The sequence below is a fragment of the Euprymna scolopes genome, chromosome 2 (genome assembly GCF_053919585.1).
Source record: "Euprymna scolopes isolate OS-2025 chromosome 2, ASM5391958v1, whole genome shotgun sequence".
Taxonomy (NCBI): Eukaryota; Metazoa; Mollusca; class Cephalopoda; order Sepiida; family Sepiolidae; genus Euprymna; species Euprymna scolopes.
The window spans coordinates 80,110,498-80,233,812 of NC_136483.1; the positions used below are offsets into that span (position 1 = coordinate 80,110,498).

The 123,315-nt window shown below is 33.7% G+C and overlaps 2 protein-coding genes across 3 annotated transcripts; both read right to left on the reverse strand.

Moving 5' to 3' along the window:
• Window positions 1-35,883: 35,883 nt before the first annotated feature.
• Window positions 35,884-110,530, reverse strand: LOC145293034 (solute carrier organic anion transporter family member 4A1-like). 2 transcript variants are annotated; one of them, XM_080139336.1, is made up of 12 exons: window positions 110,176-110,530; window positions 71,934-72,152; window positions 68,773-69,048; window positions 63,301-63,471; window positions 60,866-60,968; window positions 56,990-57,096; window positions 53,334-53,594; window positions 49,177-49,372; window positions 41,614-41,794; window positions 40,978-41,153; window positions 38,365-38,429; window positions 35,884-36,611 (listed from the first exon to the last, which is right to left on the reverse strand). In XM_080139336.1, the coding sequence occupies exons 2-12, from the start codon at window positions 72,136-72,138 to the stop codon at window positions 36,340-36,342; spliced, it is 2,013 nt and encodes a 670-aa protein (XP_079995462.1). In that variant the 5' UTR covers window positions 72,139-72,152; window positions 110,176-110,530; the 3' UTR covers window positions 35,884-36,339. The 2 variants fall into 2 exon arrangements, with proteins under 2 accessions (XP_079995462.1, XP_079995471.1); XM_080139345.1 differs by lacking the exon at window positions 110,176-110,530 and adding an exon at window positions 109,310-109,602.
• Window positions 78,968-87,909, reverse strand: LOC145239900 (uncharacterized). The gene is made up of 2 exons (XM_080103526.1): window positions 86,850-87,909; window positions 78,968-78,984 (listed from the first exon to the last, which is right to left on the reverse strand). Exons 1-2 carry the CDS (start codon window positions 87,907-87,909, stop codon window positions 78,968-78,970), a joined length of 1,077 nt encoding a protein of 358 aa, XP_079959652.1.
• Window positions 110,531-123,315: the final 12,785 nt, after the last annotated feature.

A 123,315-nucleotide genomic window follows, 5' to 3' on the forward strand; every position in this document is an offset into this window, starting at 1 on the left:
CCAATGATAAGTGTGAGATGGATAGATTTCAACCCAGAAAATAGCAATTTTTCCCACTTTTTCAGAAACATCACTCGTGGCATGTGAGAACTAAAGGATAAAAGATAAGTTTTTACTTAGTTTTCACCTTAATATTTTCATTCAAAATGACGACTTTTAACAGTTTGCGCGTATGCTGCAAACGAATATCGCATTAAAATTTTCCACAAATAAGTAATTTTTCCGGATATTAAGCAATTCTTTATATTATATATTGTAATCATTGTTGTTTTTGGCGCGTGCGTGCGCACCAAAATTAAGCGCGCGCTTGCATGTACAATTATGGCCACCACTTATAACTTAAACAATTACATTGCTTAATATTCGGAAACTACTTATTTGCGGAAATTTAAATGCGATATTCATTTTCAGCATACTCTAAAACGATTACAAGTCATCATTTAAAAAAAAAAATGTTAAGGTGGAAACCAAGTAAAAATTTACCGGATAAAAATATAAGAAGCGATAATTACGTGGCTGCCAGAAAATAAACCCAGTGTTCACTATCTACTCTCCTTAAACAAAACAAAACAAAAAGTGAAATTAAATTAAAAGCTTTTTTTCTTTTTTTATTTGTTTTTTTGTTTTTTGTTTTTTTACTAAAATAAAATTTTTCTATCATTGTAGTGGTAATCATGTGGATATATTCAGTTGCTAGAAGCAGCTTATCCTGCCTTGACAGAGTTCAAAATAGACTTAATCGCTTAGTGGTGGATGCTTCTTTCTCTTCCCTGCAACCTCTTTCCGAAAGAAGAGACCTTGCGAGCCTGTCTCTACTTTATCGTTATTTCCATGGCAAATGCTAGTCTGAGCTTCAATCTATGCCCCCCCGTCAAACTTTCACGAAAAACACTCGTCTAACCAAAACCACTATCTTTATTTGTGCCTAAACCTAAATGTAGATTCCATGAACAAACCTTCTTTCTTAAAACTGCACTTTTATGAAACTCTCTTCCGACTGCCTGTTTCCCGCTGACTAATAAATAAATAAATTGAATAAACAGACTTTTCTTTGTTTATTTTCCTAATATTACGTTGTGATTTGGCTTTCAAGCGCACTTGATGCGTATTTTATTTTATTCAAATTAAAACAACGTTTCTATATAAACTCACACCCTTGACGTTATTCTCGCGTTGCCTATGCACAGTTCAAACATTTCAAAATACAACCGCTGAGATACAACGTGCGGCTCTTTACAAACAGACTTTTCTTTCGCCAACTTTACAACATGGCAAGGAAGAAGAAAAGAAGAAGAAAAAAAAGAAACAAAACAACACACTGAAGATGGAGTATATCTATAACACGATCAACCAACCGGTCACATGTTATACTAAATGTCTTAGAGTGGTCTCATGAAGATATGAAGATAGGCCAGTCATTAGGTTCTGCGTATCAAGAAGAAAATCAAACCTGAGATGTTGGATCTGGGTGTGGCTCCTTTCTTTCTCAAGATGACCTCTTCACCCTGGTGGCATTCTGGTGGGAATCTTCATTTCTTTGTCTTCAGGGCCGCCTTTCGACTTAAGACATTTATGGAGACATTTATGGCAACACAAGAAAAACGACACGCGACACAATTGTAATATATATGAGAAATCTTTATTTTACAAAATATATATTACAATACATATTACAAAAACTTTTACAATTTACAAAACTAAACTAACTAGCGTAACTAGTTTTGAGGAAGGGGTGTTCCCCCCCCTCGTTTACAGAGAGATAGAGTTATGCGTCCTCAACTCATGATGGTCCGTGCAGAAAGAGAATTATGGGAAGGCATTTCTTTGCATCTCTACGCTCATGGCCAAATCACTACTCGGCCATGCTGTAGAGTGTGTTAGAAACAGTGGCACTAAGAAATAGTGCCACATATCTCTGAAATATTTTTGTTATAAATTTCAAACAAGTAAAATATTTGCTTATTTTTCTAATATTACGTTGTGATTTGGCTTTCAAGCGCACTTAATGCGTATTTTATTTTATTCAAATTAAATCAGCATTTCTATATAAAACTCACACCCTTCACACACACACACACACACACACACACACACACACACACACACACACACACACACACACACACACACACACACACACACATATATATTACTGTATTATAATTGTGTATCAAAACAGCGAATTGATGAAGACCACTAGATCAACGAGTAAATCGAGCTGGCACAAAGAAAGCAAGGAATAAATGAAATAATTCTGATTATCATCAGCATTTCAATTGATTTGACTTAAAATTGACTTCTCTTGCTTCAAGTTCTTCTGAACGATTTTGTTTGTTCTGTTTAGGTTTGACAAGATTAGAGTTTTGAAATATGTATCGGATGTTGGTATTTTTTTAAAGTAAAAATAAACATCAATCTAAATACTAAAATTTTTTAAATTCTGTATTAACAAAATATTTAATTATGTGTCTTCTGATGACAAATAAAACACATAACTCGATAAATGCTGGGGCTGACATATGGAGGGTTCCACTTATAAAGTACTGTTACGATGTTAGTCGGGATAAACTTATGTCAAGCGAAATTCCTTGTGCAGAATCTATGACTCTACGAAATGTCAGTATCTCCCTACATTCTCGCAATATACTACTACTACTACTACTACTACTACTACTACTACTACTACTACTACTACTACTACTACTACTACTACTAATAATAATAATAATAATAATAATAATAAAACATAGTGAGTGTCGACTGTAACGGTTACGGCCCTCCATGACACGTTGTCTGGTTCAGAAGTGACGTTGTGATACTGTCGCTGCTTTATCGTTATTGTCATGGTAAGTGCTCATCCAAACTCCAATCTATGGTCCATCCTTGTCAAACATTTGCGTGAAAGACTCGTCTATCTGAAACCACTATCAATAATTTCCCCACTCTTTATATGTGCCTAAACCCAAATGTAGATTCCATGAACAAAGCTTCTTTCTTAGAACTGCAAGCCTGTGGAATTCTCTTCCGTTTGCCTGCTTTCCAGCTGACTACAATATGGTTGTCTTCAAGGTCAACATAAACAAGTTCTTGATGAACCGTCCCCTTAAGTAATTCAATTTACCAAATTTCCGCTACTAATGATTACTACGCTAATTTCCTATTGACTTCTGTATATTCATTAACTCTTATCCTTGAGTGGCCTTCGGGCCTTCATAAGTGGTGACTCCTTCGTAAAAAAAGATCAGTGGTCCTCATAAAATAATCAAGTGAAGCACAGGATGGCAAAAATAATAGATCACGCTAACAGCCAAGGTATATATACACCGGATAAATCGCTTTTTTGCAGGTACAAAACTTCTTAAACTTGAAAATGAATATAAACCTTAAAGAAGTGAAAATTTGTACACTTGACAAGCATAACAAAGTACGTTATTTCCATAATTTTTGTGGAATTTCCAAATATATATTTTAAAGTTATGGTCACTTTTCTTCTTTTTATGTAATTTACACTGTCCATCACTTTATTGCAAATATCTGGAAATAATAATTGAATAATTACGAGGAGAGTGAAAGACGAAAATAATGAGTAAGTATCCTGCCACCATTTGTAAATATGACTTCTTTGGGAAAGTGATTCTCTTCGGAACTATTATGGAAATTTATGAAAATGAATAAAATCGACAGATAATATCCGTAAAACCTACATCAAGTATTGGCAAGTAGCGTGGCCACATTGAATCCATATATGACGCCTATACTTGTATTGCTATATTCTTTCATTCTAGACGGGAAAACTTGTCTCTATTTTATTAATTACTAGCAAAGATACCCGTGCTTCGCACGGAGCTTTGTTGCGCACTCGGGTACCAAAATCTGTGGGCACCTTTCCAGTAAGTTGATGTTGTAAGAGCAACGATTGCATAAGGTGATTAACATTTTAACTACCTCTTGTAGTGACTGAAATTCAATCAGGAACTTCACAAAACATTTTCATCAAAAAGGAAGGTTACTTGATGTTACATAGTAAATTTTTCATTGAAGTAATTTTCAACTCTTGCTTAAATTTTATCTTGCACATTCAATACTAAAAACTTACCACAATCAGATCATGTCAGTTTTTCCTCATATCCATTTCTCGAACTTTTCACTGAAGAGCCTCAGGGTAAACTACATTTCTGCTGCTTTGATTTGGAGCCAGAATGTAGAGTTTTTCTGAACTTCCTGTCCGGCTGATGGAGACGTAGAACATACCGTGACTGAAGCAGTCTGATGTCAAGTCTACGCCAATGGTGTTAAATGTCTGACCTTGACTTTTGTTTATGCTCATTGCAAAACACACCTTCACAGGAAATTGGAGTCTCCGGAATTTAAATGGAAGTTCTGAGTCCGATGGAACTAAGGGGATCCTTGGCAGTAGAACGGTTTCGCCTTTGTAGGGACCACAGGAAATGGTGGCCTCAAGTACATTGGTGTGCAATCTGGTGATAACACATCTGGTTCCGTTTGTTGTTTTTGGCGGTTCCAAGGATCGAAGAATCATGATTGGCGATCCAATTTTGAGATTTAAAATGTGTGGAGGCATTCCAGATATCTCCAAAGAGTTTAAAAACTCCACAGGGTAGTGAACAGCTTCATATTCATTAGTAGCCGAATCAACTGACTTGTATTGCTTTGTGTCTCCTGGAAATTCATTCATTATTGAATTGTTCAAATGATTCACATTGCTGTTTAATGGCGAAATAATAGCCCTCTCAGCAAGCCAATCCGGTGATTTTCCATTGTTTTGCAGGTCTGGGTACACTTTGTCTTTCAGTTGCTTCTGATTACCGACACATTTACCAAGCGCAGTTGGAATCTTAATTGTGTCAGGTGAAGAAGTGATAGGAAACTGACCATTACCGATTTGGAGAAGCAATTTTGAGAAGTCTGCTGTAGCTGTGTTATCAGAGATATAGGCTCTCATATTAGTAGTCAGTCTCTTCACTATAACGTGCCTCCAGAGATAGGGTTGTTTCAAACTTACATTGACAATGTTAGCCCTTGTGCGATTTTTAACCACTGGGAGGATTTGACGGAAATCACCGCAAAATAAGGTTGGAATGCCACCCATGGGATTCTTGTTTCCTGTGATGTCTTGCAGTGTTCGGTCAATTGCTTCATAAGCACTCTTGTGCGTCATTGGAGCTTCGTCTACAATGATTGCAGAGGTGTCTCTAATTACATTTGCCAAGGCTGAGTTACCAGTAATTTTGCAAACTGGCTGATCCATTCGATGAGTATCCAAGGGTACTTTAAAAGTGCTGTGAAGAGTGCGGCCACCTTGTAGTAGAGTAGCAGCAATGCCACTGGATGCTGTTGCAAGCACAATCTTTCTCATGGATCTAATCTTTGCAAGGATCAAATTGATTACAAAAGTCTTGCCCGTACCACCTGGAGCATCAAGAAACATCATGTTTTTGTTCATTTCACCTTGTGCTTCCAACATTGCCATGAATGAATTGTAAACTTCTTTTTGAGAATCGGTCAGTTTTTCTTGCATATTTTCTGCTTGTAGGGAAAGTTCTTCAAGATTATAAGTAACTTCACGTTGATACTCTCTCGCGAGTCTTTCATCTCTCCCTTGCGTTGGTGCAGGTAATCCATAGCTTGCCAATGGTTGACCGCACATAAGGAGAACTTTTTCTTCAATTAGACAAAGAGTTTTATTGTAGATGTCCTCATTAAAATCTGCTTCTGGATTGTTAACTTCTTGCCTGTATCTGTGAAGAATGTCTTCAGATATTACATCACGAAAAGCCATCCAGATCTCAAGAGGATTTCTTGGCTCACAGGCTGTTAAAATTATCACAAATAGGCTTCGCAAATTTGAAGGTGATTGAGTGGCACTTGCCTCTCCTACTGCTTGATGCAATTGATGGTCATTTTCTAGAAGGCCTCGAGCAAGGCACGCTGCTCTGTATGTTTCAAACACCTGACCATTGTATGCTCGCAAATTTTGAAATGAAGTTGGACCAGCAACCTCATTGAGCAACAGGCGTAAGAAATAACACTCCCCTGCTTTTGGACTAATCGTGTAGATTCTCCCAATGCATAGTGCCTTCCATACATCATCATTTTCAGCACCTTCAACTTGTACCCCACGCATTCTTCTCATCCATTTCTTTGTCGATTTGTTCCAAGTGTAAAACTCAGGGACTTCTACGTATTTGAAACCCCTTGCAAAGTCATCCTCATGGCAGAGTTGAAAAAATGGTGTCAAAGTTGTGGCAGGCGGTGGACCTTGGGCTCGTTCCAGAGCAGTATCAGCTGAGAACATGACATTCTGCCCATTTTCAAGATGAACAGAAAGTTGTACAATTGGGGGGAAATGTTCATGGATGGGATGTTCCAATATCCTCCAGGCCGCCTCTGAACTGCCGACATACCTTGCATTCTGGAACTGCTGGATCTCATCCACAATGTGACTTTGTACTTGGCCTTGTTGGTTAGCTGCTCCATCAGTTCTTTGTAGTTCAAACACTGCTTGATCACATCCTTTATTCACGTATTTGAGGACATATTTGATGCTTTGGATCGAGCTGCAAATTTCTACGTTAATGTGAGCGTTGAACTGCTGAAGGAGGACCTTGTTGTACGGAACAATCCACTGGTTTGTTATTTCTTGATTAACATACCGACCATTTCTCTTCATCCTTATTGTACCAGTCTGGCTTCCATCTTCTGGTTTTCTTCGCCTGTACTTGGGGTAAGAGTCTTGGCCTTGCTTGGTACACTGAAGAAATTCTTTTGGGTATTTTTTGGAACATTTGTTGTCAATCGTACATGGACAATTTGGATTAAATGGTCCACAAGGTCCATGCACCATATGTGCCATCACTTTAGCATGAAGATCAGGATCTTCCTCTTTGTCAGGGATCTCTGCAGATATGCAGAGATCCATTTTTTCTGGTAGAAGTTTGTCCTCTGGGGCCTGCCAGGTGAGGATGTGTGCATGCGGCAGTCCTCTTTTTTGATATTCAATACTGTACAGGAAAGCCCTCAACCTGCCAAATCCTCCCTTTTTAATAAATTCAAGTAACTTTTTTAGCTTCTGCCTGAAAACCCTGGCAACAATATCTGGACGATCCTGAGGGTCTTGCCCTTGAAGACAATTTTCTGTAATTTCTGTCCACTTTGGATTTGTTGTGAACGTGATGAAGAGGTCGGCTCGGCCCATTCGCCGAACATATGCCATGGCATCACTTTGACGCTCAAACATGTATCGAGGGCCTCCTGTATAAGTTGCCGGAAGAACAACTCGTTGACCAAACTGTTCTGGATTCCCATCCTCCCTAAGAATTGAATCTCTCAAGTTGCTATAATTGTCAGCTCTCAGGGTCTGTTGCTCACGCCTCAGGAACTGTAAACGTTCTGTTTCAATCTTGCAGTACACATCCACCAGCCATTGTTGAAATAGCCTTCGGTACCAGAGAAAATAGTTTCCAGGCCGAGTCATTAAATGGTACGAATAAAATTGCTGTTGGGTAACTTTTCGCCCATTGGATGCCTTCATGTAGATGTTGTAAGATGGAGAACCATAGGGGTACATTAACGGGTACATTAAAGTATCGTAGAGGGGATGTAGTTCGGAGATCCATTTTAATGTATCATTTCTAAAACGCAAGACAATATCCCGGTTAGCTGTTGGTTCATTCTCCATTAATATTCCAATCTCATACGTTGTTGTTGGAGCATTGAATCGCCGTGGATGCTCTTCTTGCGGCCTTCGGTCTTCCCTTATGACAACTTTATGTTCTACCAAGTGTTCTTCTTCAATCCTCTCCTTTGTTGTTTTCAGCTGACAAATGAAGCTGTTGTTCTCATGTAAAAATTCAGTCAGACTTTGGAGAATGTCTCTATTGAGTCTACTGTCACGTCCCCGATTATGTAGTTCCTCTTCCAGACTATCCAAGAAGTAGACTTGAATAAACTTTGCTGTTTCATCTTCAGGTGGTAAAAGACTCCCAATCTGGTGGCAAACCTGGCCTCGAATTCTAAAAGAAGGATTCCACCCATGTACTGCCACAATTTTGTGACCAAATGATGTCATTGCAAAACAATTGTTATAACTGCGTAGATTTTGCAGAAAATCTTTAGAGATGGGACCATTGCCGGAGAGCAAATCTTGAAGCAACTGAGGCAGTGGTGGAAAGCTATCAAGCACAACAGAAGAACAACAACAACCAGGGGTTTCTCCTTTAAATTTTACAGCTGAGCAATGTTGACATACTTTGTCCATTTTTCCTATATCAGCTGTAGTGAGAGAGTCATTTTTGTTGTAGAGCAATCCTTTTCTATTGCAGTGTTCTATTTCATGGTGTCTCAAAGCAGTCATTCGTTGTCTAGCTGCCTCGTTTTCTGTCAATTGCTGGGGCAAAGTCATACTCTCTCTCCATGCAGCCTCTCGTTGTTGCCCTTGGTATAGGCGAAAGCTTCGTTGGGTTTCCGATTCATTCTGATGTCGTTGAGCCACTCTCAACTGACCTTGTGTACGTCTACTTACCTCATATAATTCATTCGATCGTAATATTGCTTCTCTTTCCAGTGCATATCTTTGCCTTTCTTGAATTTCATCTTGTGATGAATTTAACCGCCTTACAGCATGTCTAGTTCTGTCAGCTTCACGTTGGGTTTCTCTTTCCAAATCTGACAGTCTTGCTCTCCTTTCTCTTTGACGTATCCTGTTAAGTTCTAGACGTCTTTCTCTATCTGAATTGTTTTCATTGGAGCGAACTGCAGCAACTCTTAGTCTATTAGCTTCCAATCTTTCCATTCTTTCTTCCTCACTTTCGTTTCTACTTCGTTTGGGTGGCATAATTTCGGTTTTAAACGGAATTGTTTAACGATATTAATGATTGTAAATTAATTAAGCGTAAAGGAAATGTATACTAACTGAAATGGACGAACTATAAATAATATTTCTGAATAGTACAATTATAAACAATTATATTGTACCTATTTACTATGCCTCCCCACGGGACAGAGTTAGACACCAGGGTCGTTTTTTAACGTGGAGAAAAGGTACAAAAATAAAAATTGTCTCAGTCGTGAAGGATTTCTCCTCCACCGAAAGAGAACAAGAAAATGAAGTGCAGCATCTGAAGAACAGATGGTATTTATTTGCTCCCCCACCGAGCAAATTAGGCACAAGGCCAATTTTTAATGTGGGGAGTGAAGGGAGGGGGAAGGGAAAAAGGGGACCAGCTCCCGAGAGGTGGGAAATGGGAGCTGGTTAAAGGTCAGGCATGTGGGGTTGCCCCCACATCTGGTCTTTGCTAGTCATAGCTAGTCATAGCCTGCAGTATCTGCCGGAACAGATACTACACTTTGATCTTGACCAAAAGGAATGAATAAAAGCGACCTACGTGTGACTCATTACTTCCGGGTGTAAACGTCACAGTCTAAAAGTAATAATTAAAAAAAAAAAGTAAATGTAAAATAAATGTAATACCAACTTAGGTTAACTAAGTAAACAGTACAATTAAAACAGTTCTATTAAAACAAATAATTACTAAGATCTAGGTAATTGTTAGTCTCATTGTTATGGTTTTAAAGAAAAAAATGTGTAAAAAAAGTTCTGCTTTTGTGAGTACGTGTATTTCTTTTAAATTACATAACCTTTTTATTTTATTATTTATATCTCTTTTAAATTTATATATTTTGTTAGTAAACTGGAAGAAATTCAGTTGAATAAAACCTTGTTCGTGTTCTTTACGTTAAACTCATATTTTTATAAAAGGTTCATCCGGTTTAAAGAAAGCACTAAGTTTAAATAAGACTGGAAATAACTAATTCAATATATAAATAGAAAAATGAAATAAATATAAGCTTTAAGTCTTAAGATAGTAATAATCAAAATGTAATAAATTATTTGTAGTTCAAATCTATGATAAGACAGGCTTTCGAAATAGGCTCGATCAGAAAGATTAAATTGGAACGAAATTATAATCTCCGTGCCATTTTCAAAACAACCCCACAAAAGTAACGGTATCCTGCAGTTGGTTAAAATGACAACGTTGGTTGTAAGAAAAATGTAAAAGAAAATGCGCTTATCTGTTTATTTTGACCTGTTTTATTTAATTAAAAAAAAAATGGCTATAACTGGAAGAGAGCGTTATGTTTTGGGGGTTGTTTAAAAAATAGAATGGAAATAAAGTTAGTTCCGTTTTAATTGTCTTTAATTGCGGCAAGCGCTAACAAAATCGAAAAATCACTGTTTACATTCGAAATGTTAACTTTTATAGGTTTACAGGTTTGCTGACAAGGCTGGGGGTGTTTAATACAATTATTTTACTAAATTGATTTTTTTCATTTAAAAATAAAATTATTTCTTTTTTAATAAAGTTTTATTTTAAAATATTTGTTTTTGTTTATTTATATAAAATTACGATAGTTGAATTGTATTCTTTCAATAATATTGGCAAGTAAAATATAAAAGATTAAAACGGAACGAAATTGAAATTTCCATTACATTTTCAATACAATTCCAAAACATAAAGCTTTGCTCGCCAATGAATTGTTTTGATAATATACGTAAAGTGAAATAAATCGAATATAAAATTAAATGAAAATATATTAAATAATTAAATGTTAAATAGATTTTGTAAATAGTACAGTTGAAATGATTAGAATATTTCCAATATGTAATAAGGTCGAGGTAATTAGTTAAAGAGATTTAATATAATGTGATATGCAAATGAGCATAAGTCATTCGATATGGAGGTGGTTTGTAGACTAGTATATAAAGAAATTAGGCATAGATTCTTATGTCTCCTATAACAGAAACATCCTAAAATGGGTTCTAATGTTTCTCTACCAGGAGAGATCTACCCTCTTACCTCCTTTATATTTCGTTGATGATGGAGAGCTGTACACACAGACAGAAACACACGAACCCTATTACTTTATAAAAATATAGATATAGAGATAAATATGTTTTTGGCTGGAAATAAAAGCTGAATATTTTAATTAAACGTACTTTTAAATAATAATGAAATTAGATAAAGGTATGTTTCCATATGAAATAGTAAATATATTGTGAATAATAACTGATTAAATAATAGATATAATAACCAATGATAATAATTGTAATCAAATACAATATATGTAGAAAATATATAACTAATACTCATAATAGCTCAGATTTTAATTGAAGAATAAAAATGTTAATTGGAATAAAAGTACTACTAATAATTCACATTAAAGAAAATAATAATTATTAAAATAAATAAGACGTTTATATCAATAGATGAGATTGTGACTATAAAGATAACAATATTAAAAAAATAATAACTTTACAAACGTAGATTCCATGAACAAAGCTTTTTTATTAGAACTGCACGCCTGTGGAATTGTCTTCCGTTTTCCTGCTTTCCGGCTGACTACAATATGGTTGTCTTCAAGTCTAATGTAAATAAGTTCTTGATGAGCCGTTCCATATAAGTTATCAAAGTTAACAAATTTTCATTACTAATGATTATTATATTGTCCAATTTCTACTGTACACTCTTTAACCCTTATCCTTGAGTGGCCTCTTGGCCTTGATAATGAGTTGATACCTATGAATAAAAAAAAAGAAAAAGTCCAATGTGAACAAGTTCTAATTGAATCGTCCCCCTAAGTAATCCAAGTTTCAAAATTCCCACTGTTTACTATGCTAAAATCACAATAACTAATGTATACCTATTAACCCTTATCCTCGAGTGGCCTCTGGGCCTTGATAAGTGGTGACACCCTTGTAAAAAAAAAAAGTTATATAAATATGAGTAGAAAGCATTAAAGTAATATAGCAAGGAATTGTATTAACCTCGGATGGAAGAAAGATATTGTAAATAACGGGGATAAATAAAAATGAATTATAACAACAAACTTTTAGTACTACTAATAATTGTAAAACATCAATAATAGCGATAATGTTAATGCTTTAATTGCAAAAAATGTCATTAATTAAAATTAAACTAAAATATGAACAAATAACAAATATGAGATCAGTAGAACACAGGATCTAAACAAAACTTTCTTATCTATAATACAAAATGACTTTAATAATCATTAAGAGATTAACATATAATTCGAGAATCATAAGTTTAAAAATAGGGAGATCATATGACTGGAAGTAATGGTTGAAAAACATTAAATTATGTAGTTTTTACATACTACTTATTATTTTAGGAGATAATAAGTTAGAATAGCAGTTAAATAATAATTAGTAAAAACATACAAAATAAGAATGATAATAATTAAAATTAATTGATAATTTAAATATGACAGTAAGTATATTGATATAAAGATGAATCTATTGCATTTTTAAAGTAACCAAATGTTCAATAAATAACAGGATCGATATAAATATTCTTAACTGTATTGGAAATTAGCATAAATATAAATCGAGAAACATAAATGAAAAATAAGGAAATCCAATTATAATCGAACGAAGCTATTGAATAAATATTAAATCGCGTTTTTTTTGTTACATAATAATAATTATGTAATGACGTTACAAGATTGATTGAAAGTTAGAATAAAAAATTAGATAATAGTAATTGATTTAAAATCCAATAAAGATGCGAATAATAATTTGGATTATGATTAGATGACTAAAATGATATAAGAATGAATTAATAACATCTTATGAGAAATCGATGCAGATGTTTTAATAAATCAAAGAATCTATATTTTAGTCTCTCTATTTGTCTGCCTGTCCGTTCCACTTTTTTCGGAAACTACTAGTCCAATCTAACTGAAATGTTGTATGAGCCTTTGTTATGATAAGGTACAGAGAACAATTATCATTCGATGTAGAGTTAGAAATTATTAAGGATTAGTATTTAAGTTCCACTTTATCTGTGCAGCACACTAAATATTATGATGTGCAGTTAGGGATTAAAAGGATTACTGTTTAGTGCAAAAAATGAGCACAAATCTAAACAGATAAATTTAGCATAAAGTATTCAAGTCAATCTATTTTGCATTTTTTGAACGGGGTAGAAAGTCCAGTTAATGCAATATTTTCTTAACTGTATTAGAAATTAATAGAATTATATTAAGAATAATTATTAAGCGATTAAAATATAAATCAGGACTCATACATACAAAATAGTTCGATCAAATTATGTGGTAATTAAACAAGAATACGTAGTTTATTTATGTTTTTAAATAATAATAATGATAATAATAATAATAAAAATAATAATTATTTTGTAAAAATATAATTATCATTTGATGACGTAATAGGATAGATGATAGTTAAAATTAAATACTACAAGAGATATGTATGATTGCAACAGTACTTATATATATATATATATATATATATATATATATATATATATATATATATATATATATATATAAATTGATAAAGATGAAGATAAAAATATAATCTTTATGCAATAACTTATCGAGATACAAAAAGCTATATACGGATGATTGGAACAAACAATATAAGCAATAAAATATATAAAATTATTAAATCATTAAATTAATAAAGGAAAAATTTCTTCATGTCATGGCATTTCGAAGCCTAATGCTTCTCACCAAGCGAAGAGAAAAAAAAGCCAGATTATTGTTGTGGCCCTACAAAAGGGTCATAAATAAAGACGGGAACAACATATTCAGGTAGAAAGAATATACTATATGTAAAAGGAATAGAAAATAAAGACTGTCGGTATTTACCAACTTTTGATTCAGACAATCTATAGTCCCGCATTAGGTCGCAATATTTATCCACGAGATTATAAACTCTCGGCGATTTTATAATGGTTGGAAGAGTCCATTATGAGTTAATGGGTAAGTCCCCATAACACCCTCTTCCCAAAGCTTTACTTCACAAGGAGTACTAGTATTTTTTTTTTCCTTTTGGGATCGATAATTAAAGGATCCATGAACGTCCTTTTCTTTCTCGATCTGCGGTGCTGCTTGGAATGGTTCGATGTCGAAATATAGTCTGAATGACTTCCTTTTCTTGGTGTATAGTTTAGATCATCCAAAGGTGCTTTCCTATTTGGCGAAGGTGTATTTTATGCGTGAATTTAGAACATTGAATGATGTACACCATATATTTTTATTCTTTTGTCTATTATGCTCACTTCTTAGAAATACGTGTTGTTTTGCAAGTTTTGTAGAAAACTTTTCCCCCACCGTCATAGTGTTTCTTAAGCACAATAGAGGTCCTTTTCATTTTTGTTTGCTTTGGCAATAGTTTTTCAAATATGGGCCTTATTTTTCGCTGGAGTCTCCATCGAAGATACTGCTGATAGTATATTAGGATTAGGTGTGATCCTATAAACCAGTAGAAACAATCGCAGTGCTCTTTCTGTTGTGTACTTTTTTGAGTGCTCATTTCAAAGTGTCAACAATTGAGGGCGCCTTTGCCGTCAAAGAACAACCCTTGCATGAGTCTACCATGTTTTTGATCTTTATCCACCATGGGACAGTATACGTAATTACGCATGAGGCTCTTTAATCTGTTTATTCTAGGGTGATCTGGATGAAAATCTTACACTATCCTTTTTTGTAATGCTGTTGGATGACGACCCTCTCGCTGCATAGTAGAGCGTTATCAAACATAGGAAAATTGTCCTGCATTTGCTGGTCTTCATTTGTGATTTTCTGTTTTGTAGCACTAATAAATTCTTTTTTTCGTTTTGTGCTTCGCATTTAATTTCATGCACTGTGACCGAAAGGCTTCTGATAGTATTTGCACATCATGGTTAAAATTTCACTATCGGTACATAAGGAAACAATTATCGAGTTCCCAAGAGGTTCACTTTGTTCCGGGACCAACCTGGAAAGTCCGTCCGCATATCCGATCTTCTTGGAGGAGAGGTATTCTAACTTAGAATTGTAATTCAGTAGAATAGAGCCCTACCTCAGCAGCCTGTTTGCTGGGAAGACGGGTATCCCTTTTTTCGTCCCAAAGATGGTCAATAGAGATTTATGGTCGGTCTGCAGTATAAAGAATAGTCCGTGCAAATATCGGTGGAATTTGTAACTGCAAGATAATAGCAAGCGCTTCGTTTTCAATCTGTGAATAGTGTTTTTTTTTTTCGTCAGAAACAAGACATTTTCACGCATATGCAATAGTTTTGTTTCTTATTTCTTTTTTTTTTCTTTTTCTTTTTTTTTTTTTTTGACTTCCATCCGGTATTTTATCTAAGATACAGGCTCCTATTATTATTATTATATCTAGTTTTTGTTCATAATGCGTGAAGAATAGATCTGTCAAAAGGGTTTTTTAAAAATTTTTATCGAATGCCGCCTGGCAGTCAGGTATTTATTTCCACACATTGTCCTTTTTTAGTAGTTCGTTCAATGGGACCCAGGAGTCATATTCGAAATGAATGCCAGGTAACCCCAAAAAACTTTGAAATTCTGTAATATTTTTGGAGTCGGCATATCCTTTATAGCTGTGTCTTCTACCGTTTTTTTCCTATGATGTGCCCCAATATTTTATTTCTACCAGAAAGAAATGGCATTTTTCTTCTTTAATTTTAAATCTAAAATCTTGTATTCGAGAGAATACCTTGTGGACATGTGTTCAATGTTGTCTTCTGGTCTCACCTATTATGATAAGGTCATCCAGGTATTCTATCACGAAATCAAGGCTGCCCAACATAGTATCCATAATTTCTTAAATACTGGTTGCATATTATCTTTGAGTTCGAATTTGGCTGACATTTTTATGTATTTTCCCAGACCGGATGAAAAAACTTCAGGGAAACTTTCTTTCAATTCTGACTTGAGATTTTCCTTCTCTGTCGTTGGCGTTTCAACTTTTTGACAAAACGTATTTATAAGCAAATCCCACAAATTGAATTGTTCCATCCATCCATTCCGAAAAAGATTTCCTGTGTATTTTTATCACGAACACTTTTAATTTTTTGTTGAACCGCTAAATGTACCATTTAGTGATTAATTCAGCTTAAAATTTATTTTCGACCCAATCACCGTTCTGTCTGTTTTGCACGACTTCAGCATGTATGCAAATTTATGATCCATAAGTCTGATCCCGAATCTAACTATAACTTCACGTTTTTATTTTAAGCTTGCACCTGCACATATATTGTTATTGTCTTTTTTTGTTTGTTCTAGTGTGTCGTACTGTACATTTAATTTTGTTCTTTGCTATATAAAAAAAAAGAAGATTTTATGTCCAATTCTGTCACAATTTCATGTGGTATGAGCAGTCTTTAACCCAATGCAGTCTCCGCACCGATAACATAGATTTTGTGGTCGGTAATTTTGATTTTCATTGAATTGTTTTTTTTCTGTGTGCAGAGGGAATGGTGATCTTTCTTTTTTATTTGCTCTGAAAAATAGGTTTGGACTTTTTATGTATCTTTCTTGTGTACACGACGCCAGATTCTTCAATACCCTTTGAATTCTTTTAAACGCTAATCACTCGTTGGTAGTCTTTCGCCAACTTATTTTTACAAAGGAAGCCAAGGCCCGAAGACTACTAGAGGATAATGGTTAATAAATGTAAAGTAGTAGTGTAGTAATCGTAAGTGGTGTAGATTGGGTAGAATTTGGATTGTTTAAGAGGACTGCTCAACACGAATTTTTTTTACATTGAACTTGAATTTTACCATATTGTAATTGGCCAGGAAGCAGTGTTCCACAGGCAGACAGTTCTAGGAAAAAATCTTTATCCATGGATTCTACGTTTAGATCTCAGCACATATAGATAGAGGGGGAAATTGTTGATAGTGGTTGTAGCAAGTCGAATGTTTTTTGTGAAAGTTTGGCAAGGGAGACCATAAATTAGAGCTCGGATGAGCACTTACCATGAAAATAACGATAAAGCAGAGATAAGCTCGTCATATCTCTTCTGTGAGAAAGAGACGGCCGGGAATGGAAAAGGTCATCACCTACTAGGCTTATAAGCTGGTTTGGAACTCTATCAAGACAAAATAGGGAGTGCCGAGCAACTCCTGGCCAAATGTGAAAACAGTACTCCATTATATGACGTACTTTTTATGACATATATATGACGTACTATTTCATAACATACATATATATATATATATATATATATATATGTGTGTGTGTGTGTGTGTGTGTGTGCGGGTATGCGTGCGTTTATTGCAACCTCAAGTGTATTAACTTTATTAATAAAAAGCATATTTGGCTCTACTAAGGTGTTGAGCAGTTTTTATCCTTGCCTTTTACCACATATACTCCTCTCTCTCTCTCTCTCTATATATATATATATATATATATATATTCGTATTCCTGTCTGTTTGTTCGTTTGTTCACAATTTGATTAATATATACAAAAGGCCCATTACTTCATCATTCTATTTATTTCTCTTTATATAGTATTGTTCTTTCAAACTATACGATTAAGCGATCACGACATTTGCATATTATATTAAGGAAAATTGATTTTATTAAATAGCTGTATGTTAGTTGAAGTTTCAAACAAGAGAATTGTTTTAAGTATTCTATTTAAGATTGTTATTTCATCAACTTTAAATAACAATTAAATTGATAATATATTTAACTTATTTAATATTATTATTTCTGACATCGTTTTTTTAGAAACGGATAGAGTTATTTCCCCTGATGAGTTTTTTTTACCGACTTTCAATTACCAACGATTACTATATTGTCCAAAGTTCGAAAGATAAAAAGAAACTTGTCCCCACATAAAATAATTTGGTAATCGACAAAAGTTTCTAGCGTGAAAAAATAATTTCGTGTAGACAGAAAGATGTTTTGCTTTATTTTTAAATATTAAAAAATAAATAAATAACACACTTACGAATAAACGAAAAGATCTTATTTGTTTGCTTTCATTATTCTTGAAACGACTATACAGAATATTTCAGCGTTCCGGGAATCGACCCTTCCCACCCCCCCACAAAAAGAAAGAAGTCGAAAATTTCTTTTATTTACGAAAAAAAAAAAAGCCAGTGAAAAAACACCCCCCCCCCAAATAAAACAAGCCAATAAAAGGAATTCCATTTTGTTCTTAAAATTTTCAAACGTTTTAATGTTTATTAGGTACCTCAACAAGCTCCACTGTTTTAACCCCCTCCTGTGTGTAACACGATGTAACTGTAATTTAATTTTATAATATCACCATAACTTTTTTACCATTTAAAAGAAGAAGCTTCAAATAAACTGGTAATATTTAAAAAAAAATTTTTTTACATATTTTCCTGAAATTTTTTATATTTATTCATTAATAAATAAACTTACATAATAAAAGTAGGTTTTGTTAAATATATTAGCGGAAATATATTTTTAGGTGTTCTACCACCCCTATATTTTATGTTACGAAAACTATAAGAAATAAATGTAGGTAGATAAAAACTGCAAAATCTTTTAACGCTGAAAAGATCAAATAATTAAAAATTAGTTATTTTTATATATATACATTTATAAAATCCTGTTATTTCTTTTCACTTACCTTAAAGTTGTAAATAAAATTGGACATAAAATCAATATTATTCTGATAAAAAAATAAAATATACAATTTTGTTTGATTTTTTTTCTCGGTAATATAATTATTTAAATTACACCAAAAAATCAGAATTCTAGAAATAATTATTTTAGGAAGCTTTAAATAATACTGAATTCAAATATTATGAAGTTTAAACAGATTTTTTTTATAACAGGTTTCCAATAATAATAAAAAAATATTCATATAATAGAATATATGACTCTTGAGATAATAAAAATTACAAAAGCAAAATCGACTAAAAAAATTTATTTAAAATGACAGAGGTGACAATCAAAATTTGCGCTGTTTTTTTTTTTTTTTTTTTCAAAAAGGCACGGAGATCTGTAGCGACATCATTTCGTGCGTTTACTATAAATTTGGTCAATTTTTATGGAAGATCATTCATACAGAAATTTATGAATAAATAAAACGTACAATAAAAAATGGATATAAAACAATATAAGATTTACCTTTTATAAAAGAAATAGATTTTTAATAACGAACTACACAGACGATAAAATTAATTTAAACCTTAAATGTTTCCATATATAACTTTTTGAAATCTATTTTGTCTTATTACCGCTAACATGTTTGTATTGCAAATATTTTTTTCTTTTCTTATTGCAGCTTTGACTTAAAACTCGGAACTTAACTTTACTTATCTTGTCTTGCTTTTTCTTTTTTTTTGTTCTGAAATCGTTTTTTATCAAATATGCTATTCCAGAGGTTGAAACCCAATACTGTTTTATTACATCTAAAACGAAAAGAAAAAAAAATCACCCATGAAAACAAGAACCTTCCAAATTTAAACCTTGAACTATTATCTAAACTCAAAAAAATATAAATTAATACAAAATAACCCGACTTCACAAACTGATAAAAGTGCATTACTGGATTTTAATTATAAGGTGAAGCTCGAAGATTCAAACTCGAGATAGATAACGCCCAAAACATCCCCACATTAATATGGGAGGGGAGACTATCTTCAAACAGCGTTCTAAATTAGTAATTGAGCACCGGACTTATACTAAGTAGATATTAATAGGTCCCTCGTACCCATTTTTTCCCCATTTTTTTTTTAATGGAGAATACGAGGGGCGTGCAATAAGTAATGCCCCTGACCCACTTCCATTTGTCTGATCTAGCGGAAATTTTGCATGTGCAATGATTTATATCTCTACAGGTTATGTGGCAAATTACAGCTCTGAACTAATTGTGTTTTCTGTTTTACAAGTGTTTGAACTGAGTCAGGTGTGAAATGGAGCATGTTGAATGTCGAGCAGTGATCCGGTTTTTGTATTTAAAAGGACGCACATCACAGGAGACTTTTGATGAAATGAAAACTTATGGTGATAATGCCCCATCATATGATCTTGTAAAACGCTGGCATCGTGAATTCAAACATGGCCGGAAATCTATGGAAACAGCTCCCAGACCTGGTCTCCCCCCCCCTTCTGCTATTGATGAGGCATCTGTCCGTCAAGTTGAGGCTGCCATTTTGGAAGATTGGCGCATTACTATTCGCCAAATAGCCCAAGATGTCCAGATTAGTACAGAGTCTGTGGAAACAATAATTTATGACCATTTGCATATGCATAATGTGTCTGCCACATGGATTCTCAGATTGCTCATACCATTCCAGAAGCGAGAACACGTCGAGTGCTCGAGGATGAATTTGGAGATGTGCGAAGAAGATGAATCAAAGTTTTTCAAAAGACTGATTAAACAAGATGAAACCTGGGCCCATCACTATGATTTAGAGACCAAAGCCCAGTCAATGCAGTGGAAGTACTTGGACTCACCACCTCCAAAGAAGGCAAAGGTGCAGCCCTCCACTGGCAAGGTCATGCTCACAGTCTTCTGGGACCAGGACGGAGTAGTGATGACAGATTTCCTAGCAAAGGGTACCACGATTACATGAACCTATTATGCTTCACTTTTGAGGAAATTAATGGAAGCTATCAAAATCAAGAGGCGGGGCCAGATCAGCAAAGGTACCCTCCTCCTGCAGGACAACGCTCCGGTCTACAACTTGCATATCGCCAGATCAGAAGGACAGGTGTGTGGTTAGGAAATCCTCCCCCATCCTCCCTACTCTCCTGACCTTGCACCCTCTGACTTTCACCTCTTCCCAGACATAAAGCTGTTTTTGAAAGGAAAGCGTTTCCCAGATGATGCAGCCTTGATTTCTGAAGTCATGGCATGGTTGGAGGACCAACCTGGGGTGTTTTACAAAAACGGTCTCCAGAGCTGCATCAAAGAATTGGAGAAATGCATAACTCTGGGTGGTTCCTATGTAGAGAAAGACTAATAACTGTGCCAAGTTTCGTTGCTCTACTGCTATGGGAAGTGGGCCAGGGGCATTACTTATTGCACGCCCCTCGTAGATAATACAGTGGATGTGTTATTGGCAGCTCCAGTAACTCTCGCTTCTCCTTTTTTGTCCCTCAGTCCTCATGCAAATGAGTGATTTTTCTGACAAAGGGTGAAGAAAAAGCTGCTTTCCAGATCGGTAGTACTTCGTGAACAGTAGTCTGATGTTGTCGGAAATTTTTCTGTTTCTATGTCTATCCTTGTGGGCATGTCACTAGTAAGGGTGCTGGAGGTAAACGTTTCATCTGGGCTGACGTTATCCGCCTGATAGTCAGGGACCCGAACCTTGGATTAACCACTAAGGAGGCTGTCCTATCAGCAGGTGCAAAGTACTGGGGCTGCTATATTGCCATTTGGTGAATAGATTCTGGACCATGCAGTAATCTCTGGTGGGGCCTCTCGATGCCATGCTAGTGGGTAATTGTTATGGCTTTACCTTATCATGTGCTACAAAAAAAATTTTTTTTTCTGTCCTTTTCTCTCTTACTTTCCCTCTCTATCCTGCTCTAACCAAGTATGCCGACCTGTTCCACAAATCCCAAAACCTCAACATGAAATATCTCCAGAAAAAAAAAACACGAATATACCTAGAACCCCAACCTCCATGTCTCCTTCTCCAACATCAGGGATCCACATTCCAACCTTCCAGAGGTTGAAACCCAATTACAGGAGACGAAACCGCACATATTCTTTCTAAGCGAAACTGGAATAGGGTCGACCACTTTTCTAGAAGGAAAATGTGCCTACATTAAAGATGACTTCCCGTGTGGCAGGGATATCTCCAGAAAAGATCCTAATTTACCTTATATGTGCTTCCGGGTTGCACTTGCTTACACCAATGCATTTATATTTGCCTTCTATCGCCCCCACAACAGCAGAGTTACTATCTTTAAGAATATATCTGAGAAAATAGACTACATCCTGTCTGCACATCCCTCGGCTAACATTCACATTTGTGGTGATTTCAATGTCCATAATGTGGAATGGCTGACCCACTCAAATAAGACAGATGATGAGGGGAGGTTCTGTTATGATTTTGCCCTTGTCTATGACCTCACTCAGATTGTTCGCGAGCCCACCCGTGTGCCCGATACTACCGGTCAGTATGCAAGCCTTTTAGACCTTTTTCTTTCAACTTGCCCGGAGCTATGTTCATGTTCTGTTCTATCTCCTCTAGGATCCTCCGACCACTCCGTTGTATCAGTTAAGATAAAAATCAAATGTAATGTCCCCAGACGTACCTCTCCACCGTACTGTATATCGATACTCTATGGCTGACTGGGATATCTTCCATACATTTATATCTGATCTACCTCTGCATTCCATGTTTAAAAATGATGTGTCCTCTATTGTATCAGACCTGACCGAATGGTTAATTGTAGGCATAGACCGATTCATACCATCCAAATAATTCCAACAAAAACCTAACAGCCAGCCATGGTTCTCCCCAGAATGTACTGCTGCCATTGCGCAGAAATCACTTTTTCCATAGCTACCAACGTAATAGATGTACTGAGACTAAAGCTGCTTTCAGGAACACCAGCAACTACTGTAAAAAAGTAATAAAAATGCAAGAGAGCTATATGCCCAGTCTGTTAAATCCAAAGTAGCTGATCAGCGGCTTGGTTCCCACCAGTTTTGGCAAATAACAAATAGAATCCTGAACAGAAGCGTGCGTTCTATCCCGACCATTATCAATTGACCAGAGGTCATCTCATCAGCATCAGACAAGGCCAAACTATTTGCAAAGAACTTTGCAGCTAATTCTACCCTATGCGACGAAGGCCATCAACTCCACATATTTCCTCCTATAAAACACAAAACACTATGTAACATACAAATATCTGTGCGTGAGGTCGCTCAGCTAATCAAAAACCTTGATTTCAGTAAAGCAACTGGCCCTGACGGCATCCCAAATATAGTGTTAAAAAAGCTACAGCTAGAACTTGCTCCCATACTTAGGAAACTGTTTAAGCGTTGCCTTAAGGAGAAGTGCTTTCCAACACCCTGGAAAACCTCATCAGTATGCCCTGTATTTAAGAATTCAGTTGATTAGTCATCTCCATCTCAGTACAGACCAATAAGTCTCCTGTGTGTCATGAGTAAGTTGCTGGAATCCATATTAAATAGAGAAGTAGTCAACCACCTTAGCAGAAATAACTTTCTTAGTGACATGCAATATGGTTTCCGTTCTGCAATATCTACAGCAGATGCGCTAACAGTTTTCTCTCATAGGATTAGCGAATCTCTCGACAAAGGCTTCCTTTCTAGGGCAATTGCTCTTGACATATCAGAGACCTTCGATAAGGTATGGCATAAAGGCCTACTTCACAAGATTTCCAGCTACAGTATGACTGGAAATTTTTTCTCAATCATTAAATCATTTCTCTCTGATAGGCTCATAAGAGTAGTGGTTGATGGACAAAAATCAGAAGCCCGCAGTATTAATGCTGGAGTCCCTCAGGGGTCCATCATGGGCCCAGCTCTCTTCCTGATCTACATCAATGATCTCCCAAAACACATACTTATATTATTCGTTGACATCTATGCTGATGACACGACCATCTATGGCAACACATCAAAGGCTGTAAATGACAAAGTTCTCTCTGATTCTCTCTCCTCTGATCTCGAGCGCGTGGTACAGTGGGAGAAGAGGTGGTTGGTTACCTTTAATGCATCTAAAACCAAGCTCCTATCTTTATATCATCAACGCTCTGATCCCCATTTGGCATCAATTGAAATGGATGGCTCTCGTCTAGGGGAGGCCCCATGTTTTGACCAGCTTCTGGGCTTGTACATCAAGTCTGTTGCCAAGGTCGCTGGAAAAATGATGGGATCCTTCTACCGCTCCAGAAGATATCTCACTACTGATGCAATTCTCTATCTATATAAAAGCCAAGTACGTCCAAGGATGGAGTACTGCTGCCACATCTGGGCAGGAGCTGCTAAAAACAGCCTATCCTGCCTTGACAGAGTACAAAATAGACTTCATGGTTTTGTGGGGGATGCCCTTTTCTCTTCCCTGCAACCTCTCTCTCACAGAAGTGACGTTACAAGCCTATCCTTGTTTTATCATTATTTCCATGGCAGGTGCTCGTCTGAGCTCAAATCTCTGGTCCCCCCTCGCCAATCTTTCATGAAAAACATCCGTCTAGCTGAAACCACTGTCAATAATTTTCCCCACTCTATATCTGTGCCTAAATCAAAACATAGATTCCATGAACAAAGCTTCTTTTTTAGAACTGCACGCCTGTGGAACTCTTTACCGCCTGCCTGTTTCCCTCCTAACTTCAACATGGATATCTTCAAGTCCAACATAAACAAATTCCTGATGAACCGCCCCCCCCCAAGTAATGACACTGTATCAAATATCCAATACTAATGAATACTGCAACACTATCCCATTGATTACTGTACACAAAATAACCCTTATCCCCGAGTGGCTTCCGGGCCTTGATAAGTGGTGACCTTCTCGTAAAAAAAAAACTGTTCTGTTGGTAAATGTATCTAAAGATGATGTCACTACAGACCTCCGTACTTCATAATGATTGTGAATATACTCACCATAATCATCGTAAATATACCTATAATAATCATTGTAATCATACTTTTTTTCTTTCTTTGAAGATTGTAATGCTGGGTATGTAGCAGCCAAACCAACTGCCAACATTGCCTTCCTTTTTATTGAAACCAACCGAGAGCTCTTTTTAGTATCCTCGCTGTTCCCTTAAGTGCAATTGTCTGGATCTCTTTTGCACTTGGTTCGCCAGGAATATTAGTTAGGTAGGACTTCAGATTCTTCTTCATAAGCCCTGTAGCACCTATAATAACTTTTTTTAATGATTGATATCTCTCTAAGATTCCAGTTTATTTTCATATTATACACGAGACCTTAATATTTGGCCTGTTTCTCTCTTTCATCTCTGTTCAGACCTCCATCATTGAAATGTATTAATGAAATTCAGAATGTTCATATTTACAGCTTTTTAGAAAGGGGTACAGTAGATTGGGGCAAAAATAAAAAATTGCCTCAGTTTAGAAGGATTTCTCACATATATATATATTTAACTTTCTTATTTTGTTCTAACTAGGGATGAGGTATCCAACTGGATGCCAGACATTCACATGCTATCTCATCCATTCCATCCAAGAGATTTTTTAAAGATTCTAACCGTCCAGTTAAGTACAATTGTTTGTATCTCTTTTGCACTTGATTCACCGGATATATTTGCCAAATAGCTTTTGAAATTCTTTTTCATTTTTTTTTTTTTTAGTATTCTTCCTTTGAAGATTGTAATATAAGGTATGGGGTAGCCAAACCAGCTACCAACATTACCCTGCTTTTTATTGAAACCAGCCAAGAGCTCTTTTTAGTATCCTCATTGTTCTTCATAAGCCCTGTGGCAACTATAAAAACTGGTAGGATTGATATCTTCCTAAGATTTCAGTTTCTTTTCATATCATACATGAGACTTAGATATTTGGTCTGTTTCTCTCTTTCAGTTCTGTTTAGACCTCCATCATTAAGGACACTCACTTCAACCAAGGTTGCCACTGTTTCTGACATTCCATATAACTCTGTCAGGTTTGACAGCAGCATCTTCAAGGTAAGTGGCTATAGGGATTACATTGCCGTAATGTATGGTATATAAGACATTTTCAACTGTTCTTTCAGGTTGATGTTCCCAGGACTTGCTGCTACATTGGATGTTTAATTTTTTACAGATGGTCCAGTGGAGGTACTTACATACTCCATCATGTCTCGCTTTACAGTAGCCATCCCCCAAAAGAACCTTGCAACTTGATATCAGATGACTCACACTTTCCAATTCTTTATGGCAGAATCTGCATTTGTTGTCATTACTGATACCTTGAATGCATTAATCATCAATCCCAAGTCTTGAGCAGCCATTACAATCCTTTCCTCATCGTGGTGGAGGGCTCTCCTCTTGAGCCAGTCCAAGGAACCTTCTTTGTCCATGTATTTCTGGGAGAGTTCCCCAAAAAGTACTTTGCATGCTGATGTTGGTCCCATTCTTTAAAGTTCATCTTATGGAAGGTCTCGGTATGTTTCTGCCGGCTCTTTCTTGCTATTTCTGTAGCAGGCTTGTTTGGTGTCTAAGACTAATCTGTTAGACAGCTTTAACCAAAATGGGTGACTGATGTTTTTCTGCTGGCTCTTGTCTCCTGATGTCCGTATACTATTGAGAGGGTGTGGTTCTGGGAGCTTCTCAGATACTTGCCTATGCTCACAACAGTTTCCCTATGTTGATGATTGATCTCTGAGAGCCCCAATCCCCCTTCTCCCCTAGGCAAATACAATCTTGGTAGACACTGATTTCTATATATTACTTTATGAAGCGTTAGTAGCTTCCATGTCTTTACATCTGATTGATGTATTTTTGTAGTCAGTCAATGATTCCAAAGCTGTATGTTGTTACTGGCATGGCAAGCTGGTTGATGGCAGTTATTTTATTTTTATTTGTAAGTTGTGTTTTGCAGATCTTCCTCACACTTTAATAATCTTCTCCCTCATCTTGGCATGCTGTATGTTCTCGTTTTCATCAATGCTAAGGTAATTATAAGGTTCGTGCTATTCTAAATCCCTGATGTCAATGTCTTCTTTTAATTGCATATTTTCTGTGTGGGTCTTCTTCCCAGCTCTGAGTGTACACTTGACACATTTATCCAAGCCAAACTTCATTCTGATGTCATTGAAGAAGGTGTGTACTATCTGCAGAAGCTAGTGCAGATCGGAGTCAGAGCTAGCATACAGCTTCAGATCATCCACTCTGTTGCTTGGATCTCAATGGCGTCCCTGACTCAAATTGTAGGCACTCGGATTTTTATTCAGGAGCTTGCTGAATGGGTCTATTGCCGTACAGGAGAGTAAGGAAGATAAGCTGTCACCATGGAATATTCCCCTCTTGATTTTTACTTATGGTCTTTTCTCCATTGTAACTTAATGATATTGTGGTTTTCCACATCTGAAGGTGAGCCGCCAGTGTTTGTCTAATTACCGGGTGGATCTTGTATAACTCAAGGCACCGAAGTAACCATGAGTGTGGCACACTGTCAAATGCCTTCTGGTAATCGATCCATGTCATACTCAGGTTTGCCTCTTCCTACATTCTTCTAAGATGGTTTTGTTGATCAATAGCTGATCTTTGGTACTGAGGCATTTTCTTCTGCACCTTGTCTGCTCTTTTTCAAGATAGGTCCCAGAAGATAGGTGGTCATAGATATCGTCGGCTACCAGACCAGTGAAAAGCTTGTAGGTGGTTGTTAGACAGCATATTGGCCTGTATTTATTTGGGCGTCGTGTCTCCTTGGTCTTAGGTATGAGGATGGTGTCCCCTCTGTCAGCAAGGGTGTTGCTTCTTCACCTCTTAGCATTCTACTGAAGCAATCAGTGTAGTGATGATGAAGTGCAGTCAAGTGTATGAGCCAAAAGTTTTGGACATTGTCGATGCCAGGTGCTTGGTGGTTGGAGAATTGTGCCAGTTTTCTTGTTACCATACAAGGAGTTATGACTGATTCTGGCATCTGAGGCTTAGCCTTGTTGAGTCTAATATCTTCAATCCACAAGGCTTCTTGATTATATTTGCATTTTGTTTCAAATAGAACCTCCAGTAGTTTTCCAGGTCTTCCTCGGCAGGTGGACTCATCATAATCATTGTCAATATACTCATTATAATCATCGTAAATATACTCACGATGATATCTGTACATATACTCATCATAATCATTGTCTGTATACTCATCATAATCATCGTAAATACCCTAACAATAATCATTGTAAGAAAACTCATCATAATCATCCTAAATATACTCATCATAATAATTGTAAAAATACTCACAATAATCATTGTAAAATACTTATCACAATCATCGTAAATATATTCATCATAATAATCGTAAATATACTCATCGCTATGGTTTAAAATACACTCATCACAATCATTGTAAATATACTCATCATAATCATTGTAAATATACTCATCATAATCATCGTAAATATACTCATCATAATTATTATAAATATACTCATCATAATTACCGTCGAAATACTCATCATAATCATCATTAATATACTCATCATATTTGTAAATATACTCAAAATAATGATCATAAATATACACATCATAGTCACTGTAAAAATACTCATCATAATCTTCGTAAAAATACTCATCATAATCATCGTAAATATACTCATCATAATAATCGTAAATATACTTATTTTATGCATCGTAAATATACTCATCATAATATCTGTACATATTCTCATTTTAATCATTGTCCCTATACTCATTATAATCATCGTAAATACCCTAATCACAATCATTGTACATATACTCATAATAATCACCGTAAATATACTCATAATAATCATCGTAAATACCCTAATCACAATCATTGTACATATACTCATAATAATCACTGTAAATATACTCATAATAATCACCGTAAATATACTCATAATAATCATTGTAAATATACTCATCATAATCATATATAACCAAATAGTTTTTCTCTTCCTACTGAATAGTGCGTAAATGAGACCGCTGAATGGTTTAAAACAGCAATTGAAGCACATGTTCCCATGCGGAAATTTTATAGTAAGCCCCACTCTCCCCAATGGTTTACTTCTACTTGTGCAACTGCCATTGTTCAAAGGCAGCATGCATACCACAGATTTAACTGACATAAGTCCAGTTCAAAAAGACATAAGTATATATAAGCTAGAAGTAACGTTAAGAAAGAAATAGCGACAGCTAAGAGAGAATTTATGGAAACCACTAAAAAACGCATCGAAGCACAAAAACTAGGAACTCGTGATTTCTGGAAAATCTACAACAGTGTAGTAAATAATGGGCAATCAACAATTCCTCCACTAACCAACAATCACGAGGTTGTTTGCTCAGCAACCGACAAGGCTAATATGCTTGCCAGCCGGTTTGCCTCAAACTCCACACTGGACCCTTCCAACCACCCCCTGCCTGACTTTCCTTTGCGGACAGACACCACGCTAGACTATCTAAAAATCACCTTTGCTCAGGTACATGCTATCATAAGAAACCTTGACACTTCAAAAGCATGTGGACCTGATTTCATCCCAGCTGTGCTATTAAAAAAGTGCTCAGCCGAAGTAGCTCCAGTTCTCTCCAAACTCTACAACAAATACATTAATGAATCATGCTTTCCGGGCTGTTGGAAAACTGCTTCTGTGGTACCAGTATTCAAAAATTCTGGCGAAAGAACTGACCCATCAAATTATCGCCCCAATAGCCTCCTCCTACTGATCGCCAAAATATTTGAGACTATAATTAACCATGCTCTAGTCCGGCACCTTACAGATGCTAAACTTCTGACTGACAAACAATATGGATTTAGACAAGCAGACATCCTAACTGTAATCTCTGAACGTATATACCATTCACTGGACAAAGCGGGGGAGGGCAGAGCGGTAGCTCTAGATATACCTAAGGCCTTTGACAAGGTATGGCATGAGGAAAATTAAATCATACGGTATCACTAGTAGAATACTTAACATAATTAAATCCTTCTTAGATAAGAGAAAAATCCAGGTTGTCCTCGACGGTCATACATCTAAACAGTGTGATATAAATGCGGGAGTGCCTCAGGGGTCTATCCTTGGACCTCTATTGTTCCTAATATTTATTAATGACCTCCCCGACAAAACTGCCTCTGAGATGGGTATATATGCTGATGACACTACACTCTATAACAGGCATGACAGGAAAACAAATGAACACATAACTAAAGAAATGGCAAAAACACCAGAGGATGACCTCCAATTTGTAGTGGAATGGGACAAAAATGGATGGTCACATTCAATGCTGCCAAGACTAAACTGATTTCCTTAAATAATTATAAGAAACCTACTCTGCCACCAATAGCAATGGCCAGTGACTCCCTGTCTGATAGTACATCTTTCAAACTGCTTGGCCTAACGTTCACTAGAAACATGAATTGGAACAATTATATTGAAAACATTGCCAGGGCCGCTGCAAAGAAGGTAGGCTCTCTCTACCGTGCTAGAAAACTACTGACACCTGAAAGTATCCTGTACCTCTATAAGGCCACCATTCGCTCATGTATGGAGTATTGCTGTCACATTTGGGCTGGTGCATCTGCTGCTAGTCTCTCGCTCCTAGAAAAGGTTCAAAAGAGAGTCGTCAATCTGTTAGGCCCTTAACTGGCATCTAAGCTTCAGCCTCTGTCCCATAGACAAAACGTTGCATCCCTCTGCCTGTTCTACAAGTATTTTAATGGTGAATGCTCTGACGAACTGCAGACACTTGTACCCCCATGACGTAGACACCCTCGACAAACCCGACAGGCAGATAAATCCCACCCTCACACAGTAGAGACCCTTAGATGTAAAAGATCTTTCTACTCCAGTAGTTTCTTCCCCAGAACATATAGACTCTGGAATTCCATTCCAGGTCCCTGCTCCCCCAACTGTACTGACATGCAAGTTCAAGTGTAACGTGAACCGATATCTTGCTGCCCAAATCCCAACATAGTGCCCCAGTAGTTGCTGCCCCTGATAGTAGTCCCCTACACCAAAGTGGCAATGTACCTTGTTTGGGGTGAAAATATAATTTTAAAAAAAGGCAGAAGATCAAGTGCAATGTGAACCGACATCTTGCTGCCCAAATGCTAACATAGTGCCCCAGTATTTGCTGCCCCTTATAGTAGCCACCTACACCACATTAGCAATGTGCCTTGTTTGGGGTGAAAATGACACACATACATTATATATATATATATATATATATATATATATATATATATATATATAAGCGTTAGCATTTATTTACCTCCCACAAGGACAATCTAAGAAGTTTTACACTTTGAACAAAGTTTTTTAAATTAAAATGTGCAATAACAAAACGAGTATGTAAAGCCGTTTTTATAATAAGACCAGTAACTAGCAAAGTTTGTTTCTATTTTTATATAAAAAGTTGTAAAAAGATTTGTAAATAAAATTATGTCTTTAAATTTTTTTTGTTTGCTCATAGTACAAACATGTAAACTTTTTTATACTATATTTTATTTACAAAGTTTTATTATAAACACACATTTTAAAATTTTAATTAAAACTTATCTAATAAAATCATTTTTAAATGGTAAACTCCTAACTTTACCATCGTTTGCAGGCAAGTAAATTTCAAAGATTTTGTTTTTATGAAAAAATAAATTATTAAAAAATTGTAAATAAATGTATTTAAAAATGTTTTTCGTTTGTTTGCCTGCGGAAAAAGCCCGTAAAATTTTATTTAATCTGTAAAATTTAAAAGAAATATATTTGTAAATTTTTTTTATTACTCTGTAAAGTGTAAACAATTTAAAATAGTGTTTTTTTAATTAAAATGTTTTTGTGTATTACCCATTTTTCGACGGCTTATAATGGCAAAGTTAATAATATTTGTATTAAAAAAAGCAATTTTCATGACAAGCTTATTTTGTTATATGCCTATTTTTAATTAACAACAAGTTTTTATAAATAAAACCGTTTTTAAATAGTAAAACTTTTTTCGTTAATAGAAATCTGTGACCTAAAAGTTATAAAAGTATGATTCAACTCAGTTAGAACTTCCGGTTCAGTTGAATCGCAAAAGCAGGATCACGTAAACATTGTATTCCTTCTACACTAATTGATATTCTACTAATAGACAACCTAGTACTTACCTTTCCCAACACAATTGATATAAAAAGAATTTAACCATGGCCTCCTTGCATCCCCAAGAAATAACTTCTGCGACGGTAAATGAATTTCAACAGATTGAGTTTTCACAGCTGTCTCTCCATGATAAAGTTGAAATTAAGAACAGAAGCCATTCAACGCCTGATATTCAAATATCTCAGCCAGGCATTATAAACAACAAAGTGTATATTCGTAGCTTTAATGGTACCAACGGAAAAGTTGGCTTTGCGGCTGTGAACTAAAAAAGGCATTGTTCTGCTTTCCTTGCTTGTTGTTAGGGGGTGATGTAACGTGGACAAAAGATAGTTTCAGAACTATTAGCAAAATGAAAGATAGAACTGAAAAGCATGAGAAGCACGTTGACAATGTAGTTTCCCTATCAATTTGTGGGACCATAAATATTAAAGAAAAACAGTGAGGCTTACAGACTTTCAATCAATCATCATAACACGAATGTTAAGAAGAACCGTGAAATTTTATCTAAAATAATAGATTGTATTTTCTTTTGCGGGAACTTTGAAACTCCCTTACGAGGACATAATGAAAAAGATGATTCAGTAAATCCAAGTGTATTTAGAGGGTTTTTAAATTTTGCATCTTAATTAGATCCAGATTTAAAGAATCACTTAGAAACCAGTAATGTCTTCAAAGGTGTTTCCAATACCATTCAGAATGACATACTTGACTGTCTTTTACAAATATACCGTGATGAAATAAGGGCAGAAATTACCAAAGCTTCCTTTCTAGCTGTCATGGATGTGTCTGAACATACACAAATGATCATTGTTTTACGGTACGTCTTGGATGAAAAAATATTTGAACGCTTTTGGGGATTCTTTATTCTAGAAAACCAAACCGCTGATGGAATATCAAAATGTATTCTACATAGATATAATCCTTCAAGGGAATCGTCAAAAACTGATAGCTCAGACATTTGATGATGCAAATGTCATAAAAGGCAAAAAAGCTGGTGCTCAGGCGAAAATAAAAGCAGTTTATAGTAATGCACATTTCACTCCTTGTTATGCGCATCAACTTAATTTAATAATGAGGAATGCAGCAAGCATTACACGAAATGCTAGAATATTTATCTCTATATAAATAAAATGAACTCATTTTTCACGTCTGATTTTGACATTAATAGGATTAAAAATCAAGATATTTCATGCAAATATAATATGCACAAACGGCAGAACAATATCTGAGGTGTGTTATAGGCTTATTATTTCTCAAATTCCTCGATAATCTTAGATTTCTATACTTTTTCTGCTGAGAAGTCACGGCCAAAATCGGTTAAGATCAATGGAAGTGGTAAAATATTTTCTCTCTAATAAATTCCTCCTCCCCCTGCCACCACTTAACACCGTTTGGGGATCGTTCACAAGGAATAGTAGTTGAGAAGAGAACACCGGTTTGGCTTCGTAGTTCTTTCATGTGAAGTTATTTAAAATCACTAAACTAAGCTATAGTGCTCTGTGGCGTAGTGGTTAGCGTGCTGGACAATTCACATTATATTTTCACGTTCGCGCCGACCTACCGTAGTCGTTTTTTTTTTTTTTTTTTTTTTTCTAAACAACTGGAATGGACTTTTCTTGGTGGCCGAACTGTTAACGTTGCAGATGTTTTTTTTTTTTTTTCACACTTTATTTTCCTACTTTTACTCATGACTCCGGGTTTGATCCTTCCTACTTACCCACCATAACATTTTTTAAAACTCCCCTCCCGTCCCGGAAACAAACACTCGGGCAACGCCGGGTACCCCAACTAGTCTCTAATATTTTGGCTATTCCGACTTTCGTTTCTAGATCACCACAGTGTCTGTCAATTTTTCAAGAAGCATCTGGATGTAAGCATTCTACGTGTATCCGCCACAAGGTGGAACATACATAAACAGAGTTCATGAAAATGTTCAAGCATTAAAAAACTGTCACTGAAATTCAGTGAACATCATATGTAGATGAGACCGTTGCAGAAGCGACAGGAATTCTGAAATATTTGAACGATAAAAATTTCATATTTTGATTTGAGCTATTTCATAAAATTATGTCTCATGTTGAAATTATTTCTCGGGAAATTAGCATATATAAAGTCAATGAATACATAACGAATTTCAAAACTGCTATTTTAGAGATAAGAAACACCAAATACTGTGAAAATCCTTCAGAAACACTCAAGGGTGAAGCTACATAATTGTTTCTTGGCCTTCGGGCCAGGATCAAAGTGTAGTATCTGTTCCGGCAGATACTGCACTTAAGATAATTTGTACCAGTCAATGGAGGGGAAACCCTCTATACTGGGACAATTATTATTTTTGGTAACCAGAGTGACCCCTTTTAGGGGAGCTGGTTTTTACCTCACATTAAAAACGGCCTTGTGCCTAATTTGCTCAGTGGGGGAGCAAATAAATACCATCTGTTCCGGCAGATGTTGCACTTAAGATAATTTGTACCAGTCAATGGAGGGGAAACCCTCTATACTGGGACAATTATTATTTTTGGTAACCAGAGTGCCCCCTTTTTGCCTACTTTTAGGGGAGCTGGTTTTTACCTCACATTAAAAACGGCCTTGTGCCTAATTTGCTCAGTGGGGGAGCAAATAAATACCATCTGTTCCGGCAGATGTTGCACTTAAGATAATTTGTACCAGTCAATGGAGGGGAAACCCTCTATACTGGGACAATTATTATTTTTGGTAACCAGAGTGCCTCCTTTTTGCCTACTTTTAGGGGAGCTGGTTTTTACCTCACATTAAAAACGGCCTTGTGCCTAATTTGCTCAGTGGGGGAGCAAATAAATACCATCTGTTCCGGCAGATGTTGCACTTAAGATAATTTGTACCAGTCAATGGAGGGGAAACCCTCTATACTGGGACAATTATTATTTTTGGTAACCAGAGTGCCCCCTTTTTGCCTACTTTTAGGGGAGCTGGTTTTTACCTCACATTAAAAACGGCCTTGTGCCTAATTTGCTCAGTGGGGGAGCAAATAAACACCATCTGTTCCGACAGATACTGCACTTAAGATGATTTGTAACAGTCAATGGAGGGGAAACCCTCTATACTGGGACAATTATTATTTTTGGTAACCAGAGTGCCCCCTTTTTGCCTATTTTTAGGGGAGCTGGTTTTTACCTCACATTAAAAACGGCCTTGTGCCTAATTTGCTCAGTGGGGGAGCAAATAAATACCATCTGTTCCGGCAGATACTGCAAGCAAAGACCATATGTGTGGGCAACCGCACATATAAGACCTTGGTCAATGTAGGGGCAACCCTTCATACCAATTGTCACTATCCAACTCCCCTACTCCCCGGAGAGTTGGTCCCCATTTCCCCTTCACTCCTCACATTAAAAATCGGCCTTGTGCCTAATTTGCTCGGTGGGGGAGCAAATAAATACCATCTGTTCTGGCAGATACTGCAAGCTATGACTAGCTATGACTAGCTATGACTAGCAAAGACCAGATGTGGGGCAACCCCACATGCCTGACCTTTAACCAGCTCCCATTTCCCACCTCTCGGGAGCTGGTCCCCTTTTCCCTTCCCCCTCCCTTCACTCCTCACATTAAAAATCGGCCTTGTGCCTAATTTGCTCGGTGGGGGAGCAAATAAATACCATCTGTTCTTCAGATGCTGCGCTTTTATTTCTTGTTCTCTTTCGGTGGAGGAGAAATCCTTCACGACTGAGACAATTTTTATTTTTGTACCTTTTCTCCACATTAAAAAACGACCCTGGTGTCTAACTCTGTCCCGTGGGGAGGCATAGTAAATAGGTACATAATTGTGTGACTATATATATGTTGATATAACGGACATATATTCTTCAACTAAACATTTAATACTTGCTAAATTGTTTTACAAGATAAGTTTTGCTCGTTTTAAGAAAAAACTGCCTACAGAAGAGATATCCTTGACAACTGAAGCATATCCCATGATTGACAAAGTAAAGTTTGAAACTGAGCAAGAAATATTTTATAGTAGGTCAGATATCCATGAATATTGCAAAGTAATTGATGATGAAATTTATTTTGGAAAACAATTTAAACTATGTTCTTAGTGAAATCACAAAACTCATAAAATTATCTTGACAATAAACATGACTACATCAGAGGCAGAACGTTGTTTTTCAACTCTGAAAAGAATAAAAACTTTTCTAAGGAACACCATGAGTTGCGAAAGACTAAATGAACTTGCAGTGCTTTCAATTGATAAAAAGTTCTTCAGCAGTCATTCAGAAGTTAAGGAGAAATTATCAATCTTTTCTCACAAATTAAAACAAGAAGAATGAAGTTTACTTTCAAATGAATGTAATAAGTAAAACATTTAAAATATTTACATCTATTTAGGATTTCTTTAAGTTATTGTATTTTTATACGTGTGCATACGTATAAATTATGTATATTTTTTATGTTTGTTTTATTTTTGCACAATATTAAAACAATAGGTATTTTTTAAACAGCACCCCCACTAATCTTAGGCACGAGCCGCCACTGGAGACTAGCATCATCACGTGTGTGTGTGTGTGTGTGTGTGTGTGTGTGTGTGTGTGAGAGAGAGAGAGAGAGAGGTTGCCGTGAAAAAAAAGAAAGGGTGGGGGTGGGGGGCTAATCAAATTACAGATACTTATGTTCAGAAAAAGTTTAAAAAAATGTATATATTAAGTTAGTTTGAGTTCGTATGCTACACTAAACTATTTTGATTTTATTTTATTATTATTTATGTATTTTGTTAAAAGATGGGGAAGAGTTAGTCATTTACATAAGCCAGATTATCCTGTGTAACTATGGGCACAGGGACATTGTTTTGTGCCTTGCTCGGCGGTTTGTACAAGTAATTTGCCAAGACCATGAGGATGAGCGCATATACTCGAACGACCACAAAAAGGATAAAGAAATTTCTTGATAAAATTCGGTCTTTGTAAATCCAACAGGAAAGATCCTCGGCACAAGAGTTTCGTTTCCATAATATGCACGCCTTGTCGATTGCAAATCCAAACAGTAATGGACCCGGAAATGTTCCTAAAGATTTATATAAAAAAATGTACATATTAAGTTTATATATTGACTATCTGAAGGTCATTAAATAAAAACAAACAAAAAACAATAGAATACTCTCTTTGAAAATCTTCATCACATGATTGAGAACAAAACTTCTATCAAGAAGGCAGTTTTTTAGTGTGTAAACACATATATGGATCAGCAGGTTATATTAAATACTTGCCTAAGGTTTATTCAAAGTTGTAATTTTTATAGTCGAGGAGATTTCGCCATTCAAAGAGCCACAGTCTGGTACTGCCCAGGCTCAACGGTGCCTCACTACAGAGATCTAATGTGAACTAGTGTGTTACCACCATTATGTTTCAGAAAAACAATACCTATTGTCAGCGATTCGTTGTATACTATTAATTGAACTCAAATTACTGTCTTATCCATAACTAGGGAAATTAAAGGTTTATGTCCTTCTCAACAGTATTAGTGCGTAATTGAATACAATAGATCCAATATTATTTGATTTTGCCATAGCTGATTCCATAGTTTATCGATTAGATATATCATAGATTTAACATAAATATTTTATTGTTTTAAATACCTACCCCAATTCGATTACATTATTTCTGTTATTCAATTATTCCTTTTTGTTATCGAAATCTTTCTACTAACTAAACACTGACAATCGCCCACGATCAGGTTATCCAGCATTTCCCGGGAAGCAACAGTATAATAATAGGATACTCTCTTCGAAAATTTTCATCACATGATTGAGAACAAAGCTTCTGCCAAGGGAACAAAGGTTTATTAAAGTCTGTAATTTTTTATGGTCGAGAAGATTTCGCCACACATCTGGCACTTTGAACTACAATTCTTATTTTGTTATTTTCTAAATATTTCAACTGATAAATTGACTGATACATTGTGAAACTAACAACCAAGAGGAGAATAGTAGTCCGAATAATCCAAACAATGCAAATAATTAATCCTCATCTAAAAAAATCCTAAACATAATATCAACTTTATTAATCGAAATAAAAACCATTAAATTAAACACATTCTTGCCACACAGAAAAAAAAAAAAATATGTATAAAACCTAAAATGAAATAAAGTCCTGACTTCCGGAACTCAACAAACCTTCAAAAAGTATCTTTGGCCAGTTTTATGATGACTTTCTCTCAAAGAAAGTGATAGAGATGCTAGAAGAATAGGTAGTTGGTAGGTAAGAGTTTCATTGAATACGGTGGGTGATACAGAATTGCATAGACAAATGTCTTAAGCGTCTGCAAAGTAATGTAAAAGATGTGTGCCGGGTTTTTTCATTTGCCTTTTTTCTGTTGAACAATGACGAACATGTTGCTTTCACTTAATTTGATAACAGTATCTCTGTAATCACCATTTCCCCTAGGATTCAGGAAGATATAGCATATTAATTACTGCCTCTCCATCATTTATTAATGCTTATTAGGCTTGGAGAAATGTTTTGGTGTCGTAACAGAGGCGGGAAAATAGATCTACCAAGTATCAGTCATCTATAACAATCAAAAGTGTGTGTGTATGTGTGTGTGTGTATTTGTGGGGGTGGGGTCAGATGGATAGATAGAACTGTCCAAGGGGTGGCAGTCACAAAGTGCTGCCAGAGGAGAGGTGGCCTGATACAACTTATAAGGATGACAGCTACGAAAGGACGATGAGTAGGAGATCACGATTAAACATTTTTCTTACCAATTATTCATACAAAAGGGCGAAGTGTATGAGATTGATATAAGATATTTTTCTTACCAATGATGCGTCCAATAAAGCTGGAGAATCCAACTCCAATCGTCCGCTGATCGTCTGGTACGCACCTATGTATACATAAAGACATTAATGAGATCGTCTGTTGGATGATGAACAATACGATGAGAGGATTGGAAGCAAAAAGTGGAATGGCAAGATTATTATTTAAGAGAGCGGCTCAAATAGTGTTTGTTTACATTGAAGTTGAAAACAATCATGTTATAGACAGCTTGTAAGCAGTACTGCAGTCTGTGTTCCACAGATGGGAAGTTCTTAGAAAGAAACTCTGTTATTGATAGTTTCGCTTGGTACACAAAGAAAGAAAGAAAGAAAGAAAGGAAAGCTGTTGATTATATTAAAAAAAGACGGCTCGACAAGTATTTATCAACTTTAGACTTGAAAACGGCCATTTTGTAGTCAGCTGAAGAGAAATGTGGAATAGGAAGGTTGACTCAAATTAAATGTCAATGAAACCGTTTATAGAGTTCACAATTGTTTATGCAATCCAACCGAATTTAGTAGAAATAAACGTTAGTCTATGTTTGACTTGTCCACCAAATTCCTACCATAAAGTTCAACAGTCTTTGCTTTATCGTCATTTAATAATATGCCTCAAATATGAATCTATGCTTTGCATAATCACATTAGCACAGGATTCTTGTTAGATAACCAGTCAAGCAACATTAAGCCGGGTCAGTACAAGATGGGTGACCATTTGGGAATACCACGCGCTGTATTTAGGAGAACTTCGACAACTTCTTGCATGAATTGCAAAAACCTACCGTCGTAATCTCCTCTAATCGGGATATACATGCGACTGGGGATTACTTGTGAATTTGATATTCCTATGAAACTTCCTTCTTCAGTGAAAGCCAGCTTTAGGTTCAGTGTGTGTGAGGCCCATTCTTAATGACATCTACTGATGAGATGAACACCAGTGTCCCACATATTATCAAACTGCAATAAAACAAATACTATTGGATATTTATAACTGAAATTCGGCGGAAAAAGACATACGTAGACGTTTATTTGCATCAAATACGGTTGGACTATAGAAAAGCTTATGAATTTTATTAAAGATTCCATGGATGATATTTTTGACGTCACCCTATATTAAAAGAAAAGATTACATTAACAGTTTGAGTTTGAAGCCTTTTAAAATTATATACAAATAAAACAGAAATGATGTATATCTGAATAAGAAATTATGATGTTTGCGTATTATTTGTTATATATTTATATATCTGTCAAATTAACTTGAACTTGTGCTGTAATTTATTTCTAACTAGCCTGGATGCTCGGCGTTGCTCGGGTGGTTGGAGGTGTGTGTTGAGCAAAAAATAAAAAAATGTGGTAGTAGGCAGGAAGGCTCGAACCCCTACCGCGAAGAAGGAAAAGAACGTGAAAAAAAACGTGACTTTATTGCCGTTGCGTCCATCGAAAAACAGGAAGTATCGAAGGCTTAAATTAAGGCTAGTCAATCGAAAAGAGGGGGTTACTTTCGAAAATATCGGCGAAAAAAGCGATCTCTCCTTGTAGAAAAGTGCCAGTTGAAGGTGAAGAAATTAATATTTTGGGCTAATTTTTTGATACTTGTGGCCCGAAGTTTCGAGCTCTAAAACGATACTGATCTCGTGAAAATCTGTCACGTCTGTCGAAAGTTTTAGGCAGATATACATACATACATACATACATTTAAACTGACGGTGAGATTTATATTATATAGATTGTTACGTTACCAGAAATGCTGGAAAGATGAAGTTATATGCTACGTGCAATGCTGAAAGTAATAGAAGGATAACGGTGTGTGTGTGTGTGTGTGTGTGTGTGTGTGTGTGTGTGTGTGTGTGTGTGTGTGTGTGTGTGTGCATTTATCGACTATCAAAACATAACATTTAAGAAGGGTTAAAATTATAAAACTTTGGGAAATAAAAGAATTTTGAAAAATAATAAGGTCGGTGCAAATGTTTTTGCCGATTCAAAAATTTCATCTTGAACATAAAATAACTTTTCTGTCCATAAATTGATTCCATCTGTCAACAAGCTTATAAATATCTCGCTTCTAAGATTCTTTAAGTTTTGAGATGAAATACGAATCTTCAATCCCCTTTCATAATGTTAACCTAAAGCTATGTAAATGTTGTAATACTCTTCGAAATAAATGTTGATATAAGGGAGCTAGATCAGAAGAATATACTGGATGGGGCAAGTTTTTTTTTTTTTTTTAAATCTGAAAGAAAAGCTATTAAAGGGCTATGACATCAGAATATTCTCATTGTTTTGACTCTCGAGTATATATCCGACAGAGTTAGACACAATTAATCAACCGAGAATCACATCACTCTATATAAAAGCATATAAGATATAAATGGATACGCACTCAAGAGTCAAAACAATGAAAAGAATATGCTGTTGTCCTAGCCCTAGTTATAAATTAATCATGATGCTATGTTTAAGTAATAACAATGCGCATGAAATTACAATGTTTTAAAAAAGCCTCTTACAGACAGGCAAAAACTTATATTAATACTACCAATCATTTATTTATCTTAATATTTAAGCTTACCCTCTCTTATAATAGATCATCCCGCATATTTCCTGTGTGATTCTACTTACCGTAAAATGATGGCAATTATTGGAGTCAACGCAAGAAATTTTGTGAAGATGAGAAGAAACAAGACAACAAGGGCAATGGGAAGATATCCGCAAGTCTCGATCGGACATCGGCCTTCCGTTGCATGATTGTCATCAGTTTGGTTCATGGGATAAATGCAGGCACAATTGTTGTAGATCTAGAAAAGAAATATGTGCACAATGAATACATTTTCCACTACATAATAAAGAGTGGGTAAAAGGGCTACTAAATTTAAAAGATGGCGAGTGAGTGATACTCTGGACGTCCTCCTCCCCAGTGCCAGGGCCTCGGGGAGTTTTAGGAAGTGATACATAAAAAAGGAAAAAGCTGCTGGAAATAAGAAAACACTCTGGCAATGGTTATAAACGGATTTACCAATGCGCACAAAGATATAAGATAAATATCGGAATTAGGATAAGTAGTCAGCTGGGAGTGGCTGAGTAATACAAAAGATAAAACGCATAGAATTTTCGACCCTGGAATCAAATATTTACAAGATTTGAGTTAGTTTACGACAGTTTGCAGTTTGTCACAATTCACAAATACTGTGTATTTTTTACAGTATTTTTTGTAAAGTATTTAACGATGAATGAAAACTGTATTACTCTGTCGCTTACTTTTTCAGTTTTGTTGTACGTCGTGCAGCCAGCATGGCAAGAAGAGAAATATTGTATACCATTGGATCCGCAAACTGGGTTGTAATATTCTTCGCTGCAGTGACAATTTCGATTGCAATCAGCAATCACTAGGTTTGTTTCTTGGTGAGGATCATTCGCAGGTGTCGTTGCAGGCAATGTACTATAAAAGAACAAGGAATTAATTTACGTGTCAATTAAGTGTTCCGCGTTATGTGTCTGCATGTGTTTTTGGCTAAAATTCCAATTTTCACACATACACACACACACACACACACACACACACACACACGCGCACGCACGCACGCACGCGCGCGCGCGCACAGACACACACACACACATAATTATTTACTAGAGTTTCATCCTTTCCGGAATCATCAGTGCAGAGTGCCACGATTACTGTTGGTTGGGAGATTCGAATCTAGTAACGAAGCCATCTCTGACTCCATTTGCAAAGACCAAATTCAACCGCGAGAAATATCGTTGAAATTTAAACATTTATTTTTAAATGTTTTAACGTCTGTCAGAGTGATCTAACGAATATAATATCATGATCTGCGCATGCGAGCTAAAGTGACCAACTTTATTTCAACTGTAAAGTGTTCAATATATATATATATATATAAAATGTATAAAATGTGAAATCTTTTTATTATTTTTCTTTTGCCTCCTATTCCCCTTACCTCACCCTTTTTTTAACCAAGTAAGATCTTTGACTTACTTGTAGTTTCATTAAATACTTTTATATGCAAAATCCGATCCTGCATTTTGCTAATTCCTGCCCTCTGATGAGAAGGAGAGTATTTCTTCGAAACTCCGCGGATTAAGGACTATCCACTTATCTTGTGCTTCCTTTTTTAAAATTAAATATGTTTTTAACTCTTTTTCAAGATGTCTTTTAACATATTTTATTAATCATTTGTTCATATATATATATATATATATATATATATATATATATATATATATATATATATATATACGTTTCATTTCTAAGATTTTGGTGAGATGTCAGGGCTCATGTTTCACTACCTTTGATCATCGCAGGTAGTATATATTCATTGAAGATGTTCATTTTGATTGGCATATATGCTTTTCGGTTTCTCATACAATATCCACTGTCCTAAAAGCTTCCTGACCCATTGCTATCCTTCTCTATATCTCAGAGATAAGATCTGCATCTTTCGTAATTTTCTTTCCTAAGTAGATGTAGCTTTGATGTAGTGATGTTAGGCATCAATCTACAAGACAAACATTTGAATCTAACAACAAACTAGAGTTATTGACATCGGTACTGCCACAAAGACATCCTAAAACAGATGGGCAGAGCACGTAGCCAGACAACATGACAACAGATGGTCCGTCAGGGCAACGGAATGGACACCACGTAAACATAAGGGGCCAAAGATAAGACCAAGAATGGGGTTGAGGGGCGACCTAATACACATGGGTCCCATATAGCAGCGGAAAGCTTGGGACAGAGATAGATGGTTAAAGTCCAGCGAGGGGTTCCTCATTGAGTGATAAAACTCTTATTAATTGATTGGTTGATTGATATATATGCGTGTTTCGTTGAACATCAATGATAATTTCTGTTTGTTTCTCCTGCGATCCGTCATTTCCATTTGGTGGAACGTTCTGTCCGAGTGTAAAAAGAAATTCGCTATAGTTGCGAGCGGTTTTAACTCTTGTGATTCATTTTCAGGGACGTGATTAATTAAAAAATTGCGTTTAGAGAATTTATTGAAAAAGTCGATTAAAATCGCTTAAATGCACTTAAGCGTACTCTCTGCTCCTTCATATCGAGCCTGATTGATGGTCGTATGTGTTTATGTGAATGTGTAGGGCTTCTATGATGGAAAGACGCAGGTTACAATATGACTGCTAAAATGGTGGCATTTTTCATTAACATATTTCTTAATTTATTTTGAGGCTGTCGTGTGCTACTAAATGTTGGTAGATGGACTTTTAGAGTAAGTCATTCTTTTACACTCAAACAGAACAGAACGGACATTGGTCCGTCAAATGGTAAAGAAGGATCGCTAGAGAAACAAAAAGGAATTATCACTGCTATCAAATGAAACGTGCACAAGGATAAAGCGATGAGTTCGATAAGAGTTATTTTTGCTGTTTTTAAAAAGATTTTATTTATACTACATCGCTATAAATTTTCTCTTAGAGAACTTTGTTTTGTTTTTTTTGTTTTGTTTTTTTTCTAATAAGTCCACAGAACCGATATCCAGTATTGACATACAAATATCGATTAGTAAAATAAATAATATCTCGGATTTTATATTCTAGAAAAATTCTTATTTATTTACACACGTACATATATATATATATATATATATATATATATATATATATATATATATATATATATATATATACTAGCAAAAGTACCCGTCGTTGACTGGGTTCAAAAACAGCCTACAGAAAATGGACTCTGATTTATGAAAGTATGATTGGTTAAGGAAGGGTTGTAATGAGATAGCTTCGAATTTGGGGGCATCAAAATAAAAGCAAAATATGATGAAAGTAAAAATAAAAATTTATTATACCATACCTGTTGACACTGAAACACTTATCACAATATTCTGTGGATCTATATTAAAAAACCTTGTTAAACTTTGTGACATATTTCCATTCTATGGAGGTCAGGTGCGAACGAACACCCCATAATTTTATTATACTATATTTGTTCAAACTGAAATATAATTATCAAAGTATACTTACGCAGATAGATATGAAAAGGCTTTATTAAAGTTTGTGCCTATTTCCATTCTATGGAGCCCAGGCGCGAACGCAAGCCCCATAATTTTATTATACCATCCTTATTTAAGTTAAAACATACTTATCAAAGTATTATTATGAACATCTATATCAAAAACACTTGTAAACGTTTTTTTCAATTTTTCAATTTTTTATTTCCATACTTTGTGGACCAGGCGCGAACGCGGACCCCACAATTTTAATGAACCACTGCCAGATCAAACATACCCATTCCTGTGTCTCGATACATCTATCATTATATGTAATCAGTTTTTTAAAATAGTCAACCATATAGGAGCCTCTTCGTGACCACACACACACACACACACACACACACACACACACACACACACACACACACACACACACACACACACACACGCATAGACATTCAGCTTTATATTAGAGATATCTGTATATATATATAAATATATATTCCTTAAATGTATGCATATAAGTATATATTTATACATTATAATTTTGCACAAGTTAGCAAGGTCATCAGCGCATAGAAAATTCAATTTTCTAAAGTTTTCATATCTTATAAACTGAGCTCTCTTATTAATGTAGTAATGTATTAATTTTTTTATGCGCAAACAATTTTGGCCCAAAACAATTGTACGCAAGTTTTTACCAATAAAAGCCTAGCATTTTGAAACCGAGCAACAAAATCGGTGTAAAGTGGTAATTTAACTAAGTAATTGCACCATTGAGATATCTTAATGAGAACTTTTAAATATTTATTCATGTGTAATTACTATTTCAAGTAAAACTACTCCTTTTGAACACACACACACATATATATATAATTATATATTATAATAATTAGTAATAATTATTAAATACCTACAGCGTTTCATCCTTTCGGAAATCTTCAGTGCAGGGTGTCACGATTAACACCCGTCGATAAATTCGAACCCGGCGACAGAAGCAATCTCTAGCTTCATTAGCAAGGACCATATCCATTCGGCTATCGTATAACCGCGAGAAATGTTGTTGAATTTTAAACATTTATTTCATTAAATGTTTTTAACGTCAGTCAGAGTGATCTAATCATTGTATGACGATCTGCGCGTAATAGTTAAATTGACCGACATTTTAATTCAACTGAAAGTGCTCAACGATAGGAAACGAGTTTCTTAAAGGGGCTGACATACTTATTTACTATAATCATCTACCTTCATAATATCCCTGCAACTTATGTCCCCGATAGTAGCCTATTACTTCAAAGTGGCTCTGTGCCTTGTTTGGGGCGAAAATTAAATAATAATAAAAAAATAATTATTTTAAATATGTACTCTCCCCCCCCCCCTCTCTCTCTCTCTCTCTCTCTATATATATATATATATATATATATATATATACATATATATATATATATATATATATACATATATATATATATATATATATATATATAAATATAAAGAGAGAGAGAGACCATATATATGTATATATATGCACATATATATATATATAAAGGAGCAAATAGTTAATAAAACATGTTAAAAACACTTTGAAAAAGAGTTAAAAAACATATTTAATCTGAAAAGGAAACACTTAATAAGTGGATAGTCCTTAATCCGCAGAGTTTCGAAGAAATACTTTCCTTCTCACCAGAGGGCAGGAATTAGCAAAATGCGGGATCGGATTTTGCATACAAAAGTATTTGATGAAACTGTAAGTAAGTCAAAGATCTTACTTGATAACAAAACGTGAAGCAGAGGGAATATGGTGAAGAAAAAGGTGATTTCACGTGAATGGATCGACTAATGAAAGGTAAAGTATCCAATGACGGTTTTTTAACATGTTTTATTAACTATTTGCTCTTATTATAAGCTCTATCTCCTATTTTGTTTTATCGAGCTCTTACATCTGGTTGAGATTACTTTATAAATATTAATTCTTTAATATTTATAATATACTTTAGTTTTACCATCTTTGATCATTTTGGTAAATTTAATTGTAATTTTTATTTTATATATATATATATATATATATATATATATATATATATATATATATATATAAAGAGAAAGAAAATTAAAACTGTAAGTTGAATTTTACAATCTTAAAAAATTATAATCATCACTCCTACACAATTTTAAAAAATAATAACATCGAATTTCTTTACAGAAAGATCTGTTTCATTCTGTCTAGACAATTTCCGGTCACAGTAATACGAGCTTTCACGTTTTTTTTCCCGCTGCTTGAAATCACTTTTTCTTTTTAAGCCGATGATGAAGATTCTTATTTTGGATTTCTCTCTTCTTACTATTAGGTCCCATTTGACTAGAGACAGACTTCTCTTTGGACTAGTGCACTGCCCGGAAAAACACAATTTTCATTATTTCAGCTGTTTTGAAAACTTTACAATCGGATTATATGCATCGTCACGCTGGACTTATTTTGGAATACATTCTATCTAAAGAACTATTTTGCATTTTGGATCAACTCGAGAGGAGTTTTAGTCAAGCTGAAATATTATGCTTGTTTGTTTTTATATTAGTTTTTTACATATCCAATAATTTTTCAATTTTTTATTTTGCAATTTATAACTACAATAAATTGCGGTTTCACTTAATACCTTGACTAGCAAATTCTAGCATTACTACAAACATAATTTGTTGATTTCTTTATGTCCTCTGATGAGAATAATAATATATTGAAACTCCGCGGAATAAGGACGTTGTAAATTGTTTTTTGGGAGTATTCAGTCGAACAATAAATTTTGATTGTAAAGTTCAACTTACAGTTTTAATTTTTTTCTCTTATAGTAGCCTCTACTCTCAATTGCGTATTGAGCTTTTTTAATTCGGTTGGGATTACATTTTCTATATATAAATACTTATATATTATTTATATTAGTTTGAAGTTTATCATTGCGTACGAGGGGCGTGCAATAAGTAATGCCCCTGCCTCATTTCCACTTGTCTGATCTAGCTGAAATTTTGCACGTGTAATGATTTATATCTCTACGGGTTATGTGGCGAATTACAGCACTGAACTAATTGTGGTTTCTGTTTTACAGGTGTTTGAACTGAGTCAGGTGTGAAATGGAGCCTGTTGAATGTCTAGCAGTGATCCGGTTTTTGTATTTGAAAGGACGCACACCACAGGAGACTTTTGATGAAATGAAAGAAACTTATGGTGATAATGCCCCATGATATGACCTTGTAAAACGCTGGCATCGTGAATTGAAACATGACCGGAAGTCTGTGGAAACACCTCCCAGACCTGGTCGCCCCCCTTCTGCTATTGATGAGGCATCTGTCCGTCAAGTTGACGCTGCCATTTTGGAAGATCGGCACATTACTATTTACCAAATAGCCCAAGATGTCAAGATTAGTACAGGGTCTGTGGAAACAATCATTTATGACCATTTGCATATGCATAAGGTGTCTACCAGATAGATTCTCAGGTTGCTAACACCGTTCCAGAAGCGAGAACGCGTCGAGTGCTCGAGGATGAATTTGGAGATGTGGAAAGAAGATGAGTCAAAGTTTTTCAAAAGACTGCTTACATAGGATGAAACCTGGGTCCATCACTATGACCCAGAGATCAAAGCCAAGTCAATGCAGTGGAAGCACTTGGACTCACCACCTCCAAAGAAGGCAAGGGTGTAGCCCTCCGCTGGCAAGGTCATGCTCACAGTCTTCTGGGACCAGGAAGGAGTAGTGATGACAGATTTCCTGGCAAAGGGTACCACAATTACAAGAGCCTATTATGCTTCACTTTTGAGGAAATTAACAGAAGCTATCAAAATCAAGAGACGGGACAAGATCAGCAAAGGTACTCTCCTCCTGCAGGACAACGCTCTGGTCCACAACTCGCATGTGGCCAGATCAGAAGCACGGGCGTGTGGTTATGAAATCCTTCCCCATCCTTCCTACTCTCCTGACCTTGCACCCTCTGACTTTCACCTCTTCCCAGCCATGAAGTTGGTTTTGAAAGGAAAGCGTTTCCCAGATGATGCAGCATTGATTTCTGAAGTCACGTCGTGGTTGGAGGACCAACCTGGGGTGTTCTACAAAAACGGTCTCCAGAACTGCATCAAAGGATAGGAGAAATGCATAACTCTGGGTGGTTCCTATGTAAAGAAAGACTAATAACTGTGCCAAGTTTCGTTGCTCTACTGCTATGGGAAGTGGGTCAGAGGCATTACTTATTGCACGCCCCTCGTATATTAGGTAAACACTATATCACTTTGTTTTCATTAATATATATATATATATATATATATATATATATATATATATATATATATATATATATATATAACAATGCTTACAACTTCATGGTCTCTCTTTAACACCACCTACCAAGTTATCTCTTTTAGAACAAGTCTGATAAATTATCCCTCTGTCTAAAAACTATTTCTACTAAAATATGTTTGATTTCTTCAACTGGACTATATGTTATTGTTTGATTTAAATTTACATATTAAGAACGATTACAAGATAATTAAAATCTAATCATGATATCCAATGTTGCCTTGCCATCGATAAAAAAACAGAAGAGTTGAAACTTCTCTCTATCTCTCCCTGTCTCTCTTACCGAAGCCTTTTATTTACTTCTTTAATTTCCCTTCTCTCTTTCTATATCTCTCTCGAATATCTCCCCCGGGTTGATCTTTATCTATTTCTGATAATTGGTTAAATATAAGCAAAAAGAAAAAAAAAATAGAGAAAACTGACTGAATACTTGACCTAGTTTTAGTGCTGGTTTTGAAACAGTTATCAAGAAGAACTAAAAATGTAATACTGAAGCTACCTTTCTGAATAAGGTACAGTAATGCCAGCAAATTGTACTTTGTCACATGTGATCCAAAAAATGGCAGCCATCAAAAGTCCAATCGTCAAAGTAGAAATAGACATTCGACATTTTCCGATGATATCGAGGTTTAGTCTCTTGCAAATGTATCCACCCAAGAAGTAACCACCGGCAGCGGAAGGAATTCCAATGAAACCTACAAAAATAAGCATTATCTATATATTAATACGATAGCGTGTGTGTTCTTTTGCGTGTCACGCTTACATCTTTCTCCTTCTGAGTGATTGTCGTTTCATTGTTATGACCTTCAATTTCTTGTAATAAATACTTTTACCAAGAACTCTTTATAAGTTTTGGTTTTGGTTTCAATTATAGTTGATGGCACTCAAGTCATCTATTTTTTTTATAAATAATTTTACTAAGAATTTTTCATAAGTTTTGTGTTTCGGTTTCGATTATAGCTGAAGGAAATCAATATATATATATATATATATATATATATATATATATATATATATATATATATATATATATATATATATATAAATTCAAGCTGATGCACCCAAGTTATATAGATATATTGTTTTTATTTTTGAAATCACAACTTTATAAGAATCAAATTGACTCTATAATAATATATACAAGCATATTGGAGCGTATTTTATGACAGGGCGTCCCTGCTACCTCAGATAAATACCTTGGAAGTTTTAACAAAAAAGCTATAATAATACCAGGGCGTCTCCATTTAAGCTGAACATCCAAAGAATGCCAACATCAACATCTGAAAGAGTCCTCTGTGTAATTTCCACAGATCCCGCTAGTTAAAACTATTATCTTTTTTTTTCTACTTGAAAAAACGTAGAAATATAGAAAAGGCACTTCTCCTCTCTTTCTCTCTTTCATTTTCAGATGAGACTAATTACTCAATATATTGAATTTTTGGTGCTTGTCTATAATTGCATGAAGATGTCATATTCCCCAAATCACGTAAATCGATCAAGTATTTTTTTATTTAAAAAAATCAAATATTATTACACATTTTAGCGAAGAATTGCTTCACGCCATCTTGTTTTAGACTGATACGCTACTAACGACACCTGTCGGAAATATAGGATCAACAAGGGCAGACAAGCGACTTGGAAACAATGGCAAAATCCTTTATTTTTTTTCTTAAGTGCCGAAAACACTTTTTTTTATTATACAAATACAAAATAATAAGTTAACATAACGAATTCTTTTCCTTTTGTTTTGCCATTTTTGTTTCACAGTCGATTGTTGATCCTATATTTCCGACAAGTATACGGTTAAAAAATACTTTTCTTGCATAAAACAAACTAACAATAAAAAAAAATTATGAATAAAATCTATTAAACATTTATTCGTTATACACGGTCAGTTTTCTGGTTTTATTTATTTCTTTTTTCCCATTTGTACTTTTTTCCACTTCGTTTTGTTTGTTTGTTTGTTTCATTGTTTGTTTGTTTCTTTGTTTGTTTCTTCGTTTAGTTTTTTCCTGTACTCTGCGGCTGACGCTGATGACTGCCGGTCTCGCCCGATCAATGCTTGACGGGAATTCACGATAATTGGTGTCAAATTAAGCAGAAGTACCTTCATTTTCCCTACTTTTTTTCACTTTTTCTTGGGCCCTAAACACTTACAAATGATTTCTTAACACCCTTTCTTACATTTTCCCCCAGTTTTTGCCATTAATTCTTTCAATTTTACGCGCATAAAACACATAAAAATAAAAGTATACATATTTGGGTCCTTTTGTTTACCAGGGATACTCCCGTCATATATTAACTAAACCGGGGGGGGGGCATCTATAAATATAAAAGCGAAACTGTGTGTGTGTTTCGCTTCTTCTTGTGTATGTCCGCGAATGCTTTGGCTTGCACGTCAGACGTCCTCGCACCTGTTTATTGCGATTCATAAACCTTCATATAACGCCCTATCAGTTCCTCTCCATCGTGGCATAGATGGTTAGGTGATTGGCTTTTTCCCCCTTTCGTTTCCACTTTTGCGTCAAGGCTTTGGGGTTCAATCCGACCTTCCGACCAAAACTTTTTTTTTCTTTTACACCTCTTTTAATATACACACCTCCAAACACCAAAATTTGATTACAAAGAACTATATATATATATATGGCCTAACGGTTAACGCACCGGACTGTGGTAAACATGGTCTGAGGTTCGATCCCTAGAACCAGTTGAACTACGCTGACGAGAGGTAATGACCTTGAAACACGCGTGTACGTAGATTACTGTTTTAAATATATATATATATATATAATTGATTGTAGATTACTGTTTTAAATATATATATATATAATTGGATTACTTTATATATATATATATATATATATATATATATATATATATATATATAAAGTAATCCAATTTTTTTATATATAAACAAGCAGGGGGGGGGGGCTTTCCCGGGCGTAAAATGCGGTTAAATATGATATTTTTATTCGTCCAGATTTCATATATATCATTATTAGGACAACAGCATATATATATATATATATATATATATATATATATATATATATATATATATATATATAATCCACATACAGTACTGCTTCGCCGTTTCACAGCTCATCAGTGCGGCTAGACAGGCAACTACCTCAAGCCAGGATTGAAACCCGACCGTTTGTACGACAGTCAAGGCTCCTAACCACTACGCTATCGGCGGCTGCTGAGTCGTGAGTTTAACGATGTTTTGACATGGTCCGAAATACCTAAACTCGATTTGTTTACACAGAGCATCGCTTATACGCTTATGGTAATTCGTGTATCACTTCATAATATGCTCAAATCAAGATAATGAAATCAAAAAGATGTAGTGTTTACCTGATATACACAATGGTAAACTATAATCTAATATAAATACCAGTATTCCTGTATAGATAATTTAAATCTTAGTACTATATATATATATATATATATATATATATATATATATATATATATATATATATATATATATATATAACTACTTCATTTATTCACATAAATTTAATATACGAAAGTATAGATTTATGCGTAAACTTTAAGTATTTACTTCAAAAGTGCTCAATACGTAGGTAGAGCTAGTTAGTAATTTATAAAATATATATGGCGATTAAGCTACATTGAACGTCAGGCTTATGCGCGAATTCTGTGGTTGCTTCTTGTTTTTATATATGTTGAGGATTTCTAGTTGGCCAATCAGCTTTCTAGTATCCACCGCGCCCCTTCCTATCAGCCAATGGACATGCATTTTATCAAACAAAGGATCTGTTTTAGAACTAGGTTAGTGGTTTTAGGTAGACGTTCTCCTTTTTTTTTTCCTATAGTTGGATGAAACGCAGAATATTCAGTGTAGCTTAATCGCCATATATATTTTATAAATTACTATATATATATATATATATATATATATATATATATATATATATATATATATATATATAATACTAGCTGGACGTCCGACTGTCATTTCAACGGGAGAGTTTCGATCCTGGCTTGAGGTAGTTGCTTGTTTAGTTAGCCGCACTGATGAGCTGTGGTACAGCGAAACAGGACTGTATGAGGATCACTATATATATATATATATATATATATATATATATATATATATATATATATATATATATATATATAATGTTGGGAAGATTACTCGGAAAATTCGGGAAACAATTATTTTAACTATTTTTTGTTTGTTTTTGTTCAAGACTAATTTTTCCATTGCTGATACTATTGAAAAGAAAATGCATTGATTTTAAACTATCAGAAAAACTAAAACCTACAGAATACCGTACAAGTGTATATATCCACATATGGACTTTTACGGTAATCTGAAAAATTAAAAATAAAAATAAAAATAAAAATCAACTCTAAAGCTATATTTATAGAGATAGAAAAAAAATTGAATCTGCAATTGTATCCGAATCGGGAAAATATTAGAATCGTCCCATCATATATATCGTATATTCATAAAGGTTGGCGTCTTGTGACGATTGCAGATTAACCAATGCCTGCGATATTAGCCTAGGACATGAGAGAATGTGTATGAGCTGAAGATGAGATTATTTGGTTACTACGAGGATGGACAAGATCACACTTGACAAAAGACAGAGATGAAAAATATGAATGAACAAGTAATCTTACCAGCTATCATCGAAGACCAAGAAGCTGTGAGGTTGAACTGATTCTCGAGAAATTTTGGAAGAAAAGTTGATATTCCAGAAAGCAAAATCCCTTCACCCGCTGAGGCCAGAGAAATCAATATGAAGCATGGATTGCAAATAAGACTGCATATCATCGTCGGCAATTCTTTCAGAGAAATTCCTTTGTTAGGATGCTCCAATTCGACGACCTTGTGGCCTTGGTGAGCCTCGTTTTCACGAGATTCTCGAATTTTTTGTGCAACTAAAAATAAAAATACATAAAAGCATAGATAAAAGCATTCTCTAACTCTATCTGCCTGTCTGTCTGTCTATCGTTATCTCTGTGTCTCCGTCTCCCTCTCTCTCCTTCTCTCCTTCTCTCTCTCTCTCACTCACCCCCCCTCTCTCTCTCTCTCTCTCTATATATATATATATATATATATATATATATATATATATATTGAGAGATTGTTCGATGTTCTTCACAGATCATTTTCACGGAGAGCCATCAAGATCTGAAGTCAAGCATCTCATCTTAACTTACCAATCATGCAGCGCATATTAAGTGGCTTAATCCTGCTATTCTTTATTATACAAACATTGTTGGTTACATATGTGCATACATGTTTTAGTGGCATATCAATTCAAAGATGCCACTTCACCAGACCTCCTAAAAAAGGAGCGATATTAAAACGAGAGTCAAAATGACATTTTATATAAAATTTTATATAAAATATTCTGGTGTTGTTTACGCTCTAGAAGAAAGTAGGATGTATACTTTGTGAATATGAGCAGTAAGGATTTTGGAGAGAGGTGTGGCGAAGGAATGGAGTAGCGATGGGGGTGAAGGATGAGAGGAGAGTACAATCCCGTGTCACAGCGGAGAGATGTTAGTATACTTTAACTTGGCTTTTGTTTATTGGCCCACGTTTTCGCTTTGATCTAAAGTAATGTTATACTTTATCGCCGCTACTTCCCTACCTTAGGTTTTTATGATTGTTTTTTTTTCTTTTCTGGTAGCGACTTCATTTTCTGTCTATTTTATTAACACGTTCTATTTATTTATTTGTTTATTATTTTTCGCTTTTCTATCCGTTCCTTTGTCTTCAAATTATTTATATATGTGTTTATTTCTAAGATATATGTCCATATGGTCAAATTAACAGTCAGTTGAGTAGATTTATAGGCTTACTTATATGATTTAAATGAAGGTGGTACACTGGGCGTTATATTTTTCCCTATACCGCGGTGTCTGAAGTAATTACCGTGGCCAAGGTTTCATATCTATATATAAACTTAATTTCGATAGTTGTCATTCTTTCATTTGGGTTGTTTATCCCTTACTCAATACTATATATATATATATATATATATATATATATATATATATATATATATATATGTGTGTGTGTGTGTGTGTGTGTGTGTGTGTGTGTGTGTGTGTGTGTTTATGCTTTGTTATAGGGATAGGTTCTTCAGACCATATACATGCAAACAGGTACATAATAGCATGTATTTTGTATATATATAAAAATATGTGCGGAAATTCTAAAATAGCCAATATTTTTATGGAGCAATTTCGGTTTTTGATTGGTCACTAGCAGCACGTAGCTCCATTTGATTGGTCAATTCCTATCGCCAATGTCTGTAAGTATAACCTTCCAATTTTCTTTAATCATATTCTCATATTATATAAAAATATTGCAACACTAATTAATGTTAATAACTGTGAAATAACATAATTGAAAAATAAAGAATTTTCAAGTTGAAAACTAGATTTTATTTATGAGAAATTTAAAAGGTTAAAAATTAAGATAATAAAATTTAAAATATTCATGAATAAGAAATTAAAGATTAAAAATGAAGGTGAAAAGTTATATAATAAACCATTAAAAATTAAAGATATTCAATATAATGTATTAAGGAAAGACTACAAGTTTTAGCATGTAAGCAAATAGAATAACCAGTGCGTCTATTTTTGTACATATTTGATAATAATAATAATAATAATAATAATAATAATAATAATAATAATAATAATAGGGGTTACATAACATATACTCGCATACAGCAATGTATATATAGCGATATCAGATGTTGAAATATTTAAGTAAACCATATTTTAGCATAAAACTGTTTTGCTTATAATCCATTAGAATCTCATTTCTATGATTTAATAAATTTCCCTGTCATCAAATCTAATCTCTAGATTTTCATTTCAGCATAAATAGATGAAATATTTCACAAACTTTGCCCCTTTTTAAGATTCTCTACTGTATCGTCGTTGTTATCACATTATTAATACATATATCGAATTGAAGATGTACCTACAGATAAGTAATATCTTTATATATTTGATTATAAAAGGAGAGTCTATGATTATATAATCTGCGTTAAACGAATTTACAGTACTGATATGTAGACTTTTTTTAGCATCAGGTTTTCTTTATTACATATTTTTCCGAATTATACTATTTAGTTAAAAAGACATTTATTCTGTAGAAAATATTCGTGTTTTTTTTGTTTGTTTTTTTACAATTTTCTTCATTTTTTTTCAGTTTTAGCTAAATAATCATCTATATATAAATAATACGTTTGGTCATTTCGACCGTTATCATGGTTTCCCTAATATGAAAATGGAATATTCCAAATGCCTAATAAACAATTGTTTAAAATCAACAGTAAAGATTTGGTGTTAAAAATGATAGCCACATTCTGATTGGATAAGAAAAATGGTAGCCACATTCTAATTGGATAAAAGAAATCTCATGGCGGTTTTAACTTTCAGTTCAACTGATTCACGCCTAAACTAATTAACCGATCATTATGGATTTTATGTATATGTATATGTTTATATTTGTATGGGCACGATCTACACCTAAACTAATTAACCGATGATTACGAATTTTATATATGTGTATATGATTATATATGCACATACATAATATTCATGATGATTGGTTCATTAATTTAGGCGTGAATAATTGTATAAACATATACACATATTGTCGATTAAATATTTCTATCATTGCGTGGAATTTCCACCGGTCCTACAAGTTTATATTATTATTAATCAAGTTATTTAATTTATTTTATATGTTTTTGATTTTATTTTTCAAATTGTCAGCCCATCTACTACTGATGGGTAGTTTGGCAGACAACGTACGTTTACGAGAATAAGGAATTTTTGTCCTGTTTATTATGTTTTACTATTTATTTATTTATTTTTTTACTAAGAGGGATCAGGATTAATGAGTGTCAGGTAGCCAGTAAGACAGCTTCGTGATGATAGGTAATGGTGGATCTTGGGTAGTGTTTTAATAAGAGAGCGGCTCAACAAGAATTTGTTTACATTAGACTTGAAAATAGTCATGTTATAGTCAGCTGGGAAGCATCCACGCGTTCCACAGATGGATAGTTCTAGAAAAAAAAACTTTGCTAATGGAAATTTTGTTTAGTTTGAGGCACATACTGAGAATAAAGGTCACAGTTGTTGTATCTAGGCGTGTATCTGTTACGAATGTTCTACAGGGAGAAGCCATAGATAGAAGCTCAGTCGAGCCATGAAAATAACAATGCAACAGGGATTAAATTCTTAATTATATGCATCACACAAAATAAACACGCATATGTATGTATGTGAATGTTTATACTCACTCGGTAGTTCTTTTGCATAGCCTAAGAGAATAGGCCCAATCAGTATAGACAATGTTCCTGATATAAGAAAAGAGATCCACCAAGCTCCGACCCATTGAGTACTCGTACTGTTTAGGGAACATTTAAAAAATGTTTAAATCTTTGTGAATAAATAAGCTCAAAATTCAATATTAAAAATAGTCTTTAGAAATTTACATTTTTTAAAATAAAAATTCCAAAATTAATAGTAAAAAATAAATCAAATATATTTCGAAAATTCAAATAAGTTTGTTTTAAATGAATTAAATTAAAGCACGCGTCAGCCATTGTTAACAAGTGTTAGTAAAGTTCAAAATGATTGACATTGTTCATGAAACTTTGTGATGAATTTTTCTCCATGGAAAAAGGATAAAATAATCATTGAAAGATAAATACGAGAAATTAGTATTTATATTTATTATATTATATTTATGTTTATATATTTATATTTATAATATATCAGTGACATATGTGCACATATGTTTCAGTGAAGTCTCAATTCAAGGAAAACACTTCATCAGAAACTGGGTCGCAGAGCAGTGTTCTAGCATGATAATGACCCAAAACACACATCCAAGACAACCACTGCTTTTCTGAAGAGACTGAGGGTGATGAACTTGCTAAACCTGTCTCCAGACTTGGACCCAAAAGAACATCTTTGGGGCATCCTCAAGCAGAAGGTGGGGGTGCACAAAGTCTCAAATATCTGTCCGCTCTACGATGTCGTAATTGAAGAGTGGAAGATCATTCCAGTGGCTCATGTGAAGACAGAAGAGTAAAGGCAGTTTTGGATAATGATGGTGGCCACAAAAATATTGGGAGTTGACATGTTGTATGTAATTATTGACAATTTTTCGTAAGGGGTGTACTCACTTTTGTTGCCAGGGATTTAGCTTTTAATGGCTATATTTTGTGTTATTTTGAGGGGAAAATAAATTAACTCTGTTATATATTCTGCAAACATAGTACTTTTCAGTGTGTCAAAAAATCATTTTTTCAGTGTTGTCCCATGAAGAGATATACTTTAATATTTGAAGAAATGTGAGGGGTATACTCACTTTTGTGATACACTATATATATATATATATATATATATATATATATATATATATATATATATATATATATATATATGAAATCTTTAAAAAAAACTTTTGAAGGATGAATATAAAAGGTAAAATATTTTCCTATGTTTTTCTACATAAGGAAAATCGACTCCATACTGTTCACTGTTAAAGTGTTTTTTATTCAATAAGTCTGACGAAAGGCTATTCTTGTGAAAATTTTCAAACGACATAATGTTTGAATTTGTCCGAATAGTTTTGAAACAATTGTAACTAACGATGAAATACACTATTTGTTGCTATCATTCTATTCCTTGATGTTTTTTGTTAAAACAATATATGAACGCTCAATTATGAAATATGATAATTTTGTAGCTTACAGTTAAAGTCATCTCAGTTTGACTTAAAACTTATTGGTAGATGAACGTTTACCGAATTTTCAACTATATAAACCCTGTTAAATTCGGAATACTATAAATAAGATTATATATATATATATATATATATATATATATATATATATATATATATATATATATATATATATATATATATACACATATATATCTGTGGAAGTGTATTTTATTTCCTTATAATATATACCAATCCTTATTTAAGAAGCTCAGTGTAATTACAGAGCAATAAGAATACGCATGCGTGACGTAATAGCTATTGTTCGTGTTTTAATTTTTAGCCCTGCAGCAAACATTTCTTCATAGGTCAAGACTTAAGGTCAACTGAAAAAGTAAATCGTAAGCTAGTTTTAGTTTCGATTCCCGGTAGAGGTGCACGAGTCATTTTTTTTTTTAATCATTACTATGTATTGGGTCCAATATAATATATTAATACTAAATAGGAAATCTGTATTAATCAGAACATCATTTTTAAGAGAATTTTATTACCGGGCAATGTCGGGCGGCCTGCTAGTATATATTAGTGACCTGGAACAGCCACAGCGGAGACAACAGAAGCAGTAAAACTTAAGCTGGCTGCTAGGACACTATATATACAAATGTGACATTTGCCCTTAAGGTCACACATTATCGTTTAAACAAGTGGGGGTTCACTTTTCTAGATTAATTTAACGTAAAATGAGCACCCACTTTATGACCAAATAGGCTATAAAGTAGGTGTTTATCTTATGTTAAATTAATATAAAAAATGATTCCTCACTTTTCAAAACTATACTTTATTCAAATCATTGAAATTACTAATTTCCCGGGATTTCAACTGTTGTTTTCGTTTCCAGCACCCTCGAAAACCTATCATAGGGGTAACTTTAAAGGATCTTTTGTGGCTGCATCTTTCCAATATTTCAATCATAGTCATTTGTTTTCCTAGTTTTGCATATGAATTACAAAATATCTTATATTTCCCTCTAACCTCTGGACTTGATGGAGGGGAGACTAAAACTTGCTGCTATGGTTTCAAATGATTTGAAATAACAGTAAGACGAAACTTGATTTCAAATATTTCTCATATGTTATATCTCTCCTCTTTGGTATTCATACGTAAAGCAAATTATTTGATACTGAAGATATTCACAATCGTACCCTATTTCCAAAAGAGGGGAAATATAACATACAAGAAATATTTAGAATCAAGTCTCCCCTTGCTGTTATTTCAGATTATTTTAAACCATAGCAGGAAGTTTTAGTCTTCCGTACATCAAGTCCAGAGGTTTTGGGGGATATATATATATATATATATATATATATATATATATATATATATATATATATATATATATATAGTGGTATAGTGGGTATTCTACTAGTATATATATATACTATAATTATTAAAGTAAATATATATATATATATTATATGTAGTGGTATAGTGGGTATTCTACAAGAGTATATATATATATATATTATGTAGTTGTATAGTGGGTATTCTGCTAGTATATATATACATACATACATACACACATATATATATATATATATATATATATATATATATATATATATATATATATTAGTAGGTATATTTGGTAAAAAAAACGGGGGGGGGGAATACTCAATACTTAAGTAGAGCTAAATATATTTTTATTATTTTAACCTCGTTTTTTTTTCTTAAATCATTACAAATTGTTTCAGTCAACAGGACAATATTATCCTGCCAATCTCTTCAGATAATTCAAGTTAAAGGAAACAATTTGTAATGATTAAAGCAACAAAAAATAACGATGTTGAAATAATAAAAACACACATACACACATATACACACACACACTCTCTCTCTCTCTCACACACACACACACACACACACATATATATATATATAGATATAGATATATATATATGAAGAGTTCGCATGCAAAACGCAATAAATGCCCTTTTAAAAATTACGACAAGTGTAGCATTTAAATATTCGATCACATCCCAATATGTTTTACATCATATGATGCAGGTATTATTTAATTTTCTTTCAATTAAAATAAGTTTTAGTCAGGGTCAAGGTTTAATATTTTTGTTATTTAATTTCCAATTAAAACACATAGGATTTATCGCGTTTTGTATTCAAACTCTTCACATAATTTTAGTCAGGTAAAATTATAACGATGTTTATATTTGAGGACTACAAGATTTCATGGTTGGGAACTAATACTGAATTGGAACAATGTTTCTTTGAAAAATAAATGAATCTGATGGGTTGTAAAAATAAATGAATCAATTCAAATACTTTATTAGAACGTATTTGAATTGATTCATTTATTTTTACAACCCATCAGATTCATTTATTTTTCAAATTTTTTATTTTGCAGCCAATTTTGTAATCGAATACTTACGGAGACAAGGTTACTGCTTTTAGATCTACATACATACGAAGGAACTGGCCGCCCAAAATATAACCTAGCGCCGGTCCAAGCGTGGCAAAGAACATCATAATACCTGAAATTGAAAATAAAAATAGTTAGTCTGGCACGAGGTGAGAGCGTTATAATGTTGCGAACGAAATTGATATTTATTATTATTTGGATTTTTCGGATCATTTTATTTTCAACATGTTTCCGCCTTTTTAAGGTCCACATGAACCCTTGGCAAAACAGATAAAGGTGTTGACTAACAATCAGTTCTAAGAGACAATCAATTGGAGGTTGAAGCTTCAATCCTTACTACAGGTGATAATAAATAATAGTAATCTTATATTTAACACGTTTACCAGGTTATGACTGATGGAACGAGAACAATATACTTTCGTGTATTATTTTAAATTTTATATAGATTACTTGGTCAGATATAAAGATTCTTATGTTCAGAGTGCACATGAAGACGAGCTGAGGTTATCTTATCCGAAACTTTATGGAAATAACAATCCATCGTAGCTCGAATCATGTAAATAATTTATGGTTTATTTTTGCTATTCAAAACTTGTTTGATATTTGAATTATTCAGACTAGCGGGACATGTGGAAATTCCACGGCGGACACTTTCATATGTAATATATTGATGTTGGCATTCTGTGGGTGTTCAACGTAAATGGAGACGCCCTGATATTATTGTAGTTCTTTTGTTAAAACTGCAAAAGCATTTATCTAGGGTAGCAAGGACGCCCGACGTAGCCCGATCATAAAATGCGCTAAGTATGATATTTTAGTTAATACAGATTTCGTATATATAATTATAGAGTCAATTTTCTATCAATTCTTATATATTATAAAGTTGTGTTTTCAAAAATAAAAATATATCCATATGACTTGGGTGCATCAGCTTCAATCGAAAACCAAAACTTATGAAGGAAAAAATATTTGCATATATATTACTTGCGTTCCTTCAGCTGTAATCGAAACCGAAACCAAAACTTATGAAGAGTTCTTGGTAAAATTATTTATTATGAGAAATGGAAGGTCATAAAAATTAAACGGCACTCACCCGAAAAAAAAATGTAAGCGTAACACACAAAATAACACACACACTATCGTATTAATATACAGATAAATATTTTCACCTTTCTTTTTTTCACAACGTTCGATCGATGTAACCTCCGACTTTCTTTAGGTCCACATCGACCATATCACACCAGATAAAGGCGTTGACTAACTATCAGTTCTAACTATCAGTTCTAACTGACAGTCTTATGAAGGTTGAAGATCCAGTACTACTACAGGCGATAATAACCGAGAATAACAGAATACGTTATGAACACTTAACATGGCTGCCAGAAAGCGAAGAACCTATTCTCGTAGAAACAATAAAAGGTTTAGTTTGACATTTCATAAATTTTGCTGAGTTCAACATAAAGATTTTCAAGTTTGCAAAGATTCAGCTGAGAATAGTAGACCGAAAAATTCAAATAATGCAAATGATTAATCCTCATCTAAAAAAAAAAATCTTATGGAAGTTTATTTGGCTTCTTTGGATCATTCGGCCTACTGTTCTCATTTTCAAAATTATTTTCACAACGTTTCTGTCTGTGTAACCTTTGATCTTTCTCATGTGTATCTTGTTGCACTCGGGGATTTTGAACGGAACCCGAGAGTAGCATGCTATCGTTCCGTAATCCAGTCCTAAGTAATTCGTAATTTTATTCTTTGTATCGTCCCCCCCCCCATTTCACCGAGTATTAAACCGTCAATCCCCAGTGGGTCGATACAACTAAATTTTACCTAATACTTTATTCATTATCATGTAGATAATTCTCGTATGAATTTTGAGAGCCTTAAACTTATTCATGTTTTTAGATGTATTATTACTATAGATAAATACTTATTACTATATATATATATATATATATATATATATATATATATATATATATATATATATATATATATATATATATATTCAAACACATCTGATTGAACACGATAGAGTTATTCTTTTATTCCAATCTTTATAGATAAATTTTCAATTTGGCGAGCGGTCTTTTTAATTTCAGTAGGCAAGTTATAAAGAATGGCGCCCAAAATGTGTGGTTCGGTCATATTCTTCTCAAGCGCTTTCTATCGGTGCATCTGATTATCATCAGGATCGATTATTGTTGTTTTCGTTTTCTCTGTCGTGTTCAATCAGATGTGTTTGAATAATGACTTGCTGCCAAAATATACAACTATGTACTTTATTTGTTGATTTTCATTTTACATGTTGTATGCACATCTTGTGTTTTTATTTTCGTTGACTATGTGCGCTTTAAATAAATATTCTTCGTCAGTCCAAACTCGTATCTCTTAGATTTAGGGCACAAGTGCTACCATTATCTTTAATGAACGGTAAGGACACTTACCTATGTACAGTGGGGTTGTTCGTGGTTTGACAATGTCGTCGAGGAATGTGACCCCCAAAGTATACAAGATGCTGCCACCGATGGAGTGTAAGAACTGTCCCAATAGAAACACGTACAAATAGCGTTTTAAGGTGATTCCTTCAGTGTCAGCGGTGCAACTATCGCTACTGTCTGTAAAAAGGAAAAGAAGAGAGGAAAAAAGGGAAATCAAATTAGGATTGTGATGGAAGTAAAATACTGGAGTTGATTGAATTGGGCAAACGTTAACTGCTTCTTTAGTATTATTAAACTGAACTAGTATCGAGGAAAGATAGAGAAAATGCGCTGTTTATTTGGGGTATTCGTAAATGTTAGTGATTACATGGCGTACCTTTTGTTTAACTGTTCAAAAATCAAACTGCAAATCATTTTTAATCACTTTCATCATATTACACCTTTAGTAGACATCATCATCATCATCATCATCATCATCATCATCATCATCATCATCATCGCCTCCGTTCAGTCTCAAAAGATAATGGATACCTTGTGTAAGGGTAGCTGCGTATGTAATTATGAGGCAAAGGCTGCCCAATCTTAACCATACCTCTCCTGAATCGACATGGCTTGAGACCAGTGGCAAGGAGAAGTCTAGGACGACTGGAAACAATCATAAACGGAGAGCATATACAGCACCTGAAATTCCAAATGATCACCCATTATAGTACTGACCAGGTTCATCGTTACTTAATTCGGTGATCTAACGAGAACCGGTTTATCAACGTGATTATGTCGTACACAGTGGAAAAACAGTTGGAAATGACTTATATACCATACATTACGACCATGTAATCCCTACAGCTACCTACCTTGAAAATGCTGCTGTTAAACCTGACATAGTTATATGGAATAAGTCAGAGAGAGTTACAACCTTGATTGAAGTGAGTGTTCCTAATGATGGCGGTCTGAACAGAGCTGAAAGAGAGAAACAGACCAAATACCAAGGTCTCATGTATGATATGAAAAGAAACTGGAATCTTAAGGAGATATCAATCCTACCAGTTATCATAGGTGCAACAGGACTTATGAAGAAGAACCTGAAGTCCTACCTAACTAATATTCCTGGTGAACCAAGTGCAAAAAAGATCCAGACAATTGCACTTAAAGGAACAGCGAGGATACTAAAAAGAGTTCTCGGTTGGTTTAAATGAAAAGCGGGGCAATGTTGGCAGCTGGTTTGGCTGCCCCATACACAGCATTACAATCTTCAAAGGAAGAAAAAAAAAATTAGAATAATGATCCATACAATAAAAATGAACGAATAGGACAGGTAGGAGGAAAAGGAATAAGAAGATAGGAGGAGCAAAGTGCAAAGTAGAAGGAAATGTGTAGGCAAACGAGAAAGAAGGAAACACAGTAAAACGTGAACTCAAATGTCAATATGCAATAATCACATATGCAAATTTAATTTTAATTAGCACTGAAAAAGAAGGTGATACTTATGCATTTACCGACCAGCGATTTCCACGAATTTACTCGGGTTTGCCCGACAGATGACGGGAATAACCGGAAGCGGCCGAACGAACCTTCTTAACTGTTAGACCGCTACGAATAAATGATAAAACGGTAAACAGAAAAAAAAAAAAAAATGGAAATACAATAAATATGAAAAAAGATAACATGAGCCTACTGTAAATTTCATGAAGAAACATTTATTTTTTTGCTTGTCAGAAAAAAAAAAAAATTGTTGGATAAATTTTTTATGTTTACTTTTGACCAAAAGTTTTTGAATAAAACTTTTAAGGTAGAAAGATTTGTGTGTAGTCTTTTTTTTTGTATGTGGGTGTGTATGTGTGTGTGTCTGTGTGTGTGCGTGTGTGCGCGCGTGTGTGTGTGTGTGCATGTGTGCAAACAGCTACGAAATGGAAAAAAGTTGTAAGGAAAGCTTTTTTACAGAAATGTTTTTATATTACTGTTTATTGGTTGAAGGAGGAATCTGTTACAGGCCAGGAAATATTTTCTTTCTCTCCAACGATGGATTATTAACAGGGTCTTCTTCCATTTTTTTTCTGAACAATTTACTTTAATTTTTAATTTAATTTTCTTCTTATATATATATATATATATATATATATATATATATATATATATATATATATATATATATATATATATGCCTGCTTACATTCTTATTGGCTAAAGCTCGAGAGAGCATTTAATATAGCTTACTTATTGTGTATTCGTTTCTACCATTGACATTATCCTGAGCGTTATTTGTATCGCATTGCGATCAGCCGTTTCTGATTATTCCCATCATCCGCCGGGCACACACGAGTAACTTTGTGGAAATCCCGGGTTGGTAAATGCAAAAGTACCAAGAAGTTTAATTTTAACAATAACTGATAATCATGAAAAGGAAAAGAAAGAATAACCATGTATGCAAATTCATTTTATGAGCAAAGATCATGCGTAATCTTGTAGCAAAAAAAAAATAGAAGAAAGGAAAAGAAAATAATTAGTTTTATATTTCTACTGCCATTCGCAGAAGATGCGAAAGTATGGTGTGCACAACCGGACGCTTTCTTTTTTTTAATTCACGATGCCCCTCTACATAATTAGCTACACATTTGGTGTTGTGGTATGCCGGCACCATTAGCTAAAACAGTTAAGAATATAATAACTAACCCACCTCAAGGAAACGACTTGACGTTATGGAAGAAGTCACCAGTTTAAAACGAGTTAGCTGTGACACGCACATTGGAAAACTTGACGACTGGACGTTCATTGATTCAATTAGGGGACCCGATCAACACGAACGATGCACACCGAAATGGGTACAAACTCGCCTATACTTGGCACTGCAGACTCGCTTGCAAACCTTTGTCCAACTGACTTCAACTTTATCGCCTAGACTCTGCAGACGCACTTACAGACTAAGAAGGTACAGATCCATTTGTACTAGCTCAGCAATTTCAATCTTTTGACTTAGACTCTGAAAACACTCCAGCAGACTAAGAACACAATTGTGCTGATCCACTAGCACTCGCTCATCGCTTTCAACCTACCAACGAACAATTGTGCTGTATGACACTAACCTGGTTTTACCTGGTACAATGTTCACACCTGAAAATCCATCTAACACGGACATCTTGTCGTACGTCTCACGGCTTCGGACATATTTTTCGAGACTACCTCCCCCGTGTTCTCGTCCACAAATGATTTCAGCACATGTCCCGAGAAATAAGGATAAATAGACTCATGTATTCATTCGAAATGACGCGGTCCGTGGACCTTTGAGCCCCCCCTATCTGGGGCCATTCAAAGTTTTGGCAAGAAGAAAAAATATTTCAAGCCGAATATAAATGGTCGCACCGGCAGATTAAAGAACAGCCATATTAAGTACAAAACCACCGTGTTGGATGCGCTTGACACAGACATTTTTAACCCTTTACAGTCACCGATAAAAACAACTGAACAAGCAATTCAACGATAGGACAGTTCACTGGCCCAAGAAACTCGCAAGAGATTACTGTACCTAAATTCTATGATCACCTTCTGCTACAGATGCATAAGTGTTAAACGGTGGTGACATTCCCACAACCGTTCTTGGTGGGGAGCCCTGTAGCAGAGAAGAGATCTTCCTATAAGATCGAGCGAGAGTTAAGCTAATTTACATATAAATCGACTCACACAAAGAGCAAAGAATATAAAACCGGTTGACGTCAAAAAGGCAAACGAACACATGCTGCGTATCCACCCCGACAAACGGACCTCGCTAAAGTCTTAATAATAATTGATAATAATAAATGTAAAGATTTTTTCCACTTTTAGTGTAGACACAAAACATATTCCCTTCCTTCGTTGAAAATTAAAAAAAAGATGGAACGTCATTTTAACTCTAAGTTATGTATGTTCGGTGAGAGAGCGAGAGCGAGAGAGAGAGAGAGAGAGAGAGAGAGAGAGAGAGAGAGAGAGAGAGAGAGAGAGATAACGTACACACGCTCGATGGATTTCGCGGTATAAAGAAGCTTCGGTAGAATGAGAGGAAAATAAGAATGTGAAAAGAACAAAGAGTAAAACAAAAAGAAAAGGTAGGAAAAGGAAAGAGGAACGCTGTAATGTTAGCAATGATAAAATGTATTCTCTACCTGTAACGTGGTCTTTATATAAAAAAAACAAAGGTCAGAAAAAAAAACTCGACTCACTTTCGTCTTTTAACAAAATCCTTTATACATGGTATTTCCAACAACGCATTTTCCCTAAATATTTAAACATTACATTTCTCCTTCTTCGGTCGCATGTGTCTTTTGTCTCGAACACGTGCATCTCTTGTCACGTTTCGAACACTTCTCCGAACACCACTTCTCCAAACATCGCTTCTCCGAACACGTGTGTCCTTTTATCTCTACTGTGACATCACTTGGCACAGCCGGCTTGGTCATTTACAGGTCTTTATGCGGCTGCTGGTGCTGCTTCCAGCGTCCGCAGCTCTGTTACATATCTACGTCGAAATTAAAAAATCGACCGCCATCTCAACGTGAAATTATGGATGTCCGAGAACGAAGAGATTGAAAATATGTATATCCGGCGCACTTCATGCTATTAAGAAGGGAATATAGGAGAAGAGTTAACAAATAAGAAGTTGGACAGAACAAGAGTAAAAGAAAAAGAGAGAAAGAAGCGTCGTAAAAGTCTTTTTTTATAGGTAAAGGATCACATCAGGTGTCAAGTACTTTCTGAAATGGTAGAGGATTCATTTTTCCATCGACCTTAGAAACGGACTGGATGTACGACATACAGTTTTGATCTGAGGTGAATATCAGACCTAGTAGCTTATCAGAATAAAGGGCTTCTTCAAAAATTAGGATTATTCATATTAATTAGAAAAAACAAGTATCCGAGCATTTGTGGTAAAAAGAGAGAAGCTTGGTTTTAGAGGTGTTAAATGTAACAAGACACCCTTTTCTCTGAAGAGAAAGAATCAGCGAGATCGTGATGCTTATATGGTTTTTTGTATTTATATTGTACAGTAGAAATTTGATTCCCCCTATCCTTTATTCTTCACTGAAACCTCTCTCACACAATAGCCTCAGTCTTTTCTATAAATATTATTATATTGTTTTCTTCATGTTTATTTTATCTATTCCCTGTTTCTTTTGTTCCATCTCGTTTGGCTCGTTATTCTAGTAGTCTTCAGGAATTCGCTGTTTTGATAATCTCATTGTAATACAGCTTCCTATTCCAGAAGCTTTGTTCAAGAATCGCAGACTTGTGGAACTCTCTCCCTGCTGACTGTTTTCCTTCTACCTATAACCTAATGTTTGTAAAGACTAAGATAAATAGGCATCTTCTATCTTTTCAATAAGCATATTTTGTTTATGTTGTGACATTTCCAACATAAGGCATCTGGTAGTGTCTCTGGTCGAAATGAACATAGAAGATAAAAGGATAAAGAAATACAGATAAGAATAGCAGTATAATAACGACACTTACTTGAACAGGTAGATGTGTCTGTTTTCTGCCAATGGTAATCATCAGTTGTGAAATGTGGGACGGCCATTATGAATGATCCGAGACCAAGAGCGATGAATCCGCAACCAAGCCAACGCGGTTTATAACCAACAGATCCCATAAATGTTACAAACAGCGCCATAGGTGCCGCGCCCACGTCATAAATACTAGCGATCCAACCGGATTGACTACTGGAAAAGCCGAACCTTCGTTCCAACGTGCTCATATTCACATTAATTACGCCATTGACGATAAATCCTGAAGAAAAGATAAAAGAACAAACGAAAGAGTAAAAATATTCCCTATTACATTTTATATTAAGCTTTACATGTGTAATGTTAGGTATGTTTATTCAAGCTGGCATTTGCAACCAGTTACTGGGAACTTAAATAAAGCGGCTGCTACCCAATAATAGATGTGAAAAATAGTTCGATGTGCCAGTAGATGTACACATTTAGACGACCCGTGTAGATTATGTTTGAATGAGAAATTTGAAATCATACTTTAAAAATCTCCCAAATCTATTAAACTGCAAAAGTGAAATAGCAAACAACTGTATATACAAAATATACTTTACCTTAAGATAACAATACATAATAAAAAGAAAATAAACAAATAATAAAAAATAAGCTAAACCAACGAAAGAAATCACAACGTATAATAAAATGACTAGAAACAAAACTATTCCAAGCAAACGCGTGTTAAAATAAGGCCACCTGTTAAGTCGATACATTTAAAAAAAGAAGTGCGTCATCCCCATATAAACCACAAAAATTAAAAAGATATCCACTAAAGGTCACCCTGACCTGTGTTTGAAAGAAGCTTACCTATTGGCTAAAGAAATATTCACCATGGTAGGGAATAACAACAAATCTGATTTTTAGCTCTCTAGGCCACACACATAGATATGTAAAACAATTAGTAACACGAATTCCATGCAAGTAGTCTGGCGTTTCCTTACGAGGATGAAACGCGGGCGCCTATGTGTAGCTTAATTTTCATAAATACATTTTTATAATTACTACCTAACTCTATTTAAGTATTGAGTGCTTTTGAAGTAAATACTGAAAATCTATACATAATATATAATATCTCCTTATACTATATACGCACACAATCTCTCTTTCTCTCTCTCCTTTTCTCTCTCTCTCTATATATATATACATACATATATATATACATATATATATACATATATTATGCACACACACACACGCACACACACACACACACACACACACATATATATATATATATGTATATATATATACTTTCATGTACGTAATGTCCATACCAAAAACACGTGGGATTATGATAACGGGATAAATGTCACACCTATATAACTTCCACAAGAGTTAGAATTGTTTAAAAATATTCTCAAATACACTTACTCAAATATAAAAAAAGATAACCAACGGTATCTCTTTCGGATATTTACGGAGAATCCCGAGTTAATTCCGAAAATGGTCGGAGTAGTTTACCAAAATATAAGACTTGCTGAGAAGTATAATCCCAAAGTAAAACGAAAATTGAGTAAAAAGGACAAATATTGAAAAATAATCAAATGTTACGATCTCTCATGAAAACATAATTTGTTTTCTTTTGATTAGTTAGTGCTTTTAATTGGACCATGAACAGTGGTAATCAGAGGTTACTTGATGACAAAAGAATGATTTTTAATTTCACTGTTATAGTAAATAAAAACACGCTGTGCATGAAAAGCAGTTTTTTCTTCTTGTTTAAACCATGTGAAAAAATGAGATCCAGTGATGACAAAAGGACTATAGGAATATAACACCGTATGACGAATAACATTCCAAAAAACTTTTTAATACATTTTAATGCATCTAAAACCAAGCTTTTATCTTTACATCATCAAGGCTCTGATCCTCATCTGGCATCAATTGAAATGAATGGCTCTCGTCTTGGGGAGGGCTCATGTTTTGACAAGCTCCTGATCTGAAATGGAACACATACATTAAATCTGTTGCCAAGGCCGCTGGAAAAATGGTGGGATCCTTCTATCGATCCAGTAGATATCTCACTGCTGATGCAATTCTTTATCTATATAAGAGCCAGGTACGTCCTAGGATGGAGTCCTGTTGCCATATTTGGACAGGAGCTGCTAGAAAGAACTTATCCTGCCTTGACAGAGTTCAAAATAGACTTCGTAGGGATGTCCTTTTCTCTTCCCTGCAGCCTCTTTCTCTTCCCTGCAACCTCTTTCTCACAGAAGAGATGTTACGAGTTTGTTTCTGCTTTATCGTTATTTTCGTGGCAAGTGATCGGCTGAGCTCCAATCTATGGTCCTCCCACCCCCAAAGTTTCACAAGAAACACCCGTCTAGCAGAATCACTAATTTCCCCCACTCTTTATCTGTGCCTAAATCTAAACGTAGATTCCATTAACAAAGCTTCTTTCTTATAACTGTACGCCTATGGAATTGTCTTCCGTTTTCCTGCTTTCCAGCTGACTACAATATGGTTGTGTCAAGTCTAACGTAAACAAGTTTTTGATGAGTCGTTTCATATAAGTTAACAAATTTACCGAATCTCCATTACTAACAATTACTATATTGTCCAATTTCTACTGTGCACTCTTTAATCCTTATCTTCGAGTGGCCTCTTGGCCTTGATAAGTGGTGATTCTTATGTAAAAAAAAATGGACGAGACATAACAGAAACAATATGTAAACAATATGGCAAATAAATTTAATTGAATAAAAACCAAATACGTTTTGCCTAAAAGCAAAGATTTTGCGATTTTTGATTTATGGATTTGGACAGCAGGGATCGACTAGTTTTAAGCTGGAGGCAGAAGCAACAAGTATAGCTAAGATTTGCTGCTAGATTTGAATGATAATTTTCGTTCACGTGTTTATGTACTTATTTATTTGCAGGCGGCTTTATTTTCTGAGACAATAGAAATGAACAGAATTATAGGATTTAAAAAAAAAATCTCTAAATATGTGTTAACATCTGTTTTGTCAAAAGATCGATTAAGAAATATTAGTTGTTAATAATTGAGACAAACTGGAATTGTCTGTTTGATAAGTTTGAATCAACATTTTATTGCCGTTTCACACTCAACTTTGAAAGTACAATTTCGCAAATCTGCCAAGCTTATATTCGAATGTTACTTACCCTGGACGAAAGCTGCGAATGAGATGAATACTAGAAATGCTTTTGGGTTATTGAAGAATTGCATCCATTTCGGTCTGTAGTTCCAGTAACCGCACCTGAGGTCCTCATCGTTGATGGCAATGTTCTCTTCTGTCGGTGGATAATTGTCTGGCTTTACTTTCGTGGAAATGTTGCCATTGTCAATTGGAGAAATGGATATTGACATGATCAAGGTTGTGACTAAATTGGTTCAAAATAAATGAATAATAAAAATAGAAAAAGAAACTGATTGGGTTTTAGGATGTATTTATTAGTAAAGGTTGGATAATCAAAACTTAATAATACACACTTGTAGTATATAACGATTATCGCAGCAGCTGTATTTTCCACATGATTACATCTACTTTGCACATAGTTCTAATATGAAAATTGAGAATTTATTCAATCAACAAATTTATAAACTTTATGTTTATTTTATTATTTAACAAAACACTTTTTTTGTGAAAATCACAAAAGCTCTCCATTTTTGGTTCCTGGGAATTGTGCCCGTTGTGTCAAGGAGGAAGTGAAGGTCGATGGTCGCATCACAATTTATTACACTTTGATGTCATTTTATGAAATTTTATAAGCAGTAAATACTCACCAAAATACCGCATTCACTCCATGGCTTAATCCTACTTAAGAAATCCACAAATATTTTTTATTCTATTGACAAAATAACAATTTTTTACACACACACACAAACGCGCGCGCAACACACACATAATATATATATGGCCGCTCTCAATTTGGGTGTACCAAATTGCTAAAAGGGAAAATTATTCCCAACTCACATTTAGGTAAAGATACAGTTTCGTATGAATAATTGAATTCATTCAAAAGTATCGCAAAAAAAAACAAAAAAAAACAAAAACAAATGAATAACTTCTACATAAAACACGATGCATCCAGCAGTCGTGCGAGATAGTCCAGTGATAGAGGTGTAGGCTTCTAACTATTGGGTCCCGATTTCGAATCTTGCTAGATTCAGACACTCTAATAAGTCGTAGACAGCGAAGCACGTGTTGGTGGATAATTATATTTAAAAACAAACTATACATATATAGTTTTTAATATATATATATATATATATATATATATATATATATATATATATATATATATATATATATATATATATACACTCTGCCAATCGCTTTATTGCAGATTAGTGAAATATTGATATATTACTAAATACATGTCACAAGAAAATGAAAATTACATCACCAAACTACTGTTTGAGCGTATTATTTCCAAAATTTATATTCTAATTCATGCGATATTCACGAAGTTATGATATTTTATTCTTTATCGAGGAATTTCCACTGTCCATTGCTTTATTGCAGGTCTCTTAAAATGTTGTTTTAGAGCAAAAATACTGCAGTTTTTATTATATTTTTCTGTCAAAGAATAATAAACAAAAGTATATCCTAGGTCTAAGCGTCATATAAATTAATTATTTATCGACATATCCACCATTTTTTAAAAATAACTTAAAATAACCTTTTGTTCCTTGAGAAAGTCAATTGTTTGATCTTAAAAGGAGTTATGGCTCTAGCAACGTCAACTATGTTCCTCCACAAGGAATCATTTGAATTAAATGGCTCTCCTTCCTCATGAACTCCTCTTTTTAATATTGACCAGACATATTTAATGGGGTTAAGGTCTGGAGAACACGGTGGCCAGGTCATGAGAGTTTCCCCAAGCAGAATCGGATGGTACATTGTCATGTATAAAAATCATCTGAAAGCGACGTGACAATGGTAGGTCATTTAGTCATGTCGACAAATGATTATCCAAAAAGGCCGTGTACGCATTGCTGGTAAGCTTTACATCCTCTGGCACTCGGCATGGCCTAACAAACTTATCTCCCATGATTCCCGTCCAAAACATGATGCCTCCACCTCCTTGTTGATGATGAACTCTGTAACGGGTAGAAGTTCCGTTTAGGTTTCTAACTGTGGTTCATCTATCCGGATCATTAAGAGTAGCATGGGCCTCATCCCTAAATAGGACCTGTTTGAAATCCATTTTCATGTAATTCTGTGTCCAAGCTATTCGTTCTTTCCTATGTTATTTGCTCAATGGAGGTCTTGGAAGAGGTTTGATGTTCCTCGTAGTCTCATTCAACGCATTGTATCCGGCCTGCCTGGATCTTGGGGCAATTCCAGCGTTTTCAAAAACGGAAGCACTGGTGCTGTTTATGCTTTGGTTGACTTCCCTACGAATTTTCCGAATATAACGATCTAAAAGGTTTCTTCTGGTGCCCTTATTTTTCTGGATTTTGTGTTCGGGTTGTTCAAGAATGAGGCCAAGGTTCTTGGATCCCTTTCCAGCTCCGTGGCTAAATCTTTGATGGACAACCTTTCTGCGAGTCCAGCAAATATTCTTTGCTTTTCGATAACCTTTAATCGCCTGATTTTTTGGCATTTTAAGAGATCTGCAATAAAGCGACGGACTGTATAATTTCCTTGATAATAAATAGAATGCCATAACTTCGTGAATATAACATGAATTTGAATAAAATTTTGGGAAACAACTATCCTTAAAGAAGCCCATTGATGGTATAATTTTCATTTTTTTTCTGACGTGTCTGTGTGTCTGTGTACATTTCCCTACGCAATAACTCTTCTAATTTTTAGTGTACAGACTCGAAATTTGATATACAGGGTACTGAGATTTGGGAAAATCGATATGATCGGTTTTCGGACAGAAACTTTGCTGTTAAGGGGTCAAAGTTCAACTATATTACTTTTGAGAACTCTACCAAACTCATCCGACAATTTTGGGTCTAAACACTGGATCTAACTTAATAACTTGATTTTAGCCCAAAACAATAAATGTTAAGGGGTCATAATAGGGGTCAAAGTTTAAAAAATTGACCTTTTTTTTTTGCTCAGCATACACCTCCAAACACCCGAGCAGAATCGGGAAACGAAAAATCGGAACTTTTTAGGGTATTGGAATCTGTATCGGAATCGGAAAAATTAGAGTCTAATTTCCGATTCCAAACCGATTCTTTAAAATCTTTAAATAAAAAAATGAAATAAGCACAATTTTTTTTATTACAATTTGTTCCTTTACAACATAAGACCGAGAATGGCCAAAGAATGAGTTATAAATTTCATTTACAGATTTAACATTGCTTAGCAGAGTTCAATTTATTTTATTTATTGGTCATTTATAACTTCCTTATAGCCTTTGTAATCGTTTCGCATCTATTCGCTAAAATGTCTATGTGCCCCCATCCGATGATTATTAACAAGTTTTAAATTTCGTTGATACCAGCTATACATTGGGATGTTTGTAATCTGATTCTTCTGAAATAATTAAAGTTTTATGGCACTTTTTTGGACACAAGGAAAAACTCAGACTCTTCAAACCTAATTTAATTTGTTTTTTATTAGTTTTTATTGTAAGCAAAGTAAATATTCTAGAGTTCACTTGCCTATTCTATATCACAGATTTTCAAAAGCTTTTCGCACCTGTTTGATAAATAGCCATATGGCGTCTATTAGAGACTTCGGACTTTAATATCAAAGATTTAACATGCTTGGAACGTTTTTCTGGTGCTGGTTTTGTACGATCACCGAATCTTTTGAAATATTTCATGCTATATTTTGTTTGGTTTTGGCACTATTGAAAATATAGATGAAAAATCTCACAGGTTTATCAAAACTTTGGAAGAGCAAACATTGAACATTAAAAAAAGTTTCATTTACATTTAAAATACCCAAAACATATGATCCTACTTTTTTAGGCGATTAGATGTGAGTACATTGAAACATTATTTTAGAATTTAGAATGAGGGATTCAGTTGTGCATATTAATATGATGTAAACTGGTCCCATTTCGGTGCATTATAACTTTTTAAGCAGTTAAGTAATTTTTATCACTGATTCTAAGGCTGATCGGCAAAATCATGAAATCACATGTAATTGCTATATTTTTCGTATTGCCACCCGTACTTAGGAAAGGGGCGTGTTTTTATGACTTTTAACAATACTATATATTAATACGATAGCGTGTGTGTTATTTATTTTGTGTGTCACGATTTCATCTGAGTATTATTTCATTATAGATTCCCCTTTTCTCATAATAAATAATTTTACCAAGAATTCTTCATGAGTGTTGGTTTTGGTTTTGGTTTTGATTATAGCTGATGGCACGCAAGTCGTTTATTTTCTTATAAATAATTTTACCAGGGATTTATGTAATAATTTGAAAATTTACGAAATAAACAAACAAACATACAAAAAACCCAAATATCTAATTAAATATTTATAAACATTAAAAGAATCGAAATTGGAATCGGGAATCGAATCGGAATCAGACATTTAGAACGGAATCGGTAATTGGATCGGAATCAGGAAAAATTTTGGAATCGTCCCACCACCAATATATATATATATATATATATATATATATATATATATATATATATATATATATATATATATATATATATATGCATAAATCATGGTATAACGATTAGATCACTCTCTGACTGACGTAAATGAACATTTAAAATTAAAATGTTTCAATTCGACGTTATTTCATGCGGTTAATGGTAGCCGAATGGATTAGGTCTTCGCTAATCGAGCCAGAGATGTCTCGTGATGCGGGGTTCGAATCGTTCGACTGGTATTAATCGTGACACCCTGCACTGAAGATTCGCGAAAGGATGAAACACTAGCGTCTGTAGGTATTTAATTATTATAGTAAAAAATAATTATATATATATATATATATATATATATATATATATATATATATATATATATATATATATATATATAACAAAAATATCGATAACAATATACATGATTAAAAAGAATATACATAAAATATGATTGGGAATGGGACAATAATGTATAAAAAGCACAAAACAAAAAATGAATGAAGTTTGTAAGACCTTTCCAATACTCCGCTAAGCATAAATCGGCCGCGGTTTTCCAGCATCAACCGAAAGCAAGCATGTCGGTCTCTAATTGGGAGTAGGGATCCAAGTGGAATTTCAAAATAATTAGATCGCGATTGGAAATCAGGAAATGTACGGTGTATTCAGATATAGTACCATTTCAAAAGAGACCATAATTAAAATAAAAGTGTGGAATGGGCATCTTAATACACGAAAAATATGAGAATTGCGAAACAAATGATAAACACCGAGTAACGAATCACAAGAAAAATATTATACCGAAGCAACCAGTTGCACTGTTTTAAAATTTCATTTGCTTATGGCTAAGGGGAACACTGTGAATTTGTTTAAAAAATGCAAGACCATCAAAAGTGGTGCAATTACTAAACTGTAAGGAAGCGACATTCGTGACTAACCAGGTAACACCGTTTCTTACTTTGGTAGTAGCACAGGAATGTTACTTCGCTTTTAGACAAAGACACATGGTTTTTATTCAATTAAATTTATTTGACAAACAATAAAATAATTGTGCTTCAAATGCCGTATACGGAAACGGGTGGTAGGAATTAACACAGAAGAAGATGCAGTAGTCCATCACTTGTCCAAATTCGCTTTGAATTGTTGAGTTGTTGGTAAAATTATTACCTCACTTGGAAATCTATTCCAAGGTTATGGGATTCTAATTGAGAAAACATCCCTCCTTCAGTTCAACTGAAATCGATCTTAACTGGTTCCACTAAAACGATAAAACGATAAAATATTTTGAATTCACTAGATGTGAATTAGCATCGTTGGTCGATAGTATACAATCAACTACCTCAAAACATGCAAACAATACATGTAAAAATATTATTGCTTCCGTAGTTGGATCCTTACATTTCAGCATTTCCGGTCATTTTGTGAAACTGTCTACTACTATGAGTTAATAGAACCCATTTAGTGGCTCAGTAAGATCAATATAGGTCTTTGACTACGATCGATTAGTTTTTGGTTAGGATCTAAATTTTATAGGAAGCGTTTTTGCTCCTGAAACACAAGCTCCACCACATTTTCAATATATCCAATATACATAAATTGGCACGAGACCTTTCATTTTTGAAATTCGTGGATGATCAACATAAAAATCGTGTCTGTAATGTTGTACATCATTACATCATTACAGATGAAATATACTTTCGATAGTCGTCAGCATTTTTCTTTTTTTATCCTTTTTATGTTCTTGAAAATGTCATTAACCTTATTTATCTTTATTTCTCCAGGTGTTATCGAAAGCTCCCTACTAATGGTACACAATGTATTTTTTTTTTTACCTCAACATCATTTTGTAGATAGACAATAATTGAGAACTAGTCACGGCGAGTAGCATGTGAAGCTTCCATCCCGTACACCGCGTTAGGTCCTCGACTACAGCAGGCAATAATCGATTTAATTTTAAAAAAATGTGCGATTTCACCGACTTCGATAACAATAAAAGTATTGGAAGTGTGGAACATTCGTTGATCCTAATTCAATTCCAGACAATGTCGAGTCTCCCTGCTAGTATATATATATATATATATATATATATATATATATATATATATATATATATATATATATATATAATATTTGTAGTCATCGACATACAGTCCTGTTTCGTTGTATCACAACTCATCAGTGCCGCTAGACTAGCACCTATCCCAAGCCGAGGATCGAGCCTAGAACCGTCGTGATGACAGTCGGCAGTTCTACCCCTTGACCACGGAAGCGGTGTCCGCAACTAATCTGTCCGAATGTCTATTTAAATAAACATCCGTCCGCCACTCGTAAAGTGCTAAAACGTTTGTTTGTAAACAAACCGCGAGCTTCGCATTTTTTCAGCCAAATTAAGTAGCGAGTGAGATTATTTACGATAGTGCTCGACCCAAAGAGGGGGGGGCTTTATAAAATATATTTGTAGTCATCGACATATATATATATATATATATATATATATATATATATATATATATATATATATACGTACTTTAGTAAGATTGGTGGTAAGATACCTAGCAGTGTATTGAATACAATTAAAAAAAAAAAAAACTTAAAAAAAGAGCGTAATATTTATTGTTTATTTGTTGTTTTGACCTGTAATGCAATATAATACAACATAATACAATACGAGGGACGTTCCAAAAGTAATGCCTCCTATTTTTTATTCCGTTCAAATAGATCAGAGGAGAAAATTGCGTTGTTATGATAACTGAACTTATGCATCCATGACCTGAAAGTTTCATATCTCTATTGCAGATATTGACAGTGTAAGATTCTCTAAGAAAGCAACCTCTGTCATGGATATGCGTTCAAAGCAAAGATGCGTCATTGAATTCCTGGTAAAAGTTCATTAGCGATGGTGGTGATTATGTAAAAAAATAAATTCTTAAACACAAACGGTAATGGTAACACTTCAGTTTTCGTAGCTCTCCAGCTTTTTAGTTAAAAAAAATCACAGACTTTACTTTTTAAACGACCCTCGTATGACAAAGTGCGTACCGGATACTCATACTATCGTTCATCACTGACAAAAATGAATTGAGAATGGTGGTGTATAAGTTAAAAATTTCGTAGCTCTTCAACTTTTTTAGTTAAAATTAGAAGATTTTTACTTTTAAGAAGAAGAACCCCGGGATACGGTATTAATCAGGTATGGGGTTGTGTGTTGTAATGTGAAATCGCCGTATGGCGGGGTATAATAAAACGTTTATTAAAAATTAGTAAAAAAAGTACAGTACAGTATATAATACGCATGTATATAATCAAATAACATTGCAAATAACACCGCAAGACAGGGCAAATACCGTAACCAGAGGCCGAAAAACATCGTATTTCACATCGTAACCTAAAAACCGTATTCCGGTGTCACCGTATCCCGATGCCAATGGAGTTCTAATATATATATATATATATATATATATATATATATATATATATATATATATATATATATATATTAGCAGAGAGACCCAACGTTGCCCGAGATTGAATTAGGATCAACGAATATTCCACACTTCCAATTCATTTTTAAATCGATATTGGTGAAATCATACATTTTTCAATCAAATCGATTCATCTTATAAAAAACTACTATTGATTTTATACGTCAGATCCTTCTACTTATGAGGTGATAAAACTTCTCAAGTGCTCTTTTTTTGTTCGTCTGTATCAGAGTGCTAACTTTGGTCAGACAGCTCCTCTTTAATCTGTTTTTTTTTTCGATTGTTGATTTTTGATATTTATTGGGGGAATTCCAATACAAAACCTATTAAAAAACACTTCCCGACACATAAAGTATTGTTGCATAGGGGACATTAATACTGAAGAGAGACGGCGGACATATATATAACAATGATGAGGGGGAGACATTTACACAGTTCTGTGGATTCTTATAACATATATTAGCAAGGAGGAGAGATACATTTCTTGTAAGGGTTACATAAAGTTCATATTAAGATGATTAACACATTACCTTCAATTTGTGAAATAACGACACGATGACAACAGTTATAAAAATCGATGCTCATTCTTTATTTCATTGGACCGGTCGAATGATGATGACGCCAGGAATTCAAATTCGGGATCTACATAGTTTAATGTTTTTTCTTTCGCTTCCAAAGGACTCTGACTCCAACTCTCTCTCTCTCTCTCTCTCTCTCTCTCTCTCTCTCTCTTTCTCTGACTGACTAGCAGACTCAGCTGTTCTGCCTCCTCTGCTCGACTGCTCTTATCTGACTAGTTTATATATTGAGAATTCTCTTTTTGCTATGGCGTCAGATGTATGGTTCTAAAACGTGACCAACTCACATGGCTAAGCACACGTTTGTCCAAAACACACTTCTGCAAACAAAGAATTCTCAACTAACCTGTTTTTTATCCTAACCTATTTTTTACAATATATTTTTAATTTGTATGGTTCATTCTTTTTACCGGACATTTTTAACTCAGTTTTCATAAAAGAACAAACAGTCAATTCTTTTTACAATATAAACAATATCTATTTTATAATAGAATTTAACAATAGCTAAATTCTAACATTCCAAATTCTGAACCTTGCTTACAAGGTTCGAGTCTCGGCTTATCCTAATCTCATTTTCACTTATCTAATGTTCTTCTTATTTATATGGAAAGGGGACAGTCTTTTCTTGTAACAGTACAAAAGAAAAAATCAGTCCAGCCGTTTCGGAGTCCATAGGGAAACACACACAGAAAATTATATATATATATATATATATATATATATATATATATATATATATATATATATATATACTAGTAAGGAGACCCGACATTGCCCGGGATTGATTAAGGATCAACAAATGATTAGCACCTTGCTTTTATTTTCATCGAAATAAGTTAAATTGCCTAATTTTCAATCAAATCGATTAATTGTCTGTTCTAGTTGGAGATGCAATGCGGTATACCGAGAGGAAACTTCACATGCCTGCCTGTAGTGACATTATAGTGTAGAGAGCCTACTGTTTATTTTCAAAAATTATTTTTATATAACTTTAATTAAAGTTTAAAATTCAAAAGTCAAGTATCATGGTTCAATTGTGTACTAAACGGAAACACTTATTTCAACTATGCCCCTGTCTTATCAAAGAACCTACTGTTGATTTTATACGCCGAGTCCTTCTGCATGTGCGATGATAAAACTTCTCAAATGCACTTGTGATGTTAAGATTTATAAGAGGTGAACTTTGATGAAAATCTGTCTGTCCCCTCTTTAATCAAGTTTTTCGGCTATTGAATAACGATTTTCGATACTCATTCCTATAAAAAAACCTATCTAATAACACGCCCAGACACATAAAGTACATTCGTGTGAAATTTCATAATAATCGGCCCACCCGTCCATAGAGAACGAACACGCCTTCTCTCTCTCTCTCTCTCTCTCTCTCTCTCTCTCTCTCTCTCACACACACACACACACACACACACACACACACACACACACGCAAAGTGCTTTTCATATACAAGTATATTTATATAAATATTGATAATAACGCTTGAAGCACTTGCTTATTTAGCCGCACTGATGAGCAGTAAACATCGAAACAGTACTATCAGTAGATTACTATATATATATATATATATATATATATATAAATGACTTTGTCGATGAGTGTGCCAAACGTCACAATCAAACTCTTTTCTGAATATTTGGTCTACAAATTTTAAATTTGATACATAGGGTATTTGGAAGTGTAGCACACTTCCGACTTGTTTTTAGCCGGAAAATAGTTGCTAATTAGTGAAAATTAAAAAAAAAACATTGACCTTGTCCTGGCGTAAATCGACTATACCCGTGTTTTTTTTTTTTTTTTTTTTTTTTGCACATGCGCTAAATAAAAGTATTGGTTAAACTACGTTATTTTGGGAGTTTTTTTTATACATATAGATGTAGCTGGCGATATTTATGTTTTGGTTTCGATTGTAGCTGATGGCACACAAGCCTTTTACTTTTGAAATCAATACTATATATTATCTACAATATAATATTCGATAGAGAATTGGCTGTAAAATAATAAATACGAATTTTGCATGAATCAACATTACAATATTTAAGTGTATTTTACGATCGGGCAACGCCGGTCGACATGCTTATATATATATATATATATATATATATATATATATACATATATATATATATATATATATATATATATATATATATATATATATATATATATATATATATATATATATATATATATATATATATATACAGACACATAAAGTAACTATGCTGGTGTTTGAGCGAAAAATTTCTACCAAACTTCTCTGTGAATATTTGGTCTGCAAAGTTGAAATTTGATATTTAGGATATTTGATCCTGTGGAACATTTTTGGCTGATTTTTAGCCGGCAAGACTTGTTTCTAAGAGGTCAAAATTGAAAAGGAACAGTTGACCTTTGCAGGGTAATTTAAACATTCGTAGCTCAGTCACTTTTTTATATTTCGTATCCACCTTCCGATAGCTCATACAGTAATGATGCTGGGAAGATAAATAACGACTAAGGCTGGAATGCTAAACGTTCTGGTTTCAATTCTGCCGGATGGTACCCAAATCATACTTTCGTATAACTTTTGAAATCATTAAAATATATTGAATAATAATGAATCGAGAACTGTAATAATAAATAAGAAATCTGCATACATTAAAATATAATATTTATGCGTATTTTACAACTGGGCAACGTCATGCAACGTCAGGCAACGCCAGCGGTCTGCTAGTATATATATATATATATATATATATATATATATATATATATATATATATATATATATATATATATATATATATAGACACACACACATTTGAACATAAGCGAAAATCTCCCTTGAACTCTTGCGACTATCGTCTCATCAGGAGAAATCGATAGCAATAAAAAATAATATTAATGGCAAAATTAAAGAGCAAAGGAGGATTTTTTATATTTAAGATACCAAAAGACGATTAAAATAAACAATTTAATTCAATAAACGTATATAAGACGATTGAAATGGCACTACGAGAAAAAAAAAACAGAAATGAGGGGGTCAAAGTTCTCAAAAGAGATTTAGTGCTTTTATCAATTCGTTCTGCCGGCACAAAGAAAGTTTTTTGAATCGCGATAGAGACAGATTCCAAAATCTTTAAATGATTTTTGGAATCCACTCTATGAAGTACCTGAAACTACTCTATTTTATACTTATTAGCGCAACAAGGATTCTCAGCCAATTGCTGTCACATATGAAGAAAGACTCAGAGATCCTACTCAACTCAGTCTAATCTTGAATGGAACGTGCTGGTTTATACGAGTCTTCAAATACAAGGCCGCCTCACATAACCAACCTGACACTGTCATTTAAATTGATAAATAATATTACTATTTTGTATGTAAGGCAAAGTATCTTTGCAAAAAGAAGGAAAGACAGGTCTAGTAGTATATACTGAACGCAAGGAAACAGAATAGAAGCAATTAATAATATTTCTAACAATTTATTTAGTTAATTGTACACCATTATCCTCTATTCATAGTAATTTTAAACAAACATGGCATTTTAAAGGTCCAAATATTTTAGGGGATTTGAAATCTGCAAACATTTTTGTTAATAATGTCTTCTGGATAGGCGTTATCAATGAAATTTTTTCTGATCTTATCTAGTTCGGAGTCTAGAACAAAGATAGTTGGCCTTACATCCATAACAGTAACATTATTTATCAATTTAAAGAAAGAAGACGAAGAAAAAAAGGAAAATCAAAAGTATATAATAGAGAGAAAAAACTGAGTGGAAAGAGAGAGGAAATAACAAAGGAGATTAAAAATAAGAAGAAAAAGGAAAGAGTACAAATAATAATAATAATAACTAGCAGGACCCGTGGAAATTCCACGGTAGTTAAAAATCTTTTAAAACACATCAGTAAGAAATTCCTTATTGTTATATTACAAGAATGAATGTATGGAAGCAAGTAGAACAAAGAACTTTAGTTTAAACTTTTATTGAAGGTCAATGCGATCGTAACTGATGCTGTTGATATTGTCAGGAAGTATTGGTGATGATTGAGGCGGTGACAGGGACGTCGATCAGCTGCTTGGAGTGAGAATAGTGGTCAGTCAGCAGGTTCTTGGGAGTCAGACTGTGAATTTAAAAAGAACTGTGACATTGTTGATATCGATTTTGTGAAAGTTCTGATGACCCCAAGTTGTTTAATATTTCAAGACATTTTGGATTACACGTGTGAGTAATGAATAGGTCACAGAAAACTGCCATTGCATCTTGATAAAGCTGTTGTAGATTCCTAGGACTTCCTGTAAATGTAGATGGTAGAATAACTGGTACACCAGAATAACCATCTTCATTCCTTGCTAAATGATCCATTAAGCCAGACTATTGAGCAGCTCTTGGTTGACTTTGATGGCTTTTAATGAAGTTAAATAAGCAACCGTCAACTTTTACATATGCAATAGACTTTTCTATTTATTTTTAATTTTATTCAATGAAGATTTGGAAATTCACAAATATTTTTTAAGTCGAATTATTGATATAGATTTCAATTAATGCATCACAACTTCCTGATAATATAAATAGAACACTTTAAATTTTCTGTACAAAAGTTTTTTCCATAAAAACATTGTAATCTGTTATAATATTCAGATTCTTGTGTGCATAGAAAATGAAGTGTTTCTGTAAAACTTACGAAGTACAGTTAAATTTTGATTTTTTGATAATCAAAATTATGTGAGGTAGGTTGTACCTATCAAATTTATGTCAATGTTATATAATTAAGTAAAGTTAAACAAACTGTACACTACTTTTTCATCAAATTATGAATTTTAAATATAAGGAAAGCCATTAAAAATTTTTTTTTCCAAAATGATATTTACATCCAAGTTAATTTTTAGATTCCATAGCTGTTCCTGATTGTTTTCATAACACTTCACGGTAAACAATATTCTTAGTATATGTTACACCACGCTTTCTGCCCTGATTATCATCTCTATGCAGTTGCATTACCTTAAATTTCACACTGTACTTAGATCGAGCTCTTGAACATGCCACATACAGCTGACCATGAGAAAATACAGGTTGTTGAAGATATATATCAACCTTATCAAAAGTTTGGCCTTGTGCTTTATTGATGGTCAGTGAATATGCTAATTGTATTGGAAACTGTATCCGATGAAATGCAAACGGAACATTTGTATCACTTGGCTTTAACTTAATTTTTGGAATGATAACTGTGGAACCTCTATTAGATCCATTAATTAAAATAGCAATGATGCTGTTTTGATGACATTCTTTTATTTTCATCCTAGTTCCATTACAAAGTCTTTGATTTATGGATAAATTTTGCAGTAGCATTACTATTGCCCCTATTTTCACATTAAGTCGGTGAGGTGGCATTCCAGATGGAGTTAATGAATTTATGAACTCGATAGGATAATTTTGAAGTTCAGCATCATCATCGGAGATGTAATCTGTACTTAAATATGTATTTATGCCTCCGGGAAGGTTATTTAGAATTTCTTCATTTACTGTTAAACAATCTGTATTTTTTGGAGTCATGATGATTCTATTTTCCATTTCTTGAGGGCTGCAATCAAATATTTCTGAGATTAGAGAACCATTCCATACCGAATCATCAGGAACATCTATGGCATCTACAGGAACGTCATTAAGACTGCTCATTAGTGTACCATTACCAAGATGAAGGAGCCATCTATAAAACTCCTGTTCATTTATGTTAGTTCTGACGTTTTGTGTTAGCTGTAATTGACTGAAATGATGCCACAATGGGCATCTTTTAAGACAGGTGTCTATAATAGATGTAGGTGATCCATGTGGCACTACTGGCAAAATTTGCCTGAAGTCACCTCCAAGTATGAGAAATTTTCCACCAAATATTTTATCGTTACCCATTATATCTTGTAAGCATCTATCTATAGCAAGCAGTGCATGATTAGGTATCATAGAGGCTTCGTCTATGATGAACACCTTTACCTTTCTCAAAAAAGAAGCATGCTCTGATACAGGAGAAACGTTACAGACACTGGTTTCTGTCAGAGGTACAGGTAGTTTGAATATACTGTGGAGTGTTTTCCCTGAAGTTAGTAGCATTGCAGCAATGCCAGTCCATGCTGCAGTGGCCGTTACAGTACTGCTGGAGGTGAAGTAATCATATAACATGTTGAATAAAAAGGTTTTTCCTGATCCGACTGGGGCATCTAAATAGAAGCAATTGTTGTGTGGGGCTTCTTTTTCAGTTACCATAACAGCCTTGATTATAGTATTAAAGACCTCTAATTGTTCATTGTTTAGCAATTCAACATTAGGCTGGTTTGTATTTCGAGTCATATTATCTATTGGAGGATCACCTGTTGGTTCAGGTAAACCCATTGCCTGGCAAGAAGAACCATGCTCATTAAATATTGCTTTTATCAAATGAAGTGCAATGTTTTCACATATGCTTTCATCATAAGCAGAAATGAGGTCTTCAATCATGCTCTGTTTATGGTTAATGAATAGTTGAAAGTTATCCACTGGATGATGATAAAGACACAGCATTGCAAACATGCTACGTAGTTGTTGTGGCATTCTAAATGTAGCAGCTTCAGTAAGAGCATTTTCTAATTCAGTATCATCTTGCAATAATCTAAGGCTGATGCAAGCTTCTCTAAATGTAGGGAATGTATAACCTTGGACTGTTCTCAAATCTTCAAATGACTTTGCTCCAGAGACATGAAGAAGCAGAATCCGTAAATAAAACTTTTCACCTTGGTTTGGTGAAACTGAATACATACTTGTGATCAAATTACTTGACCGCTCTCTTTTAGTCCATTTTGTAGTAGTTTTGTTAAATACATAATGATGTGGAATATCACAGTAAAAATATTGGTTAGCAGTAATATCATTCTGATTTAGTTCAAACCAAACAGTCAAATTTGTGTGACGTTGTTGTGCTTGTTGAATTGCTTGTTCAGCTTGTCCATGTTGATAATAAATCTGTTGCTCGCCAGGCATGTGTACAGCTAAACGGTACACAAAATGAGACTGTTCATGCATTTTATAGTCAGAAAGACGCCACATTGTTTCTGGAGGTGATACATATCTGCATGATAGATATTGCTTGACTTCATCTCTTTGTTCTGATCGCATTGTTTCTCCTTGATTGATATTAATAGATGAATCATGGTTATTAACCTCCATCATAGCACTATCATGTCCTTTATAAACATATTTAAATATGTATTTTATACTCTTGACTGAAGAGCAGATTTCTAAGTTAATATGAGCTCGATATTTTCTCAGAAGAAATTTGTTGAAAGGGACTATGTATCTATTATCAACAGTAAAATTACCGACTTGAACTGAGTCACCATTATTTGCACGCTTGTAAGCTGGGTATCCATCAATGTTTTCGACTGTTTTTTCTCTAAATGCCTTTGGAAAACTTTTTTTGCATAATCCTTTACTCATACAAGGAGAATTATGATTAACTGCACCACATGGACCATGCACCATTAAAGATTTAACTAAATCACGAAGCTCTGGATCTTCAGGTCCAGGTATTTCTGCTGACACAATTGCATCAATTTGTTGAACTGTTCTGATCTTATCCTGATCTCGCAGCATTATGATCATGTGGCAGCGTGGTAACCCTCTTTTTTGAAATTCAATAACATAAACATATGCAACAGGGGTTCCCAATACATGTCTGTCTTTAATGTCTTTCAAATGTTCAGTTAGATGTGCATGATACACACGTGATATTAAGGTCGATTTTGTGCAAGTTCTGATGACCCCAAGTTGTTTAATATTTCAGGACATCTTGGATTACATGTATAGGTAAGGAATAGGTCTGGCTTTCTATATTTACAGAAAACTGCCATTGCATCTTGATACAGTTGTTGAAGATTCCTCAGACTTCCTGTAAATGAAGATGGTAGAATAACTCGTACACCAGGATCGCCATCTTCATTCCTTGCTAAATGGTCCATTAAACCAGAATATTGAGCAGCTCTTAGTTGACTTTGATGGCTTTTAATGAAGTTCAATCTGCACCCTTCAACTTTCACATTAGCATCAACTACATATTGTTGGAATAGTTTACCAGATCTATGGATAATACTGAATGAATCTCTAATTGCAAGGCGATAACTGTAATACTCTTGCATTGTCACTTTATTGCGAACTCTTGTTTGCCGTTCTGGCCTATGTTGCATGTTTATGTGCCAGCCTTGTTCACCATTTGGAAACAATATGGGATATATCATGGAGTCCAAGTGGCAAGACGGATAAGAAATTCGGTGTTTTGGTTGAGAATGTGGGTAAACAATAATATCTCTGTTAGCAGGTGGAGCACCATCCTCACCAACAAATGCTACACCTATTTCGTTGTTTATTGGATTGTTAAATCTTTTGATATCTGGACCAGTGGTGAAATGCATCGAAACTCTCCTTGGCTTTACATTTTCCCTTATAGCACGTGCTTCCCCTTCTAATTCAATGGCCCTCATATTTTTATAAGCTTGGGCATAAGGATTGTTCTCCATAACTGTAGCTATGGTTTCAAAGACACTTTGGATACATTTATTATTTTCTGGTAAATTACACCGGAGTTGATTTGCTTCAGATGAGTCCAAGATGTAAATTTGTCCATATTTTCTCTCCTCTTCATTATTTGGGTGCAGAGTACTGGAATAATGATAGGTTTGACCTTGTAAGCGAAAACAATAGGGGCCTCTTCCAGGAGGGCAGACAATATTTGCTCCAAATGATGCAAATGAAAATGATGAGTTGTAATTGCGTATATTAGATCTGAAATTAAATGCTTCTTGGCCATTACCTTCGAGTAACCTTTGGAGTTGAGGAGGATAATCTTGTAAGGGAGGAAGAGAAACTTTTCCTTTTGACAACAATTCAATGCTTCTCCTCGAAACTAAGTGCTCTACAAAATGAGAAAATCAAACTCATGTCACCTACAAAATAATACAGGATATTTTGTCTTTCTGTTTCGTTCATATCGTTTGTTCGTTCCCGTTGCCTAGCTCTTTCATTTTGCAGATAAAGCTGTCTGTCTTCTTCAGTCATGTTATTTATTTGCTGTCTCAATATGTTTCTCCTTTGCAATCTGATATTATCCCTTTCTTCAGTTCGTAGCTGCTGACGCCTTCGTCTTTGTCGTTCTCTTGCTGCACATCTTGTATCTTCCAATGTAGTGGTAGTGATTTGGTTCATTCTGTGTGAAAATTTAATTGGTCTTAATAAAAAAAAATTATAAATAAAGATTTTGATATGAAAAATAAATGTTTCTATAATGAAATAAAATTCAATATAAATGTTTAAAATGAAAATAAATATTTCTTAATTAATGAAACCGTTTTTTATATTAAAAATCATTAATGTGTAATTTTTCTAAGAGGGAATTTAAATCAATATTTTCATAATTAAGCTCTGTAAAAAGGATATCTAGATGATATCTAGGTGAATTATATAAATTATTTAATAATAAATTATTCCCTCTCGTAACATTTATTGGTGCTTCTACACTTTGTCGCCGAAAAAAAAGATGCCATGTTTTTCAGCACACCTGCTACCAGAATCCAAGAGAGACATTAGTATTTTAAAGTGTAGAAACTATTTTATGTATTCAATAAATATATTGAAGTAAAAGTGTAGAAGCACCTATTTTGGATTTGATTAAAGAACTGTACACGCTTTCCAGTTATTTCATGATTCGGTCATAGTTTAAAGTACTGATGTCTTCCTCGGATTCTGGCAGCAGATGTGCTAAAAAACATAGCGTTTTTTTTCGGCTACAAAGTGTAGAAGCATACATTTATTTGTGAACATGCTATTTTATTTTGATGAATAACTTAATAATTTCATTTCAATAAATTATATCTTGAATTTTGTAAAATATACGAAAAATGTAAAAATTGAGAATAAATATTTGTTTGAATCCTAAGTAATGAAACAAAGTGTTTATTTGATATTAAAAAAGTTAAGTTGCGTAATTTTTAAAAGGGTATTTAATAGTCGATACTTTTTCTAATTTATCTCTATAAATAAGGGATGGCTAGATTAAAATTTTAGTATTCTAATGGCCGTTTCTAAAATTGCCGAAAGTAATTTAATTATTTTAAATATTTACAGTAAGAAGGATCAAAAATGTTAAAAACTTACGCCGGATTAAATATTTAATTTCTGATCATCAAAATAAGCCGCTGATAATCATTTAATGCTGGATGACTTATCCACAAGTCAGTAAACTTTGTTGAAGCAAAAGCTCTGTTTTTGTTGCTGACGATGGTGTTGTTTGTTTACGGTTAAATGAATAACGAAAATTCACCAAGTTACACCGGTTTAGTAGATAATTTTGTGACTTATATAGAAGCTTTACCGTAAAATTCGGCTAAAACAATTGTTGACAAATTACCTCCTTTGAATCTATATCGTCTGCTTGTGGCAATTGAAGATCGTCTGCTTGTGGCAATTGAAGCGAAAACCTTATTAGGTATTAAATGCTAAAACATTTTAATACAGCTGGCTAATTGGCTATAAAGTAAAAGTTATTCCGAACTTTGATCTAACATTTCCATTAAAAAAAAAAAAGAAAAAAAGAAGCTTAACATTTTCTTGTATCTATTTTTTTTATATTAAGAAAAATGTAAGCATCATGGTGAAATAATAAAAATGCCATTCTTAATAAGGGAGAGGGTTTGACTATTCTAAATCTTCACCTAAATAACGATTTAATGAAAAAAATGTTCTTGTATCTTTTTTTATAATTTTTGTTAAATAAGAAAAATCAATAAACTTTGATAGCACTATTGTAAGAATCATGCTGAAAACCATTCTTAATATGGGGGGGTAACTATTCTGAAACTTCACCTAACAATGTAAAAAAAAATAAGGGAAAAATATATATAAACAATAAATATTTCTTCAGTAAAATAAAATATACTGTCAATCTTTAAATAAGGAGCCATTCTTAATATGGAGGGGGGGGGTAACTATTCTGAAACTTCACCTAACAATGTAAAAAAATAAGGGAAAAATATATGTATGAACAATAAATGTTTCTTCAGTTAAATAAAATATACTGTAAATCTTTAAATAAGGAACAAATATTTATTTAAACCATAATTATTGAGACAAAGTATTTTACTGAAAAAAAAAAAAACGGTTATGGGGGAAGGGTTAACTATTTTGAACCTATTTTGATACAAGAGAATAAATATTTCTTAATTAATGAAACCGTTTTTTATATTAAAAATCATTTAATGGTCTTGTATCTATTTTTTTATAATTTGTTTTAAAATAAGAAAAAAAAACTTTGATACCTCTATTGTAAGAATCATGCTGAAAGCCATTCTTAATATGGGGAAGGGGGTTAACTATTCTGAAATTCACCTAACAATGTAATAAAACCTTCGGGACAAGATCAAAGTGTAGTATCTGTTCTTTAGATGCTGCACTTCAATTTCTTGTTCTCTGTCAGTGGAGGAGAAATCCTTCACGACTGAGACAATTTTTATTTTTGTTCCTTTTCTCCACGTTAAAAAACCACCCTGGTGTCTAACTCTGTCCCGTGGGGAGGCATTGTAAATAGGAACAATGCAATAAAAATAATGGAAAAAATATATGTATGAACAATAAGTATTTCTTCAATTAAATAAAATATACTGAAAATCTTTAAATCGGAAATAAATATTTCTTTAAATAAATTAAATCATAAGCAATGAAACAAAGTGTTTTATTTCATATTAAAAATAATTGTTTAATTTCATTTCAATAAATTATATCTTGAATTTTGTAAAATATACGAAAAATGTAAAAATTGTGAATAAATATTTGTTTGAATCCTAAGTAATGAAACAAAGTGTTTATTTGATATTTAAAAAGTTAAGTTGCGTAATTTTTAAAAGGGTATTTAATAGTCGATACTTTTTCTAATTTATCTCTATAAATAAGGGATGGCTAGATTAAAATTTTAGTATTCTAATGGCCGTTTCTAAAATTGCCGAAAGTAATTTAATTATTTTAAATATTTACAGTAAGAAGGATCAAAAATGTTAAAAACTTACGCCGGATTAAATATTTGGTTTCTGATCATCAAAATAAGCCGCTGATAATCATTTAATGCTGGATGACTTATCCACAAGTCAGTAAACTTTGTTGAAGCAAAAGCTCTGTTTTTGTTGCTGACGATGGTGTTGTTTGTTTACGGTTAAATGAATAACGAAAATTCACCAAGTTACACTGGTTTAGTAGATAATTTTGTGACTTATATAGAAGCTTTACCGTAAAATTCGGCTAAAACAATTGTTGACGAATTACCTCCTTTGAATCTATATCGTCTGCTTGTGGCAATTGAAGATCGTCTGCTTGTGGCAATTGAAGCGAAAACCTTATTAGGTATTAAATGCTAAAACATTTTAATACAGCTGGCTAATTGGCTATAAAGTAAAAGTTATTCCGAACTTTGATCTAACATTTCCATTAAAAAAAAAGAAAAAAAGAAGCTTAACATTTTCTTGTATCTATTTTTTTTATATTAAGAAAAATGTAAGCATCATGGTGAAATAATAAAAATGCCATTCTTAATAAGGGAGAGGGTTTGACTATTCTAAATCTTCACCTAAATAACGATTTAATGAAAAAAATGTTCTTGTATCTTTTTTTATAATTTTTGTTAAATAAGAAAAATCAATAAACTTTGATAACACTATTGTAAGAATCATGCTGTGTGAAAACCATTCTTAATATGGGGGGGGGGTAACTATTCTGAAACTTCACCTAACAATGTAAAAAAAAATAAGGGGAAAATATATATATAAACAATAAATATTTCTTCAGTTAAATAAAATATACTGTAAATCTTTAAATAAGGAATAAATATTTATTTAAACCATAATTATTGAGACAAAGTATTTTACTGCAAAAAAAAAAATGAAAAAAAATACGGTTATGGGGGAAGGGTTAACTATTTTGAACCTATTTTGATACAAGAGAATAAATATTTCTTAATTAATGAAACCGTTTTTTATATTAAAAATCATTTAATGGTCTTGTATCTTTTTTTTTATAATTTGTTTTAAAATAAGAAAAAAAAACTTTGATACCGCTATTGTAAGAATCATGCTGAAAGCCATTCTTAATATGGGGAAGGGGGTTAACTATTCTGAAACTTCACCTAACAATGTAATAAAACCTTCGGGACAAGATCAAAGTGTAGTATCTGTTCTTCAGATGCTGCACTTCAATTTCTTGTTCTCTGTCAGTGGAGGAGAAATCCTTCACGACTGAGACAATTTTTATTTTTGTTCCTTTTCTCCACGTTAAAAAACCACCCTGGTGTCTAACTCTGTCCCGTGGGGAGGCATTGTAAATAGGAACAATGTAATAAAAATAATGGAAAAAAATATATGTATGAACAATAAGTATTTCTTCAATTAAATAAAATATACTGAAAATCTTTAAATCGGAAATAAATATTTCTTTAAATAAATTAAATCATAAGTAATGAAACAAAGTGTTTTATTTCATATTAAAAATAATTGTTGTGTCGGTGGGCATTAGAAGATAATGACTGCCTGTAAAAGAAGCAAAATAAATCAGACAAAACATAAGTAATAACTATGTAAACAACGTGAAGATGTATAAATGTTACAAAATTACTCGATTCGGCATTAAATAACATGAAAAAGTATTGATATGCCGTAAAACAGAAGCAAAACAGAACAAGACGTAAAATATGTTTTGACTCTGTGTTACTCAGTGTATTTGCGAATGGTGACTTTGGTGATTTATTTAATAAAGTCATTCTTGACTTTTGTAACATTTATTTCGAAACATATTTTTTGTTATGCAAGGCTTACTCAAAAGTAAATAAAAAAAAAAGATAAAGTAGCACAGTAAAAAACAAAACAAAAAAAAACGAACTCGTAACCTTAAATGTAAAAAATATATTTATTACTGAATAAAAAAGAATAAGTGTTCCGTATTCACTACAATAATAAACAGAAGACATCGTTAAAAATGTAAGTAAAATACTATTTAAACTGTGGAACGATACCTTCTATGCATAATTGTCTTTAAAATAATCCAGAACCATAAATAGACAGTTCATATATCTATATTTTTATAAAGTAATAGGGTTCGTGTGTTTCTGTCTGTGTGTACAGCTCTCCATCATCAACGAAATATAAAGGAGGTAAGAGGGTAGATCTCTCCTGGTAGAGAAACATTGGAAACCATTTTCGGATGTTTCTGTTATAGGAGACATACGAATTTATGCCTAATTTCTTTATATACTAGTCTACAAACCACCCCCATATCGAATGACTTATGCTCATTTGCATATCACATTATATTAAATCTCTTTAACTAATTACCTCGACCTTATTACATATTGGAAATATTCTAATCATTTCAACTGTACTATTTACAAAATCTATTTAACATTTAATTATTTAATATATTTTCATTTAATTTTATATTCGATTTACGTATATTATCAAAACAATTCATTGGCGAGGAAAGCTTTATGTTTTGGGATTGTATTGAAAATGTAATGGAAATTTCAATTTCGTTCCGTTTTAATCTTTTATATTTTACTTGCCAATATAATTGAAAGAATACAATTCAACTATCGTAATTTTATATAAATAAACAAAAACAAATATTTTAAAATAAAACTTTATTAAAAAAGAAATAATTTTATTTTTAAATGAAAAAAATCAATTTAGTAAAATAATTGTATTAAACACCCCCAACCTTGTCAGCAAACCTGTAAACCTATAAAAGTTAACATTTCGAATGTAAACAGTGATTTTTCGATTTTGTTAGCGCTTGCCGCAATTAAAGACAATTAAAACGGAACTAACTTTATTTCCATTCTATTTTTTAAACAACCCCCAAAACATAACGCTCTCTTCTAGTTATAGCCAATTTTTTTTTAATTAAATAAAACAGGTCAAAATAAACAGATAAGCGCATTTTCTTTTACATTTTTTCTTGCAACCATTGTCATTTAACCAACTGCAGGATACCGTTACTTTTGTGGGGTTGTTTTGAAAATGGCACGGAGATTATAATTTCGTTCCAATTTAATCTTTCTGGTCGAGCCTATTTCGAAAGCCTGTCTTATCATAGATTTGAACTACAAATAATTTATTACATTTTGATTATTACTATCTTAAGACTTAAAGCTTATATTTATTTCATTTTTCTATTTATATATTGAATTAGTTATTTCCAGTCTTATTTAAACTTAGTGCTTTCTTTAAACCGGATGAACCTTTTATAAAAATATGAGTTTAACGTAAAGAACACGAACAAGGTTTTATTCAACTGAATTTCTTCCAGTTTACTAACAAAATATATAAATTTAAAAGAGATATAAATAATAAAATAAAAAGGTTATGTAATTTAAAAGAAATACACGTACTCACAAAAGCAGAACTTTTTTTACACATTTTTTTCTTTAAAACCATAACAATGAGACTAACAATTACCTAGATCTTAGTAATTATTTGTTTTAATAGAACTGTTTTAATTGTACTGTTTACTTAGTTAACCTAAGTTGGTATTACATTTATTTTACATTTACTTTTTTTTTTTTAATTATTACTTTTAGACTGTGACGTTTACACCCGGAAGTAATGAGTCACACGTAGGTCGCTTTTATTCATTCCTTTTGGTCAAGATCAAAGTGTAGTATCTGTTCTTCAGATGCTGCACTTCATTTTCTTGTTCTCTTTCGGTGGAGGAGAAATCCTTCACGACTGAGACAATTTTTATTTTTGTACCTTTTCTCCACGTTAAAAAACGACCCTGGTGTCTAACTCTGTCCCGTGGGGAGGCATAGTAAATAGGTACAATATAATTGTTTATAATTGTACTATTCAGAAATATTATTTATAGTTCGTCCATTTCAGTTAGTATACATTTCCTTTACGCTTAATTAATTTACAATCATTAATATCGTTAAACAATTCCGTTTAAAACCGAAATTATGCCACCCAAACGAAGTAGAAACGAAAGTGAGGAAGAAAGAATGGAAAGATTGGAAGCTAATAGACTAAGAGTTGCTGCAATTCGCTCCAATGAAAACAATTCAGATAGAGAAAGACGTCTAGAACTTAACAGGATACGTCAAAGAGAAAGGAGAGCAAGACTGTCAGATTTGGAAAGAGAAACCCAACGTGAAACTGACAGAACTAGACATGCTGTAAGGCGGTTAAATTCATCACAAGATGAAATTCAAGAAAGGCAAAGATATGCACTGGAAAGAGAAGCAATATTACGATCGAATGAATTATATGAGGTAAGTAGACGTACACAAGGTCAGTTGAGAGTGGCTCAACGACATCAGAATGAATCGGAAACCCAACGAAGCTTTCGCCTATACCAAGGGCAACAACGAGAGGCTGCATGGAGAGAGAGTATGACTTTGCCCCAGCAATTGACAGAAAACGAGGCAGCTAGACAACGAATGACTGCTTTGAGACACCATGAAATAGAACACTGCAATAGAAAAGGATTGCTCTACAACAAAAATGACTCTCTCACTACAGCTGATATAGGAAAAATGGACAAAATATGTCAACATTGCTCAGCTGTAAAATTTAAAGGAGAAACCCCTGGTTGTTGTTGTTCTTCTGGCAAAGTTGTGCTTGATAGCTTTCCACCACTGCCTCAGTTGCTTCAAGATTTGCTCTCCGGCAATGGTCCCATCTCTAAAGATTTTCTGCAAAATCTACGCAGTTATAACAATTGTTTTGCAATGACATCATTTGGTCACAAAATTGCGGCAGTACATGGGTGGAATCCTTCTTTTAGAATTCGAGGCCAGGTTTGCCACCAGATTGGGAGTCTTTTACCACCTGAAGATGAAACAGCAAAGTTTATTCAAGTCTACTTCTTGGATAGTCTGGAAGAGGAACTACATAATCGGGGACGTGACAGTAGACTCAATAGAGACATTCTCCGAAGTCTGACTGAATTTTTACATGAGAACAACAGCTTCATTTGTCAGCTGAAAACAACAAAGGAGAGGATTGAAGAAGAACACTTGGTAGAACATAAAGTTGTCATAAGGGAAGACCGAAGGCCGCAAGAAGAGCATCCACGGCGATTCAATGCTCCAACAACAACGTATGAGATTGGAATATTAATGGAGAATGAACCAACAGCTAACCGGGATATTGTCTTGCGTTTTAGAAATGATACATTAAAATGGATCTCCGAACTACATCCCCTCTACGATACTTTAATGTACCCGTTAATGTACCCCTATGGTTCTCCATCTTACAACATCTACATGAAGGCATCCAATGGGCGAAAAGTTACCCAACAGCAATTTTATTCGTACCATTTAATGACTCGGCCTGGAAACTATTTTCTCTGGTACCGAAGGCTATTTCAACAATGGCTGGTGGATGTGTACTGCAAGATTGAAACAGAACGTTTACAGTTCCTGAGGCGTGAGCAACAGACCCTGAGAGCTGACAATTATAGCAACTTGAGAGATTCAATTCTTAGGGAGGATGGGAATCCAGAACAGTTTGGTCAACGAGTTGTTCTTCCGGCAACTTATACAGGAGACCCTCGATACATGTTTGAGCGTCAAAGTGATGCCATGGCATATGTTCGGCGAATGGGCCGAGCCGACCTCTTCATCACGTTCACAACAAATCCAAAGTGGACAGAAATTACAGAAAATTGTCTTCAAGGGCAAGACCCTCAGGATCGTCCAGATATTGTTGCCAGGGTTTTCAGGCAGAAGCTAAAAAAGTTACTTGAATTTATTAAAAAGGGAGGATTTGGCAGGTTGAGGGCTTTCCTGTACAGTATTGAATATCAAAAAAGAGGACTGCCGCATGCACACATCCTCACCTGGCAGGCCCCAGAGGACAAACAGAGGACTAAAGTGATGGCACATATGGTGCATGGACCTTGTGGACCATTTAATCCAAAGTGTCCATGTACGATTGACAACAAATGTTCCAAAAAATACCCAAAAGAATTTCTTCAGTGTACCGAGCAAGGCCAAGACCAAGTACAGGCGAAGAAAACCAGAAGATGGAGGCCAGACTGGTACAATAAGGATGAAGAGAAATGGTCGGTATGTTAATCAAGAAATAACAAACCAGTGGATTGTTCCGTACAAAAAGGTCCTCCTTCAGCAGTTCAACGCTCACATTAACGTAGAAATTTGCAGCTCGATCCAAAGCATCAAATATGTCCTCAAATACGTGAATAAAGGATGTGATCAAGCAGTGTTTGAACTACAAAGAACTGATGGAGCAGCTAACCAACAAGGCCAAGTACAAAGTCACATTGGGGATGAGATCCAGCAGTTCCAGAATGCAAGGTATGTCGGCAGTTCAGAGGCGGCCTGGAGGATATTGGAACATCCCATCCATGAACATTTCCCCCCAATTGTACAACTTTCTGTTCATCTTGAAAATGGGAAGCATGTCATGTTCTCAGCTGATACTGCTCTGGAACGAGCCCAAGGTCCACCGCCTGCCACAACTTTGACAGCATTTTTTCAACTCTGCCATGAGGATGACTTTGCAAGGGGTCTCAAATACGTAGAAGTCCCTGAGTTTTACACTTGGAAGAAATCGACAAAGAAATGGATGAGAAGAATGCGTGGGGTACAAGTTGAAGGTACTGAAAATGATGATGTATGGAAGGCACCATGCATTGGGAGAATCTACACGATTAGTCCAAAAGCAGGGGAGTGTTATTTCTTACGCCTGTTGCTCAATGAGGTTGCTGGTCCAACTTCATTTCAAAATTTGCGAGCATACAATGGTCAGGTGTTTGAAACATACAGAGCAGCGTGCCTTGCTCAAGGCCTTCTAGAAAATGACCATCACTTGCATCAAGCAGTAGGAGAGGCAAGTGCCACTCAATCACCTTCAAATTTGCGAAGCCTATTTGTGATAATTTTAACAGCCTGTGAGCCAAGAAATCCTCTTGAGATCTGGATGGCTTTTCGTGATGTAATATCTGAAGACATTCTTCACAGATACAGGCAAGAAGTTAACAATCCAGAAGCAGATTTTAATGAGGACATCTACAATAAAACTCTTTGTCTAATTGAAGAAAAAGTTCTCCTTATGTGCGGTCAACCATTGGCAAGCTATGGATTACCTGCACCAACGCAAGGGAGAGATGAAAGACTCGCGAGAGAGTATCAACGTGAAGTTACTTATAATCTTGAAGAACTTTCCCTACAAGCAGAAAATATGCAAGAAAAACTGACCGATTCTCAAAGAGAAGTTTACAATTCATTCATGGCAATGTTGGAAGCACAAGGTGAAATGAACAAAAACATGATGTTTCTTGATGCTCCAGGTGGTACGGGCAAGACTTTTGTAATCAATTTGATCCTTGCAAAGATTAGATCCATGAGAAAGATTGTGCTTGCAACAGCATCCAGTGGCATTGCTGCTACTCTACTACAAGGTGGCCGCACTCTTCACAGCACTTTTAAAGTACCCTTGGATACTCATCGAATGGATCAGCCAGTTTGCAAAATTACTGGTAACTCAGCCTTGGCAAATGTAATTAGAGACACCTCTGCAATCATTGTAGACGAAGCCCCAATGACGCACAAGAGTGCTTATGAAGCAATTGACCGAACACTGCAAGACATCACAGGAAACAAGAATCCCATGGGTGGCATTCCAACCTTATTTTGCGGTGATTTCCGTCAAATCCTCCCAGTGGTTAAAAATGGCACAAGGGCTAACATTGTCAATGCAAGTTTGAAACAATCCTATCTCTGGAGGCACGTTATAGTGAAGAGACTGACTACTAATATGAGAGCCTATATCTCTGATAACACAGCTGCAGCAGACTTCTCAAAATTGCTTCTCCAAATCGGTAATGGTCAGTTTCCTATCACTTCTTCACCTGACACAATTAAGATTCCAACTGCGCTTGGTAAATGTGTCGGTAATCAGAAGCAACTGAAAGACAAAGTGTACCCAGACCTGCAAAACAATGGAAAATCACCGGATTGGCTTGCTGAGAGGGCTATTATTTCGCCATTAAACAGCAATGTGAATCATTTGAACAATTCAATAATGGATGAATTTCCAGGAGAAACAAAGCAATACAAGTCAGTTGATTCGGCTACTAATGAATATGAAGCTGTTCACTACCCTGTGGAGTTTTTAAACTCTTTGGAGATATCTGGAATGCCTCCACACATTTTAAATCTCAAAATTGGATCGCCAATCATGATTCTTCGATCCTTGGAACCACCAAAAACAACAAACGGAACCAGATGTGTTATCACCAGATTGCACACCAATGTACTTGAGGCCACCATTTCCTGTGGTCCCTACAAAGGCGAAACCGTTCTACTGCCAAGGATCCCCTTAGTTCCATCGGACTCAGAACTTCCATTTAAATTCCGGAGACTCCAATTTCCTGTGAAGGTGTGTTTTGCAATGAGCATAAACAAAAGTCAAGGTCAGACATTTAACACCATTGGCGTAGACTTGACATCAGACTGCTTCAGTCACGGTATGTTCTACGTCTCCATCAGCCGGACAGGAAGTTCAGAAAAACTCTACATTCTGGCTCCAAATCAAAGCAGCAGAAATGTAGTTTACCCTGAGGCTCTTCAGTGAAAAGTTCGAGAAATGGATATGAGGAAAAACTGACATGATCTGATTGTGGTAAGTTTTTAGTATTGAATGTGCAAGATAAAATTTAAGCAAGAGTTGAAAATTACTTCAATGAAAAATTTACTATGTAACATCAAGTAACCTTCCTTTTTGATGAAAATGTTTTGTGAAGTTCCTGATTGAATTTCAGTCACTACAAGAGGTAGTTAAAATGTTAATCACCTTATGCAATCGTTGCTCTTACAACATCAACTTACTGGAAAGGTGCCCACAGATTTTGGTACCCGAGTGCGCAACAAAGCTCCGTGCGAAGCACGGGTATCTTTGCTAGTATATATATATATATATATATATATATATATATATATATATATATATATATATATATATATTTGTTGTTGTTGTTCGGGAAGTTTTGGAAAATAAAAGGGGTTAATGATTTTTTAACTAATAAAGATTGAACAATAAAGGGAGATAATTCACATTAATTAATGTTTGCGATGATGATGACGCGTTTCATTAATTAATGTTTGCGATGATGATGACGTGACACCGTACGGACAAGCATATTAATATATAGATAATAATAATAATAATAATAATAATAATAATAATAATACTTGTAACTGGCCGACCAAAACATGCGTAGCGACATATTAATGCTTATCTAAACAAATAAAAAGTTATATATATATATATATATATACAACATAACATAATAAAGCTGTGTATTTGTCTGTTTGTTTGCCCTCTACGTCTTCTCGGATGCATGATATCATAAAAAACCTTGACACTTCAAAAGCATGTACACCCGATCTCATCCTGGCTGTGCTATTAAAAAATGTTCCGCTGAAGTTGCTCCAGTTCTCTCCAAACTATACAACAAATGCCTTGACGAATCTTGCTTTCCTGACTGCTGGAAAATTGCTTCTGTAATACCAGTTTACAAAAATTCTGACGAAAGATCTGACCCATTAAATTATCGTCCCATTAGCCCCCCTCCCGATTTTCGCCAAAATATTTGAGTCCTTAATTAACCAAGCTCTAGTTCTTCACCTTACAGCTGCTAAACTTCTGACTGACCAACAATATGGATTTAGACAGTCCCGTTCTACAGCTGATATCTCTGAACGTATATACTATACACTGAACAAAGCAGACGAGGGAAGAGTGCTAGCCCTAGATATATCCAAGACTTTTGACAGGGGTTGGCACGATGGTCTTCTCAGAAAATAAGATCATATGGTATCACTGGACGAATACTTAACATAATTAAATCTTTCTTAAATAAGAGAGGAATCCAGGTTGTCCTCGACGATCATACATCTAAACAATATGATATAAATGCGAGTGTAATTCATTCATAAATGACCTCGCTGATAAAATTGTCTCTGAGATGGGTATATTTGCTGATGACACCCCGCTCTGTAACAGACACGAAAGGAAAACAAATGAATACATATCTAAGGAAATCGAGAAACACTAGAGGATGACCTCCAATCTGTAGTGGAGCCGTGTTAAAAATGGATGGTCACATTAAATGCTGCCAAGACTAAACATGTTTCCTCCAATAATTACAAGAAACTTCTCAACCACTAATAGCTATGACTAAAGATACATTACCTGAAAGTACTCCCTTTTAAACTCCTCGACCTAACGTTCACTGGAAAAAGATACATAGAGAGTATTGGCAGGGCTTCTGCGAAGAAGTCAGGCTCTCTCTACCGTGATAGAAATCTACTTACGCCTTAAAGTATTCTGTATCTCTACAAGGCCACCATTCACCCATGTATGGAGTATTGTTGTCACATCTGGGTTGGTGTATTTGCTACTAGCCTCACGCTCCTGGGCAGGGTTCAAAAGAGAGTCGCCAACCTGATAGGTCCTAAACTGTCATCAAAGCTTAAACCTCTGCCCCATCGACGTAATCTTGCATCCCTCTGCCTGTTCTACAAGTATTTTAATGGGGAATGTTCCGACGAACTACAAGCCCTTGTGCTCCTTAACGACAAACCCAACAAACAGCAAAATCCCGCTCCTACGCAGTAGAGATCCTTAGGTGTAAGAAAGATTCTACTCCAGTAGTTTCTTCCCCAGAACTGGTAGACTTTGAAACTCCCTTCCCGGATTCTGCTTTCCCAACTGTACTGACATGCAGAGTTCAAGTGTACTATGAACGGACATCTTGCTGCTCATCTCCTTTCATAAGTTCAGTTGTAATGTGAACGGGCATCTCATTGCTCAACTCCCTACATAGTATCGCTGCAACTTCTGTCCCCAATTATAGCCCCTACATGAAAGTGGCACTGTGCCTTTTTTGGGGTGAAAATAAAAAAAAGAAGAAAATGACGTATATATGTGTGTGAGAATGTGTGTATGTGTGAGGAAATCTTCATCATAACGAACTTTTGATCTACACACTTGAAATTTGGTATATATGGTATTCGGATATATGGAAAACTATTTTAATCGGTTTTCAATCGAAAAAAAAAGGCCGCTAAGGAGTCAAAATTGAAAATTAGTACTTTGGGGAGGGTCATCGGACTTGTTTTCTGTTTGTCAACTGTTTCACGACTACGCATGCGCGGTTGTGAAGCATGACAGATTCCTTATGTTAAGAATAAGTAGGTTTTAAAAACACTATAAAGATCATGTCAGCCTGGCTTCATGGTTATCGTATTTAATTCACTGTCTTTGGATTTTGGTTTAGATCTCAGCTCGAGTATTTTTTATTTACTTACAAGAAGTGAACTGTTCAGAAAAAAAAACATAAAACTCGCATGCACATGTCTCAGTCTCTGTATTAATTAAAATATACTATTTATGCGTATTTTACGACCGGTCAACGCTTGGCGGCCTGCTAGTATATATATATATATATATATATATATATATATATATATATATATATATATATATATATATATATATATATATATATATGCGGATTACCCAATATATAGCTTGGACATTATTACCAAACGGATGTAGAGAACGTATAACATGGATTTTACCAAGCAAGCTGGATCTAAAAAACATTCATATCCTTTTTCTACAAATCCTCCTGATACAGGACTTCTGATAAATGCATTATTTTCACTTTGACTTTCCATGTCTCACTTACTTTAGCAAATAGGACGCATACCTTTATAACTATTTGCTAATATTTTCTCTCCTCTGATGAGATGGTAGACATCGAAACCCTATAGGTTAAGGAGATTAATTTTCTAAAGCATTCTTTGTCTTGCTTAGAATAATAAAAATTCTTTGATATGAAACTCAACCACTCATTTCATTTCAATGAGAGTTTTTTTTTAATTCATTGAATTACAATTTAATTTATTTGCTCTATCTTGCATATCGAGCAATTCCTGTTTATATGGGATAACTTATAGAATATTACTGCCAGTAATATTTTGTTAACCTACAATCTCACGTTTCCATAACAACTGATTGTTAAATAAAAACTATTCTGAAGTATATATATATATATATATATATATATATATATATATATATATATATATATATATATATATATATATATATATATAGTTTTTAATATAATGGGCGAAAGTCACTCGAGAGCTCTTTCAGCTATCATCTCATCAGGAGAAAATCGATAGCGTAAAATAATAATACTATGTCTAAAGTAAAGAGTTCTGATGGGGAACTATTGAATGTGCCAAAAATACGGGGACACTAAAATAAAGTTTATTAACGTTTAAAAAACGATTAAAATATTGGCACAAAGAGGGGAAAGAAAAAAAATGGGAGAAAAGATTCAAAGTTCCCCAAAGAGAAACAATGCCTTAGATGTTTCTTTCTGTCGGCACAAAGAAGGTTTCCGCACCGCTATAGAGACAGACTCCAAAATCTTTAAATGGTTTCTGAAGTCCGCTCTATGTAGCACCTCGAACCATTCTATTTTATATCTATCGGCACAGCACGAGTTGTCAACCAAATGCTGGCCAATAGAAGAGTCCAAGGCTGCAGAAGGAGGGAGACTACCAGACCCCATCCTCCCTTGTCTGATCTTCGATGGAACATGCTGGTTTATACGAGTCAAAAGATGCAAGGATGTTCACCCAACATAACCAGCATCGCACTGGCATTTGAATTGATATACAATATTGCTATTTTGGATGTAAGGCAAACTATCCTTGCGAATAGAAGGAAATGCAGGTCTCGTAGTATATACCAAACTCAAGTCTGTTACTCTTTTCCCCAATCCACGGTACTTTTAAATAAACCGGGCATTTCAAAGGTCCAAACATTTTAGGGGATTTAAAATCCGCAACCTTTTTGAAAATACAGTCATCAATAAGGTCAATAGGATAACCATTATTGATGAATATTTCCCTGGTCTTATCGAGTTCGGCGTCCAATTTGTTAGGTGAACAAATCATCAGGGCTCTATGTACCAAAGTATTAATTAAGCCGACCTTACGTGATTTTGGTACAAAAGACAACCAGTTCACATATAGGGCAGTAAATGTCGGCTTCCTATAAATTGTAGTGAGAAAGCCCCCCTCCCCTTGAACGTTAATAAACTTTATTTTAGTGTTCCTGTATTTTTGGCACATTCAATAGTTCCCCATCAGAACTCTTTACTTTTCGACATAGTATTATTATTTTACGCTATCGATTTTCTCCTGATGAGATGATAGCTGAAAGAGCTCTCGAGAGATTTCCGCCCATTATATTTAAAACTCTATATAAATTCCGTACCTCTAAACATTTATATATATATATATATATATATATATATATATATATATATATATATATATATATATATATATATATATATATACTAGCAAAAGTACCCGTCGTTAACTGGGTTCAAAAACAGCCTACAGAAAACGGACTCTGATTTATGAAAGTATGATAGCTTATGAAAAGGAAGGTTTGTAAAGAGATAGCTTCGAAAAATAAAAGTAAAAATAAAATAGATAAACCCCATAATTTATTATACCATACTTGTTCACACTGAAACACTTATCACAATATTCTGTGGATCTATATTAAAATACTTTGTTAAACTTTGTGACATATTTCCATTCCATGGAGGCCAGGCGCGAACGCAGACCCACAATTTTATCATACCATTCACATTTAAGTTAAAACATACTTATCAAAGTATTCTTATGCATATCTATATCAAAAACACTTGTAAACGTTTTTTTGTAATTTTTAAATTTTTTATTTCCATACTTTGTGGAGCAGGCGCGAACGCAGACACCACAATTTTAATGAACCACCGTTCTGCCAGATCAAACATACCCATTCCTGTTTCTCGATACATCTTCTATCATTATATATAATCAGTTTTTTAAAATAGTCAACCCTATAGGAGCCTATTCGTAACCACACACACACACACACACACACACACACACACGTTCAGTTTTATATTATATATATATATATATATATATATATATATATATATATATATATATAAATCACTCTCTCTATATATATACATATATATCGCGCTCTCTCTCTATATATATATATACAGAGAGAGGGAGAGAAAGAGAGCGATATATATGTATATATAGATAGATAGAGAGAGCGATTTATATATAATATAAAGCTGAACGTGTGTGTGTGTGTGTGTGTGCGTGCGCGCGTGTGTGTGTCTGGTTCGTTCGTTATCGCGCTCGACTCTCTCTCCCTCTCTTTCTCTCTCTCTCTCTCTCTCACACACACACACACACACACTGTTCATCTATCTATTTATTTATGTATCGCTCGGTTCGGTGCCATACTAGAATGTAGACAAAACAGATATAAGTCTTGCTCTGTCGCTGTGTCTGTCTCTGTTTATATATCTCACTCTCTCTCTCTCTCTTTCTCTCTTTCTCTCTCTCTCACATTTAGAGAAAGAGAGAGAGAGAAAAGATAGATAGAGAAAGAGAGAGAGAGAGAGAGAGAGAGAGAGAGAGAGAGAGAGAGAGAGAGAGAAAGTAAGAGAGAGAAGCAGTTAACTCCGGGCGGCTACGTAATCGCTTTATTTAATGTAAAACACCGGCATTCGTGTATCTAGACGCCATATTAGATAAGCTCCTGCGCGTTCGTTTAATTTTTATAGAATTGTAATCTGGAATCAGAGATCTGGCTGATCTAAGACAATGAGAATAGCTGGAATGTTTTAGGGTAGAATTTATTATTCGTCGAATCAGCGAACATGAATTTAACGTTTGTGCTATGAGTTTATGAATCAGTTACGGAGGGTGTAACCACAATATCCGTACCGTGTGTATAATAACCGGCGGTGTTTACTGGGATCAGCAGAAGGACTTTAATGATAGGGAGAAAAATCTGGATTACTTCGGGTTAATGCGGTAGTGCGGGTGTAACTCCTCGGATGTAATATAGGATTATATTTAAACACCTGGATATATCAGAAAAGTTTTTATAAAGTTACATAAGATGGTGGCTAATTGCCTAGGCATAATAAATTCGTAGTTGGTATATGTTGTTGCAAACCTACGGTATTTTGGTCCAGAGGTGGATTTATGTAATCAAATTATTATATAACATATATACATAATATATATACACATATAATATATACACATATAATATATATATATATATATATATATATATATATATATATATATATATATAATACATATATATGTGTGTATGGAGAGAGAGAGAGAGAGAGAGAGAGAGAGAGAGAGAAAGAAAGAGAGAAAGAGAGAGAGAGAGAGAGAGAGAGAGAGAGAGAGAGGGGTGGGAATGCCTGTATAAATAAATTTCCTTTGGAAAGCATAAACTGTTTTTTTTTTCCATTTTCTAAATGTATACCTTTCTTGAGTAAGACTACTGTTACTACAGCTCAAAGTTAAAAGCAAGTCACGTGTTTCGTAACATGCAGTAAATATTTTAGATGGTTCACCATGCTCTAGAACATCACAAAAAATATCTATCGAACTGGAACATCATGAACGAACCCAACTGAAATAAAATGTTTTAAGTTTATAAAAATACCAGATGACGTGAAATATAGCATAAGGAGAGAAATCTGGGTCATAAAAAAGTTATTCTAGACAATGATCAATTCTATAATAAAGATATATATATATATATATATATATATATATATATATATATATATATATATATATATATATATATATATATATAAGGGCGATATATCTGTCTGTCTGTCTCCATATTTTCAAACTCTATCTCTACCAAAACTAAAAGTCTCAGAGCAGCGTTAGAGACCTCAAATAATTGGGGGGGGGGTATGTTTTTTTTTTTTTTTTGTCGGTTAAAATAGTTTTTAAGTGGTCAAGAATGGGTCAAAATTGCAAAAATATTTATACATTTTTGTATATTCATTTTAGTTTATTTTTAATTTTTAATGTTTAATTAGTTCGTATGCGTTTCACGTTGGTATAGTAGTCACGTTATCAGCTTTGAAAGCTACAGTTTTGCTTTCGGTTACGATTCAAGCTGATGGCACCCAAATACTTTTTTTTCACTTTTGAAATCACGACAAATTAAAATATCATATTTAAGCGTATTTTACGAGCGGGTAGAGTCGGGCGCCCCCGCTAATATATATTTTCAATAGTGTTCCAGTGTTTAATGAAATAATTCAAATTGGTTGGTTTTGTTTGATTTCAATGGATAAAATTTTGTGTGGTTTATTATGTAATGTACAAGCCAGTTTTTCATATAAGATTAGTTCTGAGGATTTTAGCAAAGACTTTGCAGTTAAAAAATCAGGAGATAACTTTCAAATGCATTATTATTATTATTATTATTATTATTATTATTATTATTATTATTATTATTATTATTTGCAGAACTTAAGTAAAAATTGTGTTCTTTCTTACTGGTAGTTTGAATTTATTTTGATGGATAATACTCTTGTGTGCTTTATTGCGTTTATATTTTGAATAACACATGCAAGCCACCAAAAGTCTTAAGTGTTTAAAGCCTCTAAAAGGCATGATCCGGCTGTATGTGTATATATATATATATATATATATATATATACACACACACACACACACACACACACACATATATATATATATATATATATATATATATATATATATATATATATATATATATATATATATACTTTCATTACGTGTCGCAAAAGTTAGCGAGTATACCAAAAAAATTAAATAAATAAACATCATATTATTCAATTTTATCTCAATATTTAAAACTTTTCATAAAAAGGAAATAAACAAAATAGCACAAAAAGCTTATGTACTTACGTGTTAGGTTAAAGAAAGACTATACACCAAACATTAGGCAAATTTATCCAGTATTTTTGTTGTAAAATAAATGACTGTTGAATTCTCTCATCAGCCGTTTTTGCTTTCATTAAGATTTATTCCAAAGAATTCAATCAAGCCCCTCTCTCATTTCCCATGTTAAGAATGGATTCTAAAATTTGCACGGGAATGATTTCATTTTTTATGAAAAATTCTCGATGAATTTTCATAAATGTTAGTGTGCAGTCTTCTTTTTTTATCTAATAGGTACATACATAATAAAGTACGTAATTATAATTTTTTAATATTGAGGTAAAACGAGGGTGCAAGTCTAGAATTCAACCTAATAATAAACAAAAAATACAGAAAAGTGTTTAGTATGTACGTACGAAATGAAAATGAAAATGCCATACTCCAAAAATCACATAAATTGATCAAGTATCTTTTAACTAAGAAAATTAAATTTTATGACGAAACGATTCGTTTTATTTCGATCATCCTTAAAGGGAAAACAACTCGAACCACCGAGATTTTAAAATTAATCGCTAAAACCTGTTTTCAAAAATTCTCTAACCCCAAACTAATTGAACAATTTACGTAATTCTTGGAACATAACATTTTTGTTCAGTACATCATAAAGATGTTTCGGTATTTTTGTTTATTTCATGAGGTTGAATTATGGATAAGAACCAAAACTGGCTAAGTTCAACATATTGTTTCCGATTTTACCGGATATATTTTTCTGTAGAATTTAGAAAAAAATATACAAAAACAAAAAGTAAAATATTATATCACAGTTTTTCAGGGACGGAGAGATAACCATTCATTATAAGCAAATCGCGTAAACATAGTAAAATTCATCTCACCTGTTTTGATATATTTATAAGGGGATTCATCCAATTTTTTAATCCGACTGAACTTGATTTTTGTTTGAAAACAACAACAAAAAATAACTGAAAACGATGTGCATGGGCGTATGAAAATCGACGCCCACCCCGCTATGATGAAATCTTTACCTTGAACTACAATTAATATATCCCCGGTTATAAAGAATGCACTGTTAGTAGGACATTTAAAAGAAAATATGATTGATGTGAAAAATGTTTATATGATGATTGCAACGTCTTGTCAGACGAGTGCCACTCCCTCAGACATTTAAAATCCATGTGCCCAAATGTCTGAGGGAGTATCTATACAAATATGATGTTACAGAGTCTTAGCTTTGTACGACAGCTAATTTTCTCTCTCGGTTCAAAATGTTGAGATCCAGCAACAAGCAAGAGCAAGATAGCCAGCAACAAATTAAACTGCTAACCAGCTTAATGCGGGTACTGGTCTTCCGCTTTATGGTTTTTTAAATCAGAGATTTGCTTCTCCTAGAAAGGTTGCCTTCACCATGGCTTACGGGAGCCCTCTCCACCCCAATACACATACATACACACACACACACACACACACACACACACACACACACACACACACATACACACACACAAATATACATGGTGCTAGTTGGCCGTTGACCCCAAAAAAGAGTTCATTCGCCCTTCGGAAGGTCTTGTTTTTTATCCTTACATACATACATACATACATACATACATACATATAAAATTCATATATATATATAATTCATATATATATATATATATATATATATATAATTCATATATATATAGATATAATTCATATATATATATATAATTCATATATATATATATATAATTCATATATATATATATATAATTCATATATATATATAATTCATATATATATAATTCATACATATATAAAATTCATATATATATATAATTCATATATATATATAATTCATATATATATATCATATATATATATAATTCATATATATATATATAATTCATATATATATATAATTCATATATATATAATTCATATATATATAATTCATATATATATATAATTCATATATATATAATTCATATATATATATAATTCATATATATATATATAATTCACATATATATATATATAATTCACATATATATATATATAATTCACATATATATATATATAATTCACACATATATATATATATATATATATATATATATAATTCACATATATATATATATAATTCACATATATATATATATAATTCACATATATATATATATATAATTCACATATATATATATATATATAATTCACATATATATATATATAATTCACATATATATATATATAATTCACATATATATATATAATTCACATATATATATATAATTCACATATATATATATATATATATAATTCACATATATATATATATATATAATTCACATATATATATATAGCTGAATCCACTGTGAAAAATTTCCCCCACTCTATATCTGTGCCTAAATCAAAACGCGGATTTCATGAGCAAAGCTTCTTTCTTAGAACTGCACGCCTGTGGAACTCTGTTCCGTCTGCCTGCTTCCCTCCGGACTACAACTTGGATGTCTTCAAGTCTAATGTTAACAAATTCCTAATGAACCGCCCCCCTAATTAAACACTTCATAAAATCTCCTCACTAACGTGATGTACTTGCAATAACCCTTATCCCTGAGTGGCTTCCGGGCCTTGATAAGTGGTGATCACTGTGTAAAAAAAAAAAAAAAAAAAAAAAAAAATATATATATATATATATATATATATATATATATATATATATATATATATATATATAATTCATATATATATACAGGGTGGCCGAAAAGTCCCAGGACACTATACATGTATTCTTAATAAAACACAGTATTTTTTAATGAAACACACACAAAACATATATATTCAACAAAAAAAGAGAACTTTATTAGAAACAAAGCAGAAAACAACTAGAGTAATTTAGTGGTCTAGGGGATCAGTATGTTGGCCCTCGTTGTTCTTGCACAATTCCATTCGCCTTCAGGTTCTTTGTGCCATTTTTGTTAGAGAATTCCTTGATACGCTAGCAAAAGCAGCAATAATCGCATGCTTTAGCTGATCAATGGTTTCGTATCTAATACCAGAAACTTGACCTTTAATTAAACCCCATAATGAATTGTCTGGAGTGATCAAGTCGGAGCTTCGTGGTGGCCAAGCAAAAGAATTTGATCCGCGCCCAATCCATCGATCAGGAAACTCTGCATTTAGCAGCGCTCTCACAGGAAGTGCATAATGTGCGGGTGCACCATCTTGCTGTAGCCATACACGATCCTTAATACCAAGTTCTATTAACTTGGGAATGAACCAGTTTCTAATCATGTTGGCATATGATTCCTGGTTGACATTGCCATCAAAGAAATAAGGACCAATCAAATGTTCAGATGTCAATGCAGCCCAAATCATGACATGTTGAGGATTATTTTCAACTTCTTCTTTGTAAAAGGGGGTTTCTTTAGCCCAGAAATATATGTTTCGACTTTTAGAACTTTTATAAATGGCGCATTCATCGCTGAATATTATCTTTCTGTGATTTCTTGGACCATCAGGAAAGCGTTTTAAAAATTTCTCACAGAATTCTTTTCTTCGATCCATATCTTCATCTGACAACTGATTTACCGACATTGGCTTATAAGCTTTGACATCCAAGTCGTTTTTCATATGATCCATCATGGTAGCCCTTGGTATTCCAATTTCAGCAGAACGTTTTCTGGTGGATTTCTTGGGAGACTGTTGCAGTGATTCTTGAACACCAGCACACGTTTCCTTTCGTGTTTCAGGCCTGCCACTTCTTGCCTGATCCAGAACGCTACCTGTTTCAAAAACTTTCTTCTCCCACAGATACAGATTACTTCTTGATGGCGCGGGCTTTCCAAATCTTTCTGTGAAAGCACTTTGAACATCTTCCATAGTCATGTCATTCCTGATGCGGTCGTGAACCCAAACAGCAGCAATTAAGCGCTCCTCAACAGTAAATACACTGATGTCAGTCATAACCTGAAAAAAATAAATGAAATAAATTGTTTTAACAACATTAGAATATTAAAATCAATCATATTTAACAGCATTAAAATATTAAAAATAGAGTGTCCTGGGACTTTTCGGCCAGTGTCCTGGGATTTTCGGCCACCCTGTATATATATAATTCATATATATATATATATATATATATATATATATATATATATATATATAATTCATATATATATATATAATTCATATATATATATATAATTCATATATATATATATATAATTCATATATATATATAATTCATATATATATATATATATATAATTCATATATATATAATTCATATATATATAATTCATATATATATATATATAATTATATATATATATATATAATTCATATATAATTCATATACATATATAATTCATATATATATATATAATTCATATATATATATATAATTCATATATATATATATATATATATAATTCATATATATATATATATAATTCATATATATATATATATAATTCATATATATATATATATATATATATATATATATAATTCATATATATATATATATATAATTCATATATATATATATATAATTCATATATATATATATATATATAATTCATATATATATAATTCATATATATATATAATTCATATATATATATAATTCATATATATATATAATTCATATATATATATATATATATATATAATTCATATATATATATATATATAATTCATATATATATATAATTCATATATATATATATAATTCATATATATATATATATATATAATTCATATATATATATATATAATTCATATATATATATATAATTCATATATATATATATAATTCATATATATATATATATATAATTCATATATATATATATATATAATTCATATATATATATATATATATATAATTCATATATATATATATATATATAATTCATATATATATATATATAATTCATATATATATATATATAATTCATATATATATATATATATATATATGTATATATAATTAATATATATATATATAATTCATATATATATATATATATAATTCATATCGAATTTAATTATCGTTGAAATTAATAAAAATCGACATAACTTTAATTTCAACCAGAACTCCTTAGTGTAACAATATGCGTACTTGAACAGTATCTCTATGATTGGGGGTTCGATCTCTGGTATATTCAGCCGCGCTGATAAGTCATAGATGCAGCGAAACACGTATCCGTGAGTAACTATTTTATAAGTAAAATACATATACGAGTATATGTCTATTGATAAATATATATTGATTAAGCGTGCCTTCCACTTCATATTGAGGATGATTGATGGTTGTTTTTTTTATACAGATTAATAGGGCTTCAATGATTGGGAGGCACAGATCACAGTGTGAGACGACTAAAATGGCAGTGTTTTTAATTAATATATTCCTAAATTCAGTTTTGGGGGTTGTCGTGTGCTGCAATGTGTTGGTAAATGGAGCTCCATCTAATATATAAAAGGCTATATGTCTGTCTGTCTGTCTGTCTCCATATTTTAAAACTCTATTTCCTCCGGAATTAAAAGTCGCAGAACGGTGCTAGAGTTCTCAAATGATTGAATTTTTTACGGGCCGTTCTTTTATGGGTCTTTAATTAAAATAGTTTTAAGGGGTCAAAAATGGGGCAAAATTGAAACAGTCGTTATACTTTCATATTAGTTTAATTTTAATTTTAAATTTTTAAGCAATTTATATGCGTGTCACGTTAGTACAGTGGTAACGTCCCCAGCTATGAATGCTATAGTTTCAGTTTTGATTCTGGCTGATGGCACCCATTGAAATCACGATTCTATAATAATATATACGAAATCCGGACAAATTAAAATATCATATTTAAACGTATTTTACGCCCGGACAAAGCCCCCCCCCCCGCCCTGTTAGTGTGTATAGAAAGGAATTTAGGTTTATAGGAGGCCAAACAATGTAGATATGTAATGTATAGAATCAAACTGAAGAAACTTAAGATATAATGGTGGAATAGGCTATGCAGTTTCACCTTTATTGATTCAATACATGCGTGTATAAATGTACAATTATGCATCTATATATATTTATATTTTACTTGTAATATGTTCTTACTTGCGTCAGTTGGTTAGGTAGCATGCCCATGTTGCAATATTTCCGGAAGTTCACCATTCGTCAGGCGTGTGTTCGATTTTGAAACATACACGGTGAGCCTTTTACAATCTGCGCGAATTCAGCAGGAATTGAAAGTTAATTTTGTCTTTTTCAGATTTATACCTTTGTAATATATAGTTAGTCTTGGTAGTCAATATTATCATTCAAACACTACCGTGTTTGAATATATGGTTAAGTGGCAGTTTTAGTCATTTAGAACAGCTTCAAAGCTTCACCGCTCACTCATTTTTTGACCAAATTTCAAACAGTTTATAGATCACCTTCTCAGCTATATTGTGAAATAAATGTCAATTTTCGTTCAGTAAAACAAAAGTTATGATGAATTGAGTGGTGTTCAAAATCGTAAAAAAACGTAAGGAGGTGAGCAACGTTTTTTATGACTGGCGGAGTACAAGAGCTTGTAGTTTGTTGGAGCATCCACCATTAAAATATTTGTAAAACAGGCAGAGGGACGCAACATTTCGTCAATGGGACAGAGGTTGAAGCTTAGATGAAAGTTCAGAACCTATCAGGTTGGCGACTCTCTTTTGAACCCTGTCCAGGAGTGAGAGACTAGTAGCAGATGCACCAGCCAAAATGTGACAACAATACTCCATACATGGGCAAATGGTGGCCTTGCAGAGGTACAGGATACTTTAAGGCGTAAGCAACTTTCTAGCACAGTAGAGAGAGCCCACCTTCTTTGCAGCAGCCTTGGCAATGCGCTCGACATATCTGTTCCAACTCATGTGTACTAAATGTTAAGCTGAGGAGTTAAAACAAAACACTTTCAGGCAATGCATCATTAGTCATAGCTATTGGTGGTTGAGAAGGTTTCTTGTAATCATTGAAGGAAACTAGCTTAGTCTTTCCAGCATTGACCGTTACCATTTATTTTTGGCCCCATTTCCACTACAGACTGGAAGTTTTCTCTAGGGTTTCTGCCATTCCCTTGGATATGTGTTCATTCGTTTCCCCCTCATATCTGTTATAGAGCATGGTGTTATCAGCAAATACACCCATCTCAGAGATAATTTTATCAAGGAGGTCATTTATGAATATCAGGAATAGTAAATGTCCAAGGATCGACCCCTGAGGTACACCTGCATTTATATCATATTGTTTGGACGTATAACCATCGAGGACAGCCTGGATTTTTATCTTATTTAAGAAGGATTTAATTATTCATACAGTAATACCATAGGATCTGATTTTCATGAGAAGACCATTGTTTCATACCCTGTCAAAAGTCTTAGATATATTTAGGGCTACTGCTCTCCCTTCCCTTGCCTTATCAGGTGCATAGTATATACTATCAGAGATTACTGTTAGAATATCTGCAGTAGAACAGGCTTGTATAAATCCATATTGATAGTCGGACAGAAGTTTAGAAACTGTAAGGTGATGGAATAGAGCTTGATTAATTATAAACTAAAATATTTTGGCAAAAAAAGGGAGAAAGATAATGGGGTGATAATTTAATGGGTCATTTTCTTTTTTGCCAGAATTCTTGTTTGAATGATAATCTATGTTTGTAAAGCATATCTTTAAACATTATTGACGTAATTCCTACGTAAAATATTTCACTTCTGGGTTCTCTACTGCATATATTTTTATGTGGTACATTACTGAGGAAGTGATACAATTTTTTGAAAGGCGCATTCATTCAGTTTTGGCAATTGCAGTCATTCGTTTTTCTATCATTATTTATATCTATGCTTATGAATTTCAGAATTGTATTTTTTTTTTAAATTTCTTCTAGGTTGTCTATATAGTTATAGCTTAATTTAAATATAATTTTATTAAAAAAATTATGCAGTATATTACCTGGTAGTTAATGAAGTGTAGAAATTTATTCCATATCTTAGTTTTTTTGTTTTTTTACATTAGATTGAAAGAAAGAAATAATCTTCCAACCTTGATTTCTGAACTAATTATTATTAATTTCTATGTTTACGTTTGTATATCCACTTTTCTAGGGCTGTGTTATGAATATTTTTATTCCTTTGTTTTTATTTGGTAAGTTGTGTACGTTAGTCAATATGTTTAAAGGGCGCGTTGTCCGAAACAAAATGAAAATAAAAATAATTATGTATATTTATAGCATTTTATACTACAAAATATACTCGGCATCGTGTGTGAGTAATAATAGTAATAATACAGTATTATATTTGGAAAAACTACTGACTCATTACTCGAAGTCTTCCTAAAATGACATTATTTCTCTTTAAATTATTTTGGTGGTGAGGGTGAAGAGAAACAACATAGGGTTAGATTTAAGAATGCTCGAAAGGCCTCCTTAATTTTAGTTGAGTTGCTTCAGTATTAGTAATCATTATTACTATTTGGAAAGTGGTATATGTTATTCAATTCAAAGTGCTCTATATATTGCATAAAGCAGGCATGTTTAAAGGCCACGTTGCTCGGGAGAACACAAATCCACCATGTTTGTTAAAAAATAACTCAGTGTTGCATGGGATTCATAGTAGTAATAATACAATATCGTATCTAAAAGCGGTATATAGTAATATAAAAGTGCTCAATATTCTAGACAGATCAGATGTGTTTAAATGTAACGTTGCTTGGAAGAAATAACTTCATTGTCTTTTGTTGTGTTATACACCAGATAAAGTACATGGCGTTGTCCATATGAGTAATAAGATTTATTATGTTAGTCAATACAATTCAGTGTTTCATATCTTGGACAGAACAGACATGTTTATAGACCGCGTTGTCCGGGAAAAAGAACATCACTATGTTTGTTATACTATTTTATACAAGTAAATCTATTCAGCTCTGCCTGGAAGGCATAATAGTAATATTATATATATATATATATATATATATATATGTATATATATAATTATAAACTCAAATAACCTTGTAACAAGTGATGTAACCCACTTTCTGATTCACAACATACGGTTGCGCATGCGTGCATAAAAATTAACCCATAACAACATAAACAAATAAACACAAATCGCTTCTTTTGCAGATTTTGACCTACGCACTGAAATATTAACGTTATTATTTCGAAATTATTATTTAACATGGGAAGAGTGGGGAGGTTTCGCAACTATTCTTTATTACAACTATACTGTCGCTATTTTCTTACAACTAAACAAATTAAACTCGTTGACAACCATAAGGACAATTGTAGTAAAACAAAGACTACTACTACTACTCCTCTCTATCCGTCCCTTTTTCTTCCTTCCTTCTTTTTTTTTATTTCTTATTTACATTTCTTGACACATTTACTAATCTGTTTCAATATTAGTTTTATTTTATTTTATTTAGTTAGTTTTTTTTTTTGCTTCAGGTTTTATTAATTATTATTTTTTTATTTTAAGTTTCTATAACTTGGTTGAAGGATTCCAATATGCTCATCGGTAAGTTCATGTGCGTTTTGGCTGCTAAATGACTTTCGTCTGCGTTCAATTCGTAGGAAAATCATGTTTAATTTTCGATTTTTGAGTGATTATTCGGAAAAATAGGTAACTTTACACTAATAGGGAGGATTTTTTTTTCATGTTTGAGTGATCCGCCCGAATGCCATTAACCCGGAATAATCAACATAGCAATAAAACGCATTGTTTTACTGTGTACATTTTCAGCATCCCAATTGTTTTTTTTTATGTTTAAATTATCCAAATAAAAAATTGTTAATACTGCCTGCTTTATTTATTTATTTTTTTTTTTACATCGTTCATTTCTGTATTACGTTTAAGTTATTTTAACGCAATTTTCTTTTTTTTACAAATAATCTACTTTAACCTGTGACAGCCATAAAATAAGTTACGTTCTCATTGTAAAAAAAGATATATCAAAATTTGAATTTAACTATAATAAGTACTATGGTATCTAGTAATTGTCTGTATTTTTGAGATGAGGTGTTTTCATTTATTGAGATTGTCGGACTGACTTCCTCATCTTGGTTGTTATAGTCACAACGTTTCGGCCGTTTTGCCCTCCGGCCTTCATCAGGTGTTTTGTATCGAACTGGGGAACCGTTTGTTAGGAGTATCGAATCCAACCCATAATTATTATTACGGAGGTACTGTGTTCGGACTCCAGCTAGGTTCTGGGACATAGTTACTGATTCTCTGTTTTGAATGTTACTTTTCACTGCCTTCATTCAGGATTGAACTCAGCACCTTTGGGTAACTGTAAACTTTGATACAATGTCTAGGACCACTCGGCCATATGTCACTTCATCCTTTCGGGAATCATCAGTGCAGGGTGTGACGATATATATATATATATAGGTTTACCAAATTGCCAAATCAGTTTACGAAAAAATTACACTAAAAATGAAACTGAAAAATAAATTAGCGATTATAATTATTAAAAATCTAAAAAGACCCATAAATGCTAAATTGTTGATGCGGCTTTTCCAAGCGGCATCAACTTAGCAGGCAAAAAGAATGAGAAACTACAGAATTATCAAAAACTGGGGGTGATGATTGTTAGATTGTAGAATAAGAAAACTTTTTTTTTTTTTTTTTTACACGGTGGTCGCCACTTATCAAGGCCCGGAAGCCACTCAGGGATAAAGGTTATTGCAAGTACATTACGTTAGTGTGGAGATTTGATGAAGTGTTTACTTAAGGGGGCGGTTCATTAGGAATTTGTTAACGTTGGACTTGAAGACATCCAAATTGTAGTCAGGTGGGAAGTAGGCAGATGGAACAGAGTTCCACAGGCGTGCAGTTCTATCATGCCAATCGTCATAGGTGTGCTTGGCTCAATTCTAGAAACAGTTGAACTCTTTGGGAATCAAGTACAACACTCCAGAAGTCAGTTCTGCTTGGCACAGCAAACATCCTACACCAGGTGCTTTCCATCTAATTGACTCTTTGACTATGATCACTTGCTTTGGCATAAAAGCCTGCTCTTGAGTGAAAAACCCCCCAAAAAGAAACGGTGTAAAACATCATAACACTGCGAAGTTAACGAACATAATAATAATAATAATCTGACTCCAGAGAACACTACAAGTTGTTCTCAAAGAGAAATCTTTGATGATGGCCTATGTGACTACTCCTAGTGAGTAAATAAATAATAATAATAATAAGAAGAAGAAGGGATAAGGTAGAAAGAGAAGGTTGGGAAGAAGGTAAAAAAAATGAAGGAAAATGAAAGAGAGAAAGATAAAGAGAGTTTTAATATAAAGATAATTGCATTCACAATATTTGACATTTTCTATTAAGTTTTTCATGGCCCCCGGGCAATGCTGAATAATATAGTAGCCCTGTTGTGACGGGAACACATGATGTGCTGTTAAAATTGCAAACTAACAAAGCAGAAGATATGCACATACAGTCATCCAGTTCAACATGTGAAATCATCCACCCGATTCAGCAAAGATATTTGTCAAGGTCACCTGACAAGCTTTCACTTAGTTATTAGTTATAAATAGAGAACAGAAAAACGCAGGAATATTAATTTAAAAACTCTAACACTTTTTACTAATGGTCACAATTTATCAAGATTAAAAATCAATCGAATATAAAGGTTAATACCATAGATAAATTAGCAGTTCAATGATGATGAATATTATGAGAGGATTGGAAATAATGAATGGTAGGAATAAAATTTGATTACTTATGAAGACTGTTTATGACAAGTCTTCATCTATGTATTTGAGTCTTATCATTGGTGGTAGCAATATAAAATTAATTAATTAAAATTGTTTTAATTATATTAATAACTATGAATTATTTATTACTAGCTTTGAGTTTATTACCTTTTTATCCGCTTGCTATATATTAAGAACTTGTCTTTATGATCAGCAAACACTACTAAACAGACAGAAGATTCCAAAATTAAAGAAATGCTGACACCAAAATGTGTCTAGCGTAAAAGTGTGAAAAATCTCAAAGCCCACTAATTCATTAAAGTTTTTTGTCAGGTTTGTTAATGCTGAAGGACCAGGCAAAAGCCAAAATATATTTTTGTTTTTTTTTGGCACAAATAAAATAAACTTACATCTTTTTTATATGTTATTATGATGTATAGATTTTAATTTTACTGGTAGCTTAATAACAATAAATATTCATTATTTTATCTTTAGTAAATGTAAAATTAACTTCAACATGTTTTTAAGGAATCATTTTTAGAATCGGAAATTAGACTTAAATTTTTCTAATTCTGATACTGTTTCCGATACCCTAAAAGTTATGATTTTTCTGATTTCCAATTCCAATTAATTGTCCCAACACTAATATATATTCCTACCATTATAAGAAAATACATACTATTGAGGTATATATTCCATAAATAATATTTCAAATTGTCATAAATACTAAGCTCAGTTAAATTGAATTCTCACTTTCAAAGTATGTATACCAGTAGTCATTCCGAAATCAAAAGATGTATTTATTCACACTCGTAAGTTTTTATTCATTATTTTTATAAAGTACATCTTACACATGTTTCATTAAACAACTGCTTAAAGATAAGTGTATGTTCCTCAAAAAAACTGTTGGAAAGTTTTTTATATGGAATGAAAATGAATTTGGTGAAGAAAACTGTAGACAAAATGAAATGCAAATATTTAAAGTCTGAAAAAACATTAAAAAAACAAAAAAAAAACAACACTTTTTTTATTGCAGTGTTTATAGACACCCATCCCACAAAAAATAATTTTATTATTCAAAACACAATATGGCGATGTAAGAATTTCCTCGTGTATGTTTTGAATTCCATTATTTTTTCATGGGGATGGGTTATGCATATGCTGGCTTCTTTTTGTGTTACAGAAATCGATATATTGACGGTTCCAACATGCAAATAAATTTCAATAAAGAGTAAATTTTTCACTGAATTCAAAAAACACCATTGAAATTTGTCTCTAATTCTACTTAGCATTACTAAGGAAATTATCGGTTAGGACTTTGGTATTAGATAGGGTCCAGGAAAGAATCTCCAATGTAATGGGTTCAATACGCTCAACTAAGGTCGAACTCCTGTCCCATCACCACAATTTTACATCTCTCTGGTTGTCTTATATATACTTCAATAGAATGTGCTCCAATGAATTTGTAGCAATGATGTCCCCTCATTGTAAATACTACCGATCAAACTGACAAGCAGCAAAATCGTACCTCTTCACTATGGAGATCTCTAGATACCAAAAAGCTTTCTACTTTAATACTTTCTTCCCTCGTACTGCTAGCCTGTAGAATTCTCATATCTTGTTGAACTTTGAAATCTTTCTGTCGAACTCACAATCTACAAGGAATTTCAAATGGAATCTATTATTTAATCCATGAGGTTAACATGCTCTTTCCATTGCCCACGACAGGTAGAAGTTTTAAGTAATTTGCAATTGTATTCTTAGTATCGCCTACACTGAAGATTGACTACTAAGTAAATTTCAGTTCTAAGCAACACTTCTGAAGGTTGAAGGTTCAATCCTTAATACAAGTGATACTCAGAAGACAATTGTAACAGAGCACGGACACACATATGCAAATGCATAGGAAATGACGTCACTAGTAAATATATAGAATATAAAAAGGAGAAAAAGCATGTTAGAGAAGATGATCACGTTAGAGACGTGGAGGGTAGGTTTAGTAAGTATCTCTAGTTTATAGACAAGTAAAAACTTCTTTAGAATATATATCTTTCCTTTCTTTCTTTTTCTCCATACCCTTCTCTAAACAATTCTGCTGACCTTTTCCACCTCACCGTGAACAGAAAAAACAAATCTAAAAAAATTAAGCCCAGGATCACAATTTCCAATGTAAACCCAACTACCAAGTCTCATTTTCCAACATCAGAAGTCTCCATCCCAACTTTCCAGAGATTGAAATCCAATTACGGGAGATCAAACCGGACCTGTTGTTCCTTTGCAAAATGAGCATTTTCTCAACTGTTTCCTTAAACA

Excerpts from the sequence above, each read along its gene's own strand:
- LOC145293034 (XM_080139336.1), bottom strand. The coding sequence starts at position 72,138 with ATGTCAATATCCATTTCTCCAATTGACAATGGCAACATTTCCACGAAA. Across the intron at positions 53,595-56,989 it reads CTATGCAAAAGAACTACCGA|TTGCACAAAAAATTCGAGAA; the intron begins GTGAGTATAAAC and ends TTTTATTTTTAG. Across the intron at positions 41,795-49,176 it reads ACTGTACCTTATTCAGAAAG|TACATTGCCTGCAACGACAC; the intron begins GTAGCTTCAGTA and ends GTTCTTTTATAG.
- LOC145239900 (XM_080103526.1), bottom strand. The coding sequence starts at position 87,909 with ATGGTGCATGGTCCATGTGGTGCAGTTAATCATAATTCTCCTTGTATG.